Source organism: Grampus griseus (assembly GCF_964374135.1).
Source record: "Grampus griseus genome assembly, chromosome: 14".
Classification (NCBI taxonomy): Eukaryota; Metazoa; Chordata; class Mammalia; order Artiodactyla; family Delphinidae; genus Grampus; species Grampus griseus.
Genome location: NC_139008.1, coordinates 55,706,088 through 55,850,266, shown reverse-complemented (window position 1 = coordinate 55,850,266; position 144,179 = coordinate 55,706,088). Strand labels below are relative to the sequence as shown.

The 144,179-nt window shown below is 39.2% G+C and overlaps 1 protein-coding gene across 3 annotated transcripts; it reads right to left on the bottom strand.

Annotated features, from left to right (window-relative positions):
* Window positions 1–56,507: 56,507 nt before the first annotated feature.
* GPCPD1 (glycerophosphocholine phosphodiesterase 1) lies at window positions 56,508–119,436 on the bottom strand. 3 transcript variants are annotated; one of them, XM_082670893.1, is made up of 20 exons: window positions 119,328–119,436; window positions 113,652–113,728; window positions 110,349–110,445; window positions 105,749–105,833; window positions 99,932–100,007; window positions 98,015–98,056; window positions 95,897–96,020; window positions 92,116–92,347; window positions 89,818–89,980; window positions 89,381–89,513; window positions 88,560–88,614; window positions 84,135–84,227; window positions 80,215–80,292; window positions 79,466–79,505; window positions 77,749–77,810; window positions 75,047–75,112; window positions 73,531–73,667; window positions 72,929–73,064; window positions 72,344–72,504; window positions 56,508–59,835 (listed from the first exon to the last, which is right to left on the bottom strand). In XM_082670893.1, exons 2-20 carry the CDS (start codon window positions 113,698–113,700, stop codon window positions 59,646–59,648), a joined length of 2,019 nt encoding a protein of 672 aa, XP_082527019.1. In that variant the 5' UTR covers window positions 113,701–113,728; window positions 119,328–119,436; the 3' UTR covers window positions 56,508–59,645. The 3 variants fall into 3 exon arrangements, with proteins under 3 accessions (XP_082527019.1, XP_082527020.1, XP_082527021.1); XM_082670894.1 differs by lacking the exons at window positions 99,932–100,007; window positions 105,749–105,833; window positions 113,652–113,728; window positions 119,328–119,436 and having other exon boundaries at window positions 110,349–110,421; XM_082670895.1 differs by lacking the exons at window positions 99,932–100,007; window positions 110,349–110,445; window positions 113,652–113,728; window positions 119,328–119,436 and having other exon boundaries at window positions 105,749–105,784.
* Window positions 119,437–144,179: the final 24,743 nt, after the last annotated feature.

The following is a 144,179-nucleotide window of genomic DNA, read 5'->3' as shown; positions in this document are numbered from 1 at the left end:
GGACAAGGCAGAGAGAAGTCTGGGCACAGAGACTCTCTCCAGCCTTTACACTTCTTCTGACACATTTTTTCCCAACACCCTGCAAATATGACTCTGCTGTTGAGTCCACCTGGGGTGACCAGGGTGCTGGGAGGCCTGGGTAGCCAGGGTGAGAACGGCTGATTCAAGAAGATGAGAAGCCATGGGGATGAGTAGGGCAGCAGGCAGCACCTCAGTGTGAAGCTCAACACAGCAGGTCCATGCCCTCTTCAGGGTGTCCTGTTCCCCTGGCCACACCTTGGACCTTGGATGACAACTACTTAGTGACATTCCCTAATCAACAAGACATGGAGAAGAAAGGATGGAAACATCAGTAAGTGAACTAAATGAGGTCTCTCACTCATGGAGAAATATGAGAGGACACGAGAAAATGAGTCTTCAGGGGGAAGTGCCTATAGCTCAGATGTATTTGATCACATTAGAGCCAAAAACACCAAAGCTTCACCTTAAACCTGGAAGACCTCTCATTGGAAAGCTGCAGATGGAGAGGATAAGATTGGGTGGCTTTTGCTCACAGACCTGGGCCAACTTTGGTTGAAGTCTCAGGAGAGCCTACAATGACCATTTTTTTTCTTTTGGTAAATTCCATAAATGGACAATAATAGCAGGGGATCAACAATGGATTTAGTAGAAGCTCAAAAAAGTCACCACAAAAATACAGAAAGGGGTTAAAATCTTATCAGATTATGAAAAAAAGACAAACCAGTAAGGAACCTTTTGAAAATATCACCATGGCTCATGCAAAAAAGCAAATTCCAGAAAAGAATGGTAGGAGGTGAGCATAAGCTCTCCAGGGAGGTGAGCCACTGGAAAGTAATTACTCTGTAAGACCCTGTGAACAACCAGCAAATGAGCTCCAAAGACAATGGGAATGGAAGAGGACAGAGAATGAAAGTCATGGTCCAGCAAGAGAAATATTTCAAAGACCAAAACCTGTGATAACATCTCCAGGACGATCTGGTCATGAAACCCTTCCAGAGAGGTCCTCAAGCCCAAACTCACCATTTGGGCCAAAGACAGACACTAGCAAGTTTCCCTGCCCCATCCTGTGCCACCTGCAATGACCTTCTCCCCTTTTAATGAGAGAGATGGGCTTAGAATGTAACTTGGGTTTGAAGGTGGGCGTCACTTCATGTCCAGGTGATTATAACTTGATTACAACTTAAGCGTACGTGAAATACATTCACATATTTTGTTTCGTGTAATTAAAACAAACCTGAACAAGCACACCAATAACATCGCCTGGTGATTCTCACTTAGGAAATGGACCCACTGGTTACATCAAAAGTACTCTGACTTGGAGAGTCTGGAGGAATGACACTTGCCCGGCTGGGTGGCTGTTGAAGAAGGTACTTGACCTTTACCTCATTTGACCTCACAAGCTGTACAACTGTGGCCAAGCTCTGAGAAGTCATCCTGCCCCAAGTCCCTCCTGGTAGCAAGGTGCAATGAGGAGTAAAGCTCACCCAGAGCCCCCAGTGCTGCCCAGGGTCTTTGCATGGAGATCAGTAGAGACCCCCCAGCACATCAGTGGAGTCAGTTCTTTTATCATCCTTCTGGGGAGGAGAATAAAGGCACAACGAGGTTAGTTAAACTTGCCCAAGGGCACACAGCCAGAGGGTGGCCCAGCCAGCCTTTGAAGTCAGCATCTGATGAGCAGCATCTGGAAAATGCTGGTTCTTCAGACTCCTTGCCCTGCCAGCTCTCTGCCCCACTCTCAGACTGTCCCTGGGCTAACTGCTCAGAGAAGGAGGAGGAGGAGAAGGCTGAGGTCTGAGAGCTCAGAAATGGACCCAGCAGGCCCAGCAGGGGCTGCACCCAAAATCCAGGTTTCTCTGGGTCCAGGCCCTTTCCTGGCGGACATGAAGGCTAAGGCCAGGGTGGCAGCAGAGGGGAGTCCTGCTGGGCAGAAGTTTCCAGGGGAAGCCAGAAGGTGCAGAATTTCCCCAGGTCAGCCAAACCCAGGTGGGAGGCAGCATCTGGGGTCCCATGTCCTCCCTCAGCGTGGGAGCCTGAACCTGAGGCCCCAGGAGGGGCATGGATCCCCCTTCTGGGAGGAGGGAGCCAGCCATGCAGCCACCTTCAGCTGCCTCAGCATCCAAACTGGTTCAACACCTGTGAATTGGCAAAAGGAGAGTGTGAAAGGCCCGAGGGCTTCCGTGATCCCTACCGAGTCTCTGCTGGTTCCATCCATGGGTCTTTCCCTGCCTTCCTCATTTTCTGTCAAAATGAGAGGCTAAGATGGACAGGGCAGGTAGTGGAGAGAGCAGATCTCAGGACCAGCCCTGTGTTCCCTCCTCTCCCAGGCAGAGTGGCCAGAGTCACTTGCTCAGGCAGGAGTCACCTGGGTCCAGTGTCTGGGACACCCCTCTCTGACGGTCCCTCTTGGAGTCTGACCACTTGATGCATGCAACACCATTGAGCACCAGCCAGAGCAGAATCAGCAAGAACAAGGTCAGTCTGAGGCCTGCCTGCTGACTGTTACCTTTGCAAATCCTTCCCTGTTTCCTGAGCATTAGGTTTTTCAGACATATGAGGATTCTAAAAAATAATATCACAACCAGCAGGTGAACAAAAGTTTCATTTTGTTTCCATGACTCTGGTCCCCTAAGGGTCAGGAAAGCAGTGACCATATTCCCGTTTTCTAAACTACAGGGCCCAGGCCTAGGTGGGTGGTGGGGAGGCTTGCATCCTATGGCCACCTGGGATGGCAGAAATCAGGTATTTCATGTGGGAAAATGGGTCCCTAGATGGCAGGAGTGGCCTTTCAGCAGATGTGGAGTTGCACCTCTGTCCCAGTCTATGCAGATCTGAGAGGTGCTGGGGGAGGGCACTGGTCCCCTGTCCTCAACCCAGGGGAACACTTCAGCCACTCCAGTGGCCTTCTTCTGCTCTTGGGCTGCAGGGAGGAGAGCAGAGGTGTGCCTGATTGTGGCCGCGTCTCGGTGTGTCTGCTATCGGCATGCACGTGTGCACGTTTCTGTGGTTTGTGGGCACAGGCTCAGCAAACCACCTCTTAGCTGAGTGCCCAGCTGACTCTTCTCATCAGCTCAGGAAACCATCCTTGTGGGCCCTTTAAGTTCTGTGGCCCTGGACTGTGCCTACCGTGCCCACTGTCCCAGGGCCCCGCCGGCCTGCCTGTGGCTGTGCTGCCTCCACTCACCTTCTGCCCCAAGACATTCCACACAGCATCTTTCCGCACAGAGGACAGAGGACAGTATCTCCATGTCCAGGGATGGCTCCCACATCACCGCTGAGCGACATGCGTCTGCCCTGCTCACAAGATGCTCTGTGCCTGCTTCCTTCCTTTACATCATCTGCTGACATGTGTGGGGTGCTTCCCAGGGCCTGGTAGTGCTCTAAGCCCATTCCATTGACTAACTCCAGATCCTCGACTCACTCCCACGCAGAAACACTGTCATCGCTCCCACTTTACAGATGAGGAAATGGAAGCACAGAGAGGTGATATGAATTCCCCAGGCCGGGGGTCTCTAATGGGGGAGCTGGTGTTGGAACCCAGCTGTCTAACCTAGAGCTGGTTCCCTTCCCCTCTGTGTGGACCATGGAAGTCATTCCAAGAGCCGGGCCAGCTCATTCAGGCCCTGTTTACCTCAGATAAGTTGGGTGGCTGAGATGAGGGGACAAAGGCATCTAGGCTGCAGATCTTGGCCCCAATGTCACCTTCATCTCCTTCCTGCATTTTCAGACCTAATTCTTAACCTAGAGATTCTGCAACCTGGCCTCTCTGGTCACTGGAGTTCCTGGAGTTGGAAAAACCAACTGGGTCTGTTTTTCTTTCAGTTGAAAGAAACGACCAAAGTGACAGTGTTTTCTATATTATGTGTCTTTCTCTGGCAAAATCAAACCGGAATCGGGTGTCTTGCTGACAGCCAAGAGAGGAGCAGGAAGCAGCCCTGGGTGACCTGCCTGAGGGTCCACCCATCCTCTTACCAGACTCCCGCGGGCTGCCGGGCTGCCGTGACGCAGTGTCTCCGGTTCTTAGGGAAGAGGCGATGTCCTCCTGGGCACCACACACCAGCCCTGGGGCCCTGAGGGTGTCCCTGCCCTGGGGCAGCCCCTACAGGAGGATGAGGCTTGGCTGCTCAGAACGGGACTGTCCTGAATGCATGTGATCCCCCGAGGGAGGGGCTGTTCCTGGCATTTAAATATGAGGAAACAGAAGAACAAAGAGGTGACATCACTTGCACAGGTTGACCTTGTGGTCATGACAGAACTCAGATGCGGTCCAGGTGTACTCAGGTCCCTGCAGCCCACTCTCCAAGGAGGAAAACAGGATGGACATTTAAGGCTGAATTTGCACTCAGCACCAGTGGTCCCGCCTCATTCAGGCCACGGCTCCTGTGGCACCTTTACCTGTGCCCACCAGGAGGAATCTGGTAAAACCAAAATCAAGGTTCAGACCATGATCCCCAACAGCAACCACGGTGGGTGCTCTTCTCATTCCCCAGGGGCCAGGCAACCCCCTCTCGACCCCAACAGCTCAGATCCCAGGATCCTGTCCTAATCCCCGTACCCAGAACTCTTCCTCCCACTTTTTCCCAGGTCCCAGGCTGTCCCCAGCCTGCTCTGAAGGAGGCCTGTTCTCCTTCAGGTTACAGGAGGGAGTCCGGCCCTGGGAGACAGCCTGCTCTGGGAGGGGCACTCATCCTGTCCCATCCCTGCTGTGTGCTGTCACCTCTTACCAGGCAGATGGGGACTCTCCTTTCTGGAAGCTCCTCTGCCTGCCCACACACAGCCGGGTGTCTGCCCTTCTCTGGGCCCAGGGCATGCTCCCACTCTGTCCCTGCACTGCCTCACCTTCCACTGCCTCTCTGGCCACAGGAATTCCTCAACTACTCTCCTGACTGAGCCTAGACAAACAAATAGTCCTGACTCACTGAGGAGTCTGATGGAGGCCTTGTCACTTTAACTGATTCTGTCTCTAAGGAACCAAATGCTGGATGATCCTGATTGGCTGAGCCGTGCGGCCCACATGACCAACTGAATTGCCAACTGCTGCCTGTCAGTGTTACCAAGCTGCCTGTCAGATGGATGGACTCTGGGATCCTGGAGGGGCTGACAGACAGACGGACATCAGGCAGGAGAGGGAGCCTGGATGGGGAATGCCTAGGGGTCATCCATAGCCTCTTTGGTCACTTTTCTTTCTTCTTCTCTTTTTTGTATTTTTACAGATTTATTGAGATATAATTCACATACCATATAATCATCCATTTAAAATGTACACTGGGTTTTAGTACATTCACAGAGTTGTGCATCCATCACAATATAATTTTCAAACTTCTTTACCACCCCAAAGAAAAACTGTACCCCTTAGCAGTCATTTCTATTCACCAAGATGCCCCCAGTCCTAAACAACTACTGTCTAGGTAATCTACTGTCTCTATAGATTTGCCAACTTGAACATTTCTTATAAATGAAATCATACATGTGGTCTCTTCTAGATTATCTTCTTTCATTTAGTATGTTTTCAAAGTTTGTTCTTATTGAATCGTGTATCAGAACTTCATTCCTTTATTGCTGAAAAACAGTCCATCTTATGTATAAACCACATTTTATTTATCCATAAATAAATGGATGGGCATTTGACTGTTTCCACCCTTTGTCTATTATGAACAAAGCTGCTATGAGCATTCATGTAAAGTTTATGCCTGGATGTAGGTTTTCATTTCTCTTGAGTATACGCTTAGAAGTGGAATTTCTCGGTCAAAGTGTAACTCTATGTTCAACATTTTGAGGAAACACCCAACAGTTTTATAAAGTGCCTGCACCATTTTAGATTCTCACCAGCAATCTACAAGCATTCCTTTTCCCCCTATCCTGACACTTTCTGTCTGTCTTTTTAGCTATAGCCATCTTAGTAGCGGTATCATTCATCTTAGTGGAGTGGAATCTTATTGTGCTCTCAATTTGCATTTCCCTAGTGACTAACGGTGTTGAGCATCTTTTCATGTGCTTATTGGCTATTGGAGAAATGTCTATCCAAATTTTTTACTCATATTTTAGTTGGGGTTTGGGGTTTTAAAGTCGAGTTGTAAGAGTCATTTATGTATTCTAGATAAATTCTCTTATCAGACATATAATTTGCAAATATTTACTCCCATTTTGTGAGCTGTCTTTTTCACTTTTCACTTTCTCGGTGGTGTCCCTTGAAGCACAAAATTTTTAATTTTGATGAAGTCCATTATTTTTTCTTTAGTCACTTGTGCTTTTAGCATCATAGCTAAGAAATCATAGCCTGATCCAAGGTCACAAAATTTTATTCCTATTTCTTCTTTTAAAAGTTTTATAGTTAAGTCTTTGATTCATTTTGAATTAATTCTTGTATATGGTATGAAAGAGGGGTACAAATTTATATTTTGCTGGTGGCTATCCGGTGGTCCCGGCACCATTTGTTGAAAAGACTATTGTAATAGCAGCCTCCCTATCCTGAACCTGAAGCATGATGGGCCCTTCTCTCCTCCCTCCCTGTCGCCGACCCGCGCACGGTTAAGGCAGGGGCCGCTCGCCTGTCCTCTCCCCACTTGGCCGCACCTGGCCCACCAGACTGGCCCGGCGCCTGCCACCCACCCACTGAAACTCTGCTCTGGGATACCAGCTCCCAGGCCACTTCATGGGTCATGAACTGACCAGTGAAGCCAGGGGCAGGCTGATCCCAGGGAGCCCCTGTGTCAAGATGGTGATCCCAGTAACGCGCGCATCAACTGCCTCCACGTGGCCACCGCGGTTTCCACCGCTTGCGGGCCTTGCTCTACCGCAAGCTGGAGGACTATGTTGCTGGCAGCCTGGTACTTCTTCAGACCTGGCTGCTTTCTGGTGTCGCACCTTTCTACTCAGGGTGTAATAGCAGCGAGGCAGGTGCGAGCTATAGCAGCCCTGCTCAGCCATTGGTCGGTGCCACAGTGGTCCCTCCCCCTCTTGTATATAAAAGGAGCCTAAATTCAGACTGAGGTAAGATGGTTCTTTGAGAGGCTAGTCGGCCATCTTCTTAGTCTGCTAAGCTTCCTGATTAAAAGCATTATTCCTGTTCCAACAGCTCATCTCCTGATTTATTGGCCTGTCCTGTGGCGAACAGAACAAGTTTGGGTGCAGTAACACTATCTGTTCCCTATTGAATTGTTTTGGCATCTTTCTCAAAAACAAATTCACCATAAATATAAAGGTTTACTTCTGGACTCTCAGTTCTGTTCCATTGATCTGTATGTCCAAATAGTAGTACCACACTGTTTTGATTACTGTAGCTTTACAATAAGTTTTGAAAGCAGGAAGTATGAGTCTTCCAACTTTGTTTTTCTTTCCCGAGGTTGTTTTAGCTATTCTGGATCCCTTGAATTTTCACATGAATTTTAGGATCAGCTTGTCAACTTCTCTGAAGAATCCAGCTGGAGTTTTGATAGGTATTGTGTTGAACCTGTAGATCAATTTGGAGAGTTATATTAATCAGGGTTCACCAGAGAAACAGAATACTATATATATATATATATATATATATATATATATATATATATATATATATATATATATATCAGCAAGAGAGAGAGATTTATTATAACGAATTGGATCACATGATTAGGAGGATGGTGAGTCCAAAATCTGCAGTCTGGGCCAGCAGACTTAAGACCAGGAGAGCCAATCTTCCGGTTCAGTTTGAAGGCCAAGAGCTGATGGTGTATTTCCAGTCTGAAGTCCAGCAGGCAGACTCAGGAAAGCTTTTGTGTCAGTTCCAGTTCAAAGTTTGGCAGGCTGGAGACCCAGGAGGACCAATGATGCAGGTGAAGTCTGAAGGCCATCTGCTCGGCAATCTCTCCAGATTGGTCCCTGTGCCTGGGGGGCACTGCTGTGAAGAGGGAAGTCTCTCTTTACTGTGGGTCTGTGGCACCCAGTAGAGTGGAGAACTCCCACCTCCGTTCAGGGCCAAGACCCCATATTCTGAACTGAGAGACCTGGCCCTGCTGTCTGGGGTGGGCAGGGCCCTGCACCTGTGTGCACACAGGGAGAGAGCACGATGTGTCCATGCCCATGTGTCTCTGGAGGTACACACACATACACATGACACAGCTGATACCGCTGTCTGTTCATGTCCCTAGGGGCCATAGACCCCCACCACCCTCCTTTCTGAAAGCTCCATGGGGCTCTGTCTGACACACTGCCCATGATCATTAATGTGCCAGGAGGGGCAGGTGCTGGGTGTTCTGCTAACAAGCAGGTCCTCTGAAATCACAAACCCCAGAGATTCTCACAAGGCTTCAGGGTGGAGACCCCACAGAAGAGTCCCTCCCATGCTGACTGGCAGTACTGATGAGAAGCTCACTTCCTTGGGTCTCTGGACTGGAATTTAAGGTTAGAACCTTGCTGTAACCACATGGTTGTCATCCTGTCTGCACATGAGGCCCACCTGGGATTTCTCCCAAAGTCACTGCCACCAGGACCTCACTTCCCCAGCTCCAGTGATAATTGTTTTGTGGTGCTGAGTGAATATCAGGAGTTCTAAAGCCCCCCAGATTATTGCAATGAGCAGACATGGTTGAAACCTTCTGCTCCACTTGGCACCTCCCCCATCAGAACACCTGTTGCCACTATGGTCACCAAGTGTCCTGGTTTGCCTGGGGCTGTGGGACATTCCGATGATGTGGGCCTTCCAGGGCTAACACCAGCTCAGGCCTGGGCAAATCAGGATGGCTCATCACTCTAGTTGCGACACACAAATCCCAAGTCTCAGCCTCACCTTCCCCTGAACCAAGGCCTCACGCTTCCTCCTCCAGTCCAGCAATTTATCCTCATGGGCTCCTAATTGTAATCACAACACTCAAGCCCCCTTTTTTCTTGTAACTCACTTATAGCAATTCCATCAGCTTTCGTATAGACACAGGTCTCTAGGAAGCAGCTATACTCGAGGGCCACAGCTCCAGCCCTTTCCCCAAAGATCTCATCCCACAACCCACTCGCCTGCTACCACCTCCCCACTTGATGTCTCTCAAGAAGCCCAGCCTGGTTCCTTGCACCAAAGTCTAAGGATTCTTCCACCAATCCCCCCATGTATCCTTCTCAATCCCTTACTTCCTTATCAACCACATCCCAATTCCAAATCCCAAGCTCCATTTTTTCCCTAAATCCCCTATAGATGTCCCATCTCTAATCCCAGAGACCCCACTCAAATTGAAGGGATTTTTTCAGTTCATTTACCACATTTCCTGTAGTGACTTCCTTGATTCCCCCTGAAGGCCCACACACTGCTCTCTCACAGGTGCTTGTTTTTCCCTTCACTAGAGCCTGGTTTTCCCTCTCCATCCTTTCAGCTCTTTCACTCATCCCCACCACCCCCTGTACACATACGTGCTCAATGCCTACCATGCACTTAACCACTGCACTCAACCATGAGATACAGCCACAAACGGGGCCCACTGTGCCCTTTCACAGACCTTAAAAAGGCCTATATAGGGACTTCCCTGGAAGTCCAGTGGTTGAGACATTGCCTTACAATGCAGGGGTTGTGGGTTCGATCCCTGGTGGGGGAGCTAAGATCCCACATGCCTCTCGGCCAAAAAACCAAAAAATAAAACAGAAGCAATATTGTAACAGATTCAATAAAGACTTAAAAAATGGTCCACATAAAAAAATTGAGGGCTTCCCTGGTGGCGTAGTGGTTGAGAGTCCGCCTGCCGATGCAGGGGACACGGATTCGTGCCCCAGTCCGGGAAGATCCCACGTGCCGCGGAGCGGCTGGGCCCGTGAGCCATGGCCGCTGAGCCTGCGCGTCCGGAGCCTGTGCTCCGCAACGGGAGAGGCCACAACAGTGAGAGGCCCGCGTACCGCAAAAAAAAAAAAAAAAAAAAAAAAAAAAAAATTGAAAAAAAAAGCATATATATATATATATATATATGTAATATGTACACACACACACACACACACTCTACACAACAGATATTTGAGAAGTTGAGTTTGAGATGCTCAATAAACGAAACGGAGATGGTCAGGAGCAGGCCACTGTTCAGGTCGTAGACTAGGGGAATATGCTGGGGAGTGGCCAGTGTAGAGATGGCAACTGAAGCCATGGCAGGGACATGCTTGTTGGGTGGGAGAATAGAAATGGAGGAGAGGAGAAAAACCAGGGCTGATCCTGGAGATATTCCCATATAAATTCATGTAAAAGAGAGTTAGTTGTGCCCTCCCAGAACCCCTGATGTCCTGTTTATTAGTCTTGGTCAGTGTGTCTCCTGCCAGGGACTAAGGGGGCTTAGCTTAATGGATCACTCCTCCTCCATCCTCTGAAGGATCATTCTTGAATCCTCCTTTCTGCCAGACCAGGGAGTTGTGCCAGCCACCTCCCCCAATGTCTAAGGCGAAGGTCTGTGGCAAAGGCCTGCCTGGGGTGATGGGGAAAAAAGTCTGGAGACAGGACAGACTATGCAATTCACAATCCACAGCACCCCAGGGTCATGTGGAAGCTAGATTTCACCACACCCACAAGCAGGGAACCCCACCTGCTCACTCCTTTACAGTTTCTCCTGGGAGCCCCCAGTGAGGCACATGCTCATAAGTCCTGCACCCAGGCTCTGCTTCTAGGATCCTAAACAAAGACATTGAGGGAATAGAATCCAGTGGTGGAAAAGCCATGTGTTAAGCTGGAGCTTTGGGAATGTGGTGCTGCTGAGGTCTAGGGCAAAGAGGGATCAAGAAGGACAGAGTAGCAGACCCAGGGGTCCTGTCCACAGGTGAAGGGTCAAACGAGGATGGGAGACCTGGTAACGATGGGGATACCAGGTTTGGGATGGAGTGGTGGGTTGTGAGATCAGATAGGATTGGGCTAAAACTGTTCAAAATGTGTCGTTGTCATCTCAAGAAATTTGCCTGTGAATGGAAGAGGGAATGAAAAGTGGGTAGAGAGGGATGAAAAAAATCAGATGACCAAAAACTATCAATCCATGGCCAGAAAAGAGTTCTAAACAGAGAACGCAGCCCATATGAGACAGAGGGAAATAGAACACTTTCCAGGTTATTATGCAGACTCCTTTTTGATGTTGGGTCTCTTCACAAGCATCCATGTTAATTTTAAGGTTGTACATATTTTAGTGTTTTTATCTTAATAATTCTGATTTATTTTTTATGTATTTATTCAATCACTTAACAAGTATTTACTGAGCACCGACTATGTGTGCCTTACACTCTTCTAGACCCAAAGAACAACTTTGAAAAGGCAGAGGAAACCTCTGTCTCCTGGAACTTACATTTTAAGAGGGAGGGGAAAACAACAATAAGTATATGTAGAGAGTGATATTGGGTGGTGAAAATTGCTGTGACTAAAAACATTTTTTTTAAATAAATAAATTTATTTATTTAGGCTGCATTGGGTCTTTGTTGCTGTATGTGGGCTTTCTCTGGTTGCGGTAAGCGGGAGCTACTCTTTGTTGCGGTGCACAGGCTTCTCATTGCCGTAGCTTCTCTTGTTGCGGAGCATGGGCTCTAGACACGCAGGCTTCAGTAGCTGTGGCACGCTGGCTCAGTAGTTGTGCCCTGCAGGCTCTAGAGTGCAAGCTCAGTAGTTGTGGTGCATGGGCTTATTTGCTCCACAGCATGTGGGATCTTCCTGGACCAGGTCTCAAACCCGTGTCTCGGGCATTGGCAAGCAGATTCTTAAACACTGGCCACCAGGGAAGCCCTGACTAAAAACATTTTGATGGAGGAGGAAGGGGAGACTTATTCTTGTGAACAGCCTTACAGTTACCTGTCACTATCAGCTGGATGAAAGTGAAGGATTAATAGTAACGCAAAAATTAATGTATTTGCTGGGAAGTAGAATAGAGGGAACTCATTCTCTGGAAAAGATTTTGGAAAAGAGTTTATCCATTGGCTTTATCCAATGAAGCTGAATGTGAACTTTGGCCCTGCAATTCCACTACTAGATAAAACTTTGCGTGTGTGTCCCAGAAGACAGGTAAATCTTGTTCAAAGAAGCAAAACTGAAAACAGTCCAAGTGTACATTAACAGAAGAATGGAGAAATAAATTGTGGTGAAGACATTGCACTGGAATACTTCACAGATGCAAAAATATACAAGGCAATCAGTTGAGAACCATAAAATTCCAGATAGTGGTTTCCAAGATTGTGACTCATGGAGGGTGCATGGGGCCTGCAGAATTAACACAGGGTCTGTTTCCAGAGCTGAGGGATAGCTACATTGGGAAAGCTTCGGTAATTAGTTCCCTTTCTGTTTGTTTTTTCATGTTAGCTACTGCATCTTATGTCTTCAAATAGAGAAAAACAACCACACACAAAAACCTTGGCTTCTAGTAATTTATGAGAACCTAGGCCACAGCACTCAATCCTCCTTTGGATGAACTTCCTGCTAAAAACCAATCTGGGAAAAAAACCTCATTCAAAAATAAGTAAAAAGAAGCTGGGGAGAAATATCAAGAAACTACAAAAAGAAGTGGAAAGAAAAGGCAAAGCAAGGCTTACTGAAACACTCACCAGAAAAACACTGCTTTAGAGCAAAGATACTATGACCCAAAATGTTGGAACAAATGGCAGTATAGCAATTGTGAGATCTAAGTGCTCACACACAGCAGACTGGAGACAGCAGGAGTCCTTGAGCTAGAGCTGACCATGCTGGGGTGTGAGGAGAGGGAGGGAATATAAGAGAGTATCTTTGTGGCTCAGCTCAAACAGGAGAAAATGGCTTTCTAAGGGGGCAGGCAATGGGGACAGTCCAGGGGAGGAAGTGGCTATTTCCTTAAATAAAACCTTTTAGAGGTTATTTGTTCAATCTATGCTGAATGAATAAGTTTGATGTAAAAAATAGAAAATAATAGAAAGGAACCTCTGGGAATTCCCTGGCAGTCCAGTGGTTGGGACTCTGCACTTTCACTGCCAAGGGCTCAGTTTCAGTCCCTAGTGGGGAATTAAGATCCCACAAGCTGGATGGCATGGTCCAAAAAAAAGAAGAAAGAAAGGAACCTATTTCCTGGCCATTACCCAGTGATGACTCACAGATGGTGTTCCCTGCAGGAGGAGTCTCAGACTTCTGTTCACACAGCCAGAGCACCCACCACCCCACCTTCCTGGTCGCTTCCAAGACAACCCCATCAAGCACCAAGGTCTTCCAAAGACAGAGCACACCCCCCCCCACCTCTCCCAGTGTATCTTCCTCAGGCTGGTTCTAGTGCTGGCCACCAAGGACCCAGGAACATATGGGCTCCTTCAGTCAAACCTCACCCATGTTCCCCAAAGCTGCTGAGACCCTGATTTCCTGTGTTCCCTGTCACTGCCACCCTGATACTCGGGTCCAATATCTCAAGTCCTCAAGGCTTGGCACTCTCCTGGAGGATCCATTTCTCTGTGTTCCTGCTCATCACATCTGTACATATGGGCTATAAACCTGTGACGATATTATACTCTTTGCACCTCAGTTATTTTTTTCTTGTGCAAATTTGGGATGTGTAGTCAATTTCACTCTGGACAGATGGGGGTGGGATGGGGTAAGATGGAAACAAGAGCTAGAAAAAGGGAAGCTCTGTTGCTGGATTGGTACCTCTGAGAATGGGAGTTGGGCTGGGGCAGGTTGGAAGGCAATTCCCAGAATAAAGTAACTGGGGTAGGGGCAGTGATGTCATGAAGGTCCCATTGTGACACCTACCCACACACCAGGAGGGGAGCTAGGATTGGCCAGGAGGGCATAGAAGGGAATGAAAGACATTTGCCCAGCTATCAAACTAGAAATTCATAACAAATAACAAGAAAATCTCCAAAGTACTTGGAAACTAAACCATACATTCTAAATAATCCATGGATCAAAAAGGAAGTCTCAAGGAAAAAAATTTTAAATAGAGTGAAATAATAAAAATGGTAACACAACATATCAAAATTTATGGAGCACAGTTAAAGTTGTGCTAAGAGGGGAATTTATAGCACTAAATGCTTACATTAGAGAAAAGAAAATATCTCAAATCATTTACCTAATCACTCCCTCAAGAACCTGGGAAAAAGCTAGCACAAGGAAGGAAATAATAAAAAACAGAAATCAATGAAATTGCAAACATAAAAATAGAGAAGATCAATGTAGCAAAAAGTTTGCTCTTTGACAAGGTTGGTAAAATTGACAGACCTCTAGCAAGAGTGACAAAGGGAAACAAAGACTACTAATATCTCTCTGATAATAGTTCTTAGAGATTATAATACATAAAAATCTAATACTGCAGTAAAACAGAGGATATCACTGTTACCAAGCTTGTTCTGCTCACCGCATGACAGGCCAATAAATTGGGAGACGAGTTGTTGTGGCAAGGAATAACAACTTTAATCAGAAAGCTAGCAGACCAAGAAGATGGCAGACTAGTGTCTCAAAAAAACCATCTTCCCTCAGTCCAAATTTGGGTTCCTTTTGTATAGAGGAAGGGGAGGAGGAGGGGCCCACTGTGATTCCAACCAATGGCTGAGCAGGACTGTTAATAGTTACTCACTAACAGCTGCTCCCTAATGGTAGCTCACTAATGGTCACTCACTTGGGGGAGGGGTCCACTGCAACCCCAACCACTGGCTGAGGGGAACTGCTACTGGCTGCTTACTAACAGCCATGCAACTGTCCCGCCCCTATTACAATTCCCCACTGTCAATGTCCATTTCACAATCTTGTGGGGAAAGGGGTGATGATCTTTCTGGCTACTTCCTGCTGAGCAGGGGTGAGGAGGGGGTGATTGTGAAATGGAATTGACCAACTTTGTGTTGGGAATATTCCTTAAAATTTTTAGTAAGTAATATAATTCTTTCTTTATCTACAACTATTTGAACCTGATGAAGTTCCTTCTACAATGAAATTTTTATCTCAATACTTATCCTTTTTGAAGAGCAACCTTAACCCTTCTAAGAGTTCACAAACCCATTGCTGTCTAGGCCTCTCAGTGTAATAGAGCAGGGTAGTGAGCAGCCCTTAGCACGTGGCCATCACTGGGTGCCATTACTGGGCAACCCATTACAATGTCTGCCCAAGAGGGACGTTGAGTGACAAAGATAGAAGTGAAAAGTTCAGTCATGCAGAGGGGGTCCTCTTGGTAAGTAGGTTTATGATTTTTACAATTAAACCAATCTGAAATTGAGAATGGCTTGTACACCCATAGAAACCCAGCTGGTTGGCCATCTGCATTAAGACCTCTTACAGGATATTGGCGCAAGGGAAATTGCCCTGCTCTGGAAGTGGGTCCCAGTCCAAATTGGGTGCCCTGTCAGGTCTTAGATGGTGACACCAAACCAGGCCCCTGTGCCCTGGAGGTTAACACAGAAACTTCTAATTGAGCCCCATAAGTAGGGGAAACAGGAGATGGTGAAAGGAGTGAGTATATTGGTGGCATGAGGGCAGTTGGAACAACTGCCAATGCAGCGTGCTCAGCCAGTGGGAGAGCTGGGTTTGCTGGAGGGGGGTTTAAGTTTTGAAATAACATGTCCTCAGTCTCATTTTCTCCCTCTCCCTCTTGCAGAACAGGTTTTCCCTTTAGACTGCTGTACCATAAGACAACAGCCATCTGACTTCTTTTCCTCCTGATGCAATAGCATAAATGCTTCTACATATTGGAATCTCATTTTAACCTGCTCTTTCACAAAACAATTCTAATTTCAAGATCGTATAATAATTAGGTGAGCCATTCAAGGTCCATCGCTCTCCTGATCCTAACATATATTTGGACCACACACTATTACAATAGAATATCATCTCTTTCTTAGTCACAGGCCCACAGCAATATTTTGTCCACTTGTTTAAGATATGTCCCAAAGGCCTTTCCTTAGGGACATATGGAGTATTTCCCAAATTTATAAGTTCAAAAACAGCAAAACACAAAAAGCACAAGCAAATTCTAGTACAAAAAGCACAGATCCCATCATGAATGAATACAAAACAAAAGCAAATAAACCAGTTCACAAATCAGGTAGAGTCCAACAACGATTCCCCTCTCCAACAGTGTACCCCAATCAAATGCAAAACGAATTGGCTTTTCTCCTAAAGAAAAAGCGAATACCCTAATATATGGAGCCCATTGGCTCCCAAATGTTGATTCCTTGCTCCAACTGCCAAGCGCTGGGGCAGCAGGTGCCACTTCAGGGAATTTTGAAGGGAAAAGCCTCAGGACAAGTGGTCCAGGCAGCTGCTAGGGCCTCACCCCAAAATTCTCCAACCAGGGCAATTGGCCCCAAGAAGCAAGGCTCCTGGCTGTCTTTGCCAAAATTGTTACCAAGCCCAGCCTCACTCTTCTCGCTTCATGACAGCCCAGTAAATTGGCAGACAAGTTGTTGGGGCAAGGAATAATGACTTTAACCAGAAACTTAGCAGATGGAGAAGATGGCAGACTAGTGTCTCAAAAAAACCATCTGTGATAAGGGCAGATCAGGCACAACTTGTAACATCCCCACTCAGCCATTGGTCAGTGTCACAGTGGGTCCCCCAAGTGAGCAACTGTCAACAAGCAATGATTAGTCGTCCTACTAAGCCATTGGTTAGCACTGCAGTGGGTCCCTTCCACTCACCCTCCTCTGTATAAAAGAAGCCTGAATTCAGACTCGGACAAGATGGTTTGGGGGACAAGAGTGAGCTTGGGCTCAGTAACACATCTTCCCTTCGTCCAAATTCAGCCTCCTTTTATACAGAGGAAGGGGAGGGGAAGGGGCCCACTGTGATTCCAACCAATGGCTGAGAAGGACTGCTAACGTTTGCTCACTAACAGTTGCTCCCTAACGGTTGCTAGCTTGGGGGAGGGGTCCACTGTGACGCTGACAATGGCTTAGCAGTACCACTACTGGTCACTCACTAACAGCCATGCACCTACCCTGCCCCTATTACATCACTACAGACCATGCAGACATCAAAAGATAATAATGGAATACTATAAGCAACTCTACACACATAAATTTAACAACTATTACTACAAAAGCACAAACTACCACAACTCACCCAATTGAAACAGATAATTTGAATAGCCACATAACTATTAAATGCATTGAATTTATAATTAACCTCCTGAAAAAGAAATCTCCAACCCAGATGGTTTCACTGGAGAATTCTAGCAAACATTTAAAGAAGAATTAAATTTAACTCTACAAAGTCTCTTCCAAAATAGAATAAGAGGGGTGAACATTTCCTAACTCATTATAGGAAGCCAGTATCACCCTCATACCAAAGCCAGATAAAGACTGTACAAAAAAAAAAAAAAAAAAAAAAAAAAAAAAAAAAAAAAAAAAAAGAAAGAAAGAAAGAAAAAAGAAAAAAAGAAAAGGAAAGGAAAACTATGGGCCAATAGTCCTCCTGAATATAGATGCAAAAATTCTTAACAAAATATTGACTAATAGAATTCAGCAAAATATAGGGAGAATTATATATCATGAACAAGTAGGGCTGGTTCCAGGAATGCAAGACTGATTCAATATTTGAAAATCAATTATACAATGTAATCCACCATATCAGCAGGCCAAAAAAAAAAAAAATCACATAACTATATCAGAAATTTCCTAGCAAAATAAATGGGTCCTCTTTGTGGATGACATGATGTTATACCTAGAAATTTCCAAATAATCTAAAAAAACAAAAATAAAAAAAATCCTAGAACTAATAAGTGAGTTCAGCATACAAGATCAACCTATGCTATCAACAAATATGTGAGCACTAAATTTGAAAATACAATACCATTTACAATTACTTAAAAAGATATACTTACATGCAAATGTAACATAACTTGTACAAAACTTACATGCTGAAAACTACAAAACACAGATGAAAGAAATCTAAAGAGGTCTAAATAAATGGAGGAACATACTATGTTCATGGATTGAAGACCCAATATGGAAAAGAGATTGATTATCCCAAAATTGGTATACAGGTTTAGCAAATCATATAAAAATCTCAGCAGGACTTTTTTGTAGATTTAGAAAATATTATTGAAAAATTTATAAGGAAAGGCAAAGGAACTATGATAGTTAAAACAATTTGAAAAATAAGAATAAAGGGGAGAAATCAGTCTGATTTCAAGGCTTATTATATAGCTATAATTAAGACTGTGTTGTATTGGCAGAGGAATAAAGATATAGATCAAAGGAACAGAATAGAAAACCCAGAAATAGCCCCACACAAGTATAGTGAATGAATTTTTGACAAAGGTGCAAAAGCAATTCAATAGAGGAAAGACAGCCTTTTTCAAGAAAGGGTGGTAGAACAATTGGGCATCCATAGGCAAAGAATAAACCTTGACCCAATGCTCACATCTTATACAAAAATTAACTTGAAATGGATCATGAACTTTAATGTAAAATGCAAAACTATAAACCTTTCAGGAAGAAAAACAACACAAGAGAAAATGTTTATGATCTAGGGCTAGAAAAGAGTTGTTAAATTTTATACCGAAATCCTGATAAATAAAGGGCAAAATAATAAATTTAACTTCATCATAACTAAAAACTTTTCCTGTGCAAGAAATTCTTTAAAGAGGATGAGCATCTCTAGATAGGGAGAAAATATTTGCAAACTACATATCTGAAAAAAATGACATATCTAGATTATATAAAGAACACTTAAAACTCAATAGTTTGGGACGTCCCTGGTGGTGCAGTGGTTAATAATCCACCTGCCAGTGCAGGGGACACAGGTTTGAGCCCTAGTCTGGGATGATCCCACATGCCGTAGAGCAACTAAGCCCGTGTGCCATAACTACTGAAGTCCATGCACCTAGAGTCTGTGCTCCGCAACAAGAGAAGCCACCTCAATGACAAGCCCATGCACTGCAATGAAGAGTAGACGCCACTCACTGCAACTAGAGAAAGCCCACATGCAACATCGAAGACCCAACGCAGCCCCCCCCCCAGAAAAAAAAACTCAATAGCTTGAAAAAAACCCAAACCAATTACAAAATGGGCAGAAGACACACTCACTGAAGGGGCTATACAGATGGCAAATTGACACATAAGAAGATGTTCAACATTATGAAACATTAGGGAAATGCAAGTTAGGACCACAGTGAGATATCACTATATAGTTATCAGAATAGCTAAAATAAAAAATAGTGACAGGAAGAGATCAAGATGGTGCAGTAGGAGGAGGCTGAGCTCACCTATCCATGAACACATCAAGAATACCTCTACATGTGGAACAATTCTCACTGAAAACAAACTGGAGACTGGCAGAAAGACTTCTATAACCAAGGCTCCCACACAGAGTTGGGTAGGAAGGGAGAAGTGATCAGCCAGGACCTGAGTCCCTAGCAGCAGACACAGAAGAGGAGGGGGACTACACAGGCTTGATAATCCTCCCTGGGGAGTCAGTATTTAGAACCACATACTGGGAACCCAAGTCCTGGGGTCCAACACACAGAAGACAAGTCCTCTTCACTGGTTTGAAAACCAGTGGGACTTAGAGGAGGGCTGTAAGAAACCTAGACTTTTCTCATGAAGTTCATGCACCTACTTGCTTACTCCCAAGAAACAGATGAAACTGCCCAGGGCTCTAGCTGGTTTCCTGCCACCACCCCAGTGTGTCCCCAGCCCATGATGAGCATCCTCTCAAGGCACTCTGGCTCCAGCACAGCTCCCTGCTAGGGTGGCTGCCATTGCTGAGGAGAGTACACAGTTCAAGGGGACAAAGCAGGGACTGCATCTGAATGGAGCAAGGGACCATTGCTGGTGCTCACAGAGGTGGTGGAAAGGGAGCTGTCCCAAGTTCTGACTAGAATTCTGGGACCATCCCAATGCACAGTGGGCACACACTCTTGCCCCTTTTGATCCAGCACTGCTCCCCCCTTGGGCAAAGGTGCTATTGCTGGAAGGGGGGGAAAGTGTACACTTAGAGGGAATGGAACTAGCTCAAACATGACCCTCAGGGCTTCTGCTCCAATACCTTGGAAACCACCCCTGCCCCCAATAGGGTGGTGATGCTGCTGAGCAAAGGAGAAGCCCTGGCTCCCACCTGGCTCTGGCTCTAGCTCCTCCTTCTCTAGCCCCACCTCTCACCAAGGTGATAGCTGCCAACACACCCTAGGAGAAGATGCAACCCATGCTCACTTCACATCAAGCTCTCCCACCAAAGCCACTGGGCACTTGTAGACTACATAGAGACACTCCCACACAAAGACACCCCTTCAAGACCAAAACAGGTAACTGTGTCACCTAATTTTCTAGAGATAGAGAAAGTTAAACAAAATGAGAAGACAGGGGTATTTGTTTCAAATGAAAGAACAAGGAAAAAAACTTGAAAAAACAACTGATGATACAGAGAGAAATAATTTACCAGATAAAGAGTTCAAAGTATTAGTAATAAGAATGCTAACTTAACTTGGGAAAAGAACAGATGAGCACAGTGGAAATTTTAACAAGGAACTAGAAAATATAAAAAGAACCAGTCAGAGCTGAAGAATACAATAACTTAGATGAAAAATACAGTAGAAAGAATTAACAGCAGACTAGGTGATACAGAATTCATAAGTGATCTGGAATATAGAATAGTGGAAATAATCTAATCAGAACAGCAAGAAGAAAAACAAATTTAAGAAATGAGAATAGTTTAAGGGACTTCTAGGACAAAATCAAGTGTACTAACATTCACATTATAGGGGGTCCCAGGAGATGAGAGAAAGGGGTCAAAAATCTATTTGATGAAATTATGACTGAAAATTTCCTGAACCTGAAGAAACAGATACCCAGGTACAGTAAGAACAGAGAGTCCAAAACAAGATGAAACTAAGAGACCCACACCAAGACATAACATAATTAAAATAGCAAAAGTTAAAGATAAAGAATTCTAAAGGCAACAAAAGAAAAACAAAGAGTCACATACAATGGAATTCCCATAAGGCTATCAGCTGATTTTTCTATAGAAAATCTGTAGCCAGAAAAGAGTGGCATGATATATTTAAGTGCTGAAAGGGAAAATCATAAATCTAGGATACTCTATCCAGAAAGAATATAATTCAGAATTGAAAGGGAGATATCGAATTCCTCAGGCAAGCTAAAATAGTTTGTCAATATTAAACTGACCCTAAAAGAAGTGTTATAGGGGCTTCTCTAAGTGGAAAAGGCTACAAGAAGTAAGAATTTATAGGAAATGAAAAATCCCACTAGTAAAGGCAACTATATAGTAAAGGCTGTGGATCGACCAGTTGAATAAGCTAGTACAAAGACTAAAAGATAAAAATTGTAAAATCAGCTATAATTACAATAAACAGTTAAGGGATAAACATGAAGAAGTAAAATATGACATTAAAAACACAAAACATGAAGAAGGGGATTAAAAATGTAGATCTTTTAGAATGTGTTTGAACTTAAATGAATATCAGTTTAAAACAAGTAGATATAGTCAACATATATGCACCCCTTGGTAACTACAAATCAAAAACCTACAATAGATACATAAAAACTAGAGGCAGAGGAACACAATCATACCACTAAAGAAAGTCATCGAACTACATGGAAAAAATGAAAAGGAAAAGAACTACAAAAACAACCAGAAAACAAGTAGCAAAATGGCAATAAGTACATACCTATCAATAATCCCTTTAAATTTCAATGAACTAAATGCTCCAATCCAAAGACTTAGGGTGGCTGATCAAATTTAAAAGCACAAGACTGAGTACTGGCACAAAAATAGACACATAGATCAATGGAACAGAATAGAGAGCCCAGAAATAAACCCACACACTTACGGCCAATTAATCTATGACAATGGAAGCAAGAATATACAATGGAGAAAAGACAATCTCTTCAATAAGTGGTGCTGGAAAAACTGGGCAGCGACACGTAAAAGAATGAAATTAGAACATTCTCTAACACCATATACAAAAATAAACTCAAATAGATTAAACACCTAAATGTAAGATCAGAAACCATAAAATTCCTAGAAGAAAACATAGGCAGAACATTCTTTGACATAAATAATAGCAATATATTTTTGGATCTGCCTCCTAAAGCAAGGGAAACAAAAGCAAAAATAAACAAATTGGACCTAATTAGAGTTAAAAGTTTTGCACAGCAAAGGAAATCATTGACAAAACAAAAAGACAACCTACAAAATGGAAGAAAATATTTGCTAATGATATGACCAATAAAGGGTTAATATCCAAAATATACAAACAGCTCATATAATTCAACAACAAAAAACAAACAACCCAATTTTAAAATGATCAGAAGACCTGAATAGACATTTTTCCAAGGAAGATACACATATGGCCAACAGACACATGAAATGATGCTCAACATCGCTAATCATTAGAGAAATGAAAATCAAAACCACAAGCTATCACCTCACACCTGTCAGAATTGCTACCATCAAAAAGAACACAAATAACAAATGTTGTCAAGAATGTGTTAAAAAGGGAACCCTTGTACACTGTTGGTGGGAATGTTCATTGGTGCAGTCACTGTGGAAACAGTATGGAGTTTCCTCAAAACACTAAAAATAGAAGTACAATATGACCCAGAAATTCCACTCCTGGGAACATATTAGAAAAAAACAAAAATGCTAATTTGAAAAGATACATGTACACCAGTGTTCATAACAGCATTATTTACAATTGTCAAGATATAAAAACAATCCAAGTGTCCATCAACAAATTATATGGATAAAGATATACATACACACACACACACACACACACACACACACACACACACACACACACACACACACTAAATGGAATACTACTCAGTCATAAAAAATAATGAAATTTTGCCATTTGTAACATGGATGGACTTAGAGGGTATTATGCTAAATGAAATAAATTGGAGAAAGACAAATACTATATGATATCACTTATATGTGGAATCTAAAAAATAAAGCAAACTAGTGAATACAAAAATGAAGTAGACTCACAAATGTAGAGAAAAAACTAGAGGTTACCAGTGGGAGAGGGAAGAGGGTAGGGGAAGACAGAGGTAGGGAATTAAGAGGTACAAAATATTATGTAAAAAATAAGCTACAGGGATATACTGTACAACGTAGGAAATACAGCCAATATTTTATAATAACTATAAATGGAGTATAAGCTTTAAAAATTGTGAATTACTATGCTGTATACTTGTAACTTATATAATATTGTACATCAATTATATCTCAATAAAAAAAAGACCCATCTATATGCTGCTTACAAGAGACTCAGAGGTAAAGACACACACAGATTGAAAGTGAGGGGGATGGGAAAAAAATTTCATGCAAATAAAAATGACAAGAAAGCTAAGGTAGCAATACTCATATCAGACAAAATAGACTTTAAAATACAACAAAAGGCAAAGAAGGACATTGTGTAATGATTGAAAGATCAATACAAGAAGAAGATATAACATTCATTAACATATTTGCACCTAAATAGGGACACCTAAATATACAAAGCAAATATTAATAGACATAAAGGGAGAAATTGACAATAATACAATAAAAATAGGGGACTTTAAAACCTCACTAACATCAATGGACAAACCATCCAGATAGAAATGAATAAGGAAAGAGTGGTCTTAAATAACACATCAGACCAGCTGAACTTAATAGATATCTATAGAACATTCCATCAAAAAGTGCAGAATACACATTTTTTTCAAATTCACATGGAATGTTCTCCAGGATAGATCACATGCTAGGCCACAAAACAAGTCTCAATAAATTTAAAGGGATAGAAATTATATCAAGCAGTTTTTCCAACCACAAGGGTATGAAACTGGAAATCAATTACAAGAAGAAAAACGGGGAAAACACAAACATGTGGAGACTAAGCAACATGCTACTAAAACAGCAACAACAATGGGTCAATGAAGAAATGAGAAAATACCTCGAGACAAGTGAAAATAACAACACAACTTTCCAAAATCTATGGGATGCAGCAAAAGTAATTCTAAGAGGGAAGTTTATAGTGATACAGGCCTACCTCAAGAACAAGTAAAATCTCAAATAAACAACCTAACCAACTATCTAAAGGAATTAGAAAAAGAAGAACAAAGTCCAAAATCAGCAAAAGGGAGAAAATTAGTAATATAGAGACCAAAAAAAAAAAAAAAAAAAAGAGAAAATATCAATGAAACAAAGAGCTGTTCTTTTGAAAAGATAGTTTTAGCAAGGCTCATTAAGAAAAAAAAAAGAGAGTACTTGCTTTGGCAACACATATACTAAAATTGGAATGATTTTCCATGTGCATTTGAAAAGAATGTGTATTCTGCTGTTTTGGATGGAATGTTCTGTACATATCTATTAAGTTCAACTGGTCTGATGTGTTATTTAAGACCATTTTGGCCCCTGCACAAGGATGACATGCAAATTCATGAAGCATTCCATATTTTAAAAAAGAAAGAAAAGAAAAAAAAGAGAGAGAGAACACAAATAAACAAAATAAGAAATGAAAGAGGAGAAATTACAACCAACATCACAGGGAAAGAAAAAATCATGGAAGAATACTACTACAATTATATACCAACAAATTGGACAACCTAGAAGAAATGGATAAACTTCTAGAAACATACACTCTTCCAAGACTGAATTGGAAGAAATAGACAATCTGAAGAGACCAATCACTAGTAGTGAAATTGAATTAGTAATAATTAAAAAAAAAAAAAGCCTGCCAGCAAACAAAAGTCCAGGACTGAAAAGCTTCACAGGGAAAGTTTACCAAACATGTCGAGAAGAGCTAATGTCTATTCTTCTCAAACTATTCCAGAAAATACTGAAGAGGAGGGAACACTCCCAAATACATTCTATGAGGCCACCATTACCCTGATATGAAAATCAAAGACACTACAAAAAAAAAAAGGAAGCTATAGACCAATACCTCTGATAAATATAGATGCAAAAATCCTCAACAAAACATTAGGAAACCAAATTTGGCAATATATTAAAAGGATCATGCACCACAATCAAGTGGGATTTATTCCAGGGATGCAAGAATGGTTTGATATCTGCAGATCAATCAACGTGATCCATCACATTAATAAAAGGAAGGATAAACTCACATGATCGTCTCAACAGATGCATAAAAAGCATTTAAAAAATTCAACATCCATTCATGATAAAAGAAACTCTCATCAAAGTGGTTATAGAGAGAACATATCTCAACATAATGAAGATTATATATGACAAACCCAAGTTGACATCATACTCAATGTGAAAAGGTGAAAGCTTTTCCTTCAAGGTTAGAAACAAGACAAAGATACCCACTTTCACTACTTCTATTTAACATAGAGTTGGAATTCCTAGCCAGCAGTTAGACAAGAAGAAATAAAATGCACTCAAACTGGAAGGGAAGAAGTAAAACTGTCACTATTTGCAGATAACACAATAGAAAACCCTAAAGTCTGTAAACTAAAAACTATTAGAACTAATAAATGAATTCAGTAAAGCCATGGGATAAAAGATTAATATACAGAAATCTTTTGCTTTGTTATGCACTAGTGATGAGCTATCAGAAACAGAAAGCAAGAAAACAATTTCATTTAAAATCACAAGAAAAAGAATAAAATACCTAGGAACAAACTTAACAAGAGAGGTGAAAAACCTATACTCTGAAAACTATAAAACATTGATGAAGGAAATTGAAGATGATACAAAAAAATGGAAAGATATCCCGTGTTCATGGACTGGAACAATTAATAGTGTTAAAATGACCATACTTCCCAAAGAAATCTACAGATTTAATGTAATCCTTATCAAAATACCCATGACATTTTTCACAGAACTAAAATAAATAATCCTAAAATTTATATGGAACAACAAGAGACCCCAAATAGCCAAAGCAAACTTGAGAAAAAAGAACAAAGCTGGAGGTTCATACTCCCTGACTTCAGACTTTACTACAAAGCTACGGTACCCAAAAGAAATGAGAACTTATGTTCACAGATGTTGATAGCAACTTCATTCATAATAGCCCCAACCTAATAGCACAATCCAGATGTCCTTCAGTGGGTGAATGTCCAGAGAAGTTTGAGGGCAGATACTGCAGAAGTTTAGACTTGGATTGTTTGTGACTTTCCAGAGAACGAGTACATGACTGGGGCAGAGTTAGGGTGTGTGCTGGGAGGCTGGGAAAGAACAATGATGACACACTAGCAGAACTGAATACTTCAGTCTATAATTGATAAATATTGAACTACATCTCTAAGGCCTTAGGTTTCCCAGATCTGCTTCAGTCCAAAGCACTTAGGAAACAGAGACTCAATAGGGCAGCCTCCTAGGCCTACGGAGGGACATGTGGTTTTCCTTCTTTGGAAGAGATGTGTCTTGTCATCTGTTCTCCTAAATTTAGAACAACCTGTGAATAACTTCATGGGCAAAGTGGCCCACTTTTTGGAACACAATTTTTGTGTGGGGATTTATGGGTGTTAATGTAAGAGGTATGTGTATGTAGTATGCAGTATGCAATGCTCAGAAAGATTAGACCTCACCAAGTGAGCTAACAGCGCCAGAACACATCAGAGAAATGTTCCTCAAAAGACCACTAGATGGCAGCACATGCACACAGCAGTTAATGCTCCTTCACCCAGAGAACTTTGCAATTAAACTGTCCTCCTGTAATACCCCTGCCACCCTGGAAAATCCTGCCCTTGAATAGACATTTCTCCAAAGAAGATATACAGATTGCCAACAAACACATGAAAGTATGCTCAACATCACTAATCATTAGAGAAATGCAAATCAAAATTACAATGAATTATCACCTCACATCAGTTAAAATGGGCAACATCAGAAAATCTACAAACAAATGCTGGAGAGGGTGTGGAGAAAAGAGAACCCTCTTGCACTGTTGGTGGGAATGTAAATTGATACAGTCACTATGGAGATTCCTTAAAAAACTGAAAATAGAATTAACATATGACACAGCAATCCCACAACTGGGCATATACCCTGAGAAAACCATAATTCAAAAAGAGTCATGTACCAAAATGTTCATTGCAGCTCTATTTACAATAGCCAGGAGATGGAAACAACCTAAGTGCCCATTATCAGATGAATGGATAAAGAAGATGTGGCACATATATACAATGGAATATTACTCAGCCATAAAAACAAACGAAATTGAGTTATTTGTAGTGAGGTGGATGGACTTAGAGTCTGTCATGCAGAGTGAAGTAAGTCAGAAAGAGAAAATCAAATACTGTATGCTAACATGTACATATGGAATCTAAAAAAAAAAAAGGTTCTGAAGAACCTAGGGGCAGGACAGGAATAAAGATGCAGATGCAGAGAATGGACTTGAGGACAAGGGGAGTGGGAAGGGTAAGCAGGAATGAAGTGAGAGAGTAGTATTGACATATATATACTACCAAATGTAAAATAGCTAGTGGGAAGCAGCTCCATAACACAGGGAGATCAGCTCGGTGCTTTGTGACCACCTAGAGGGGAGGGATAGGGAGGGTGGGAGGGAGATGCAAGAAGGAGGGGATATAGGGATATATGTATACATTATAGCTGATTCACTTTGTTATACAGCAGAAACTAATACAACATTGTAAAGCACTTATATTCCAATAAAGATGTTAAAAAAAAGGTTTATGATGAAGTATATTTTTATGATAATGTGTTACAAACATGAAGAATTTCACAGGCTCTGTACGCGCAGGCCCAGCGGCCATGGCCCACGGGCCCAGCCGCTCCGCGGCACGCGGGATCCTCCCGGACCGGGGCACGAACCCGCATCCCCTGCATCAGCAGGTAGACTCCCAACCACTGCACCACCAGGGAAGCCCACAAACATGAAGAATTTTGAGGTAGGAACATAGATTCAAAGGATGACAAGAGATCGTGTAGTTAGAATTCTTCACCTTTTGGCGAAAAGTATCTTTCTTGCACCTGAAGCCAGAAAGTAATTATACCAGATAAAAGGTTTTTTTTTTTTTTTTGAAGTATAGTTGATTACAGTTTTGTGTTAGTTTCAGGTGTACAGCACAGTGATTCAGTTATACACACATATATATGTATCTATTATTTTTCAGATTATTTTCCCTTATAGGTTATTATAAAATATTGAGCATAGTTCCCTGTGCTATACAGTAGGTCCTTGTTGGTTATCTACTTTATATATAGGAGTGTATATATGTTAATCCCAAATTCCTAGTTTATCCCTTCCTCTCCCCTTTCCCTCTTGGTAATCATAAGTTTGTCTTCTATGTCTCTGGGTCTATTTCTGTTTTGTAAATAAGTTCATTTGTATCTTTTTTTTTTTTGATTCCACATATAAGTGATATCATATGATGTTTGTCTTTCTCTGACTTACTTCACTTAGTATAATAATCTCTAGGTCCATCCATGTTGCTGCAAATGGAATTATTTCATTGTTTTTTATGGCTGAGTAATATTCCATTATATATATATATATATATATATATATATATATATATATATATATATATATATATATATGTCACATCTTCTTTATCCATTCATCTGAGATGGACATTTAGGTCACTTCCACATCTTGGCTATTGTAAATAGTGCTGCAATGAACACAGGGGTGCATATATCTTTTTGAATTAGAGTTTTGTCAGGATATATGCCCAGGAGTGGTAATGTTGGATCATATGTTAGTTCTATTTTTAGTATTTTTTAAGAAACTAAAAACTGTTCTCCATAGTGGCTATACCAATTTACATCCCACCAACAGTGTAGGAGGGTTCCCTTTGCTCCACACCATGTCCAGCATTTATTGTTTGTAGACACTTGGATGATGGCTATTCTGACCTATGTGAGGTGATACCTCATTGTAGTTTTGATTTACATTTCTCTAATAATTAGTGATGTTGAGCATTTTTTCATGTGCCTGTTGGCCATCTGTATGTCTTCTTTGGAAAAATGTTTATTAGATCTTCGGACCATTTAAGAGGATTTGTTCGATACAGGTATCCCTCTTGGGTTCATGGTTCGAGGCTGGCTGTGCCATACACTATCCCTGCATCTCATAATTGCTACTGTTCATTTATTGAGAATTTAGCTTGATGCTGGGCATGTGCATTATGCATTAAACTTTACTGCAGCTGTCTGGTGTAGCAATTGTTATCCTCATTTTACAGATGGGAAAACTAACTATTAGAGCCACTAAGAATCTTGGTAATGGAACAGAGCTAGTAAAGACTGAGGTGCACCCTTAATCCTATGAACTTCCCAACATTCCCCCAGTACTCCTCCAGGTGGTGCTCATGTCTAAGCTTTTACTGCTTCATGATGGCTGAAGTCTAGGTCTTCTTTCTCTTCCACCAAAAATATCTTGGCAATCCCTATCAAGATACCAATGGCATTTTTTGCAGAACTAGAACAAATAATTCTAAAATTTGCATGGAAATATGAAAGACCCCAAATAGCCAAAACAATCTTGAGAAAGGAGAACAAAGTTGGAGATATCACACTCTTGGATTTCAAACTATACCACAAAGCTACAGTAATCAAAACAGTATGATACTGGCACAAAAACAGACACATAGACCAATGGAACTGAATAAAGAGCCTATAAGTGAATCTGCACTTACATGGTAAATTGATTTATGACAGAAAAGTCAAAAATATACAGTGGGGAAAAGACAGCCTCTTCAATAAATGGTATTGGGAAAACTGGACAGCTACTTGTAAAAGAATCAAACTGGACTACTTTCTCACATCATATACAAAAATAAACTCAAAATGGATTAAGGAATTAAATGTAAGACCTGAAACCATAAAACTCCTTGAAGAAAACATAAGTAGTAATGCTTTCACAATGGTCTTAGCAAATTCTTTTTTTTGATATGTCTCCTCAGGCAAGGGAAACTAAAGCAAAAATAAACAAATGGGACTACATAAGACTGAAAAGCTTTTACATAGCAAAGGAAACTATCAACAAAACAAAAAGGCCACCTACTGAATGGGAGAGGATACTTGCAAATGATATATCTTATAAGGGGTTAATATCCAAAATATACAAAAGACTCATACAACTCAACATCAGAAAACCAAACAATCCAATTAAAAAATGGAAAAAATAAATAAATAAAATAAAAAATGGACAGAAGGGCTTCCCTGGTGGCGCAGTGGTTGAGAGTCCGCCTGCAGATTTGTGCCCCGGTCCAGGAAGACCCCACATGCCGTGAAGCGGCTGGGCCCGTGAGCCATGGCCGCTGAGCCTGTGCGTCTGGAGCCTGTGCTCCACAACGGGAGAGTCCACAACAGTTAGAGGCTCGCATACCGCAAAAGAAAAAAAAAAAAATTGGACAGAAGATTTGAATACACATTTCTCCAAAGAAGATATGTAGATTGCCGATAGGCACATGAAAAAATGCTCAACATCACTAATCATCAGAGAAATGCAAATCAAAACCACAATGAGATATGATCTCACACCTGTTATAATGGCTATTATCAAACAGACAACAAATAACAAGTGTTGGTGATGATATGGAGGAAAGGTTACCTTCATGCACTGTTGGTGGGAATGTAAACTGGTGCAACTACTGTGGAAAACAGTATGGAACGTCTTAAAAAATTTAAAAATAGAACTACCATACAATCCAGCAATTCCACTCTGGGTATTTTTCTGAAGAAAATGAACACTAATTCAAAATAATATATGCACCCCTATTTTCATTGCAGTATTATTCACAATAGCCAAGATATAGAAACAACTTAAGTGTCCATCAATAAATGAATGAATAAATCAGAGAAGAAAAAGAAATAAAAGGAATACAAACTGGAAAAGAAAAAGTAAAGCTGTCACTGTTTGCAGATGACATGATACTATACATAGAAAATCCTAGAGATGTCACCAGGAATCTACTAGAGTTAATCAATGAATTTGGTAAAGTTGCAGGATACAAAATTAATGCACAGAAATCTCTTGCATCCCTATACACTAATGATAAAAAATATGAAAGAGAAATTATGGAAACACTCACATTTACCATTGCAATGAAAAGAATAAAATACCTAGGAACAAACCTACCTAGGGAGACAAAAGACCTGTATGCAGAAAACTATAAGACACCGATGAAAGAAATTAAAGATGATACCAACAGATGGAGAGATATACCATATTCTTGGATTGGAAGAATGAATATTGTGAAAATGACTATACTACCCAAAGCAATCTACAGATTCAATGCACCCCTATCAAATTACCAATGGCATTTTTTATGGAACTAGAACAAATCATCTTAAAATTTGTATGGAGACACAGAAGACCCCGAGTAGCCAAAGCAGTCTTGAGGGAAAAAAACGGAGCTGGAGGAATCAGACTCCCTGACTTCAGACTATACTACAAAGCTACAGTAATCAAGACAATATGGTACTGGCACAAAAACAGAAATATAGATCAATGGAACAAGATAGAAAACCCAGAGATAAACCCACGCACCTATGGTCAATTAATCTGACAAAGGAGGCAAAGATATATGATGGAGAAAAGACAGTCTTCTCAGTAAGTGGTGCTGGGAAAACTGGACAGCTACATGTAAAAGAATTAAATTAGAACACTCCCTAACACCAATACAAAAATAAACACAAAATGGATTCAAGGCCTAAATGTAAGACCGGACACTATAAAACTCTTAGAGGAAAACATAGGAAGAGTACTCTTCGACATAAATCACAGCAAGATCTTTTTTGATCCACCTCCTAGAGTAATGGGATTAAAAACAAAAATAAACAAATGGGATCTAATGAAACTTCAAAGCTTTTGCACAGCAAAGGAAACCATAAACAAGACGAAAAGACAACTCTCAGAATGGGAGAAAATATTTGCAAACGAATCAACGGACAAAGGATTAATCTCCAAAATATATAAACAGCTCATGCAGCTCAATATTAAAGAAACAAACAACCCAATTCAAAAATGGGCAGAAAACCTAAATAGACATTTCTCCAAAGAAGACATACAGATGGCCAAGAAGCACATGAAAAGCTGCTTAACATCACTAATTATTAGAGAAATGCAAATCAAAACTACAATGAGGGGGCATCCCTTGTGGCGCAGTGGTTGAGTGTCTGCCTGCTGATGCAGGGGACGTGGGCTCATGCCCCGGTCCGGGAGGACCCCACATGCCACAGAGCGGCTGCTCCTGTGAGCCATGGCCGTTGAGCCTGCGTGACCGGAGCCTGTGCTCCACAACAGGAGAGGCCACAGCAGTGAGAGGTCCGTGTACCACAAAAAAACAAAACAAACAAACAAAAAAACTACAATGAGGTATCACCTGACACTAGTTAGAATGGGCATCATCAGAAAATCTACAAACAAATGCTGGAGAGGGTGTGGGGAAAAGGGAACCCTCTTGCACTGTTGGTGGGAATGTAAATTGATACAGCCCCTATGGAGAACAGTATGGAGGTTCCTTAAAAAACTAAAAATAGAATTACCATATGATCCAGCAATCCCACTACTGAGCATATACTGAGAGAAAACCATAATTCAAAAAGACACATGCACCCCAATGTTCATTGCAGAACTATTTACAATAGCCAGGTCATGGAAGCAACCTAAATGCCCGACAGACAAATGGATAAAGAAAATGTGGTACATATATACAATGGTATATTACTCAACCATAAAACGGAACGAAATTGAGTCATTTGTTGAGATGTGGATGGATCTAGAGACTGTCATACAGAGTGAAGTAAGTCAGAAAGAGAAAAATAAATATCGTATATTAATGCATGTATTTGGAACCTAGAAAAATGGTACAGATTAACCGGTTTGCAGGGCAGAAGTTGAGATACAGATGTAGAGAACAAACGTATGGACACCAAGGGGGAAAACCGTGGTTCGGTGGGGATGGTGGTGTGCTGAATTGGGCGATTGGGATTGACATGTATACATTGATGTGTATAAAATTGATGACTAATAACCTGCAGTATAAAAACAAACAAACAAACAAACAAAATCAACTAATACTAAACTTTCTTTTTGTATTTGTATGGAAATATGTTAATATAAATGTTTCAGACATTACATGAAATTTCTAAAAATCTTATATGTTCTTGTATAATGTTATAAGTCATAATTCTAGTTATTATTTTAAAATGTATATCTCAGAAACAACTAAATTTCCTTGTCATTTGCATTATTATGAACTTTCATCAAATCTTTAACTGTGGTCATTTTTGTCTTTTGTCATTTTCAGACAGTTCTGGGTGTACTCTGATGCTTTTGCAAAAATGTTCCTATAAAAGGGTTTCATCTTCAAGGAATCCATGGAAAAGACTCTGACAAGTACAGGTTTCTGGTAACTGACTATACTGCTGAACTGAATGAATAAGCATTTTCAGAACTCTAATGGAAAACTGATGAATTCATGAAAGTGCTAACAAAAGATCAAGATGAAAAAAAATTAATTACATGGGACTGAGTGAACTGATGAGGATGATTATAATTTTTGTGACTTTCTGTTTGAATAATAATAAAAACGATGTCTCTCACACACAACACACACACATGCAATGGAATATCACTCAACCATAAAAAGAATGAAATCTTGCCATTGAGACATGGGTGTACCCAGAGGATATTATGCTAAGTGAAATAAGTCAGACAGAGAAAGACAGATATTGTATGATTTCACTTATATGTGGAATATAAAAAAACAAAACAAATGAACAAACATAACAAAACAGAAACAGAGTCATAGATACAGAGAAGAAACAGGTGGTTGCCAGACGGGTGGTGGATGAGAGGATGAGTGAAATGGGTGAGGGAGATTAAGAGGTACAAACTTCCAGTTACAACATAAATGAGCCATAAGGTTGAAATGTATGGAGAATACAGTGAATAATAATGTAATATCTTTTTATGGCAACAGATGGTAACTAAATTATCATGGTGATCATTTTGTAATGTATAGAAATATCAAAACATTGTGTTGTACACCTGAAACTTAACATAGTGTTGTAAGTCAATTATACTTCAAAAAACAAACAAGCAAACTCAAAGTAAAAGAGATCAGATTTGTCCTTACCAGAGGTGGAGGGTGACTGGGTGGGAATTGAATGAAGGTAATCAAAAGGTACAAACTTCCAGTTATAAGATAAGTACTAAGGGTATAATGTACAACATGATTAATATAATTAACATTGCTGTATGTTATATATAAAAGTTGTTAAGAAAGTAAATCCTAAGCGTTCTTGACACAAGGAGAAACGATTTTCTTTCTTTTTCTTTTACTTTGTATCTATATGAGATGATGGATATTCACCAAACTTATTGTGGTATTCATTTCATGGTGTATGTAAGTCAAGTCATTATGACGTACACCTTAAACTTATATAGTACTGTATGTGAATTATATCTCGATAAACCTGGAAGAAGGAAAAAAATATTTTGAAACTAATATGTTCAATCTAATACCAACTGAGTATAGCCTTTAGCTTGGGATAGTGAGAATAGTAACTAGCAACTTAATATCAAGAAAAAGATTCATAAGATTCTTTACATGGTTACTTGTTGGGCTTTTTTTTTCCACATCAATAATTGTAGGACTAAATTACATTGATACCTAAAATGCCATCAGCTGACCAATGACTCGCGGAAGTGACAGATTGCAGGCAAGCATATACAGCTGATTTTGCATGGCACACTTCCAGCCACATGGCTAGTTTGGTGTTGGGCAGGGGGCAGGTGAAATAATTTGTCATGGATGGTTATATCTTTTTTTAACTTTTTGAAAGTTGGCTTTTCTCAATTCCTATTTATGACCATGGGCGGAGGCGATCAATATACTTGATGCTAAATAGAACTCAAGTAATATAATGGTGAATGGCTGAAAAGACAGGTGGGCAGGCAAGTAGGAGGGAGACAGGTAAAGTCTATTTGAGGCATGTATACCTCATCTACATAGAGAATACCCATGAGGAATCCTGCTTCCCACTGCCATGCCAGGCTTAGCAGTTCACACTCCCCCTCCTGACTCAGGCACCGACTTATTGGGGAAAGGGAAACAAGATTCAATTTGGGATAATGTAAATAGGAAATCAGAAGCCCCTATCATTTTTTTAAATTGAAAATGCTAAATCCATCTAATGCACAGCATTGTGATTAGAGTTAACAACACTGTATTGTACTTGAAAGTTGCTAGGAGACTTGATTTTAAATGTTCTCACTACAAACAAGAAATGATAGTTTTGTGCCATGATGGAGGTGTTAGATAACACTACAGTGGTCATCATATTGCAATCTATAAATGAATCAAATCAACACATTGGGAACCTTAAATATATACAATGTTATATGTCAATTATATCTCAGTTTTTTCCAGTTTTATTGACAAATAATTGACACACGTCACTGTGTAAGTTTAAGGTATACAGCATTTACATATTGATTTACATATATTGTGAAATGAAATGATTACCACACTGGGCTTAGTTAACATTTATCATCTCATATAGACACAATAAAAAGAAAAGAGCAATTTTTGAATGTATAATGTTGTAAGAGATGAAGATTTAATATATCCATCTCTCCTTCCTCATCCTCTCTCTAAAACTTTATTATCCTTTTACTTATATCAATAAGTTGTGTTTGCGTCACTTATATCTCAATTTAAAAAAGAAAGAAAGAAAACGCCAAATCCTATCAGAGCAATTTGGCATGCAGTTTTCCCCTAAAAATTATGTCTCTAATTTTTGACATGCACACTTTTGATATATGTGACATATAAGTTATGTAAAGTTATATAAAACCTTCAAATTAACCCTGTAGTTTGGGCATTATCTCTCTTTTATAAAATAGGAAAATGAGGTATCATGTAACTTTCCTAAGTGACATACCTAGGAAAAAATGCATTTAGTTAAGTGGAAGTCTTTTGTGCCTTTATAGGGGCAGTAAAATGTCATACAGGAGAATGGGAGGTTGACTGGACAGGGAACTGCAGACCAGCTGAGTTTTTAGTGGCCATGAATGCAGTGAGGCCAGTTAGAAGTGCTGCTTGCTCTTCTCCAGCCATATCCAGAGGTGTGGGTACAGACACAGACTTGGAGGCAAGGTGGACATAACCAGAGGGGTGTGATGAAGCAAGACAGTGTAGGGGCCTTGAGGGCACAAGGGATTCCAACAATTGACCATCTAATGAAAGCTTGACGAGGCAGGGAGTGAGAGCACGAGAGGAGGTGGGCTACAGTTAAAGAAGATGACTGAGGCATTAGTAGTTCTATTGCGAGGAGGGTACCAGAGGAAGTGAGCAGTGATGAGGGAGTGGGATGCGTGAAATTTCTGAGAGGTGTTAATACTGGACAGGACATGTCTGGGGTGTGACCACGGGAACAAACAACTGAGGAGACAAGATCATTGGTGGAGAGCTGGGAGGCCAATGTACTGGAAATACTATCTACCAAGATATTGATCTTACCAAGGATAATGACCAGGGAGTGTTAGAGAAAGTGACAATGATCCAGGAAGTGAAACTTCAAGGAATAAACTCATCTACCCAGACTTTGGTAGATGATTGTGACCACAAGGCTGGTAGGAAAAACAATCTGTGGTGGGATGGAGGGAGCGTGTTCCAGGAAAGCAGCAAGCAGCTGTGGGACTGTGGCCCATGAGAGGCCAGCAGCCAGGACTGGGACATCCCAGTGGTGACTCATCTCAGGGCTGGGTCATTAGTGAGGCCTGAAGTAGGGACATGGGTGATGCCACCAGAACATTTAGGAAGTCACTGACCCAGACTAAGTTCGTTCCTCTCTCCCTCCTACTGCTCACCCAACTTTGGAGGGAAGTCCAGAGCTTGTCGTGACACCATGGAAGAAGTTGCCTAGACTATGAGGTCAGAACAAAGCCAATGGGTGTTTACAACAAACACTCATTAAATTTCAATGTTGGCTTTGAAGGTCATCTCATCTAAAAAGACAGTTGGTGAAGCATCCCACCTCATGAAAGGGAAAGGGCCCTTTCTACCCCTAAGGCACCTCAACTTTACACTGTTCCGAGGGTCAAGGACCCTCAAACTATAGATGAAATGTGTTTACTCTGTGGCACCTAGCACATATTAAGAACTCAGTAAAGGTTTGTGGAATAAATGGATGAATGGATAAACAATGTCTTCTCAGGGCTTCCCTGGTAGCGCAATTGTTAAGAATCCACCTGCTAATGCAGGCGACACGGGTTTGAGCCCTGGTCCGGGAAGAACCCACATGCCGCGGAGCAATTAAGCCCCTGCACCACAACTACTAAGGCTGCGCTCTAGAACCCATGAGCCACAACTACTGAGCCTGCGTGCTGCAACTACTGAAGCCTGCGTTCCTAGAGACCATGCTCCGCAACAAGAGAAGCCACCATAATGACAAGCCCGCGCACCACAACGAAGAGTAGTCCCCGTTCGCCGCAACTAGAGAAAGCCCGCATGCAGCAATGAAGACCCAACGCAGCCAAAAATAAATAAATAAAATAAATAAATTTATTTTTTAAAATGTCTTCTTGGTAGAATCAGGAGCTGGAGACAGCCCTCCGGGTACAAGCAGCAGGAAAGTGTCCCTGGATCTTTAAGTTTATCCTAAGGATCTCACCTCCCCATCACCTCCTCCGTGTTTTAGGAGAATCCAAACAGAACTGCTTCCCCCACCCACGTGGCCTCTAACTGCCTGCAGCCTAGACACAGGCTCTCAGGGGTTTCAGACAAAGTAGATGAAGAGAAGCAGTCTGTCAGTCCTTCCCCCGAGGCTGCCTTCCCAGAGCTTGCTTGTTTCTCACAGAGCATCACATGCCCAGTGCTGGGAAGGGATGAAGAAAGAGCCGTGACCTTCATACACTGGGGCAACATCCCTGCTCTGAATGGAGATCTCTCACAGCTACAGAGCACCATCCTCCCTGCTCCCAAGAAGGGAGGTCCTTCATTCTGGGTTACAGAGTCATGGAGTGACTTAGTGGGTCCCAGGCTGACTCTGCAGCTCTCTTGGAGCAGAAGGCAGCTGGGGCACATCACCAGGGTGAAGCACATCACCCCTTCCTGCTCGTCATATCTCCCAGTGTGGTCTCCCAGGGCCACGGCCACATGGTCAGCTCCCCAAAGGCAGTGAAGCCCTTGCCCCCGATTTTAGCCCAGGTCCTCAGCAGGCCCTCGTGAGAAGCAGCAAAAAGGACAAAGTGCCAAGTGACCTTTTTAAATGATGCTGAAAAGACTACTAAAGCAGTTCAGTTATTATTATTCCCAAGATGTACAATTCAGTGGAAATAGGCAAATTACAAGCAACAATATACTGTGTGAGCATACACACTCTTCTGTTCAGAGAAAGGTCTGAAATAGCCTAACCAAATCAGTGCCATTTCTCAGGGATAATGTGAGAAATGGCCTTTACTTTTATTTTGTAGATTTTTGCTTATCTATATTCTAAATTTCCTTAAAGTTGCAAATCAAAAAGACATTTTTAAGAGGAAAAAGAAAATGAGATTGTATCTCACAGTGTACCTTTCATCCAAAGCTCAGAGGTGTTTTTCTGAGAAGCCTGGAAAAGAGCCAACCCCGCCACTCAGACTTGCCAGGTTCTCTGGGGCCCACTCCAGGCATTCAGGAACCTTAAGGCCCTGGCCTGAGCCCACCTACAGGGGACAGACCTGATGTGTTATACTTTGGTCATTTTTATTTATTTGTCCATGTATCACCTGGGGCCTAGTGAGTGCCAGGCTCTGAACCAAGTGTTGGGGTTAAATTCTGTCCTGGTGAAGAGAAGGGTGCTAGGTATTGAATTGTGTCCCTCCAAATCACATTGAAGCCCTAGCTCTCAATGTGATGGTATTTGGAGATGGGACCTTTGGGAAGTACTTAAATTTAGATGAGATCATGAGGGTGAGATGTCCGCTATGGGATCAGTGCCCTTATAAGAAGAGGAAGAGAAGCTCATTCTCTCTCCAAGAGCACACACCAAAGAAAGAAAGGCCATGTGAGAACTCAAAGAGAAGGTGGCCATCTGCAAGCCAGGAAGAGAGTCTTCACCAGGAACTGATCATGCTGGCACCCTGATCTTGGAATTCCAGCCTCCAGAACTGTGAGAAATAAATTTCTGTTATTTATGCCACCTCTGTCTGTGGTGTTTTGTCATGTCAGCCCAAGCAGACTAAGACAAAGGGCACATAAATCAGAAGTACAAAGCAATGTACTAAGTGCTGTAGGTGGGGTGATGACGCCAGAAAGTTCTAGATAAACCCCTGCTCTTTTGCAAGCTGCTCAGTGCCCTGGAGCAGGGACATAGCTGGCCATATGGTGAAGGCAAGGCTGCCCAGAAACTGGGTGCAGATGCAGATGGAAGGGAAGGGAGCTTTTTGTGCAGGGTCCCAGGCTAGCCCAGCACACGTGCATGCTGCTGAACTGCAGGACACATACTATTAGTCTGAGTTTCTTGTCAAGGGGACGAGAGAGTAGAGGAAGCCAAAAGACTTGTCCTTTCCTGGTACGGGGCCAAGCTAGGAAAAGTGCCGTTTATTAGTTTCTCTTCTCTTTGGCATCCTCTCAACCCTCCTCTAAATCCTGTAACTGTTTCCCTGCACTCTTGTCCCCCATACTGTCTTGCTGTATAGAGGGCAGGATAAGACCTACTTGTGTTCCAAAATTATCTGCCTGTCCTCCTAGCCAATCAGAACATCCACTCCCTCAGCACCTGCATCAGAAATTAATCCACACTGAGATGCAAATGACTGATTGGATCAAAATCTTACTAGAGAGTTTCCCAGAAAGAGTATGTAGACAAGTGATTTTTTGAAGTTGGACATTCTTCTTTATTACTAATTCCCCAGAGCTTCTGATATGATGTCGGTCAGAATTTCCAAAGGTGTGGACTGGGACTGTCTCCCTAACCTTTTACCTAGAGAATGCTTTTTTTGTATAACACCTCTTACATCTTACCTTTGTCTCCAGAATTCCATAGTAGGCACTATAAAAACTTTGTCCCGAAGTTTTTGCATTTTAAAAATAGGTCTATGACTCTAATAAACTGCTGTTGGAATTTCTGACTGTGTAACGAAGAGTAAAGGAATTTTCCTGGCTTGTGTGTGTGTGTAGTAGTCAGATCTATGTGATGATGACTCTGAATTGTCTATCTGACATCCTGCTCAGTTCCAGACCAATATATCCAGCCGCTCTTAGGACTTTCTTCTTGGGTGTACCCAGACACTTCAGACCAGAGAGGCCCAAAGGGGAAATCACTATAGGCCCTCACGTCAGCACATGGCAGGATTATTCACCCAACTGCTCAAGACAGAAACCTAGGAGTCATGATCGACACCGCCCTTCCCCTCACACCATGCAGCCACACCAAGGTCTGCAGGTTCTGTTACTCAGTATCTTCCAGATCTGAACCTCCCCTCCTCCCCCATCACTCCTGCCAGCGCTCATGCTGAAGACCTCATTACTTCTCTCCTGATTGACCAGCAGTCTCTTCTCTGGACAATTGGCGTAATAATGGTATCTGCCTCACTGGGTGGCTGTAAAGAATAAAACACTTAATAAACATAGAGCAACAATCTTCTCACTCCTCGGCTAAATACCCACCCATTCAGTAAATATTACATGTGTGCATTACTTCTGGATCAGTGCTTGGTGCTAATGTTACAGAGTAGATATTTTCTGTTCGCTCAAAGGTCTAAGAGAAGAAACACACAAAAAGTAACTGAGGTAAAGTGTCCCAGGTGATGAAGACACAAAGGAGGAAGCAAGTGGCCAATTCAATCCCAGGGAATTGGGAAAGAGTCCACGGAGGACAGATGGGGACCTAATGGGTCAGAGCCGTTAAGCGATCAATGTCATGGTCTTGTCCATAAAATTCACTTGACGTGGCACATACCTCCTTCAACGAAGCAAGCAAGTCAGACACTGACCTGTCAGCCCCAAGTAGTTCCTGGCTTCTGCCATCTCTACCTCCTCATCTAGACCTTCTCCAGTTCCAACCAGGAGAGTCTGGGGTCCTTGGGGGTCCAAATATGCTATTTGACATTTCTGCTGACTCACTCATGATGGCTTGCTTGCATGTTTGGCAACTTTTTCGTGTACCAATATTTGGCTTGCCTTAATTTGAAGGATGAGAGTAACTTATTCCAAGTGAAATTTGGATTTACTTCTGCAAGGTATCCCAGGGTACGACCAACAAGGAAGTATTTGAAAATCATTTCTCGGTCTGGGTTTTCTTCTGATCATGTGGTAGTGTAAATTCAAACCTGGAAACGGTGTGAGGATAGACCTGTTCTAGGAAGGGGGACCCCTTCCAGGGCCTGAGAGTGGGCTCTTGTCTAACACTCTGAAATGAGTTGTCCGGGGATACACATATGCTGACAAAACAAGAGACTTTATTGGGAAGGGGCACCCGGGAGGAGAGCAGCAGGGGAAGGGAACCCAGGAGGACTGCTCTGCCATGTGGCTCGCAGTCTCAGGTTTTATGGTGGTGGGGTTAGTTTCTGGGTTGTCTCTGGCCAATCACTCTGACTCAGGGTCCTTCTGGTGGTGTGCACATTGCTCAGCCATGATGGATTACAACGAGGAGGATTCTGGGGAGTTGGTAGGACATATGGACTGATGTCCCCTCTCTCCTTTTGACCTTTCCCTAATTCTTCAGGTTGGTGGTAGCTTGTTAGTTCTGTCTTCCTTACCAGGACCTCCTGTTCTAAGATAACTCATGCAAGTGGCTACTATCTTGCCTGGCCAGGGCAGGCGGTTTCAGTCAGTGTTTCCCCTAACAGACCTATGATTTGAAATTTTAGGGAAGACTTTTCTCCCACTTAACCCTGAGCAGAGGCCTGAGAAACACTGACAGTGATTTTCTGGGAGTCATTAATTTTCTAGATCACCCTTTCACCCAAACTGTAGCCTTTTGGCATCCCTGGCATTTGGAGAGTCTCAGTTCCATCCTCCATCTTGCATGGGCCAAAAACATTATGACCTGTCCCTCCCCGGGGTCTTTGAAATCCACTCTCTAGCTTTCTGGAACAGCAGACTCTTCAGGGTAGCCTTAATTTCAATTTTGGTTTTGTCTTTTGTGGGGTTTTCTTGCTTTCTAGAGCATTTATTATTTTAAATAAGTTTATGTTTTGTGGTGAGAAGCTGTTTCAGTGTATCTAATCTGCTATATTTCTGGACATGGAAGTTTCCCTCTGATATAGATAGATAGATATATAGATAGATAGATATATAGATAGATAGATAAATGATAGATAGATAGATAGATGATTGATAGATAATAGATAGATAAACCAAACCACACCTTGATCTTGGACTTCTAGCTTCCAGAACTGTGAGAAAATAAATTTCCGTTGTTTAGACTACTGAGTCTATGGTATTTCATTACGGCACCCCTAGCAGATGAATATAGTAGCCATCAGTCAACTTCAACAATTATTAACATTCTACCATTCTTGTTTCATATCATATCACCACCTCCCCAGCTTTCACTTAATTTTTGGCCAGATTGTTACTTTAAAGCAAATCTATGCCATAGTATTATTTTACCTGTAATTGCATCAGTATTTCCAACAGGCAAGAACTTTTTAAACATAGCCACAGTATCCACATGGCTTTTGACTAAGAATTCTAGTTCCAGGAATTTATCCTAGGTACAGTTGCACGCGTGCTCCACTTGGCCTTTGGGAGGGAATAGCGTTCGTGTTGCGGCTTGTTCACAAGATCCCCTCTGTCACTGACCACCTTCTAACAGGCCAGGCTTCTGCGGCTCCCAGGAGCTCGCTATGCCCTCAGCAGCCAGCAGCATAGCTCAGGCTGTCTACTGAAGACCCTTCTTTCACCAAGTCTCCTGCACTGGAGCTGTGCAACCTGTCCCAATCCCATGTGTGTGCAGCGATGGAGCCACTAGTATTCCGCAAGCCTCCCTACTTATCTAGGGGCTGGTTCGGCAGCCCTCCCTACTCTGCCTCAAGGGGAGGAAGTGAGATGCAAGGACCCTGGAATCTCACCTGCTCAATCTCCCTCTCTCTTTTTTCCCCACACATGGCTGGCTTGGAAGTGCTTTCTCTTACTTTCCTTTCTTGTTGGGAAGGGATGTCCCGTGCTTCTTCTTTCCCAGTGTCCTTGACTCACACCTTCTGTAAGGCCACATGGCAGAACAGTTGCCAGGGAAGATCATTTGAGGCAAAGAAAAATATCTGGAAGTATAATTCCAAACTGTTATCCTTGACAAACTTTCGTATGTTTGAATTTTCTGTTGCATGTGAATATTGTTTAAAAAAAGAAAAGACCTCAGAAGAAAAAAGAAAATTCAGGTAAAACTCAAGCTTCTGAATTCATTGTGCTGTTGTAGTCTTCTATAGGAAAATTCTGTATCTTAAGCCTACTTATTTGATACTAGCAAATTAATGCATGCTTACTTCTTTTTGATCCAGTTATTTATTGTTTTTATTATTATTTTGTGTATGTGAACCCAGTTTGCCTTAAATCAGTCAAACAAACAAGAACAATTACTTTTCATGTCATCGGGCATCTCTGATATCTGACCAGACTGCTTCATTCCAAAGCAGTGCACTGGGCTAGTAGCAGTCCTTACCACAAGTGACCCGAAATGTGCTGAGCAGAGGCTGGCTCATGTCCACCATTAGTCCTCAGCATGACATGGGATCTGATGTGGCACAGAGCTGGGAAGATGTTTGTGGAATGCTGGTGAAATGCAGCCAGCTCTTTTCTGCTCTACAAAAGACAATGGTACCTGCTAAGCTGCACAGAATCCCCCTTTCCTGGAACTGGCTTCCAGGAAGAGAGACAGCGGCCTCCAGCTAGTTCACTTGGAGCCATTGGGGACAGAGACAGCCCTGATGGGCAGTGCTGAGTGGCCACTCTCTCTAGCAGCAAAGGCAGCAGAGACCACCTCGACTCAGAGATCTGGGTCCCTTTGAGAGAAGCAGGTTTGACTCAGTGACAGCTGGTCAGCTGCCATGATATCTGACATTAATTCGAAGAATAAGGAGGAGGTAAAGTACTAAGAGACAAGAGAGAGACAAAGACAGGACTTCCCTGGTGGTGCAGTGGTTAAGAATCCGCCTGCCAATGCAGGGGCCACGGGTTCAATTCCTGGTCCAGGAAGATCCCACATGCCGTGGAGCAACTAAGCCCATGTTCTAGAACCCGTGAGCCACAACTACTGAGCCCGCATGCTGCAACTACTGAAGCCTGTGTGCTTAGAGCCAGTGCTCCACAACAAGAGAAGCAACTGCAACGAGAAGCCTGTGCACTGCAACAAAGAGTAGCCCCCACTCACCACAACTAGGAAAGCCTGCACACAGCAAAGAAGACCCAAGACAGCCCTAAATAAATAAACTTATTAAAGAGAAAGAGAGAGAGAGAGAGAGAGAGAGAGAGAGAGAGAGAGAGAGAGAGACAAAGACATCTTTTCCTCCATACTTCTAGAAATACTGGTGTTTTGGTAACTGACATCAACAAAGACTGAAAAAGAATGCATTACCAGGTAGAAGCAGGCAGTCCCAAATTTCTGTCCTTTCCCACTCAATCAACATTTTTGGAAAAGGGATCCCATGACCAGTGTGGCAGGAATAAAGCCTGGCCTGAGCCATTCAGAGGCCCCAAGTGCAGTACTGAGGAGACGGGGAGCCCCTCTCTTAGCTCTCAGAATTTAGGACTTGGGGGATAGACTTCTCCTTAGAGGATCCCTCATAGCCCCCTTTCTCCAAGATGAATTGCTGGCTACTGCTACTGCCAATCCACACTTTGTACTTGTGTGGATTCTCTGCTGTTTCATTGATGTGTGTTTCTATCCTTTCACAGTACCACACAGTCTTGATTCCTGAAACTACATTAAGTTTTGAACTCAGGTAGAGTGATTCCTCCCACGTCATTATTTTTCAAAATTGTTTTTAACTACTCTAGGTCCTTTGCCTTTACATATAAATTTTAGAATAATCTTGTGTATATCTATAAAATGCTTTGCTGGGACTACCATAAGACTTGCATTAAAACTGTGTATCAGTGTGGGGAAAATCAACACGTTTACTAGAATGAGTCTCCCAATCCATAAACCTGGAATACCCCTCCATTTATTTAGATCTTTGTTTCTTGTGTCAGTGTTGAATAGCTTTCAGCATACATGCCCTATATTTTGTTATATTTGTACCTAAGTACTTTTCTTTTTTTAGCAATTGTAAATGGTACTACATTTTAAATTTTGGTGTCCACATGTACATTGCTAGTATACAGAAGTAGTGGTTTTTTTATGTCGATTTAAAATTTTTTTTTGATTTTTGTATGTTAATCCTCTGACCTTGCTGAACTCATTTACTAGTTCTAGTAGTTTGTTTGTAGATTCCTTGGGATTTTTCTATGTAGACTATCATGTCATCTGCAAATAGGGACACTTTGATTTCTTCCTTTCCAATCTGTATGCCTTTTCTTTCTTTTTTCCTTTTTTAATCTGTTGCACTGGTTAGAACTTCCAGTACTATGTTGAATAGCACTGGATGGTGGGCATTGTTGTCCTATTCCCAATCTTGGGGGAAAGCATTCAATCTTTCACCATTAGTATGATTTCAGTTGTATGTTTTTGTAGATATTCTTTATCAGTTTGAAGAAGTTCTCTATTCCTTTTCTTTTGAGAGATTTTATCAAATGGTGTTGAATTGTGTCAAATGCTTTTTTCTGCATCCATTAATATGCTCATGTCATTTTTCTTTCTTTTTTCTTTTTTTTGCTGTGTTGGGTCTTTTTTGCTGCATGCGGGCTTTCTCTAGTTGTGGTGAGCAGGCTACTCTTTGTTGACGTGCAGGGGCTCAGTAGTTGTGGCTCGCAGGCTCTAGAGCAAAGGTTCAGTAGTTGTGGCTCATGGGCTTAGTTGCTCTGTGGCATGTGCGATCTTCCTGGACCAGGAATCAAACTCATGTCCCCTGCATTGGCAGGAGGATTCTTGACCACTGTGCCACCAGGGAAGTCCCGCTCATGTCATTTTTCTAATTTAGCCTGTTAATATGGTGAATTACATTGTTTGATTTTCAAATATTATATCAGTTTTGAATCCTTAAAACAAATTCCACTTGTTTGTGGTATATAATTCTATTTATATATTGCTGAATTCTATTTGCTAACATTTCAAAAGGATTTTTGTGTCTACATTCATAAGGAATGTTGGTCTGTAGTTTTTTTTCTTTTCTTGCTTTCTGTTTTAACAAAGTACTGTCTTTTTGGTACTCTCTTCATTTGGTTTTGGTTTTGGTATCAGGGTAATAACTAATAACTAGCTTCGAAGAATGAGATGGAAAAACTTCTATTTTCTAGAAGAGATTTTGTAAAGTTTGTCCTAATTCTTATTTAAACATTTGGTAGAACTCTCTGTTTGAGCCTGGAGATTTCTTTTTCAGGTTTTTAAAATTCAATTTCCTTAATAGTTATAGGGCTATTCAATATACATCTCATTTTGGGTGAGTTGTGGTAGTTTGTGTCTTTCAAGAAATTGGCCCTTTTCATCTAAGTTGTCAATTTTATGTGTAGAGTTTTTCGTAGTATTGCCTGATTATCCTTCTGATGTCTGTTAACAGGACCTGTTTTATTCCTGATATTAATAATTTGTCTTATCTCTTTTTTTTTTTTGCCAGTCTTGCTAGAGGTCTGTCAGTGTTATTGATCGTTTAAAATAACTAGCATTCTATATCATTGATTTTTCTCTATTCTTTTTCTGTTTCCAAATTTACTCATTTATACTCATTATTTCCTTTTTTCTGCTTGCTTTGGGCTTATTTTGATCTTTTCTTTCTAGTTTCTTGAGATGCAAGCTTAGGTTATTGATTTGTTTCCTCTTTTCTAACATACACATTTAGGTGCTATAAATTTCCTTCTCAGCCCTGCTTTTGTTGTATCCCACAAATTTTGGAACATCAGCTAGATCCTGTTGGTTGATGTTGTTGAGTTCTTCATATGCTTGCTGTTTTCTGTTTAGTTGTTCTATCAGTTTTTGAGAGGAGATTGCAGTCTCCAACTATGATTGTGTATCTGTTTCAGTTCTAGCAGTTTTTGCTTCACATATTTTGCAACCCTGTTGTTTTTTTGTTTTTTGTGGGTTTTTCTTTTTGCATATACACCATTAAGATTGCTGTTTTCTTGGTGTATTGACCCTTTTATCATTATGTGATGTCTCTCTTTTTTTTTTTTTTTTTTTTGCGGTACGTAGGTCTCTCACTGTTGTGGCCTCTCCCGTTGTGGAGCACAGGCTCCGGATGCGCAGGCTCAGCGGCCATGGCTCACAGGCCCAGCCGCTCCGTGGCATGTGGGATCTTCCTGGACCTGGGCACGAACCCGTGTCCCCTGCATCGGCAGGCGGACTCTCAACCACTGCGCCACCAGGGAAGCCCGTGATGTCTCTTGTTGTCTATGGTAACTTTTGCTCTGATGCCTACCTTAGTTGATATTAATAGTTGTTGTACTTGTCTTTGGTTTTTTGCATGGCATATCTTTTTCCGTCCTTTTACTTTCAACCTGCCTTTATCATTACACTTGAGTTTCTTGTCAACAACATATTCACTCTACAAATCTGTCTTTTAACTGGTATGTTTAGTTACATTTAATGTAATTACTGATGTTAAGGCTTAAATGTGCTATTTTATTTTTTGTTTCTTACTTGTTCTGATATTTTTCTTTGCTTTCTTTTCCCCAACATCCTGTGGGTTACTTGATCATTTTTTACAATTGCATTTTTATTTGCTTATAGTATTTTGAGTGTATTTCCTTGTATAGCTTTTTTATTATTACCTTTTATATATACAACTTATCAAAGTGTACTGGTGCCATGATTTTACCAATTTGAGTGTAGAAACATCTCCTCTACATGCTTTTCCCTCTCCCAAATACTTCCCCTATATACACTGAGAACCACATTAGGCAGTGTTATAATTTTTGCCTCAAGCATCAAACATAACTTAGAAGACTCAATAGGATAAAGAAATTCTATTGCATTGGCCTGTGTTTTTGCATTTCATCTTACCATTTTCTCTTTAGAGATCTCCCCCTCAGCTCTTCTTTCAGGGTAGGTCTGATGGCAAGAAATTCTCTTAGTTCTCCTTTATCTGATACCTTGATTTCCCCTTCATTTCTAGGGGATATTATTTCTGCTGGATATTGAATTCTGGTTTGGCAGTACTTTCAACACTTGAAAAATGTCATATCCTTCTAGTCTCCATAGTTTCTGAAGAGAAACATGTTGTTTGAATTGTTTTTCCCCTATAGGTAATGGGCCATTTCTCTCTAGCTGCTTTCAAGATTTTGTCTTTAATTTTCGGAAGCTGACCTACCATGTGTCTTGGTGTGGATTTCATTGGGTTTATTTTGTTTGTGGTTTGCTCAGCTTCTTAAATCTCTAGGTTTACAAGTTAGTTTTCCCCCCAAATTTGGGAAATTTACAGCCATTTTTTCTTCAATCTTTCAGCCCCACCCTATTTTTCCTCTTCTCTGGAACTCTGATGACATGTCAAGATTTTTGTTTTAGTCCCACATGTTCCTGAGGTCATGCTCATTTTTCCCCCCAGTCTACTTTCTCTCTGTTTAGATTAGGTAATTTTTTTTCTATCTACAAGTTCTCTTATTCTTTCCTCTGTCCTCTTCATTCTGCTGTTGAGCCCATTCACTGACTTTTAAAATTTGTTCATTTTCATTCTAAAATTTTTGTGTGGTTCTTCCTTATATCTTCACTTGAGACCATTTTTCACTTGTTTCAAGTATGTTTCTAATTGCTTGTCAAAACATTTTCTGACAGCTGCTTTAAAATCCTTGTCAGATAATTCTAACACCTATGTCATCTGTGTTGTCTTTTTTCACATGGTTTGAGATCTTCCTGGTTCTTGGTATGACAAGTGATTATTAATTGAAACCTGGACATTTTTGGTATTATAAGACTCTGAATCTTATTTAAGTCTTGTATTTTTAACAGGCTCCCTCTACCACAGCGCTGCCTCATTACTGCCAGGTAGGAGAATGTTCCTGTTGACACCTGGGGACAGGAAGGGCTGGGAGTTCCGGCTTCACCCTAGACCTCCTCTGACACCACCCAGTGGGCAGGGGGAGAGGCACCTTGTTACTGCAGGACGGGGATGAAGTCTAGCCTCCCTGTGCAGTCTCCACTGACACTACAGTGCAGGCAGCTTTGTTACCTCTGTGCAGTGGTGAAAACCCTGATTCTTCATGGGGTCTCCTCTGCTTCCATCCCAGAAAGCAAGGAGGATGGAGTCCAGGCTCCTCACTAGACCTCCTCTGACATCATCCTCGTAGAGGGTTGAGGTGCTAAGTTTAAGCCTGCTTGAGTGGAATCTAGGCTCTCCCCTTAGCCTTAACTTGTGGGGGTGAGGATAGGGTTGCAGTCTTTCCTGAAGTATTTGATTGGAATAGAGCAGTTACTGTCTAATAGATTTCTGCCTTCTTAGGCTGCCTTTTTCCTGGTCCTTTACCTGGAGAGAGCAGGCTTTTGCTGTTTTTTTGTTTTGTTTTGGTTTGGTTTTTGCCTATATCTACTGGTGTTTCCTGGTTGCCAACTTCACCAGTATTGTCTGGGATAGATGAGGCAGATAAGAAAACCCAGGGAACTCACCACATGTTGTTCCTTGAGTCCTGAGGTTCCTAGTTAGTCTGTCTTCTCTTCATCTTTGAGTCTTTTTATGCTTGTTTTGCATATAATTGTTCATAAAATGTTCAGGGGTTTTAGCTGTACTGGCAGGAGGAATATGGGAAGTATGTATATTCCATCTTTCTGGAAGAAGTTCAATTTTTCATTATATACGTTTTAGTCAAAAAATGAAAATACAGTAAGATCCACAATTTTGTTAAAAATAGAACATATCTGCCTAGAAAAAATACCAAATTATAATAATGGTAATATGTGGGTAGTAGACTTCTGGATAATATTTATGTTACTTTTGCTTACCTCTATTTTCCATGTTTAAAATAATGAACATGTGTCACTTTGGAAATAATAAAGTCATGTTCCTACAAGTTGATTTCTACTACTGTCTTCCCTTCATATGATGCACCCCAGGTTATGTTCACTTTTGCAACGGGAGTATGGGTTCCATTCAACTAACACCGAATAGCATTTGAATCCTTATTTTAGTGTGCTTTTTAAAACTCCCAATAAGCTGATACTTAACAGATTTGTGTCCTGGCCCCTACTTTCCAGGTATGGATCCCCTGGGCTCTTTCTGCCCAAGGGAATCAATGGAACCATAGGGGAGAAAAGTTGGTATCTTGGACAAAGGTGTAGGCCCTCTGTGATTGCCACCACTGACAAATGACACTTGTAAGTGGGCTAGTCAGCCCGACAAACATGAGTAACCCCCATCTGCCTGTATGGATACGATGGATACTCTTGAGAGTCAGAGTATTGAGAGAGAGAGAGATATATATATCCATATACATATATTTCCCACCCTACAGCAACATGTTCCAGTCTGGGGATCAGTTCTAACAGCCTTTCTTTTGAGACCTGGCTTATCTTCCAAACACATCTGGTTTGTTTTATTCAGATGGAGCTGCAGTACAAATAAAAATTTTTTCAAATAAGCATTTTCAATCAAGATACTAAACATATCCATCACTCCCCCAAATTTCCTCATGCCTTTATAATTCATTCCTCTCTCCCCACTTCACCCCCATTCCTCGGCAAGCACTGATCTGCTATTACTCTAGATTAGTTTTCATTTTCTACAATATTTTATAAATGAACTCATATGGCATTAAATCCTTTTTTGTCTTGCCTTTTATACTAAGTAAAGTTATTGTTGAGATTCTTCTGCACTGTTGTATTGACAGTTTGTTCCTTTTTTTTGTAACCATTCAATTGTTAATGGACATATAGTTTGTTTCCAGTTTGGGACTCTTACAAATGTGCTGCTATGAACACTCACATGCAAGTCTTTATATAGACATTGGCTTTCATTTCTTGTGGGTAAACAATTAGGAGTGGAATGGCTGGTTGTATGGTAGGTGTGTATTTAACTTAAAAACTGAAAACGGCTTACACATAAGGTCAAAATAAAAATAAAGTCATTGTTCATTCTCTTACAGGTCATATGAGATTTTTTTCCATTTCAGCCCAGAGTAGCACACTAACTAAAAAAAAAAAAAAAAAAAAAAAAAACCACACAAAACTGCTACCTGTTCAGATCCAATAACTTACAACAGGAAACCTTCCTAACTGCCAATACAAACCCTACCTCCAAATCTTTACATCTTTTCTTCTCAGTCTTTAGTAGACTAAAGCAGCCATTTACCGTTGTCACCTTCAGATTAGTAACTCTTCCCAGAGACCTCATACATTCAGCTCATTTCCTATGGATATTAACTAGGTGAGATTATTATGAAGCTATTTCACCTGTTATAAAAAGTATTAAATATTTAAATATGGACATATTGGTAGGCCCCTGACCATTTGAGAAATCTATTTTCTATTTTCAGGAGACTATTACGGGGGAGGGGGGGAGGGATAAATGAAGAATTTTGGATTACAATATAAACACTACTATATCTAAAATAGATAACCAACAAGTACCTACTGTATAGCACAGGGAACTATACTCAGTATCTTTTCATAACTTATAATGGAAGAGAATCTTAAAAAGTACCATATATATATATATATATATATATATATATAAAACTGAATCACTTTGCTGTACAACTGAAACTAACACAATATTGTAAATCAACTATATTTCAATGCAAATTAAAAAAAATAATTTAGTTAATTTAAAAAAGAGAGACTGTTACCACCTCTAATTGATGTAGGCTGATTTTGGCTTTTATTAGTTCTCAGAAATTAAAGTATCTGAGTTTCCTCACTACCAAAGCAAGAAATTGGATTTAAAAAGTTCTCTATATACATGTAAACAGAGCATTTCTAGGAGCCACCCATAGGGTGTGGCTCTATGATCAGAGGTCCAGTTTCCAGGAGTTGAGGACATGCAGGACCTCAGTCTCTCCAATTGCAACTCTCAAGAAAGTTTCTGACAGCTCAAGAACTAGAGTCAGCCATAGAAAAAATCAGCTATTGGTTGTTACTCATTGGCTAACACAAGTTAGATGATGCTGTCCCCTCTCTAATCATCAGCTGCTAGAGGGGCAACAAAGATTCTCAGTACCAGGGAGAGGTGGGAAGACAGGAAAAGTTAGCATAGAAAGTGACGGGCCATAAGGGAGGAAGGGGTTAGAGATGCTGGGAAGGAAGTTACATACTATAAGTTTCAATAAGCAGGTTTCTGAGGTGAAAGTGGAGTCAAATCCTTTTGGGGGCAGCTGGTTTCTATCTTTGGCACCAGGTAATAAATTTCCTGTGTGCGTGTGGGATCTGCTACCTTAATGGATAGAGTAACACAGATATAATGCCCTGATGGGCACTCAAAAGACAGAAGGCAAGTATATGTGTATAAAGCACTGGGACAAGCTTCTCTGATAAGCCATCAAAGCAACGTCTTGTTGTTTATATCCTGGACTCACAGACACATAAGTATACAAGGCAAGCAACTAGAAAAGAGAAAAAAAAAAAATTCTTCTTGGACCAGAAATCAAAACGATGCTGCTGGGTGACTCTAGGGTGGGGTGCAATGTCCCTAGTGTCCTTCCAGGCATTAACTGTCAGGTGCCATGATATACCTGGATCTAGACTGAGGTCTTGGAGCCCCTAAGGGAGGCAGCCACAAGACCAGCAGAGAGACTGGAAGAAGGAAGGAAAGACACAGAAACATGATCTTGCATACCAAAACTCCAAAACGCATGAGGCACGAGGAAACTCAAAGCTAAGAAAAAGCCGATAAAATCAAAATGAGAGTTCATTCCAGAACAGCCGGAAAAGGATAATATAATCAAATAGATTGAAAATGTTCAAAGAGTTAAATGGAAGTTACACTTCCATTTAAAAAAGAACTCTAAATTATTTAATAAAAATGGAAGGGAATGAAATAACATCAGATGGACATAAAGAATCAATTAGAACTCTTGCAAATGAAAAATATGTTTTAATATTTAAAATACAATTAACTGAGTAAGCTGGATATAGTGAAAGGGTGAATGAGTGAATTGGAAGACAACACTGAGGAAATCACCCAAAATGCAACATACACAACTCTCAAATTACATGTATAATAGGCATCTTAAATATTTTTAGTCAAATCACATCTTCAAATCACATCTCTACTAGAAGAAATAAAAGTTGTCAAAGCAGAGCCATTCCAGTTAAAGTGGAGGTGGTAGGACTGATCTATGTCGCTAAATGAGCATTAGGATATAGCTTGGAGACTTTCCTTCTATTGTTCTCTTGGACAACTACTACAATTTTGCATTTTTTAAAATATATATTACCTCAACTAAATAATTAGCATACTGAAAACAGAAGCTAACTTTATTCTACTGCCCAAGCCCTCAACAAATATTGATTTTGGTTATGAATATGAATATAAGGAAATTCAATGCAAGCAAACTAGTTAGAAACTAAAAAGATTTACACTTTATATAGTGTATACAATATACAGTGCATAGTTCCATTATTATAGAAACATCAGCTCTTAGGAGTACATACTTTTCTTTCCTTTTTTTTTAAATTAAAGTTCTTGGGACTTCCCTGGTGGCACAGCGGTTAAGAATCCACCTGCCAATGCAGGGGACACGAGTTCAAGCCCTGGTCTGGGAATATCCCACATGCCGTGGAGCAACTAAGCCCGTGCACCACAACTACTGAGCCTGCACTCTAGAGCCTGTGAGCCACAACTACTGAAGCCTGCATGCCTAGAGCCCATGCTCTGCAACAAGAGAAGCCACCGCAATGAGAAGCCCACACACAGCAACAAAGATGCAACGCAGCCATAAATAAATATAGATAAATAAAATTAAAAAATAAAGTTCTTGTTCCATTTCCATTAAAACTGTATTTGTCTAAGATCAGTTCTATTATTCCATTGTATTTAATATTGAGGTAGATTCAACTCAAGAAGGTATAAATAAATCAAAATTAGGTAGAATTTTTAAAACTAAATTTAAGAGCAGTAATGAACAGGCAATAACTAAAGTAGAAACTGTAACGGCAGTAAAAAACACTTGAAAATATGCACATAGGAGAGTTTATCTAAACTTTCAATGAATAGATGACTCTCACAACGTATGAACTGTTTGACAAAATAGAAAACCTGAAGAACTTACTCATTTTATAAGGCTATCCCAAAGGTCTCTTAAACTAGACATAATAGCATAAGAAAACTAAGTCAATCTCATTTATGAGTGTAGATAATAAATCCTAAACAAACTAGCAAATTAGAAGTTCATAAATACATTTATACCAGTTACTGAAAAGTAATCCAAATTCAGAAACTATATTAGCATCATTAAAATTCACAAATAAGAACTAGAATTATATTCTAAATCTTCAAAAACTCACTGGATAAATTCAAAACGTATCCCTTGGGGGTCAAGGGTGGGGGGGGGGGAAGAGATCCTTTAGCAAACTAAGAAAAGGAACATTTCTTAACTTGATAAAGGTCACCTACTAGAAGCTTCAGCAGCCATCATACTTACTTCCTATGATAGGCAGGAAAAAAAACAAGGAGGCCTCCAACTGTTATTAGCTAATGAAACAAGGCAAGATAAAGAGCTGTTACTTAAAGTCAGAAAAACACATTTGCAGATCAAATTTATCTATTTAGAAAATCCCAGAGACTTAATACATAACTATTTTGACTAATTGAATTCAGCAAAGTAGCTAGATAAGATAAACAAAAATTAACTGCTAATTATTAGTGAAGAACGTATTTAAGGAAAGTAGTGTTTAAAATAAACTTTAAGAAAGTATACAACACCTAAACAGTATACAACACCTACAGGAGGACATAAAAATTCTGAATGGAAACACACCTGTGCTCTAAATAGTTAGATGTCATATTTTTAAATACTAATCCTTCCCTCACATTAATCTAGAAAATCAATCCAACACTGATCAAGATCTCAAGGGGACTTTGTTGGCTTGAAAAGGTGATTCTTGTGTTATTAAACAAAATATGTGAAGTTTTTAAAAATTGAAAAAGGATAAATGGACCACCGACCTATTACATATCATAGTTAAAAGTTGTACTAATCACAAGGAAATAGGAAAATAATGCCACTTACTGAGATACAGAACACTAGAGGAGGTGGGATGGGAGCAGGTTTGGTGAAAGGAGGGAAAAAGAGCTTTGTTGAGGTACATTAAATGTGAGATGCCCATTAGAACTCCAAGTAGAGAAGTGGTGACAGCTGGATATATGAATCTGGAGCGTAGGAGAGGTCTGGGCTGCAGAGAGACACATTTGAAATCATGGGAAGCCATGGAACTTTTACTAGGTTTTAGTTTTCTTTCTGTGAAATTATATAATTTGGCTTTGCAAGTAAGTTTCAGAAGTTCACCCATCCCACCTGTGTTTCTGTTTTCTATCTGAGGAAACAGGTAGACATACGTTTGGATCAATTTAGTAGAGGACTAGACAAATTAATCTCTGTACTTCTTTTATTATTATTCCTGTACTAATATTACTTTCTTCATTATTTGAAAACACATTTCATCTTAATGTCATTTTCCTTTAAAATCACCAATAAAATTTTATCTCCTGCAAGGATGCAAAGTCTCTGACATCCCAAAATCCTTTCCACTGTTGTGATGGCCCCTTGATCCTCTCTGAACACAATACTACTCTGGCCTCTGAATTTACAAAGGCTGTGCCCCAAACTGGCTTCACAACTTCTGACCTCCACCCCATTCTGCAAGGGCTTGAGAGCCTCATGAAGTCTTTGCTCCAATCCATGAGCTCTCCTTCTTACCTCCAACACATACTCCTGTGATGTTAATCATATGCTCTCTTACTTTTTTAAACATTTCACATCCATTTCTCAAACTATATAAACCCGCTGAGATTATATTTCAATAAATTTTCACTCATGAACACCAAATAATGCAGTATTTCTAATATGCATACTTTGCTTTCTACCCCAAAAGCACATGATCCAAACCTAAAACATAAAGGAGTAAATCACTTGTATCCAAATCTAAATTAACAGGACTCCACTGTCAACCTAGAGTACCAAACCAGGAATAATGTGAAAAAACAAAATGCAGTCAAGATGTGGTGAGTCAAGGCACAAAGGACAATGATGCTCCCTCAAGACTCATGAAACAGCGCCCCCCACAGGTCACGCAAGTTCTATCTGAGGCAGTACCTGCTTTACTTAAGGGGCACCAGCTGCAGGATTTAGGTGTACTGCCCTAGAAAGGGACAAGGCCTGGGGGAAAACTGTACCTTATCTGCCACTTATTCCCGTGACTGTCCCCATTCAGCATGGACTAGAAAATTGGTTGTGGTAACCCCTTAACTATGTGACCCCAAGAAACGGGTAGAGTGAGAACTCCATGTGTAAACATGCCAACGTACATGCACATGCAAGCACACACACTCCAGACAACACGGCCACGCACACCATATGAAAACATATGTATATTGTGAAACAATCTGAGTTAAGAAACTAGGATTGTATTCACCACCATTTATTTATCTAGTTCATAACTAAGTATAGAACACTATGGTAGTGCTAGAAATGCAATGAAGTCCTTGCCCTTAAGGGGCTTACAATCTTATTAGGGAAATATAACAGGCACATAAAAAGTGGGACTACAAGAAAGCATATGCTAAAGAATGCCACAAAAATTCAGAAGGCAGCATTGTATAAGAACACGGGTTTAGGAGTCACAAAGCCCAGTTCTAGTCCCAACCCGGTAAGTCAGTTAACTTGTCTGGGTTTAAAACCCAGGCTGAAAATAAAACTGGTAAGATTTAGAGGCTGTCTGTACTTGTTTGCATCATGAGCTGAGGAATGGTTTTTGGAAGAGGTGGCACCTGAGCTGAACGCAGAAGGAAGACAAGGAAAGCGGTGCTGAGGTAGGCCTAAGCATGGGCTTCAGACGGGAGAAGAAAGACGAGTGTCACAAGGAGCAATGGGAGTGAGGTCACGGGTGGCTGTGGCTGCCCTCAGGCACCACTGACACAGCAATGAGCTGTAGTCCTCACATTTACATCCAGGCGGTTACAGTACGTAATTCCGGACAGTGGAATTATCAGAGAACAATGGCAGCATTTTATCAAACATTTCACTCAGTTTCCAGAAAATATAAAATAATTTAACATTATACCTCTACATTTAAAACTGACATCAATAAACTGTTCCAACTGCCAAATGTAAACCAATTCAAACTTTACATTCTTAGTAAACATAACTAAATCTCTTAATTCAAAAAGACATTTGATACAAATTATCCCCACAATTCCAAAGTTTAGTTTCTACTATGTTTCATGCACTGTGGAAATAAAAATTTGTAAGACAAGGTCCCTGCCCCTGAAGTGCCTGCAGCCTGGTGAGACAAACCTCAACTATGTCTACCTAAAGTGTGCTATGATACATGGCATGATCAAGGAATGAACATTGGGCCATGGAGTAGAAAAGGTGGATTCATCCCTTCTTAAGTTTTGGCAAGGGTGCAGAGGAGAGAGGTCAATGAATGGCTTAAGGAGAAATGAGTTTGGCAGGGAGAAAGTATCAAGGAAAAAGAAGGCTTCCAGGCAGAGGTCACATGGCTACAGACAGGAAGTAGTGTAGGAATATGGCGTGGCTAAGGCCTAGCACAGGTACAGTGTAGCTGGAGCAGAGTATACAAGGCAATAGCTAGTGATATGGAAGCCAGGACCTAGTCCTATAAAAACGAGAGCCACTGCTTGTTATGAGTTAATCATCCACTAACCCTGGTGTTTATAAGGTCAGGAAGAGACAGGAAAGAAACTGAGCAGTGAGGTCCTGTCCTTGTCAGAAGCAATGGCTGTAAGCTCTTCTCAGCAAATTACACAGTTCAGGAAACTGACCCCCACATCACTTCCTTTCCTGTTTTTTCATGATCTGCAGGTCTTCAAAATGGAGCTGGAACTGGAAAGGCACAGGGGAGGAGCAAACAAACACGACTTGAAATACACATATGGCTAATCAAGTTACTGTAAGGTAATGGTAATTGTACTGTACCAGGTCTGCAGATCAAGAAAAGTAATTCTTTTTCAGGAGTTTTCTAAAAGTGCCTAATTCACATCAAGTGATGGAAAATCTCTTTCAACATGAGAAAAGTATATAAAACCCCTGCAGAAGACTCCATTTCCTAAACTATTTTCCATTAAATATCAGTGTTACAAACACAATACCATAGGCTTTTAAAGCCTATCCTCACACAATTTAGATCTGACCAAAGCTGCATTGTTTGGCTTAAAAAAATAAAAAGATACAAATATATAATCCAAGTTTCAGGTTCTCAGCTACTACCAAATCATGTCAATACATGAATAAACTGCCTAGTGAGGAACATGCAATAAAAGGTATATGCAAATAAGCCATCCTTGCAGAGTAGACACTAAATTCCAATTTCTCATAATAATAATATAGAACCAATGCTATAAAAGTAACACCTTCTTGAAATTTCATTTTATAATGAAGAAAATAAATCTGTGTATTTTATTCAACATTCATTCATAAGTTACAATTATGCCAAAACAATCTGCTTCTAATGAAAGAAACCTTGGTATAATCCTAACAACATGCATATACATTTAATAGAATCTTCTGCATTTCTAAATAAATTACATGCATGATATTCATTAACCAATAAAGAATACGGATATAAGAATTCAGGACATTTATTTTTCTGCACAGAGATTTAACTACCGTACAACACACACACAAAACAAACCCATAAAGCAACGGTGTGTAATAGGTAGTGAGAGACACTTAAGCATATTTAAAATGCCTACAAATAGGCTTTTTTTTTCCTTTTTTTTTTAGGCAACAAATTATTTTTCTGTCCTTGACACCTTCTCACACTCACCTAGCACCACAGATGCAAGGACTTACAGTAAACGTGTACTATCTCATGCTTAAAACAAAAAGCATGCATTCAACAGAATTTATACATTATCATCTACTGTACTAAGTCTTCAATCCATTCTTTTAATACTTTATACATTAAGTTACCCTGCAGCTTTTTGAAATTTTAGTATTTATGCAAAACAACTTTTGAAAGATTTATGAAACAAGTTTTCAAGGATCACCTCTAGGCTATTTACACAGGCATTGGTTTGGTTAAGTGGGGAAATGGCAGCAGCCTCAAGGTTCATACTGAATGAAAATGGTGTGAATGTCAATTCATGTCAAAAATACACAGATGGCACAAAGGTTTGTGCAGTTGGAATCACCAGTGCAAATGCATGCATTTGAGGTACTTATTTTTCCCATGGTCAGGTATAATTATGCATAGTCATGTTCCTTGAGTGCTAAATATTTCAGACCTGATCAAATGAAAAGCTGTAATAAGTGTAAATATGAGATATTTGTATAGTTAATTTCAAAGTGTTATGTTTTTAATGAATATTTGTTTAACATTATAACTTACATATTTAGTTTAAAATATTTACCAACCAATAAAGTTTTTCATTGTAAAGAGACTGACTGGTAATTATACCTGGCCAAGTGATTTAAATAGAATACTTGAAATTCTAGCAAGAACTGTAGTGAAATATTAAAATACTTCATTATTGCTTCACTGGACTGAAAACCTAAAAGGCATAGATAAACAATGCTCAGCGATGAAAAGTGAATACCCAGAACAGCGATGCATGCCCCGAATGGTCTCCGCCCAATAAACACTAAGCATTCTCCACATTATCTATGCCATTGGCATCCACATGGATGTCAGGCTCCCCACAAAAAGACGAGGGGACAAAGCGGCTAACAGTGGGACACAAACAGCTCTTAAGCTCTGGCAATTCTTGCTTCAGACGTTCCAACTGCTCCACTTGGAATATATTTGGCTGTTCAGGCATCCAATCATATATCCTGTGATGAAAAAAACACAAAACATAAAATATGGTAATTTTATAGTTTACTTAGGACCTGGCTTAACTTTTTCAGGAGAATTTGCTTACCGAATGCCTAAAACACCTATACTACAGAGTCCTCTTATTTTTTCTTTAAAAGATATAAGCATCAGTTCTATTCAAAAATATTTCTCTTCTCCCAGTCTTTCCAATAATCCAGAATAGCATCACTGCCTTTTGTACCCCTGAAGCAAAAGAGCTGATTATAAATTGATAGAATGTGAAATCTGTAGCTTATTAGTGATTCTTCAAGTATCTTTTCTCCAAGTTAATCAATCAGCAATGCCTCATTTGACGGAAGGAAAGTTACTACACAGTAGAGCTAGAATTCATATCCAGTTCTGACTTCAAAGCACTGAAGATCAAGATGAAAAGGACTGCCCGGGACTTCCGTGGAAGTCCCAGTGGTTAACACTCCGAGCTTCCGGATTGGTTCAAGATGGTGGAGGAGAAGGACGTGCACTCACTCTCTCTTGCGACAGCACCAGAAGTACAACTAACTGCTGAACAATTCTCAACAGGAAGACACTGGAACTCACCAAAAAAGACACCCCAAAGACAAAGGAGAAGCTGCAATGAGATGGTAGGAGGGGCTCAATCACAATGAAATCAAATCCCATAATCGCTGGGTGGGCGACTCACAAACTGAACAATTACACCACAGAAGTCCACCCACTGGAGTGAAGGTTCTGAGCCCCATGTCAGGCTTCCCAACCTGGGGGTCTGGCAACGAGAGAAGGAATCCCCTGAGAATCAGACTTTGAAGGCCAGCGGGATTTGACTGCAGGACTTTGACGGGACTGGGGAAACAGAGACTCCACTCTTGGAGGGCACACACAAAGTAGTGTGCGCACAAGGACCCAGGGGAAACTAGCAGTGACCTCACAGGAGACTGAATCAGACCCACCTGCTAGAGTTGGGAGGGTGTCCTGCAGAGGCGGGGCGGGTGGCTGTGGCTCACCACGGGGACAGGATACTGGGAGCAGAAGTTCTGGGAAGTACTCATTGGTGTGAGCCCTCACAGAGCCCACAGTTAGCCGCACCAAAGAGCCTGTGGGCTCCAGTGCTGGGTGGACTCAGGCCAAAGAACCAACAGAGAGGGAACTCAGCACCACCCATCAGCAAACAAGTGGATTAAAGTTTTACTGAGTTCTGCCCACCAGAGCAAAACCCAGCTCACTAGTCCCTCCCATCAGGAAGCTTGCACAAGCCTCTTAGATAGCCTCACCCACAAGAGGCAGACAGCAGAAGCAAGAAGAACTACAATCCTGCAGCCTGTGGAAGAAAAACCAATATCAAAGAAAGACAGACAAAATGAAAAGGCAGAGGACTATGTCCCAGTTGAAGGAACAAGATAAAACCCCCGAAAAACAATTTAATGAAGTGGAGACAGGCAACTGTCCAGAAAAAGAATTCAGAATAATGATAGTGAAGATGATCCAGGACCTTGGAAAAAGAATGCACGCAAAGATTGAGAAGATGCAAGAAATGTTTAACAAAGACCTAGAAGAATTAAAGAACAAACAAACAGAGATGAATACAGTAACTGAAATGAAAATTACACTAGAAGGAATCAATACCAGAATAACTAAGGCAGAAGAACAGATACGTGACCTAGAAGACAGAAGGGTGAAACTCACGGCCGCGGAACAGAATAAAGAATGAGAAGAAATGAAGACAGCCTAAGAAACCTCTGGTACAACATTAAACGCAACAACATTCTTATTATAGGGGTCCCAAAAGGAGAAGAGAGAGAGAAAGGACCCGAGAAAATATCTGAAGAGATTATAGTCGAAAACTTCCCTAACATGGGAAAGGAAACAGCCTCCCAAGTCCAGGAAGCACAGAGAGTCCCAGGCAGGATAAACCCAAGGAGAAACACGCCAAGACACATAGTAATCAAATTGACAAAAATTGACAAAATTTAAAAATTTAAAAATTGACAAAAATTAAAGACAAAGAAAAATTATTAAAAGCAACAAGGGAAAACTGACAAATAACATACAAGGGAACTCCCATAAGGTTAACAGCTGATTTCTCAGCAGAAACTCTGGAAGCCAGACGGGAGTGCCACGGTATGTTTAAAGTGATAAAAGGGAAGAACCTACAAGCAAGATTACCCAGCAAGGATCTAATTCAGATTTGACAGAGAAATCAAAAGCTTTACAGACAAGCAAAAGCTAAGAGAATTCAGCACCACCAAACCAGCTCTACACGAAGGGTAAAGGAACTTCTCTAAGTGGGAAACATAAGAGAACAAAAGGACCAACAAAAACAAACCCATAACAATTAAGAAAATGGTAATAGGAACATACATATCGATAATTACCTTAAATGTAAATGGATTAAATGCTGCAAGCAAAAGACACAGGCTTGCTGAATAGATAAAAAATACAAGACTATATATATGCTGCCTACAGGAGACCCACTTCAGACCTAGGGACACATACAGACTGAAAGTGAGGGGATGGAAAAAGATATTCCATGCAAATGGAAATCAAAAGAAAGCTGGAGGAGCAATACTCATATCAGATAAAATAGACTTTAAAATAAAGAATGTTACAAGAGACAAGGAAGGACACTACATAATGATCAAGGGATCAATCCAAGATCAATTACAAATATATACGCACCCAACATAGGAGCACCTCAATACATAAGGCAACTGCTAACAGCTATAAAAGAGGAAATCAACAGTAACACAGTAATAGTGGGGGACTTTAACACCTCACTTACACCAATGGATAGATCATCCATTCAGAAAATTAATAAAGAAACACAATAGGCCAGATAGATTTAATTGATATTTATAGGACATTCCATCTGAAAACAGCAGATTACACTTTCATTTCAAGTGCACATGGAACATTCTGAAGGATAGATCACATCTTCGGTCATAAATCACACCTTGGTAAATTTAAGAAAACTGTAATCATATCAAGCATCTTTTCCGACCATAACACTATGAGATTAGAAATTAGAGGGAAAATATGTAAAAGCCATAAACACACAGAGGCTAAATACTAGTAAATAAACAAGAGATCACTGAAGAAATCAAAGAGGAAATCAAAAAATACATATAGACAAATGAAAACAAAAACATGACGATCCAAAACCTATGGGATGCAGCAAAAACAGTTCTAAGAGGGAAGTTTATAGCAATATATCCCACCTCAAGAAACAAGAAAAATCTCAAATAAACATCTAACTTTTTACCTAGAGGAACTAGAGAAAGAAGAACAAACAAAACCCAGTTAGTAGAAGGAAAGAAATCATTAAGATCAGAGCAGAAATAAATGAAATAGAAACAAAACAATAGCAAAGGGCTTCCCTGGTGGTGCAGTGGTTGAGAGTCCACCTGCTCATGCAGGGGACATGGGTTCGTGCTCCGGTCTGGGACGATCCCACATGCCATGGAGCGGCTGGGCTTGTGAGCCATGGCTGCTGAACCTGTGCATCCAGAGCCTGTGCTCAACAGGAGAGGTCACAACAGTGAGAGGCCCGCATACCACAAAAAAAAAAAAAAAAAGCAAAGATTAATAAAACTAAAATCTGGTTCTTTGAGAAGATAAAACAACCTTGATAAACCTTTAGCCAGACTCATCAAGAGGGAGAGGATTCAAATCAATAAAATTAGAAATGAAAAAGGAGAAGTTACAACGGACACCACAGAAATAAAAAGCATCATGAGACTACTACAAACAACTATATGCCAATAAAACTGACAACCTGGAGGAAATGGACAAATTCTTAGAAAGGTATAACCTTCCAAGACTAAACCAGGAAGAAACAGAAAATATGAACAGACCAATCACAAGTAATGAAATTGAAAGTGTGATTAAAAATCTTCCAAGAAACACAAGTCCAGGACCAGATGGCTTCTATCAAACATTCAGAGAAGAGCTAACACCCATCCTTCTCAAACTCTTCCAAAAACCTGCAGAGGAAGGAACACTCCCAAACTCATTCTATGAGGCCACCATCACCCTGATACCAAAACCAGACAAGGGTATTACAAAAACAGAAAATTACAGACCAATATCACTGATATAGATGCAAAAATCCTCAACAAAATACTAGCAAACAGAATCCAACAAAACATTAAAAGGATCATACACCATGATCAAGTGGGATTTATCCCAGGGATGCAAGGATTCTTCAATATATGCAAATCAATCAATGTGACACACCATATTAACTAATTGAAGGAGAAAAGCCATATGATCATCTCAATAGATGCAGGAAAAGCTTTTGCAAAATTCAACACCCATTTACAATAAAAACTCCAGAAAGTGAGCATAGAGGGAACCTACCTCAACATAATAAAGACCATATATGACAAACCCATAGCAAACATCATTCTCAATGGTGAAAAACTGAAAGCATTTCCTCTAAGATCAGGAAAAAGACAAGGATGTCCACTCTCACCACTATTATCCAACATAGTTCTGGAAGTCCTAGCCACGGCAATCAGAGAAGAAAACGAAATAAAAGGAATCCAAATCGGAAAAGAGAAGTAAAACTGTCACTGTTTGCAGATGACATGATACTACACACAGAAAATCCTAAAGATGTCACCAGAAAACTATCAGGGCTAATCAATGAGTTTGTTAAAGTAGCAGGATACAAAATTAATGTACAGAAATCTCTTGTACTCCTATACACTAATGATGAAAAAATCAGAAAGAAATTAAGGGAACAATCCCATTCACCACTGCAACAAAAAGAATAAAATACCTAGGAATAAATCTACCTAAGGAGGCAAAAGACTTATACTCACAGAACTATATGACAGTGATGAAAGAAATCAAAGACAACACAAACAGATGGTAAGATATACCATGTTCTTGGATTGGAAGAATCAATATTGTCAAAATGACTATAGTACCCAAAGAAATCCACAGATTCAGTACAATCCCTATCAAATTACCAGTGACATTTTCTACAGAACTAGAACAAAAAATCTTAAAATCTGTATGGAGACACAAAAGACCCCGAATAGCCAAAGCAATCTTGAGGGGAAAAAATGGAGCTGGAGGAATCAGACTCCCTGACTTCAGACTATACTACAAAGCTACAGTAATCAAGACAATATGGTACTGGCACAAAAACAGAAATACAGATAAATGGAACAGGACAGAAAGCCCAGAGATAAACCCACACACCTATGGTCAACTAATCTATGACAAAGGAGGCAAGGATATACAATGGAGAAAAGACACAGTGTCTTCAATAAGTGGTGCTGGGAAAACTGGACAGCTGAATGTAAAAGAATGAAATTAGAACACTCCCTAACACCCTACACAAAAATAAACTCAAAAAGGAATAAAGACGTAAATGTAAGGCCAGACACTATCAAACTCTTAAAGGAAAACATAGGCAGAACACTCTATGACATAAATCACAGCAAGACCCTTTTTGACCCACCTCCTAGAGAAATGGAAATAAAAACAAAATAAATAAATGGGACTTAATGAAACTTCAAAGCTTTTGCACAGCAAAGGAAACAAGAAACAAAACAAAGAAACAACCCTCAGAATGGGAGAAAATATTTGCAAATGAAGCAACTGATAAAGGATTAATCTCCAAGATTTACAAGCAGCTCATGCAGCTCAATATCAAAAAAACAAACAACCCAATCCAAAAATGGGCAGAAGACCTAAACAGACATTTCTCCAAAGAAGACATACAGATTGCCAACAAACACATGAAAGGATGTGCAACGTGACTAATAATTAGAGAAATGCAAATCAAAACTACAATGCTGTATCACCTCACACCAGTCAGAATGGTCATCAAAAAATCTACGAACAATAAATGCTGGAGAGGGTGTGGAAGAAAGGGAACCCTCTTGCACTGTTGGTGGGAATGTAAATTGATACAACCACTATGGAGAACAGTATGGTGGTGCCTTAAAAAAACTAAAAATAGAACTATCATATGACCCAGCAATCCCACTACTGGGCATATACCCAGAGAAAACCATAATTAAAAAAAAAAACATGCACCCCAATGTTCACTGCAGCTCTATTTACAATAGCCAGGACATAGAAACAACCTAAGTGTCCATCGACAGATGAATGGGTAAAGAAAATGTGGCACATATATACAATGGAATATTACTCAGAGATAAAAAGGAACGAAATTGGGTCATTTGTAGAGACGTGGATGGACCTTGAGACTGTCATACAGTGTGAAGTTAAGTCAGAAAGAGAAAAACAAATATCATATATTAATGCATATATGTGAAATCTAGAAAAATGGTACAGATGAACCTGTTTTCAGGGCAGAAATAGAGACACAGATGTAGAGAACAAACGTATGGACACCAAGGGGTAAAGCAGGGTGGAGGGGGGTGAATTGGTAGATTGGGATTTACATATATTCACTAATATGTATAAAATAGATAATAAGGAAATAAATAAATAAAATACCCACCCCCGCAAAAAAAAGACTCCAAGCTTCCACTGCAGTGGGCACGGGTTTCATCCTTGGTTGGGCAACTAAGACCCTGCACGCCATGCGGTGCCGCCAAAAAAATAATAATGAAATAAAGTAAAATAAAATAAAGGACTTCTCACCAGTGTGAAAATTATCCTAAAGCTATGCAGTACTGGCAGGTGTACCTAGAGTTGAGAGTCCAGAAAAAGCCCCAAGTGACAATGGCAGCACTAGCATTGCCTATCAGCAGAGAAAGGAAGGTCTTTCATGCTTTAAGTGTGAAAGCCAGACAATTTATGTGAGGAACTAACTCTTTATGACCTCACAGTAGGGAATAATTTCTTAAACAAGATTTTTAAAGTATTGATTCTATTAAGTATTTGACTATTCTAATATAAAGACTTTCTGTTAAAGACATACATAAGAGAATGAAAAGTTACCTCTGGGTCAAGGTATCAGACGGAACAAAAGCATCTAAGTTCACCCCCTATATTGTGTTAAAAATAAAATAAAGGTATTAAAAGAAAATTCACTGAACATGAGAAGAACCAAAGAGACAGTACAACAGAATTTTGGAAGCTAGAAAACAGATGGATTAAGTAATAACAAAGTGTTTCAGTTAGCAGAATGGATAGGTCAAACCACAAGCCAGTAGTTGAAAAAATGAAAAGGGTGAGTTAAAAGCAGCCCCAAACTTCTGTAAATCTTGGGGGGGAAGGAAGGGGCTCAAAGAGGGACAATGAGATGAAGGCTTGAGCAGCAGCAAGTGGTTCCCTTCCTCTTACTCCCTGCTGTGGAGGCTGCTCTTACCCCACTTGGTTGAGGTTTATTTCCAGAATTAAACAGGAAATCTGGAATGGAGGACAAGACCAGGTTAGAGAGTTTGGGGCATTTTATAAAATGGCCATCAGCATCAGGGATATTAGAGATGGTACAAATACAACACATGCTAAATACAGACATGCCCTCCTTCCCCCATCTCTCTTCCCACACTTGACTCCAAGAAACCAGACCTGTATCCTCTAAGAATATATTATAGCGTCTTCTACGAGGAATCTGACTAGTCAAAAAGCAAAGTTTTTTAATCTACTGACAGATGTATGACCAAACAGGTCATCCAGATCACCCCATAGTAAAACCCCATAAGCCCTATTCACATGCTCAGAGCTTCCAACAAGCTTTTTAGATCTTAATTCCTTATCGTAAGAAGCAGCCAAGAATTTCTAAGTATCTGAGGAAAGCTTCTAACAGGTAAGGTAGTAAGCAAAAGAAAATTTTTTTTAAAAAAGTTCCTTAATGCCTTCAAATAGTACTTTCATCAAATGAGAACAGGATTTTTTAACTATATATAGAAAAAAGAGAATCCAGAGAAAAAAGGACAGTTCTTGAAAATTAAAAACACAATAGCAGATATGAAAAACTCAATAGCATGAGTGGAAGATAAGGTTGAGGAAATCTTTGAAAGTGGAAAAGACAAAGATAGAAAATATGAGAAAAGATAAAGAACTTTAAGTCTCGTCCAGGAGTGTATAATATACAACAAAAGGATTCTATAAAGAAAAAAAAACAAACTCAGAAAAATGGAAGAAATAAAAATCAAAGAAATAATTCACTATTCCACATCTTCAAGGACATGTATCAATAGACTAAAAGGGCTACCAAGTGTCCAGCACGATGGGTAAAACCAGACCCACAAGACCATCTCTATGAAAGTTTAGAACACTGGTGATGAGAAGAATCTCCAAACTTCCAGAGAAGAAACAAAGAAATCACATGTGAGGGAGTAGGAATCAACATGGTTTCACATTCCTTAACAGCACAATGGAATTGTGAAGAGGATGGAGAAATGCTTTTAAAAGTCTAAAGGAAAATGATTTCTAACATGGAATTTTATGCCTGGCCACAATACTTCCAGACACACAAGACCTCAAAAACATTTACTTTCCATCCTTTCTCAAGAAGATACTGAAGGATGTGTTCCATAAAAATGACAGTAAAGTAAAAGAAAAAGATTTGGACTACAGGACACAGAAGGTCTGACACAAGAACTGTAGCTCAGCATGGCAGCTGTGCCCAAAGAAGTCAAACAATATGTACTGGAGGAGCCTGCATGGGTGGGCAGGTATGCTCAGGGCTATCACTCCAGGAGAGCCCCTGCCCACCCTACCAGCTTTGAAACCTACAGACAGAGTGCCCTGAGCCATTTAACATGTGTTGATTCAGTGTCCACTCTACCTGACAGGTTTATTATGGGTGGCCTACTCCTGAGAACTGGTAGGAGGCTCCAATGAGCATTGAACAGCCCACTCCATGTACCCATATTCCTGCTGTACTTCCAATGCCTGACCCACGGACGGATGTCTTGTCATGCTGAGCTAGAGACCTAGTGGGTCACAAAATCAGTTCAGAAAGTTAAGAAAAGCATTGAAATAGGTGTGAGCCAGTGGCACAATCATTTAAAAAGCACACACATATAAATAAAATATTCAAGGGGCATTATCTTTTTAATTTAGTTTCAGGTACACACTTGTAGATATACATATCTATGTGTGCACTGGGCTGCAACGTGAAATGCATTTCTAACTGATTTTGGGGTCAAAAGGTTTAAGTCACTGCCCTAAAGAAACTTATACACGTACCATAGGACAGCTGGTCAACGATGTTTACAGCAAACACTGTAATAGCAAAAACCTGAAAAAAAAAAAAAGGGCTTCCCTGGTGGCGCAGTGGTTGAGAGTCCACCTGCCGATGCAGGGGACACGGGTTCGTGCCCTAGTCCAGGAAGATCCTACATGCTGAGGAGTGGCTGGGCCCGTGAGCCATGGCTGCTGAGCCTGCGCATCGGGAGCCTGTGCTCCACAACAGGAGAGGCCACAACAGTCAGAGGGCAGCATACCGCAAAACAAAAACAAACAAACAAACAAACACCTGGCAACCACCTCAGTGTTCTCCAATAGTAGAATAAATTGTGGTAGAATCATACAGCCAGGAAGATGAATAAAGTACAGCTAAACGTAACAAATGGATTGATTTTAAGAATATAACAAGTAGGAAAAGAGTACAAATAAAGCTTAAAGCCATGAAAAACTAAATGTTATATTGTTTAGCGATAGATATTAAGAATTTAAAAACTTTTAAAAGAGAGTAATTGCTTGCTTGTCAGTTATATCTATGGGAGGAGGTAGGGGCATAGAATTAGAGAGGAGAACACAGGGGAGTTCAAATCTAATAATAATGTTCTTTAAATGTGGGTGTCTGTTACTGAATTTTTAAAAATAATTTGAGCAGACACAGTATAGAAAGAGGAAACATTGCTCAATTTACTCTACGAGGCAAGTATTATCCTCATGCCAAAATTAGACAACAACCATTTGATAAAGGTAAATTAAAGGCCACCTTACTCATTACTACAAATGCAGAAATTCCAAATATCAGCAAATCAAGCATAGCAGCTTATAATATATCACAAAACCATGATTAAATGCAAAATCTGTGTTAATGCCTTTGTAAAAGAGAACAAATTGGTTTTTGATAAACTAAAACACATCACAATGCTCCCACATGTAAAATGAAACAAAGGTTCTTCTGAATCACTATCATTCAAACCTTCTATAGGTCTAAATTTGGTAATGAAAAAGTAATAGCATAAGCACCTTAAGTACCAAGAAATAGTTCCAAAAAATATTAGGGCACAGGAATTCAGCTAGAGACAATGGAAGGGATAGGTGTAAGGGACTGCTAGTTTGTTTTTTTAAATTTTTTTTTTGGCTGCACCTCACGGCTTGTGGGATCTTAGCTTCCCAACCAGGGACTGAACCCGGGCCCTCAGCAGTGAAAGCACAGAGTCCTAACCACAGACCGCCAGGGAATTCCCAGGACTGTTGGTTTTTACTGTTAGTCTTGTAGAACTATTTGAAGTATATACACACACACACAACACACACATAAGTGTGGCTGATTATATATACATATGTAGTTCTTTGACTAAAATTGAAAAAAGAAGAAAAAACTTCCAAGGATAATAAAGACTGACTTGACTCTAACACAGTCCACCTCTCCTCTCATCAGGTCTGAACAGAAGGCCAGTGCTGGGCTGCCTCCTCAACATCCTCCACACCCTCAACACAGTCCTGCCCTGGTGCCTGCTTGCACCTCTGCCTAAAACGCAAATCCTGTCAAAGCTGATTTAACCCCCCCACCCCACCCCACCCCTGCCCAAATCCAACTCAATCCTTCCTCTTTAAAATTATTCTTGTTGACCCTGAGCCAGGAAGAACTCACTTTCTTTAGGGCCTTTTGTATCACATAGTATCTTCCTGTTCTCCCTGCAAGGTCAGTGTTTGGCTACAACCAAGTAAGGCCCTTTAGTGAAGGATCTAACTAAAATTTGTATACCCTACAACTGCCATACCTGGTATAATCTCACAATATACTTTTCTTGCCTGAAAATATTTGCAATCATCCCTTCCTCCTCCTCCAAGAAAGAAATATTCTCCCAAAATTTGCTAAATAAAGCACTTCCATCAAATTGTAATTTAAAAATTTTAATTTTCCTTTAATAAGTTGGAAACGTCTATTAAAAAGAGCTATGAATCATGCCACTTAAAGCAGTATTAACCAAACACTTTAAAAGGCAGGCATTATCCGGGTGGCAGTTTTAAAACCAGACTAATTCAGACAAAAAAGTTGGGGTGGGGAAAAGCTTTATTAAGAAAGTGATATAACTTTATAGAACAAACAATAATATAAACTAAATCCAACGAATGTATTTTTTAAAGCAGGCCTGGTAACAATTTCATCACTTACTCTTTGTATGATGCTGCTCAAGCATTAGCAAGCCCATTAATCCCCTCAGCAGGACAAATGACATTCCCTCTAACCCAAAATTTCTTTACGCTGAGCAACCTTTTCATCTCTCTGAGATCTCAGACTTACATCCTAAACACCCAGGGAGTTTATTTAAAAAGAAAAGATTAGTTCAACAAATATTTGAGCTTCTACATCTAACCTCTGGTGATACAGCAGTGCACAAAACAGGCAAAGTCTTGCCCTCATGGAGCTTCTGTTTGTGGGGGTGTGTTGGGGGTGGGATGGGAAAGGAGGTTGGGGAGAAAATAAGTAAAATATAGTATGTATATGGATATATCACGTGGTGGTAAATGTATGGAGAAAAGTCAGGAAGTGCACTGTGAGTAGAGGTTTTGATTTGAATTAGGATATTCGGGGAAGGCCCTACTAAGAAGGTGACATTTTAGTCTTTCCTGACATCTTTATCAGAAGAGAAACAGCAGGAGGCCAATTGGGGGGGGGCGGGGATCATCTCACGTAGGGCCTTGTAAGGATGTGGGATTTTACACTAGGAGACACAGAATAGGGGGGGAAGGTTAAGCAGTAACATGATCTGACTTCAGTTTTCAGTCCTGCCCGCCCCCATAATGGACAGCAGGGTGTATGAGTGGACGCAGTCCCAGTAAGCAGGTTACTTTCATAATCCACCTGAGAAACGATGTGGCTTAGTGGAGAGTGACAACAGTAAAGGATTCAGGATATATTTCGAAGACAGAATCAACATGATTCTGATTTTGTCTGATTGGATTTGGGTATGAGATAAAGAACACAATCATGAAAGACTCCAGGGATCTGGCCTCAGAAACTGGAAAGAAAGTTGTCATTTATACTGAAATCAGGAAGTCTATAGGAAGAATAGGCGTTGATAGATGGATATAAAAGTTTAGAGGTCAGGGGAAAGGCTTGAGTTGGGGATATACAAAAGTAGGAAAAGGCACAGAACTGGATGAGATCACCAAGAAAGTTGGTGTAGATAGAGAAGAGGTCTAGGGCGGCCACCTTCACCCGCAAGATGACTCAATACATCTGGGTTAGGGCCCAGTCATCTGAATTTTTAAACAAGCTTCCCAAGTGACTGTGGTATAACTTCAAAATTTGAAAAATTCCACTGACAAATGTTAAGATATTTCTACTTTTTTTCTAACAATCCATTAAAATTTTTCATGAAAAGCAAATACCTATCATAAATTAGACCATTAACTCCAAATTCCTTTAATTTCTTTCTGTTTTCAGGATCATTGGTATCATCACCCCAGCAGAATATGACCAGTCCCTTAGCTTTTGCCTCTTGAATATAGGATGGGTTTCTGAGAAGGTCTTCAGTATGTGCATTTATCCCCTAAAAGAAGAAAGATAAGTTACTCATGAAAGAGAAACTTATTATATGTATAAAATACATAACTAATAAGAACCTGCTGCAAAGCAGAATGGACAGGGAAAGAAAACGTTAGAATTTTTTCTTCCAATTTATGCGATCAAACAAGTTTACAATCTAACCGTTTTAGATGATTCATAAAACCCACTCAGAAAACTAAACTACAAAACTTACTTAACCTAGGTCTGCAAGAAAATCTTTGTTGGTGGTGATCATTTAACTGCTTTTCAGTCTGAGATTTAATATCCTCATTTTAAGTAGAGCTACCTGCTCATTATACATAGGTCAAAACTAACCAAGTAGATGTTAAATTAATATATAACTTTATTTACTAGTGCTCTAAAACATTTTTAAAAAACAAATATTAAAATATTCAACCACAGCTTACCAGTAGATTTTCAAACTGTGCAAAGCTCATTGCAATGGGGGTTGTCCGAGATCTGAGGTCCATGAGTTCAGGGTAAATATCAGATTTCCCCTGAGTCAAAAATAATATGGGATATTTGTTCTGCTTTTGCCGAACCCTGAAAAAGACAGTTTAAAAAATACTTTTCATTGGGGAGATAACCATAACATATTGTTTTGAAATTTTAGAAAATACTAGAAATATAAAGAAACAAAATTTTAAAAGCATACTCATTACTGAGATATAACCACCATTAATGTGTATTGCCTTTTAGTCAAAAAAAGAAAAATTTAAATTATTCTATACAAGAGTTAAAATATTCTCAGAAATGGGCAAAAAGAAATCCCTTGAGGGCTTACAATTTGGTAAGGAGGATATTATACATCTGTAAAATGAAACACAAGGCATGAGGTGCTATAACCCAGCGGGTGTGGAGGCCATCCCAGTAGAGAATATATACAATGGGACTGAGAAGACAAATCAAGGGTGAAGTCTGGGAACTTCCCCACCTCCAACTACAATCTCTGTGCCCTTAGTCCTAGCTACAGTCTAAGCATATAGGAGAAAAAAACTGAATTACTCACATTGTGCAAATATCTGCATCAAATGAAGAAAATACTATTCTCCTCTTCCCAGAATTTTCTAAGACAGTTTTTAAAATTATATCCAAAAACAGATTCATGTCAAAATATGTTGATAAGTTACCATCCCATATGCCATCCTATATAGAAGAATAGGAAAACAAAAGTCATTAAATACCTTAGAATCACAGTGCTAGGAAAAATTCTCGAGAACATTTAGTCCAACTGTTATTTTACAGATGAGAAAGCAAAGGCCTGTGTGAATTATTACCATAATCAGGTATAGAGACACTTATATACAAAGCAATTATAACATCAAAAGACTTTTGCTTTAATAAGGTTAACAAAATAAAAACTAAAACTCTGGAAATTTGAAATCTACCATGACTTTAAAATATTTTTATGCAATCTTCATAAACTATAAGTGGACAAAAAGACTCCACTTCGTTTGCTAACTCACTACCCCAAAAACCCTGGTAATTAAGAATTACCAGTTAAAAATCTCATTCTTTGAGTCTTAGGCATATCAAGTGCCCTCAATAAATAATAAAAATAATTTTCTAATTATAGCTAAGATACCAAGAGCCCTATTGATATTCAAATATTAAAAATTTTAAGTATTAGTCATTATAATAATTCTAAAAGTTCTGAAAACTAAAAATCACCTACTAGAAAAAGCATGGTTGTGCACTTGCATGTTATATGTTAGCCAGGACCGGCTTATCATAAATAGCTACATAGAAGACATGCTTTAAGGGCAGTTATAGATTATTCTGACCAGAACAAATACCAGGACTGCCCAATCATGATGCCTGGATTAACTACTTCCAATGTCCCCCCACCCCAATCAGCCCTCTTACCATGCAGCCTTATCCATTTACACATATCCCCATCTGATACATCCAAGTTGTTTTCCTCGACTAAAAGACTGTTAAGTTTCAGGAAGGCAAGGCTTTATTCTGTTTTCTTCACTACGTAAGCACAGAACTCAGAAAATGCCTGGCACATAGCAGCTTTTCAATAATTATTGAACAAAAGAATGACTAAATTTCAGAGTGATTTAAAACATGTCTGCAGAAATTTCTTTTCCTGATTAATTATTACTAGCTACTGCCACTTAACAGAAAACTGCTTAGGCACTTATTTAAGGTATATATTGAGACGGGGGTTAAAAAAAAAAAACCAAAAAACTAATCAGAGTTATAAAGTTCTGACTGGCCACAGTTCTCACTGTTCACTTTATAAGTGTGCCCAGAAACCATCCATATTAATGTGCACATGAGACACATGTAAATTAGAATTTCTACTATAATACATTCATCACTACTTTTAAGAACTTAAATATTAGTGTAAGTGTAAGATATACTTTACTTCAAAGTTCCAACAAGCACTGTGCTTGCTGGAAGAAGCCACAATTTCAGTTTCATTTATTCCATTAAAACAAAGAGACAGGAATGAATGCATTTAAAGAAACGGGGGAGGGAGGAACGAAGAATGTGCCACATGGAAAATGACTTACCCTTTGTTGGCAGATCCATTTTATTTCTATGTTAAACCCTACATCTTCTGGCAAAGACTCTAAAACCTAGAGTTGTGTTTGTTGGTAAATTTTGTTTCATTTTTGGTGAGATGAATGGTAGAATAAGAAGGAAAAAAGAAAAATGGATTAATTACAAAAAGCAAACTATAAGAAAACATATCACTAGTAAGGATAAAGTGTTTTGTGCCTTCAGCAAAAACCACTATCTTTTCTTATACTCAAACTGACAACCTGGTTGATGATTAAGTTGAATAAGAAAGTCAAAAGAAATTAAATAGCAAAGGCAGTAGTCTTTAGCAATATCTGTGATAATCGATCACTACTAACCGCAAAGATGATCCTGACCTAAAATCCTTTTCACCATCACTACTGAACAGCTAAAGTGAGCAGTAATAAGATAGGCAGCCTCATGAATTTAAAAAGACATTTGTCATGTTTTCTGAATTGCATTCAGGTATGTCAGTCTACTTTACTAAGATATGGTTATATGAAAAACCATGATTTCTAGCTTGCTGTGAAGGTGGTGATGCTTAACACCACAGTGATAACCTCCTGGAAAGATGTTAACTCCAAATTAAAGAGGCTCATAAATAAATAAGTCTATATCTATATAAATTAACAAATAATATAGTGTCAATATATCTAAATTATCTAGAAATTTTGGACTTCCCTGGTGGCACAGTGGTTAAGAATCTGCCTGCCAATGCTGGGGACACGGGTTCAAGTCCTGGTCTGGGAAGATCTCACATGCCACGGAGCAACTAAGCCTATGCGCCACAACTACTGAGCCTGCGTTTTAGAGCCCGTGAGCCACAACTGAGGCCCACACGCCTAGAGCCTGTGGTCTGCAACAAGAGAAGCCACTGCAATGAGAAGCCCGCGCATTGCAATGAAGAGTAGCCCCCGCTCGCCGGAACTAGAGAAAGCCCACGCACAGCAACGAAGACCCAATGCAGCCAAAAATAAATAAAATAAATTTATTAAAAAATAAAAACTAAATTATCTACACACTTTGCAATAACACCACTTGGGCAGCATAACTAGAAAATCCAATCTAAAATATGAAGCTTGGGGCTTCCCTGGTGGCGCAGTGGTTGAGAGTCCGCCTGCCGATGCAGGGGACAAGGGTTCGGTTCGTGCCCCGGTCTGGGAAGATCCCACATGCCGCGGAGCGGCTGGGCCCGTGAACCATGGCCGCTGAGCCTGCGCGTCCGGAGCCTGTGCTCCACAACGGGAGAGGCCACAACAGTGAGAGGCCCGCGTACCGCAAAAAAAAAAATGAAGCTTGGTTATTAACTTACAATCAGCTGGTTTAGTCAGTATTTCAAAGTGTAGAAATCCTTAACATGTATAATATATATGGTATTTAATTTTATAATAGCAAATAAAAGAATGCTAACAGAGTAAGAACACAGCCTGGGACTCTGGTGACCTGGGATCTAGCCCCTGCTGCATGAAAAGTACAGTACCTAAAACAGGTTGTACTCAATCTCCTATGGGGCTTTTTGACTTTCTCCGAATTTCTCCGATACGTTTAGCCTTTTTTAGTTAACATACCTTCCACAATTTTACTGGACTAATGCAAAATCAGAAAAATAAGGACAATAGTGTATATTAGTGTTGAGGTTGGTATACATCAAATTTGCAGGATTCCCCTTTATACTAAGATTGCGTTTGGCCTTTCTTTGGATTCAAACCTTCTGATTAAATTATAGTGATGGCAAAGTGAATGAATAAATGTGTGTTTATTTGGCTAAATGAAAGTTGTCAAACCTTTGATAAACAATTTTTTTAAAGCCTGTTTTTCTGTTCTATGAAATCACAAGTCTAGAAATCATGGAATTTCTAAGAACCAAACTATTTCAGAATTTTGGACTAGAAGGAATGACTTAGCTGGGCTTCATAAATATCTGAAAATTTATACAAATCATGCTCTAAATTCACTAACACAATGTCTATTTTAGGGGCTCTCTTGTAGCATCCTTTTTGGAGGGTGAATAATCATGATAAACTGAAATTACCTATTTTTGCCTAAGAAGTCTATTGTACCTGACACATCACCAGAAAAAGACAGTGGAGAAGAGAAAAAATTAGGAAATGGAGCCAGCAAGAAAATGAGACTCAGCATGGCCAAAGAAGGTATCTGGTATTCGCGCAGGCTTGCCTGACGCTGTCAAAGGAATTCCTCTATGAATTGGGTCTAGTTTTTAAATGTTCATGCCAGTTTTTGTTACACATTTTCAGAGTGAATACTTGAAATCTGTATTTCATTTTAAGTAACCAGGGTACTTATTTTCTTTGGTTGGGGAATTTCTCTCTAAAAGCTAAGGACCAGCCTTACATATTGTAAAAATGTCTCTCCCATCGTCACACTCCCCAACCCCTTTTCTGAGCCCTTTCCTTCCTGTTTATATACAGAAATATGTGAATTTCCTATTCTTACCAAATTAACCCAATGAGGTAGGAATTTTATTCATTTGAGCAAATAAGTTTCTCAAAACAAAAAAAAGGCACCATAGGCAAACTTCACAAGAATGTATCTTCTCTAAAAAGCATCAAACATGTTTACATTAATGTTGTCTTTTACACAGCCTTTTTAGTGCCCATTTAAAAGACCATAATAAATTATTCAGATATAACAGAATAATGATAGCCTGCCCTAGTTTTCCTAAGGAACTTACCATCTTAAGAGAAGGAAATGGCTGATTTTCAGAAAAGGAATTTTCCTCCTCAACCACAGATTCTGAAAATTTAAATTACAAAAACTCAGTAGATAAATGCCATTTTATCACTAAGACCTTTTCCTAAATTCTGAAGGCAAAAAAAAAAAAGATGTAGTTATGAGATCCTTTCATATATAGTATTTTTGAAGGCTCCTGTATTTATTAATTTTAACCATTAAAACCCCCATTTTCAAAATAAGCATCCTTTATGAAGACTGGTTTACAACATTTAGTAGGAACATCACAGTTTATGACCTCAACAGTGATTATTTTCTTATAAAAACTGTAATATAATTTTAAGAAAGGAGTCACAAGCAGTGATTTGTTATTTCTCAGTGAAATTAAGGGCTGTGTAATCTTGCTAATACTTCTACTTGAGATATCAAGTTCGAAATTAAGAGAATCTATAGGTAGCATTACCATTTAATCCAAAATTGATTATGTCTCAAGGCGCACAAGAATTTTTTTCCAAAAGAGAAAAATTTTTATATCAAGATTAAAAAGAAAAATCACCCAGGAACAAACAAAAAGCAAAACAAAAATTACAACAAAAATAACCAACCCTAGTGCATTACAAATTCAAAAACTAAATCATGTAAAATTTTCCAGTCAAATAAATTAAAGGTAAAATTGATTTTACTACTAATAGTTATGAACTATTTACAAGCTTGTAAAGTCATATTTACGCTCTGAGAATAATCTTTGGAGTCTTTGGCACCTCACTAATTTCTTCATAAAGGCATTCCAACTATCCTGTTATCCTAAATGCAGATTAACATCTAATGAGTACCTACTATAACCAGAGTACTGTAAATGTTTCAGGGAATATAAAAACATTTCCCCCACCCTTGAGAGGTTTACATCCTGGAGGAAGAGAAAGGACATACAGAAAAATAAAGGGTTAAAGAAAGGACACACCAAGGCTAAAATGAATGTCACAGACTACTAAATTCTGTGGAAGTAGAAAGTAAAGTGGAATTACAAAGGGATTTTGTGGGTAGGACAAGCTTTGAGGAAACAGGCACAGAGTGGTTAAATAAAGTAACCGAGGTCACAGTTGGTAAATGCTAGAGCTGGTTTCAAATTCCTGGCTCTGGAGCCAGATTCTATACTTGATACATTCTGTACTTTGTAATGCTTAAGAATGTGTGGAAAGAGGGACCTCCCTGGTGACACAGTGGCTAAGACTCCGTGCTCCCAATGCAGGGGGCCCGGGTTCGATCCCTGGTCAGGGAACTAGATCCCACATGCATGCTGCAACTAAGAGTTCGCATGCCACACTAAGGAGCCTGTGTACCACAACTAAGGAGCCCACCTGCCACAACTTAGGAGCCCACATGCCACAACTAAGAGGCCGGCGAGCTGCAACTAAGGAGCCCACCAGCTGCAACTAAGACCCAAATTAATTAATTAAATAAAAAAGAATGGATAGGTACAAAATTATAAAGAATTTTTGATCATCAAGCTAAGAAAATTCATAAAAGTGAAAAATCATGCTTACTATACATGACATGTATGCATTTGGCAATTAATACATATAAAGCCTTCATGTCTATAAAATTACATTTATATAACCCAGTATTATATTAAAGTCACCAAGAGTAAGTTAAAATGGATAAGGAAATTCATGATGCTAATTATGAAATGAAAACAGTGTTTTCACATTGGTACATACCTTTCAGTTCTTTAGATTTTAGTGCAGTCACATGAGTGAGCTAGAAAACACACACACACACACACACACACAAAATGTAATCAGAAAAAAAGGCCTTAGTTTATGAAGATATGGTTAATAGAACTATAACTTGAAAAGCTAGCAAGTTAGGAGAAATTATAAAATGTAGAATCATCAGTTTAATAAGAATAAGCACTTACCACTGTACATATTTTATATTTACATACATATGCATAAGACCATGATCAAATACCCAAGTAGGGGAGAATATAAAAATTATTAGGTTAGGAAACTGTTTATACTCAATCAACCAATAATTTAGGTATCTAATGAGAATAAGAAGAGGGATCATGTAAAATTACATAGTAAAATACAGGAGGATTTTAGATAGTAGCATAGCTATAAAAATCAACAATAGCATAGAAGGCTAAGTATAAAATAAAAAAGAGCTAAAGCAGACCAGAGACAACCTAAGATTATGGCTAGCCCCTATGGCCTATAAAGACTTATAGCCCATCTCCTTCAAAAAAGCAAAAAAAAAAGATGGGGTCCATAGAAACTGTTAAAGAAGACAGATGGATGAGCACGAACCCATTCTTCCTAACAGAACAGAAAACCAAAGCACAGACTCAGTACATGCTGTATGTATCTAGTCATCCCCATGCACAAAGAGAACATTACTATATACAAACAAGTACAAATAGTCCTAAAACTAAAAGATAATTTACGTTTTACATTATTATTACTACCTTTAACAACTGGAGTTGGTCAAAGGTTAATTCTTTTACTGGAATTTCAAATAATTCAACTGGATCAGCATCAAATTTCTAAAAGAGAAAATTGGGCCCCACGTTATTACTGAATGTTTACTCTAAACTGGCCTAATATCTCAATTTACTGATGAGAATAACAGCTTGGTGGCCTCAGTGAGCCCATGCAGGGGAGCCCTTGCTACCGAACACCACCTCCCAGCTTAAATTCTGGCTTTTGTTTTTAATGTAGGTGGGAGTGCCTGGAAGAAAACAGCTGGGAAGAAGCTGTAGCACTAAAGACACACTGAGAACCAAGCCACAAGTCAGTCATTTCCCCTATTTCCTGTCATGCTGTATACATTTTATTTGACACATATCCATGCTACAGGACTAGGAAATCAACAGGCATGCAGGATCTAAGGATTAGTTTCTATCAGTAAGTTTCTAAACCTTTTAAACTGAAGTTTGGTTAAAAACAGCCACAGAAATCAACTGTCATGAAAAAATCGTCTGGTTAGCTGTAAGTAGTAATATTTAATAGGAACCCTAATCTATTATAAATGCTTTCCCAAGGAGCAAATCTGTTTTATTAGATTTTAATATCATATCAAATGTCACACTGTTTAGGCACTTCTATCTTAAGAAAATGAGTTAATGTACCACCAATAAATCATCAATCCAACAAATATATTAAAATCCGTTACATTTATATTCATTCATGTATATATAGTATGAGGCTATATACGTATAAATTTCTTCTGGAAGGACACGCAAGAAACTATTAAGAGAAAGGAGTACCACCAAGGAAAAAAAGTAAAGGAAGATTTACTTTTCATTTCATAATCTTCTGAACTACTTATAATTTTATAAATGAACATAAATTGGTTTTTTAAGGAAAATACCAACTTAAAAATTAATACTAAAAATATATATAATTTATTGCTTTCATTCTGCAATTAACTGAACCAGGTTCAACTTAAGAGCAGGACGAATTCTGGTGAAAACTGGGGATCAGTTATACTCTTCAATTAGCCCTCATGGATTTTTAGAAATTACAGCTAGAGTCATTAATCTCAATCTTGGTTAGTGAGTTCCTTCACCACTCCATTCCTTCTCATTTCGCTTTGCATTAACATTTCCCCACAGCAAAAAAAACCTGCCCCAATTCTATTAAGTAATTCTACTTCTGTCATCTAAATAGGTGCACCTCGGAAATTCCCGGGAGGTCCAGTGGTTAGGACTCAGTGCTCTCCACTGCCAAAGGCCCAGGCTGAATCCCTGGTCAGGGAACTAAGATCCCACAAGCCACGCAGCGTGGCCCCCCAAAAATAAATAAATTTAAACAAATAAATAAATAAATTTAAACAAACAAATAGGTGCATCACCTTCCTTCCTTCTAATACCCTTTCACAGAAAGGGAAGGGTCCTTTTCTATAAATGATAATAATCCAAACTGATACGACTGTTTAGAATCCACTAGCAGGCAGAGCTAGGTGCCTTGTCATAGGTGCCTTGCATACTACACCAATGCAGTGTCTGATACATGTTAGCAAATCAAACTTTATTTATCTTGAAGTATACTTAAGTTACAATATTGTGTTACTTTCAGGTGTACAGAAAAGTGATTGTTATCCTTTTATATATGTGTGTATACATATATAAGTAATTATGTATCTATTCTTTTTCAGATTCTTTTCCATTACAGGTTATAAGATATTGAATATTGTTCCCTATGCTGTACAATAGGACCTTGTTTATCTATTTTATATATAGTAGTTTGTATCTGCTAATTCCAAACTCTTGATTTATACCTCAGCCACCCCTTTTCCCCTTTGGTAACCATAACTTTGTTTTCTAAGTCTGTTTTTGTTTTGTAAATAAGTTCATTTGTGTCATATTTTAGATTATACATGTAAGTGATATCATATGGTATTTGTCTTTATTTTTCTAACTTACTTCAATTAGTATGATAATCTCTAGGTCCATTCATGTCACTATAAATGGCATTATTTTATTCTTTTTATGGCTGAGTAGTATTCCATTGTATGTGTGCATATCTTTACACATTCATCTGTATCCATTCATCTGTCAATGGACATTTAGCCATGTCTTGGCTATTGTGAAGAGTGCTGCAATGAACACTGGTGTGCATGTATTTTTTCGAACTATAGTTTTCTCCAGACATCCCAGGATTGGGATTGCAGGATCATATAGTAACTTAATTTTTTAGTTTTTTGAGGAACCTCCATACTGGCTGCACCAATTTACTTCCCACCAACAGTGTAGGAAGGTTCCCTTTTCTCCATACCCTCTCCAGCATTTATTATTTTTAGACTTTTTGATGATGGCCATTCTGATTGGTGTGAGGTGATAACCTCATTGCAGTTTTGATTTGCATTTCTCTAACAATTAGAGATACTGAGCATCTTTTCATGTGCCTGTTGGCCATCTGTATGTCTTCTTTGGAGAAATGTCTATTTAGTTCTGCCCACTTTTTGATCGGGATGTTTTTTTTTTTGATATTAAGCTGTATGAGCTCTTTGTATATTTTGGAAATTAATCCCTTGTCAGTAGCATCATTTGCAAATATTTTCTCCTAGTCAGTAGGTTGTCTTTTTGTTTTGTTTATGGTTTCCTTTGCTGTGCAAGAGCTTTAAAGTTTAATTAGGTCCCGTTTGTTTATTTTTGTTTTTATTTCCATTAGTCTAGGATACAGATCCAAAAAAATATTGCTGCAATTTATGTCAAACATTCTGCCTATGTTTTCCTCTAAGAGTTTTATAGTATCTGGTCTTACATTTAGGTCTTTAATCCAATTTCAGTTTATTCTTATATATGGTGTTAGAGAATGTTCTAATTCATTCTTCCACACGCAGCTGTCAAGTTTTCCCAGTCTTAACTTTAGATCAACACAACGGAAAATGATACCCAACACAGTTTTAAAGAAAATGCCAAAGAAAAGGGTTTTTAAAGGACCCTCCTAGTTTAAGTCCCTGAGAAATCACTTGGTTAACTTGTATACTGAAGTCCAGATGCTATATAATTATTACAATTATTTCCGTACAACAGTAATTATAATTTTAAAGAAATTATATGCTTTTTAAATCTCCTTCTGGACTTTCTCCTCTATCATGCCCTCTTTTCCATTCTCACTGTCTCTACTCCAGTTCTGGCTTGTCTTAAGGTTTGGCCCACATTTCCACTCCCCTTGTCTCTAGTCTCTGTCCTCTTAAGTTGTCCTTACATCAGGTATCAAAATATTCATCTGAAAGTTTACTTCTAAAACATTTCCCTACTTGGTTCAAAAGTCTTTCAAAAGAAGTCCCTAGCTCCTAAGTCTAAACCCCTGAGGCTCTCCACTATCTGGCTCCGAAGCACTTCTCCAATTTTATTTTTCACTGTGGCTCTTACCACTAGTCAAATCATATAAGCTTATTAACTTGAGAAAAAGCTTGAAGCAAAAAGAGAAAGGAGCCTGAAAACAAACACTCTGATAGCTTCCTTTCCTGCCTCAACAGAGGGACAGTGGCAGAATGATACAGAAACCACGTGTAATATCCTTTTTGTTAAATAGCATTAAAAAAAGAAAATTCAGCCATACAGAGAAAATACTCTAGAAAATTAATTCCTGACTCCTCCCTCTCTCTTGATGTTGTAGGAAGGAGCTTGAGAGAGGAAAGAACTGGCAGTAATTCCCTAAGAAAATGAACTAACCAACTCTATTAAATAAATAATTAAATATATAGTCATCCATCAGTATCTGCAGGGGATTGGTTCCAGGACTCTTCACAGATACCAAAATCTACAGATGCTCATGTCCCTTATATAAAATGGCATAGTATGTGTATACAAAACTTCCTAGTTTTAAAACCTACTGTCTAACTGTAAGAGTTTAAAATAAAGGAATTTCTACATACCTTTTTCATAGTCAAACAACAGGTCAGATCATGATACACTACAGGCACAAAATCTTTTGAAAGATGTACATCAAATTCTACAAAGGCTGCACCCTGACAGAAATAGAAGAAACAAGTATTTGAAAAATATTATCTGGCCCACGATACATCTAAAACTATAAGAACATGAGAAATTTATTGTTCACCATAAAATTATAGACTTGTACACACAAAACTTCTTCATGAATCATTTAATGCTATACTTCAAGCTTTTCTAAAAGGTAATTTCTTCTTTTAAAACAATTATAATTTCTTTTTTGCAATAGCACACCAATTTTTTCCTGGCAAAAAAATGGGTTCTGATCCTACTCGAACACACCCTGGGGCCCTTCTGTGGCAGTGGACAGCCTCCACCAGTGTCACCTCTGCTATTGCTATTAGCAGAAATGGCGCCTGGAGCATGGCTACCTCGTACCTCATTGCCCCTACACACCTCAGATGGACAGGGGAACCTCAACGGTGAGGTGGGAACAAGAATAAGCTTCAGTCTCTTAGCTCTGCTCCTTGGTGCACTTGAGCAGTACACTTTACAACCTTTCTTAATAAAACCTCAATAATCAGATTAAAGAGGAAACTATAACTTCTGCTGAAAAGAAAGAGAAAGCAGAAATGGGCAACAAGAATGATGCATATGCCAAATTTCCTAATAGAAGCCTAAACAGAAGAAAGGTGGACACAAATTAGACTTAAGTCAGATCCATCATGACATATGAATTAATCCAAATAAAGGCTGAGAACATAAACTGACATACAAATTTGTGCATTCACTAAAAGAAAGCCAGCTGGGATCAAAGAATACAAGGTTTGAGGATTCTGTAATGTGTCTATGGCCCAGACAAGTGCTGTATAAGAATGGATGGACACGTTTCCATCCCTTACCCTAGCTTTAGGTCAAGGAAGATGCTCAACTTTTCAGTACGTATGGATCAGAGACTAGAACAAAAGGAGCCTACTTCCTCAATGACTTCTGAAGCAGGAAATAAGCTTAGCTCCTTCTATTGTCAACAAGACAATGACACAAATCATTTTTACCAAAGAGAACAAACCCTATGTCCCCTAAATAGTTACAATGATTAAAAGAAATTATAGCTTTCCAGTTTAAAAGTTTAATTTTACATGATCACCATCCTTTAGAAAGATAAATTTACTAAGAGGTAAAACTTGATCTCAAAATTCATGTGTAAGGGACTTCCCTGGCAATCCAGTAGTTAAGACTCCACGCTTCCATTGCAGGGGTGCAGGTTCGATCCCTGGTCAGGGAACTAACCCCGCATGCCGTGCAGTGCAGCCAAAAATTTTAAAAAAAAGAAAAAATTCATGTGTGAGCAAGCTTTAAGAAATAAGCCAATAATAACCAAAATCTCTTCAAAGATGTCTTTAACATTAAAATCAAACCAGATTTTCATAACTAACATAAGAGCCATAAAAGTACAAAGGGTTTCGACAGAAGAAAAGGGCTTAATGAAATCCTCTCTCAAAAAGCAGAGACCCTAGGGCTTCCCTGGTGGTGCAGTGGTTGAGAGTCCGCCTGCCGATGCAGGGGACACGGGTTCGTGCCCCGGTCTGGGAAGATCCCACATGCCACGGAGCGGCTAGGCCCGTGAGCCATGGCCGCTGGGCCTGCACGTCCGGAGCCTGTGCTCCACAACGGGAGAGGCCACAACAGTGAGAGGTCCACATACCGCAAACAAAACAAAAAAGCACAGACCCTAAAAATTCTTTATCAGGGATCTTCATGTGTTGACAGCTAATAAAACCACGCTTAGATTACTTAGCTACAGTGAACTAAAACTCGTTCCAAATAATGACCTACAGCACAACATACTCACAGATTTAATATTCTTTCAATACAAAAACAGAACTATCCACTATTAACATTTTTAAATATCAAAATAATTATGATAATCAATCTAATATGTCATGAAATATAAAATGCATCATTATTTTATATACCACTAAGAGGGAGAAAAAACAATGCCAATCAAACCATGACAAGCTAAAACAGCTGTAAAACTATCCCAATTTTAGAGATATTAAAATATGAAAAAAGTATGTCTTAGAATAGATGTTTGCTCATATAAGTGATAAAGTTAAACATATGACAAATCAAATTTATTTGGTGAACTATTTTAAAAAAGGCTAAGTTTAAGGCATGTGGAGGACACTGGGAAAAAAAAACAAAATAAAATGAGATGTTCCTCCATTTTTCCCTTAGTTTAACTTGAGAACATGAGGCTTAACTTGAGGTACAGTGGAATGTGGGGGGAAATAATGCAGGTTCTTGATTAAAAATGTCAAGTTTCAGGTGCTGAAAAAACTAAAAGCTGAAAAAAGAAAAAAGGACTATCTCTGAATAATTACATAAAAGGAGTTAAGAAATTCAACATAATCAAGTTGGTATACAGGATGCAAACTGACAGACTTCAAAAAGTGTTACATAAAATCACTATCAGGGCTTTCCTGGTGGTGCAGTGGTTGAGGGTCCGCCTGCTGATGCAGGGGACACGCGTTTGTGCCCCAGTCCAGGAAGATCCCACATGCCGCAGAGCGGCTGGGCCCATGAGCCATGGCCGCTGAGCCTGCGTGTCCGGAGCCTGTGCTCCGCAACGGGAAAGGCCGCAACAGTGAGAGGCCCGCATACCACAAAAAAAAAAAAATCACTATCAAATTCTTCTGTAAACACTATTTCCAAAGTGAGTATCTAAATAAGCATAGTAATTCAATTGATGAAATGCAGTGCTTAATGCGGAATGTTTTTCATGCCTCAAACACTTAAAATGTTATCTCAAAAAAAAAGGATGCTTAAAAAACAAACAAATGGGACAGAATTAAACTTAAAAGCTTTTGCACAGCAAAGCAAACCATCAATGAAACGAAAAGACAACCTACTGAATGGGAGAAAATATTTGCACGTGATTATGACTCATAAGGAGTTAATATCCAACATATATAAAAAGCTTATGCAACTCAACATCAAAAAAACAAACCACCCAAGTAAAAAACTGGCAGAAGAAATGAACTGACATTTTTCCAAAGAGGAAATGCAGATGGCCAACAGGCACATGAAAAGATGCTCAGGGACTTCCCTGGTGACGCAGTGGATAAGACTCCGTGCTCCCAATGATGGGGGCCCAGGTTCGATCCCTGGTCAGAGAACTAGATCCCATATGCATGCCACAACTAAGGAGCCTGCCTACTGCAACTAAGACCTGGTGCAACCAAATAAATACATAAATATTTTTTTTTAAAAAAAGATGCTCAGCATCACTAATCATTAGGGAAATGCAAATCAAAACTACAATGAGTTATCACCTCACAACTGTCAGAATGGCTATCATCAAAAAGAACACAAATACAAATGTTGGAAAGGATGTAAAGAAAAGGGAGCCCTCCTACACTGTTGATGGGAATGTAAACTGGTGTAGCCACTGTGGCAAACAGTATGGAGGTTTTTCAAAAAATTAAAAACAGAACTACTATATGATCCGGCAATTCCACTCCAGAGTATACAAAGAAAACAAAAACACTAATTCGAAAAGGCATATGCACTCCAATGTTCACAGCACATTAGTTACAACTGCCAAGATATGGGAGCAACCTAAGTGAATGGATAAAGAAGGGGTGTGTGTGTGTGTGTGTGTGTGTGTGTGTGTGTGTGTGTGTGTGTGTGTGTGTGTGTGTGTGTGTACACATACACACACACACACAATGGAATACTGCTCAACCACAGAAAAAGGGTGACATTTTGCCATTTGTAATAACATGGATGGACTTGGAGGGTATTATGCTAAGTGAAATAAGTCAGAGAAAGACAAATACTGTATGACATCACTTAGGTGGAATCTAAAGAACATAACAACGAGTGAATATAACAAAAAAGAAACAGACTCACAGATATAGAGAACAAATTAGTGGTTACCAGTGGGGAGAGGGAAGGTGGAAGGAGGGGCAATAAAGGGGTAGGGGGTTAAGTGGTACAAACAATGAGGTTTAAAATAAGCTACAAGGATATATTGTACAACATGGGGAATACAGCAAATATTTTATAATAACTATAAATGGAGAATAATCTTTAAAACTTGTGAATTACTATATTGTATAGCTGTAATTTATATAATATACATCAACTATACTTCAAATTAATTAATTAATTTTTTTAAGAGGATGCTTAGGATTCCATTAACTTCAATCTTCACCATGAATCTAAATAAAAATGCCTAGAAATACTTTACCTTCACTTAGAAATATATTCAGAAAAAGCATAAATATTCTCCCTTTTAACCTATTAATGCAGACTGAAGGAAGCTCTCCAGGCCTACATTTCTCTACTTTTCTACCTTTGGACCATCAGTCCAAAGTTGTTTAAAGAAAGAGAGATTCACTTACATGACTAGCAGCATTTCTTAAAGAAGCAATAGTATTTTCCTGAACTTTAGCAAGCCTGCAAGAAAAGAAATATATAGAAATATAGTTATCATTACTATAGAAAAAAAAAATTTAGTAAAGAAGTCAACTACATTTTAAACAATGGACATAGTACTTATTCTCTATTTTGAGGCTAACTTTGCCATCCCCAAAATAAGACTGTGACCATGACTTAGTTGGTGTGTGCATTCATTCCATAAATCAAGCTCTAACAATTTTAGGTATTTACAATCTGAATACAGATATATCCTATACCACCCCATACCTCCCCAAGTGAGGTGACCAGTTAAGGAAAACAATCCTTTGCAATGGGCATGAAGTAGTGGAGAAACTTGCTCCCTGCATTGAAGCCTCAGGTGACTTGATACTGGCAGACCAGGGAAGGGTGGAAAAAGGCAGACACACCAACAGGGTGAAAGAACGGAAACTGTACTGAGAACTGGTGAGGAAACTAAGACCCTGAGAGAACAACATGCTGAAAGTCAGGACCACAACACAGACACACTGATATCATCAGGCTGACTGCATCAAGCTCTCCCCTCCTGGCTTTCTAGTTTTAATGTCTCTCTCATCAATTCAGCAGAATACTAAAAAGACTGACCAGAATCTTACAAGAGAGTTAGTCTCTAATTAATTTGAACTGGAAACCCCAATTACCAAATTACATTTAAATCCCAGGGTAATAATTAAAAGGATCGTTTGACCTTTTAGTTGGTCAAACCTATTTAACCTTATCAAGCATGAGCTACCAAATGCTAGTACTACTCAAATATTCAACCTACTGAGCAGTTGTTGTAGAATTTCCTGCACCTCGATGTCCAACATCCAATGGTATTCTTGGCTTCCAATACTTGGAAAATGAAGATTTCATGTCACAATTGTATCCTGGTAACGGCTTAATAATTATATAGTCAACTTTCATATGAAAAAAGGGGGAAGGGAAATAAAGACAATTAAAAAGGCTATGATGAGCTCAATTACACTTAAAAACCACTCAAAACAGCTTTATCAATCGATCAAATAGAAAGAAATCAAGTCAAAACGCATTCAAATTAAAGCTTCCAGAAAATTAGATATGTCTTTATTGTTACTGTATTTGTTAATATTCTAAAACAATTTATTAATTCTTTACCATTCTCAAAAGCTCAATTTGAAACTAATTGAAATCCTAACTTAATCTGCTTATTTGTAAAGGGTCACCCTGCTTCTCCAGGCTTACCTCTCACTTTGCCTATTGTTTTTCTGGAATTTCTGCTCATGATGGGAAGAGTAAGGATTCCAGCACTCTTCCCACTCTCTGCAATGGTGGATGATAAGAGGCACGCTGTACCCACATGTCCAGGAAGAGTGTCGCCCTGAACTATGTGTTCACTGAGATCTTCCTGAAAAATGAGGTTAAGAATAACCCAAATTCTTATACTTCAATATTTTCCATTTAAAGATCAAAAGACATCCTTTAAAATCAACTCAGAATCTATGGAGGAAGATCAGTATGAAACACAACCAAATTTATATTCAGGTACTTTAGATAGCTTTGTTGTAATGAGTAACACATTTTCTTTTAGTATATAAAGATATTTAGTATATAGTATATTTAAGATTTTATGTGTTACTTTATTGATCAAAACTGTTGATTTGCACTTCTGATACTCTAACATGTATTAGGCGAATATAAAGCTCAGACTGAAAGTTTCTAAGTACTTTTACATTCCAAGACTAAGATATACCTGTAGTGACTTTTAATGTATATTTTATTCTTTAAAAATGCATCTACACAGATGACACAGAGGGATAGGACACCAAATACTCAACTTTGAGATTATACAGCATATTTCATCCACCTAGTCTATGAATAAATTTGTATTTCCAAAACTGCTAACCAAATGAAAGGGAAGTTAGGCTGCTCGAGAGATTATTAAGAGGTAGGTACTAAAAGAACAAGGAAATGTTCAACCAAAACCTCATATTTTTAGAATAAAAGTCTCCCAGATCTTATTAATTAGGCAAGATCTAATTATAAGGTTATAACTTTATTATAAGTGTTACTTACTGGATTCTAATCCATCCTGAATTTTGCTTTTTTAAGAAACAGTGGCTAGGTGCTACTGTTGGGCAAGGAATATTCCCTACTCTCAAAAAGCTAAACTCTAATCTAGTGGAAATGAGAGTGGAAACACCAAAGAGCCAGGACCTTAGGGGAGGACCCAGTGTTATTCGTGAGGAGCAGCTGAACAGCCCATAAGCAGAGAGCTCTAGTGTAAAGTGGCACAAGCAGCTCTGGAAAGTTGGCAGCACAGACTCTGAATAACCTGGCACAATTTTCATAGCAACTATTTTTTCTTACATATTTATACTATCAAGTAAAGTTGCAAAAATGGGTCCACTGTTACAATGAATTCTTATAAAATGCTTCAATAAACCACAGACTTCAGTCATAAAGGACTCAATCATGCTAGTTACATCAGTTTGCCACCAAAAGTTACACAGTCTGCACTTCTCTCTATCCTTGGAAGCTCCTCTGGATACAATTCATTTATATTTAGAATAGACACAGACATCAAGACATCTGGTCTTGATTTAAAACATCAATTCTGAATTCTGCAGCCTGTGGAATGAAACCCCATTCACAGAAAGATAGACAAAATGAAAAGGCAGAGGACTACGTACCAGATGAAGGAACAAGATAAAACCCCAGAAAAACAACTAAATGAAGTGGAGAAAGGCAACCTTCCAGAAAAAGAATTCAAAATAATGATAGTGAAGATGATCCAGGACCTCAGAAAAAGAATGGAGGCAAAGATCGAGAGGATGCAAGAAATGTTTAATAAAGACCTAGAAGAATTAAAGAGCAAACACCTAGAAGATTAAAGAACAAACAAACAGAGATGAACAATACAATAACTGAAATGAAAAATACACTAGAAGGAATCAATAGCAGAATAACTGAGGCAGAAGAACGGATAAGTGACCTGGAAGACAGAATGGTGGAATTCACTGCCACGGAATAAAATAAAGAAAAAAGAATGAAAAGAAATGAAGACAGCCCAGGAGTCCTCTGGGACAACATTAAATGCACCACCATTCACATTATAGGGGTCCCAGAAAGGTAAGAGAAAGAAAGGACCCGAGAAAATATCTGAAGAGATTACAGTGTAAAACTTCCCTAACATGGGAGAGTAAATAGCCATCCAAGTCCAGGAAGCACAGAGAGTCCCAGGCAGGATAAACCCAAGGAGAAACATGCCGAGACACATAGTAATCAAATTGACAAAAATTAAAGACAAAGAAAAATTATTGAAAACATCAATTCTGAAGTTCTCAATTATAATTTTAATAGTACCTGAATCTGTCAACTCTTGTGTTTTTAAAATCTGCTAACATGTATAGAGGAGTAACATCTAAAAAGTTGTATGAATCATGCATTTATACAAATTAACCTATGATAAAAATCAAAGCATATGTAAAAATAAGCTCTTGTCTGCGTTGTCTCTCACCCCTCTCAGTGAAATATACTCACCTCAAAAAAATCAAATATTAGTTCCAGGTTATCTGGTTCCATTGTCTGTATACTATACTCTGTCCAACGATCAGGCTGTAAGCCATACCCACACTCCGGCTGTGAATGCCTGCACTTGAACTCATTGTCGCTTATTAAGGATATCTCCAGACTATTGGACATTTTGTGAAGAACAGTGGGAGATACCCTATCATCGTCATCTTCCTCCAGACCCTCTAGTGTCAACTTTACCCTACATAAAAGGAAAAAATAATGAAATGCAAAAAGTGAAAAAGAAGGAAAATCCATATAAATGTTACCAAAACATTAAATTTAAAAATGCTCCTTGTATATGCTAAACCCTCAAATAAAAATATTACGCAGACTACACATACTACAGGTTAAGGCATTAGTTATACTTTATAAAATAGTGATTTTTTTATCTCCACACATTTCTGCAAAGTATTAAAATGAGATAAATGCTCATTATGCCTAAGGCTGTTTTTATTAATTCTTTAGGTTTTTTAAAATGAATCTAAAAGGGCATTTACTATTATCCATTTATAATTGGCTATCTCAATTTCTTATGAGAAGTTTCACAAATATATATATAAAACAAGTACAAATTTGAACCATATTCTGTTAGTGTGCATTAAAAGACTGTTAGAGTTCGTAGTTGTAAATTTTTAAATTTCCTCTTTCTTCTCACCACAGTGAGTCCACGTACTTTGTGAACAGTACATCATTAAAGAAAACTATTGTATTAAATATATATATTTGCATGTATTCATGGTTTTTATGTATGTATATTTATATGTATGTACCTTTTTAATGAAACAAATGAATAAAAAAATAAACCAAAAGTCTAAAACTCTTACAGACTCCACAGCAATGAAAACAAAATACAAGTTACCCAAGCTATTGGGTCACAAAGACTAGTTTACTCCCAATGAGAAGCGATTAGTTGCACACAGCACTTGTAATGCCAAACAGTCAACTCAATTCTAGAATATTTCTTGCACCAACTGGAATGTACATAGATTAAACAACTTTAATACCAGTGACGTAGAAGCAACGTTATTGTACAGAATACAGCTGCGCTAGGAAAACTTTTCATTCTAGATTTAAATGAGATCCACTTAATAATACAAGTAACAGAACTGTATTAGTGAGGCCTGCTCTCTCCGAATGACGCTGCTGCCTTCAACCACCGTGCAGACTTGCCTCATAGGCACACACTCTGAAACCTTCCAGAGGGGATATGAACACAGGTTATTCAATTAGTAATAAGGTTCCGTAATCATACTGTAAAACCAAAAGCAGCACCACTTTAATAATCCAAACAAAAATGATCATCTCTTCTCTCCAAACTTTTAGGAACAGTTCTGAACAACTGATTTTGTTGGTCAGCCTGAAGGAACAAACATTCTCTACCAGGACATATGAAAAGCGACCACAAGTGGATAGTAATGAACAAGCAAGGAAGAAATGGAAGATTAAAAATGGCTATTCCAGGGACTTCCCTGGTGGTCCAGTGGTTAAGATTCCACGCTCCCAAAACAGTGGGCAGGGGTTCGATCCCTGGTCAGGCAACTAGAATCCCGCGTGCCATAGCCCCCCCCCCAAAAAAAGGCTAACCTACAAATAGCAATGTGCATCTATGCCCCCCCCAAAAAATCAAGTTTAAAGGGATCTATGAAAGAATTTAGTTCTAAATGAACTAAACATTAAAGGTTTTACTCAAATAGCTATATAAATGTTATAGTCTATCATAAGTAACACTGCTTTCCAAGTTCTGGTGGAATCAAGCGAAAGAGAAACTTGTGTTGTTGAAAATGTGGTGGTAATGAGATAAAACATCATGTCTAGTGTTTTATTTAAAATTTAAATGCTGTTGCTAAGTTTTTAAAAGTCCTGATAAACCTGCAGATAAATTTATTTTCTAGCCACTGAAGGCTTAACCTATTGATAATATGAATTTTGGGGGAAAAAGATGGTCAAAACAACATTGGTTTCTAGCTATGCAATTATTTCAGTAGGAATCAGTCACTTAATTTGTAGAGCCCAACTAAGTATGGTTATAAAAATCTTCCAGTTTAAGCTTAAGCAATACAATAATATAATCAATCACTATATAAACAAGAACAGTACAGGACTCAGGATGCATGTACAATGCAATCAGAACCCCATTAATTATCTATTAATTTTTTTTTTTTTTTTTTGGCCACACCGCAGCATGCAGGATCTTAGTTTCCCAACCAAGGATCGAACCTGTTCTCCCTGCAGTGGAAGCACAGAGTCCTAACCACTGGACTGCCAGGGAATTCCCTCTATTAATTTCTTATAGTCAAAGAAAAAATAAATCCTAATAAGCCCAACCAACCAAGGCTTTATCTTCTACTGCTACCTTTATTTCAAGGTCTTATGCTAATAAAACACTTTACAGCGGTTAACACAATTTGCTTCTTTTAACATGTAAATAAAATATTCAGTTATTTATGACTAACTGGTTAGAGAATCTCTGTGATCAAATGGATCTTGCAGATCAGCCACGTGGTCCAATTACCTAGGTTTTTCAGAAGCAAAGCAGAGGCCTAGAAAAGCTAATGAACAGAGGCAAGGTACACCCAACACTCTTTACTCACAGAATAGCCAATGGAAAGGGCTGTGAAGTGTTACCCACCCTTTCCCTTATGTATTTTATTACTGGTATAGGTAAGTACTATAATATTTTCAGCAGTTATTGTAAAACATTTATGGATTTACAAACTGCAACATCATTATCAATTTTATTCTGAAGATAGTAAGTATTACTATTAATTACTTCAGTTACTGAAAATGGCCCTTTCAACCCAGCCCTGACATTTTGTCAGAAAAAGCTGCATAACGTATCAAGACTTAGAACTCTCAGTCCCAAAGTTATAAAAATTCAAATGATAGGGCTGCCTCTGTCGTTGAGAAATCAGTTCACTCAAAGATATAACATGGTAGGGCTTCCCTGGTGGCACAGTGGTTGAGAGTCCGCCTGCCGATGCAGGGGACACGGGTTCATGCCCCGGTCCAGGAAGATCCCACATGCCGCGGAGCGGCTGGGCCCGTGAGCCATGGCTGCTGAGCCTGCGCGTCCTGAGCCTGTGCTCCACAACGGGAGAGGTCACAACAGTGAGAGGCCCGTGTACCACAAAAAAAAAAACACAAAAAAGCCCCACATATACATGGTGACATTACAGAAAAATTAAGTTACTTACTATTCTGTTATTTATACAAAGCTTGACACCTAAATCTTCTTAAATTAAGATTAAAATTAAACTAACCTGGAACTGCTATGGTAACTGTGACCTTCTTAACGGAAAAGTTTCTCGTTTTCAAGCCACCGGAAAATTTAGGACACTGAAGTATATTTCCAACAATCATTTTTCTCTGTTCATGCCATTCTCCCTTCATTTAGCTCAAAATCATTTCGTTATGTCAATTTTAAAACAAAATATTTATTGCTACACTAAGAAATTTTAAATGGTAGAAACTACAAAGATAGTAAGCCTAGAAATCACTTATCTAAGTAAAAACAAAATTTTCTTGTTTCCAATTTGGAGATTAAGACTAACATAAGTACATTTAACTGTAGCAATCTTCAGGCAGGGAAGCAGTTCACTCTCACAAGACACCGCATTTATTAGAAAATGTGACATTATCTGTGTTTATTTTCTTAGTTTATACACATAAAGGCTATAACCAGATGGATCAGAAATCTACACCATTAGTGAAAATAAATAGGCTAAGTAACAAATACACATGGTCATACCTAAATCTAGATTTTTTTAATTTTTTCTTGGTTATTGAGACAGGAGGTTTCTCAGAATAATGCAAACGTAATCTGATTTCAGTCTGACACGTCAGCCATCCAGAATCCAGAGTCTCAACACCATCTGGCAAAGTAAATATGAAGAACAGTAATTAATATACATATTTTTAAAGCCAATCCAATAAGTACAATATATATTGACAATTCTAGTTCACATTCCGTTTAATATACTCAGGTTATCTATCACTGGTATTTCTCTCCAAAGCAAATATATAAGTAGTCTTACTTGTCATTGAAAAAGAACTTTTATATCAAGTAGGAGGGAAAAGTTAAATGAACATTAACAACTAGCCAAACTTTAGCACTAAAGTAAATTAAAATACTCTTGTTGAATATATTATTGAAGTAATACAAATCTATCTCAGAAAGAATACATATTGCAAGATGGCTTCTCACCTAGCATTTGTTCCACTGGCAGTGGATCACTACTACACTTCCAAGGTTTCACATGAAATATTCAGCTGAAACTAGTTATTCCACTAGTGCTGGCAGCGTAGATATGAGGTGGTAATAACAAAACAAATGTATTCTCTGTTTACATATTCTGCCATAGATAAACTGCATGATTGTGATAACACTGTTAGCACTGTTTAACTTGAAGTTTCTTACTAACAAAGGTAATAACATTTTCATAAATACCAGGGAGCTGACAACTGTTTTGGACCTAAGTTCTTCATCAAGAGAACTTCAAAAAAAAAATCAAGAAGCTTTTCTCCTTAGGTATGATTTCATAACTATCAAATTTCATACATGAAGAGAAACCACTACCATCTCTTAATTTTAAACTGTTTTCAGAAATGGACAGAGTTGGAGAAATGGCTTTCTATCCTGAAGGCCAACTAACGCTGAACTTAGGAAGATGAAGACAACAGCAACAGATGACGAAAGAAATGCCATCCGTTTATAACCATGCATAGTAACTAACATATAATAGAAGGATATAATGTCATCATTACAGTTGAAGAAATGAGAAAACAACTTCTCCATTAAAAAAGCTCTCCAAAACATGTAGCATAAATTTTGTGTAGTCTCTAAAACACTAAATAAAACTATTCGAGTATGTTAGACTACCTTATGATGTGATATAAATAATCCCAAACAAAATCAAGAAAAATAACTTAAATTCCTGCCCAAATACTGCAAAAGCATGTACATTTCTAAAGTGGATAAACATATGTACTTAGTAAAACCACAACCAAAACATTCAGGCCCTAATCCTTCCTGTACTCAACAGGAATGCAAACTGGTTATGAGCAATTATCTCTGGTTCACAGTCAATGCAAGCACACATTCTGTCCACCCCCTTTACACCTTTTGACTCCTACAGTATAGTATCTAAAATGAAAATGCAGTTTAGCATGATAATGCTGATACACTGTGAGAATTCCAGTCATTGAAGAAAAAACTTGAATCCTTAGGATAAAGTATTTACTGATGCAGAAAGTATATGAATGCATATTCCACTGTAAATTAATTGTTTAAATACTCAGCCATAATTACTAGAACATTCTGCTACTTAATCTTGATTTTACTATAAATGCACATACAAACACAAAATGCACAAACATAGCTTATGAGTAACATTTCACACTTTAAATGTTGAGAACAATTAACATCATTTTCAAACATAGTAGTGTTAAGTGATGATATAGTAACAGTTAAGTACAATACTTTAAAATTGATTATATTAATTCATATACCTAAAGTCAACAGCCAAATAAAAACTAAAAAATAAATAAAATTTTAAAGCATAAGAAGTATACTGGAGGGAATTCCCTGGCAGTCCAGCGGTTAGGACTCTGCTTCCACTGCAAGGGGTGTGGGTTCAATCCTCCTGGTTCGGGAACTAAGATCCCACAAGTCACGTGGCATGGCCCAAAATAATAATAATAATACTGGAAACTATTATTTAACAGAATGCATTTGTTTTTTGGATCTAGTCTTCTAGTCTCTATTTTCAATATCATACTGTCATATTTCCCTGTGCTGTTTCTAATGAAATGTAAGGTAACATCTCAACCATGTGAATAAAAATTTTCAAAACTCAGTCTCACTTACTGTGGATTCCAAATTGTCCATCGTCAATAATAATTTCACTTTCTAAAATTGAAGGAAAATAGAAAATCTAGTTAAAATTCATGATGTATATACAGAATGAACAATTGAGAAATTACCTACCTTAAGGATTTTTTAAAAAATTAATTTAGAATTTAAAAGCAGCCCAAAGTGAATAAGCATATTTATTGTAGCCCTCAATAAAGAAATCCCTTTTAAGGAGGCTATCAAACAATAATGGTTCTTATATTCATGGTGATTATTCACAATGTTGTAAGGAAGAGAAAGAAAACTCCTCAGAGAGGTGCTCTAGAGGCACTGGGACAAATGTTTATACCAACCAATGCATGAGACTGACAAGTTGCTGGACAACAATATCTCCTGGTTGATTTTTCAAACCAAAGGTCTTGGCACAATTAAAATGCTTATTCTTACGTAGTGCGTATTCTGAACTTACCTAAAATATAATGCTCCTCAAACCCCAACTATTCTCTATAGCCAACTAAAAGCTTTTTAAACAGCATAAACTTACCTGTATATATAGAGCTATGAGGAATTACCAAAAAGTAAGTGTTTGCACATTGCCTCCTAACAGAAATTTCAACTAAATGAGAAAAGCTGTTAAGCCCCACCCTCTGAGTAAAATACTAATTATCTTCCCTGCTATTTCCTTTCCCAGTTTACTTTAAACATAAACCTGAATTTGTTAAAATAAGTGTGACAGTTCCCAATAAAGATTCTCTGGTATATTTCACACAGTTCTTAAGTTCAGAAGTTTTATTTTCCAAAAGTATAAAATACATTTATTAAAAAGACCAGAAACAAAATCATCCTACTTTCTCAAAATAAGAAAATATATTTAACTGCAAGATGCTTCAAAATGCAATTTTTTAAATATTCAATTCCTAATAATTTCCAACCTCAGTATGGCACTCTTTTAATTCTAAAGTACACTACATAAAAATTCTAAATATACTATCAAAAATGTATTACAAAAATGTATATACAAAAAGAAAATCCAATAAAGAGGATGGAATGAGATAGCTGTTTAAACAAGATGTGTCCTTGCTATATACAGGGTAAAGCAGAATCTCTCACTACTTTCTAATCTAAGCTAGTAAATAACAAGCCATTTATTCTTTAAATTCTAATTTTCTCTGGAAACTAAAACAGAGTTTTCAGCACTAAGTCAATTTATAGATGAAACCAAGTAGGTAATTTAATGTATGTGAAAAGAACTTCAAATTTTAATCTCAGTATGGAAAAGGAAATTCAAAAATACTTGTATGAAGAGAAATGCCATTTTTAGGCACAAGAAAACTAAATAACGTTTAAACAAACAAACAAACAAAAATTATCTGAATAGCAACTTTAACATAGCCAGCAGGGTATTGGGGGAAAATGTCTGCTACAACCAAGAAATCTGAATTCATTCATACAAGTTTATTCAAGTATTTACTAGTTTAAAAAACACACACAAATAGAATAACTTATTCTATTACTATTCAAAGTTAAAAATGTAAGAATCATTGTTTTGGATTAATTCTTTCCTCAAATGTTCTAAGTTCTCTGAGCAAGTAATATCAAAGCCACGGATGGATGCTCAGTTAAAAAAAATGCTATTTTATAAACTTTTGTAACTACTCCAAATATAAATATATATTCCACCATAAACCCATCTAATTCAAGAAATTAAAAATAACTAGGCAAACATTTCTAATAAAGTTTAAGAAGAAAGGCAATTAAGAACTGTTTAGTTTTGAAAGTAAGACCCATGATATGCTCAGTGAAACTTGTAGTACTGACAATGCATTGACCTTAAACTTTAAAATAAATATTTATTAAATCCCACTAAGCCATTGTGCAGCATATTAGTAACTTTATGCATATGCCTCAAACAGATGCAGTTAATGCCCATACCTAAAGGGGTTATTGATCGTGGTTGTAGATGAGTCTCCCACTTGTGAACTATGACTTGACATGGACCACCGATAGTCTGCAATTTAAAAGTTAAACGTCTGCAATAATTTCTTGTATCTTATTTTCTACCCATGATGCCATTAGATGTTTGTGGCCTAAGTCTTATACTAATTATGAAACCAAGAGATTCATCTTGTTAATATCAATATTATATGCGAAAAATCAGGAATGTACCAGGTCAAAAAACATGATGAATGCTGGAAGAAAATGAGGGTGAGGCAGTAAACAAAAATAAGATGAACTGGCAAATAAAACCATTTAAAACCCATTCTTAAATCTGCCTACAATACTCAGTTTTAATCTTTAACTGATACTCTGTCGTAAGTTAAAGTTAACAGCAAATATACTTTATGTTTGGTATGTCGGAAGTCAATGAAGTATTACTGGAAGACTGAAGTAACTCCTCAAGTGTTCGGAAAAAGCCTAAACTCTCTGATAGTAGAAATACTGAGAACAAATACTTCAAGATCAATTATCACAAGTTACTCAAGGAACTAGAGGGCATAATTAAGTCCTTCATTACATATATTTAACTAGTAAGTAGGTAACAGGAAGAATATCAGATTCTCGTATTTTAGTAACCAGTGTTTCTAAGGAGCACAGGAAGCCCTTTCCTTTAGGAAAGGACACATGCATGGGTAAATCTGAAGAACAAGTTTGATTAAAGGGGAATGAACATCCAGTTTTACTCTTACTGCCTTAAAGTTTATAAATTCATACAGTGTGAAAAATTTTAATACTGTCTTCTGTTATCAAATTCTCTTACTAAAAAAGAAAATAAAGCTTTATGTATTGTTGATAATGTCTACAGCAATTTAAACGCAAGAATGAACTACCACAAGGATCCTCTTGTGTGTTCCTAAAGTACTGAAGTATATGAAGTGTTTCCTAATTTTCCTTGAAGTATTTAAAACAAAACAAAAAACCCTACACTTGTCTAATTAAACTTATGTGCCAAAATACAATCCTTAAATACATATTTTAAAAGAAAATTTTCAAACTATATCCTTACAAGGTATTTTTTTTCTTCTTCTGAAGAAATTTAGTAAAATACAGAGAAGCAAAAAGAGACAAAAATCACCCATTATCACACTACTTAGGGATAATCACTATCAATATTTTCACTTATCTTTAAACCCTTGTCTAGGCACATATATACTCTTAAGTCTGGAACATATAAGCTTCTCTCTTTATTACATCTGTAGATGACATTAAATACTCTTCTATAACATTTTATAGGATTTCAATATTGATTTTATTTAATAACAAATGAGCCAAATGATAACAAATAAGTATGTAACAAATTAGGCAAGAGATAATTCTGTCATTTAAAATAACCAGAGGTTAAAATCTTTTTTTAAAACTTGCAAACTTTTGAAGATTGAAAACTAAAATTGCATTAGATATACATTCAATTCCTTAATCCTGGGATAATACAGGAACTCATTTTCTCTAGCTGAATACATCCTTGTTATAAGGGTTCACTTGTGAATTGATAATAAACTGTGTAGACATTTTTAAAAATGTAAATGTGAAAGTACTAATCTTAAAATATGGTGAATTACGCTAAAAAAACAAGAAACATCTGATCCTGCATCTGCTAGACGTTTTTTACTATAACTTTTTGCTGTCACTTTTTTGAATTTGTTTTCACACATCAAACTTTCTAACCCTCAAAAGATACAAATGTATGTAATAAAAATAGGAATGTTTCTTAGCAATAATGGGCAACCAGAAATAACTAATCTATTCCCTTCTTCCACCCCTCCCATGTCCCCTGCACTCCCCTCAAAAAAAAAAAAAAAATCCTCTTTGCTACAAAAGTGGTGTAGATCCATATTCTTATAAAAGTTACTAATCAAATGTGACTTGAAAGGGTGCCATGAACATAATAGTAAATATCAGCAGGGATTAAAAGTGGGTAGAAGAAAGGAGAGACTTTGTTTTTGTTTTAAGTTTTTGTTTTAATTCAGGTATCAGGGGAATTTCACAAAAAGTGTTGATTACAGTATCTATACTTAATCATGTAAGAATAGTCCTGTGGATTAAACACTTGAGAGGGAACATATTTTAGCAGTAATTTTTAAAACTCCACTCCTGTTTACAAACCCAGTAACCATAGCATAAAGCTAACTAGGCTTGAACAGAATGGAGTCTTGAGGAGCAGTCCAAAGGGTCAATTCAACAGATGGCTTATAATTGTGTCTACTGGCGTTCACACTACAAATTCATGGTTGGTACATAAAATGTGATAATATTGACAAATGAACCAAGTTTTAAAACACACTGAATTTCCAAAATTGTTGTGACTACTTTATTAAACTTTAGTAGGTAATCTTAAATTTTAGCTTACCAATGTTCTTTAAAACAAAAAAAAAACCTTAACACCTGAGCATTGGGAAATTAAAGATCTTAGCAATGATTCCAAAACATGCAATCCTTTTTAATATGCTAAATGCAGTAAGTCATTCTTCAAGATCTTAGGCAAAAAACAAGAGTTCCGTTCTGTAAGACTGCCACAATTTTAAGCACTTTGGAGACAAAAGTAACAATATCAGTCCAAGACAGTACTCCACTAACAGGACTGGTAGAGTTACTTCACATTTTAGCATGTATTAAATCAGAAGATTGCTGGAATGTTTCTCATACAAAAAACCTGTTTCTACAAAAAAGTCATAATGACTGCTTTCTTAAACAGTTATTGATTGACATCACTCAGCTATATCAAGCACTGAGAAAAAGAAACAAGATTATATAAGAGGTAGACTGGGGTTTTTGTTTTTAACAGACCACCAAGCAAAACTATCACTATCATGGAATATCACTGCTTTCAAATATCATAAAAACTGTTAAGCGTAAACTGTAAAAATTTCAGTTTCCTTTCTACGATTTTGAAAAAAATGGAAAAAAAATGCCCATGTGAAAGGGGCTCTGAATTTTTAATCTATGTCAGAGGCCAGAACCAGTTAGTTAAAAATCACTATTTTTAACAAGACCAGGAAGGAAAACGGTCACTTAGGAGTGAGTAAAGCAAAGAAGGCTAGGCCGACATACATCTCTCAGATGGTTCAAATTCATAGTTAACAGCTGAGGGTATTTAGCATGCAGAAGAATTTTATTAAGAAACCACTGTACAAAATGACAACCTGGGCTATTACGAAAATAAACAATTGTCTGCCTACCAGATGACTGATTCTTTTGTTAAAGGATTTAAATAAAAATCAAGGGACGTTAAGAACAAGGTAAAAGAATTTGTAATGAATCTAATTATGAGTGAATGTTAACACCTGTAAAAATTAAAAGCAGATGTTACTGAAAAATAAGCTATTTCACTGAAATGAATGAAAAATTTCAAAGACAATATAATTAAAAAGTGGCTAACATCTCAGTATGAGACAACAATCCCTAATTCCAGCCACAAATAAAAAGGGGTGAACATGGATTAAAAAATGTTTAAATTACACATTAATTCAAAAATTATCTTTGGTGAAGATATGAAATTAATGGGTTATCTGCAGACTCACAGCAATGTTTCCATTCCAGGAATATCTACTACTTTTGTTTGCTATGTTTAAATAAGATAATATTTGTCACCTGTAAAAAATTATTTTAGAATTTAATATATTAACACCTTATTCTAATTCTACAAAGCATAAGAAGATACAGCTGTGAGAAATTAAAGAGAAAAAGGACTTCAAGAGTCTTTAACTTCTAAACTAAAAGGAATATGCCAGAAAGAGCAAATTACGGAAGAGAAATTATGAATGGTAAAATTTTATTCATAGAAAAATTTTAGCAATGGAAGGGATGTAAGAAATCTATAGTTCAAACCCTTCATTTTATAGATGAGTAAGCTGAATTCTGAAGGTCAAGTGACAAGATCACAAGATTTTTAGCTTAGGTTCTACAACTGCTTGGATAACCTAAAACTTTTGACCCAGTAAAATTAACCTTATTACCCATTTCAGTTTTTCAATGCTTTCATAACCATTTTGCTTTCCAATCATTCTTTATATTCATAAAATATATACTCCAATAATTTACATCATTTCACGATTTAAGATTCCTTGCACATTAGTTCTATCATTTGACAATGCACAATTGAGACAAAGTTTCTAATTCTATTAAAAATTATGATTCATTTAAAAAGCGCCACCAACTTTAAAAAGAAGTGTCACTTTAAGCTGGCATGTGGGAAAAAAAAAACCTCTAGCCATATGCATGGGATTTTATGTGGCTATTTACTCTATTCCATGAAAAACATACTTACCATGGCAGCCCCTGCATCACACGGTACATGTGTACACGATACAGAGCACCTACTTAAAGAAACACACTCACCAACACATACTGTAAACTTTTGCAAGTATTACAAGGGGAAAAACTTGTTTCTTACTGTAAGCAGACTTCGTGCCAATTTTTTGGAAAAGGCATTTTGGAAGGATTTGCTGCTTTTGGTTACATTTTCAATGAAAAGAGAAAATACTGTAGGTTGGCTTAATTTGACCTGTGTTGACAACAGTCTTACTTTAGGAAACTACGCCCAAAGGACTCATGATTTTTCTTGTCCAAATGCCCCCGTAAGTAAAATTTAGTTAATTTCACATACCAGGATCCTCAAATATGCTTTCAAACTCACAAGTGCTATGATCTACATAACTCTGCACAAATGTTCACTTTATACTAAAGAACTTTGCCACAATGTACAACCCCTATGCCAAATAAATGATCTTTTCCTTAGTCATTAAAGTGAGACTATTGTCAAGATAAGCCAACATAATGATCAACTATAATGTAATTTAATTTTAATTACTGAGTATATTCACAATATATTCTTGGAATAAGAAACGTAATAGGTGCAAAAGACAGCTGAAGTGGGTTTGTCAGTTTTTCTCTTTTATATAATGGTGGCTAAGAGACTGAGGTAACAGTGGCTGCTTGCAATTTTTTTTTTTTACATGTAACAAGTATTCAAGGACCCCAAAGGGAAATAAATTTTTAAAAAGAGCTAATCCATGTTTGCTTCCTAGACTCCTGCCTAAGCCCTTGTTCACATGCAGCCCAAAGTGTGCTCAAAGGTAAAAATCTGAAGGAAAATAATCCTTTCAGCAAATAAGTATCTTTAAAATAAAGAATCAACTTTTCTAAATATGAAAATGTTCCCAAAATAATAAATAAATCATTGTGAGCAAGCAGATTTAGATCTAACTGATATTCCAAAGGCCTTCAGAAAAGATCCTGGTCTATCAACACTATCACTGAAAAAAAATCTAAAAGGAATGACTTCAGTTTTGATAGGAGTTAATGCAGCCACTAAGAGATGGCTGCGTTGAAATAATTTTTTCGAAGTTACTCACTTAAAGTTGGCTATATACACTTCTAAATATATCTTTACCACAGATGAATTAAAAAAATGAAACAAAAAGAAAAACCCTTACTACTGGTTACTAACTAGTTTACAAAAGTTATAGAAAATGCACACCTATCAAGAACACTTATCATTAAAACCAATTTCATGATAAGAATATTGCAGAACATACTTACTATTAGTCTTTTAAAAATTCCATTGCACACACTATTTGCCTCTGAAGAGGCTACTTCCTTTCTTTTTGGTACTAAAATATTATTAAGCTAGAGTTATTTTTTCCTTATTTGATCTAAACAAACTCATTTTACTTTTAATGTTTCCAAACTTAAGTTAGTTGCTTTTGAAAGAAGTCTTCTAAAGAAACTGGAAACTAGATAAAGAAAACATACCTTTGGTTCTAAAAAGCACCCTTTGAAGTAGCGGTACTGAACTGATACTCCTCTACTAAGTACAATGGTTGCTTTCCATAACATGCTGTGAGAAAAAAGAATTAAAGTAGCAGCATCAGTATCAAACTAAAATTCATAAAGTCTTCATTAATTCATAAAACCCCTCAAGTAAGGTCTGTGATCAATACCATTTATTTATTCCTACACAAAATTTTACTCCAGGCCTAATCTGAACCAGGTACTGGGAACACAGTGATGAATAAGGCAGAAAGAGCTCCATCTTCAAGGAGATTGCTTGTTTATGTGGATAGACAAATATATAAGCAAACAGCATACATAGGAAGGGCTAGCTGACCTTTCTGAGGTGACAAGAAGTTTTGGAGGGAGATCTCAACAAGAACGAACTGTCTGAGCTGAGACCTAAATGATGAGCCATACAAAGAAGCAGGAGAAGTAGTATTCCAAACAGAAAAGGCAAGCAGTGCAGACCTCTGAATCTCCTCTCACTTTCCACTTAGCTAGGGATGTTACATGGCTGCTAAGAGGCTTTGAGGCCAAGGTCACAAACTTAAATGCCTGTTCCCAACTGTCCCTTATTCTGTCCTGCCCAGCCTCTGGCTATTTCCCTAGCCAAGCAATCAGTGTCTGTATCTTACTTGTACTTGTATCTTACTCAACATCTTCCTCTGAGCTATGTCATTCTACATATTCTAATGCTAATTCTAAAGCTTAGACTCAACAGTGAAAGAATTCACTACAATTCATGATTATAACTGATTTTTAGCTTCAAATCATAGGCCAATGTTATTCAAAGTGTGGTCCCAGGACCATCAGTATCAACTGGGAGCTTGTTAGAAATGCAAAATCTCAGGCCAGGGCTTCCCTGGTTGCGCAGCGGTTAAGAATCCACCTACCAATGCAGGGGACACGGGTTTGAGCCCTGGTCCGGGAAGTCTCACATGCCGCAAAACAACTAAGCCCATGTGCCACAACTACTGAGCCTGCATGCCACAACTACTGAAGCTCACGCACCTAGAGCCCATGCTCCACAACAAGAGAAGCCACTGCAGTAAGAAGCCTGCGCACCACAATGAAGAGTAGCTCCCGCGCAACGCAACTAAAGAAAGCCTGCATGCAGCAACGAAAACCTAATACAGCCAAACAAACAAAAAAAATCTCACGCCACATCTAGACCTATTGAATTTGAAACTCTGGGGGAGGGCCCAAGCACTCTGTAATTTAACAAGTGTCCAGGTGACTCTGATGATGAACACAAGTTTGAGAGCTCATGTCATAGACCATTACCCAAACATTAATTCAGCATGAATAGTTCAGTGACTAAATGGCAGCTCCAAATATTCTTCCATGATACCAGATGGCTAGCACTGCTCCCCACCTGGCTCTGCCAAGACAGACTTAGGGCATTATCCTCACTCTTACTCAATTCTGGTTTCCAACAAAATATCCACAACCAGCTGTCACCCCTGGTCCTAGCTTCAACAATCAGATTAACCTGGTAATAATAAAATACATATGCCCTGGCTCCACCCTGGGAAACTCTGGTTTCATAGGTCTGGGGTGGAGCTTTGTCTTGTGGAGTTTGATAAACTGGACATATGTGATTGGTTGAGAAACACTGCTGCACAACAAGGACAGCCTAAATGCTCGGAACATGTGCCCTTCTACTTCTCCCTGATAAGCCTCAGAATCCTTTTCAACACAGGGCTCCAGGCAGATTCTACCAACTCTGAGATGAAATTTATTTCCCATCTCTGCTACCCAAAAAGAAAAAGGCAAATTTCCAGTATTATTTCACCCATAAAACCAGCCAGAGTATGTGAAACTAGCCCCAGATGTGCACCGTAGAATTAGTGGGAAGCTTTAAAAATGTGCTGGGGCCCCTCTCTCGTGCACTATTTATCAATCTTACAGGAGCAGGGTCTCGGCATTTTTTTAAAAGCCCCCTTTTAAAGTGCTTTAAACCAGTTAAAGTGCTTTTTAAATCATTTTTTAAAGTGATTCCAATGTGCTCCCCTGGTTAAGAACCACCAAATGAAAAGATCAGATGGTGAGAGCAATAAAATGAGTCTTTTTACTTTACTTCCCTAAGCAAATATAGCAAAGTTATAAATGAACCAGAGGGACTTCCCTGGTGGAACAGTGGTTAAGAATCTGCCTGCCAATGCAGGGGACACAGGTTCGATCCCTGGTCCGGGAAGATCCCACGTGCCACGGAGCAACTAAGCCTGTGCGCCACAATTACTGAGCCTGTGCTCTAGAGCCCGTGAGCCACAACTGCTGAGCCCATGGGCCTACAGCCCACCCTCCACAACAAGAGAAGCCACCGCACCACAACAAAGAGTAGCCCCGGCTCAGCGCAACTAGAGAGAAAGCCCGAGTGTAGCAACAAAGACCCAACACAGTCATGAATGAATGAATGAATGAATAAATAAATAAAATTACTTAAAAAAAAATGTACCAGAACTGTTCAGTGACATCAAGAATGAACGTAACCTGATGAAACTGAAGAAAAACCAGGAAAGAGGGGCAGTGAGAAGGTTTAGTGCACCTGTCTAATTTTGAATTGCCCTAATATCCTCCCCACAAAAATACCATGAAATCTCCAAGAAGGGCAAATAAAATCATAAGTGACCCACATTTTCTGCATTATTAGGAAATAACACCACAACCTTCAAATTGTTTGTAAGAAAAAAATTCCAACAGAGCTCTTGTCACCACAAACCTGTAGGTACAGAGAGACTTAAGAGACTGAAAAGGAGGAACAGAGGACTTAAATGCAGAGTACACTGAAATCCCAAAGAAACACAGTTCTAAAACACAAGACTGGGGAATTTCCTGGTGGTCCAGTGGTTAGGACTCTGAGTTTTCACTGCAGCGGGAAGGGTTCAATCCCTGGTCCGGGAACTAAGATCCAGCACGCTGTCAAAAACAAACCAACCAACCAAAAACCCCCAAGAGACTGTTGTTTACAGGCAAACAGATTTGTTTACCTTTTGTATCATCTTGTATCAACTACTTATATCAACTGTGTCATCTACTTCCTTTCTCTTTGTGAAGCACTGTTTATCTGCCATATATGAATCAATTATACTTCACTGTACAGCGATGTCAAAATGGCTGCTTCCTTAAAATTAAGAAGTTAACTGTTCTCATTCTGTTCACATCACTTTGACCAGGTTGGCTAGAATGGACTTAAGACAGGTAACAGGGCAGCTCAAGAGTTCAGAGCAGAGGTAAACAAGTTTAGAAAGACATGAGGTTTCACTTCAGACATGAGTGACTAATCCACAAATCAAGGAAAAAATAGGCACTAGAAGAGAATAAACATCTCGTTTTTCTGTGATCCCAATATCATTTGTCAACAGAACTTAACTTATAAAAACAGAAGAGAATTGGCTGAGAAAATGTGTCACACTAATGACAAATAGAGAAACGGGTATTCTATGTATGCTTTTTGTTTTCTTTTCCTGAGCTTACATTATGGTATTGTTTTACTTTCCTTGTTACTTCCCTCTGCTTTGCCATCAGTGCTCCTCAAACTGTCTGCTGTGAAGGACCAGTTTCTGTTTACTTGTGTTACTCTACTTGTCCCATGACCAATACTTCTGGTCTATGATGTACCCAGTTCAATGAGATAAGTCCATGACATGCATGGGTATCCCAGCAATGTCAAACTGTCATAAACATTTCTAAATGCTTGCTCTCAATCTTTGTATTTCTCACATCGTGCACTGATAAAAAAATGTTTTTTGTCTAGCACTGAGTCCACAGGCCACATTTTTAGTAGCACTGCTTAACAATCATCTAATCTGATGTTTCTCCCTGGGGGCACTGCATGTATTTGTATACTATTTAGAATCTCCTCATCTTTCCTTTACCCCCACGCATACATCCTGACAATCCATAACACTTCAAAATATCCATACAGAGAAGGACCACCTTTGTTGACAACACTGATTCTATCCTAACCCCTTTACCATGCAGATAAAGGAACCAAGGCTTAGAGATGTGAGATCTGCCCAAGATCACAGCTAACTGCGGAACTGAAACTGGCACCCAGATCCTCCTTTCCCCACTCCAATGCACCAACACACCCATGCTAAGTTTAGTGCTGTATTTAATGTCAGTAGTAAACTTATTTCATTACATTAGCTAAAATTTCTAAGGATGTGTTCCACCCTCTGCTACTTTTAAAAGAATATATGTCTCAAGAAAATTATTTCATAAGCTAAAGCAAAAATTAGATCTTTTATCAAGAAGAGTACTGAGAAGCAAAAAAATGCCTTAATTTTTTTTAAAATAAGAAATAACAATATAAGCCTGTTTAGAAATATGGTATTAAGCATCAAAAGAACCAGCCAACAGCCAAGAGTTGAAAATGACTTTTTGCGAGGTGGACATTGAGAAACAGAGGAACTTGTTTTTTCACAGCAAACTCTGTAAAATGACTTCACTCTTTATACATATGTGATAAGTTTGATAAAAATTAAAAGAAAAATACACCAAGGTATCTTAGAAACCCCCAAGTTTATAATCTGAATGTCACAATTATTCAGTATTATGACATGCCCATGCTTACCTTTCACCTGTCTCGTTCTCTGGAAGAAGAGCCACAGCATTTTGAGGATTCCAGTTTCCCAAAGCATCAGAGCTTCCACATATTGCAAAAACCTCTCCTAAAGAAACATAATGAGTTATAGTGGGTTAAGTAGGAACATCTCATTTTAGTTTTAGGAAACTGCACTAATTTAATGGGATGCAGAGTCCCTTTCAGTGGAGATGGAAGAGCTTCAGTGGAGAAATGGGTTTGGACCCAGGTGCCACTCACACTAGCACCTACGTTATTAACCTGACCCACCTCTATAGAACCAAAGGCAGAGAAAAGGAAGAATGTACAGGGACAGACTTTTCTTCATTTTTCAACTACTTACTGAGCCAATAATGAGTACCAAGACAAAGTGATCAAATGGCAGTCCTTGCCTTCAAGGCAGCTTCCAATTTAAAGGAGCATATAAGTATCCTACAGAACCAGTACCTGATATTTTCCAGGAACTCAAACAGTAGCTACCAAGAAGCTAAAGATCAAGAAAATTATCAATGGGATATGAGCAATGTAACAACAGCAAACAAAGAAAAAAAAGTCCCCAGAACAAAGACTAGTGAAAAACTAGACAAAAATCTCGTATTCCTTACTAAAATAAAGACTATCACACTTCATCTGAACACTTGTCATCAACACACAAACCAACATATAGTCATCACCTATATTTGCTAAATTCCATATATTTAGCAAAAGTCTACAACTTCTTGAATATAAGTATGCAGATATCTTTAACTTATATATCAACACATTCTGAATTACTATAATTAAAATCCATAAAGAAAAAAACAAGGAACTGAGCCCAAGTGAACAAACTTCAGGACAAACTCCTCCACACTCTGAGAGTAGCTTGGTTTCCAAGCTCTGGGCACTACTATAGTAAGACTAGAGTTCTAATTGGCTTTAGCCACCTGCATGGCATTTTATATGCTTGGACTGTCTAAAACCTAACTAAAATCCCAAATGTGGTAGTCATTCAGGAGTTTTCAGGGTTCTAAACACATGTCTGTAAAAGCATAAGGTGGTTATGTATAAAGATTTCATGTTAAAATACTCACCAATCCTTTAAAGTAACCAGATTTTTTTTTGCAATTAACTTAGGTTATCACTACCTCTTCGCATTAAAAAAAAAAAAGATAAACACTTGCTAAATACAAGGCACAAATATTTATTCTCAAGATCATATATGTTGCTCTGCATATGTACAGCATATGCAGTGGCTCCTAGCTCAAAATACAGATTACCATCAAATCACTGATTCAGGCCGGTTATACTTCCTTTGTAAAGGAGAGTCTCATTAACCTTCCTCATGGAGTCAGTTATTTCTTATCCCCATACAAAACAGCAGCTACTCTCTGCTCTGGAAAGAACATGTATCCCACATGGAAAAAGTGAAACTTGGACAATCTGTGGTTACTTTCCTTCTATATAAGTGCTCCTGCATTTTACCAATTCCCTCCTGCAATGTTACTCTGTCTTTCTGCTGATTGCCTTTGAATATGGTTTCTATGAGGAAAAACGGGAAACTTTTTACCAGAACAGACCTATTTCTTTAATTGGATTTCATTTATTGAAGATTATAAAGACCTGAATGCTAACTAAAGGAATCTGCAAACAGCACCCCCACATATTCTTTTTACTTGTTCCCTCTTACTTCACTTCTCTCTGCAGTCTTTCCACTTTCAGCAGAGAACACTTCCTCCTTGCTTTGGGGAGGAAATCAAGGTGACATGAGATCTGGGGGGGAGGTGAAAATCCACCCCAACATCCCCTCCCTGTCCCTCTACCTCCCTTCCTTCCCACCTACATTCACATCTGCCACTAGTCCTTGAGAAGGAGTTCCACCATGTCAAGCTGACCCTTCTGTGGCTAATTCTGTGGTCACCACATTTGCCTGATGTGGCCAGCTCCTTCTAGCTTAAACTGCCTATGCACAAAAGTATGATATAGGTCTGCAGTCTTCTCTCCACAGAAGAGGTTACACACAGGACAAGAGGTGAGTACTAGACATAAGGGAGCAACCCCATCAACTGACTAGCAATCTTCAATCTGCAGAATCTTGCCTAGAGGTGGAGCTGTACAAAATCATCTTGGCTAAGAATCTGAACTTGGACAAACACACACCGTCAGGTGCTGTGATGGATGCTGTATCAAAGATGCCTGACATACAGAATTAATCATTCATTCATTGTTCGAACACATACTTACCCCTGCTCTGAGCCAGGCACTGTGCTAGGTACAGGAATTCAGCATGAATAAGATAAAGTCACATTTTTTTTCATAGAGCTTACAATCTGTCCACAAGAAAAATTACTCATATGACTCCATAAAACTCATAAGAGGTACTACAAAAAAGAACCTTGAATTTCACAGGGACCTTAACCTAGTTGAATACGGGAAGCTGGGATAAGGAGAGTTAGGGGGGTGGCAGGTGGGGGCACAGATCTAAACAAAGGAAACAATCTGAGAAAGCCCCAAAGGAGGAAAGGAATGCAAAAGATTTGAGGAACTGGCCAGCATAGCCAGAGTGTATTAAACAAGGAATTTTTAACCCAGGCGTGATACTGTTTGTTTTTTTTGTTTGTTTGTTTTTTGGGCCGCACTGTGCGGCACGTGGGATCTTCGTTCCCCAACCAGGGATCGAACCCGTGTCCCCTGCAGCAGAAGGGAGGAGTCTTAACCAGGTAAGTAGCAAGGTGTGATACTGTTTTGACATGTTACCTTACACTAAAATTATTTCACACTGCTTCAGTAGACAGTTAAAAAATACAATAAAGCTTAAAAAAATAGATGTACAAGTAAGGAACAAATTTACCTTCACCAAATATTTCACCAACTCCTCAACACTAGAAAAATTTCCTTCATTTTCATGACTTAAAAATCATAGCTCAGAGAATTCCCTGGCGGTCCAGTGGTTAGGACTCCACGCTCGCACTGCCGAGGGCCCAGGTTCAATCCCTAGTCTGGGAACTAAGATACCACAAGCTGCGGAGTACAGCCAAAAAACAAACAAACAAACAAATTACGGTTCAATTATCTGTCCTGTTCAAAATTCACAGCTTTCCTGGAAAACATGAGACTAAGACACTTACTATTTGGGAAGTTTTTTTTTCTTGAATTTGTTATGCTCCGAGCACATTTCTGTTATCAGGCATGTCCTAAAGATACTTTCATCTAATAATTAGGCTCACTCTAGTAACAACTCTATATTTAAGGTAATCCAGATAAGAAAAACACTCATTTATTTTTTTTTAAATGTTTAAAAGTAAAGTTTTACAATACCTGGTAAAAGAGCTCCTCTTATTTCAAAGGTAACCTGAGAAGGTGTCATTCTGATGGATTTATTTTAGGACGTTGTGCTAGAAAGAAAAAGATGTCATTTATAGTACATGAATATCAGCTCTAGATAGCTACCACCAAGAAACAAGTTAAAACACACAAAAACAAAAATGAATCTCAACTGTGAGCAAAAGATTTCAGATACCTTATATATAGAATTATTTAGGAAGCATCTAGCAAGTTTTAGGACCTAGTGTTACAAACCTATTCTGTAAGAATGTATGGACCAGAAAAATCTGCAAAACAAGTGTGTCCAAACTTTTTTTAAGAATTCAAGATTATCTTGTCATATACCTTCTCCTCTAATAAGCAGCTGTTCTGAACTCAACCTATCTTTCCTGACCAGGCTCATGTTTATAGTGTAGGGAAACACACACAACCAACAACTAGAGACAAAAAAACTTGGCTCAAGAGAGCATTTCTACTTTAATTAAGAAGGTTCCAATTTTAATAACAAGAAAACAACCAAAGAACTTAAGTACCACCCACTGAAACAAACTAGTTAAGTTCTGAAACAAGTTTGAGAACCTGCTTCTAAGTGACTTAACAAATGGCTTAAAAAATACAATAACAAAAACCCCTTCCCCCTCACAAATCACTCTTTTCAAGTTTCTCTTTATTAACCACAGGCCCATCATTACTGTAGTTCTGCAGACGTGAATTTAGAGTCTCAACTCTGCAATCTATTGGGTTGGCCAAAAAGTTCGTTCGTTTTAAGTAGACATTTTTTTAATATATTTATTTTTGGCTGCATTGGGTCTTCATTGCTGCGGGCGAGCTTTCTCTAGTTGCTGGGAGCGGGGGCTACTCTTCGCTGCAGTGTGCAGGCTTCTCACTGTGGTGGCTTCTCTTGTTGCGAAGCATGGGCTCTAGGCGTGCGGGTTTCAGTAGTTGTGGCTCAGAGGCTCTAGAGCGCAGGCTCAGTAGTTGTAACACACAGGCTTAGTTGCTCTGCGGCATGTGGGATCTTCCCGGACCAGGGCTCGAACCCATGTCCCCCGCATTGGCAGGCGGATTCTTAACCACTGTGCCAGCAGGAAGTCTGCCATTTTTCATTTTCACCAAGAACTTTATTGAACAACATATTCATTAACCGAATGAATTTTTGGCCAAGTCAACATTACCAAATCCTGTAGATTTTAATTGATCTTATATACATGCCTTTCTTTCTAAGTTTAAACTTCATTAAAAACCCTAAGTCTCCTACTTATATTTTGGCTTCTCGATCGCTTCCCAACAATACATTTTATGTCAATTAGAATATCCCTCACATCCCTGGCTTGGAATCACTTCCATTACTTATAGAAATCTAAATCCCGAAGTCTTTGATGTCCTTTATTCCTTATCCACATTTTCTCTCCAGCTTACTTTTCATTTCTTCACCGTTTTTCCCAGCCTAACCAACCTATTCACCTTATTATCCCTTAATTTAAGTACTTAAGAAAAGACTGGAAATTTAAAATTGTTTTTAGTTTTATTTATTTATTTATTTATTTTTGGCCACAGCACGTGGGAACTTAGTTCTCCGACCAGGGATGGAACCCCATGCCCCCTGCAGTGGAAGCACGGAGTCCTAACCACTAGACCACCAGGGAAGTCCCAAGATAGGAAATTTTTTAAAAAAATTAATGTACATCAATTCTCATGCAGTTTATAGAATTTAAATATAGAAAGAATACATACTCCACACAAGGTCACATCATATTGTACATAACTACTCCAACACCTCCAAAAAAACTTTCATACCCCCAATCCATCAATGTTCCTAAAATAATTCCAATGATGTCTTTACATCATTTCCTTTAATTTACCAACTGAAATTGCTTATCTTCATTTACACATTATTTTATTCAAAAAAAAATCCTCAAGTACCTTTCCTAGCTATTCTTTCTTCCATTTTCGCTATGTTCCCCTCCGTGTGAACACATGCACAATTCTGCAATGGTCATTTAATGAACACTAATACCCACAGTTAACCACGCTTCCAAGTCAAGGCAGATAGATCGATGGCAGCAGTTGCCACTGGAGGCAATTTTGTCCTCTAAAGGACATTTGACAATGTCAGGAGACATTTTTGGTTGCCACAACTGTGGGTGATGCTCCTGGCATCTAGTGGGTAGAAGCCAGGAGTGATGCTCAACACCGTACAATGCACAGAACAGCTCTCCACAAATAATTGTCCAGCTCCAAATATCAAGAGGGCTGAGGATGAGGAATCTCTAATATCTAACCACAAGGGGGCTGCAACGAGGATCATAGTTTATAGCCAATGTTAGCTATAAACTATGCATCATCCCACCTACATCAATTACAAAGTGTAAATACAGTATATATACTAAGCAAGAACACCAGTCAATGTGGTTTCATGTCACTTGGCTAAAGAATTCCGTATCTGGCGACTCTACCATTTCAGTTAGAAAACCCAAGATTCCACACTGGAGGAAAAAACACCTGTCCTTGATACCTTAATCTACTTTCTGTGTCTAAGAGTAAACATGATCTATTTAAAGCATATACATCCAGTTGTAGCATGGCCAAAGAATGTTCCAAATCTAAAATTAGCTCTAGATTGTTACCTCACCTTTTACCTATTTAACCCAAATATCTTAATAGTTGTCTTTTAATATGACATCTGATATGAATCTGAGTATAACCCTAAGATAATAAGACTATTTCCTTTCCTAATAAATAAAATGATTCATTGAAGCACTGCAATCTTACATTTATCTATATCTTACATTTAATTTATCTGTATCAATCATATCAAGAAGAAACCTTAAGGCTAGCAAAAGCTTGGTTTTTTAAGTTACTGAATTAATTTTGAGACATAGCAAAAAGCCCTATCATCCAGCAAATTGCTTAATAAACAACCACCATCTCAACATATAACCTGTACTTTCACCCAGTGTTTACTGCCACAGTTACTAAGAACAATCTCATCTACATAATTAAAAGCTGGTGTTCAGTTATTTGTTGATCAATTTTAAGTAACTATTTTAACCAATTTTAGGGAAATCAGATGTAATTATTCCTATGTATTAAAATCAACACCTAGTACAAAATTATCTCTAAATTTCTACTGTGTTAAATGTGAAACATGTAAATTTAATGAAAAGGAAATCAACTGATTAAAATTGAGCTTCTCATTCTTAAGGTTGCTTGTAAAAGTGGCTATAGTAACTTGACTGGAACCAGCTGCAGTATCCAGTATTTACTACACCAAAGCTACATACACAAGCACAAAATTACCGCCCCCCCCCCCAACCTCCCCAGTCGTCAACAAAGCATCATCTCCAACTTGGATTGCCTTAAGTCATATAATCTGGTTAATTTCCATTCCCCCCATTGCCCAAATTTAATACCGTACCAAATAAGAGCCTGCAGAGCTGCTCCTACAGCAGTTTACTTGATCGTGGACAGAGGCCAAAATTCTGGTGCAGAATTGAAGCGTACAATTTTGGCACCCTGCTACCACCAAAGTAAAATACTGTTCTGTTGTGGAACGAAAAATTTATACAACCAACACTTCCTCTTCTTCCAAACAAGCAAAGAAAATCTCAACTTGGACAGGGGAGGTCTTCTAGATATACATACAACAAGAATAAGATGAAAAATGCTAGTCATTTTTACATACATGAGCTGACTGCATATGTAATTTAACCAATTCACCTATAACCTCACGTACAGACTTTCTGAGATAGGTTTTTGGTTTGGTCTGGTTCTTAAACATAACCTCCACTTTGTGCTTTTTGAAGATAAGCATTAAACAGCATTCTCATCTGGGACTTTGAATAGCATTTTACACTACTTTAACTTTTTTAAGGACTCACATAATTTGCAAAATGACATTGTAATTTACATTTAAAAAATATTTCAGAGTTTACACTACCTGAAATAAGTTTTACTCGATTCTTTTTGTCAAGTAAACTATCCCAACACATTCCTTTACTGGTTTGCCAGCTTGGGGAACAAAAGGGAGATTTAAGCAAACAAAGGTACAGGAACATTTACTTTAGAGCTAAACTGAAGTCACAGATATTTTCAGCTAAAATGTGTTTTTTTCTAGCCAAAAAAATTCCACTGTTTTCCTTCAAATACTTTTTCAAAGAAAAAAGCTGTTTCCAATTCTCCTTGCTCTTTCCTAGGCTCCAACAGCCTAACTGACTATAGGAAAACAATATATGAAATGCCTGTATTTTCCTGAGTTAATTCCTGCTCATCCTGTTGGAGGATCATTATAACCCCACTATTCAGACCCCAGTATATTTTGAGCCAGTATTTTAATCAAATGTACACAGACATGAATGGATTTTTATTAAGAAAGCAGTTCTGGAGATTTCATTAAGCCGGTTAATTCTTTAATCACCTTTCTAAACAATGTCATAAAACTATTCCAAATTTTTTCCATTTCATCTTGATATTATTTTCATATGCATTTCGTTTATTTTTCCTGGTTAAGTTATACACAAAGATTTGATTCATCAACTTACTTTTTGTACATATCAAATTTTACTCACTCTGACACTGAGATTTCCTTTGTGGTCATTATTGGAGTCCAACTTTCCTAATCTTATTTTGTCTAGAATACTGGTTCTCCCTAATGAAGTTGAGAACCACTGAACCACCGTGTAGTTTTACCTGTTTGTTTTATCTTGTGTTATTTGTATCCAGAATGTTAGGAGTTGGAAAAAGGACTGATAATTTGTATTTATTTCTTAGCTAAGTCACAACTGTCAGAAACGTAGCAAGACACACAAGGGGGTAGGGGGGGAGTAGTGGATAGGAACTGGGCAGAAATAGGAAGGGCTAAAGAAGAGTATGAAGAAAACATCAAGTCCAAACATCCTGCTTCGTTCTATCAGTTCCTCTATGTGTTACAGACTAGGCAGCTACCTCAATGGTGAAAGATTTCTCTACAATTCGTGGCTGAATTCACGCCTAATTTCCTTCTAACCGGGCAGTGGGATAAGAGGGGGCCGACGAAGCACCTAACTGATGAAGGCTTTCTCCCAGAAGTCATCAAGGCAATTTGAAGAGCTTTGGAAAAAGAAGAGCTTTATAAGAAGGGGAAACTGTCTTAAAATTGTATCAAGGGCACTGATGACTGTTCCTGGAACCTTTTCCTAAGAGACTAAGGCACTTCGGTTTCTTGGAATAACTGAATTATACAAGCACACCCTAGACTACTTGGTTAGGCAATTTCAGAAAATAAGCAGTTGTCAAAACACTATGAATTACTTATGGATAAAGCCAGAGAGTGGTGGTGAGCGAGACTTGTTTCTTTTAATACTCATGGTGGTCCTACGGTTTATGCATTCTCGTATATCGAAAACGCTGCAAAATTTTTGGAGGGGAACGAAGCACCAGCAGCCCAGCGGAATCGCGGCAGCAAAGAATAAATACAATAAACATGTGTCACCCACCGACTTACCGGGGCGAACGTCCAGGCCGCTGTTTCCCCGACGGGCAGAGCCCGCCCGGGCTGGGGAACCCTGCCCATGCCTCGCCCCCCGCTCCGCCCGCGTCCCCCAGCCGGGTCGCCCTGACAACTCAGCCGCCACGTGAGCGGCCACCACGGCCCTCGCACCGCGCGCCCGGCCCCCCGACCTCCCGCCTCACCTGCCGGGTCCGCGGGTCCGCGCCGCCACCGACGCCGCGCCCGAGAGTCAGTGCCGCGGGCCGAGGTGCCGGGCGCCCGCTGTCCGCGCCTCGCCAGCGCTCCCCCAGGCGGCCAACCGCGGCGCTCAGCGGCAGGAAGCGGCTCCGCTCAAACCGGTTTCAGCTGCTCCAGACCAAACCGCCAGGCCACTCCGCGGGGCGGGGCCGGAGAAGTGGCGGGGCGGGGACTGACGTCACGCCCGGCGCCGTTGGGCCAATGGGCGGCCGCGTGCGGGGGGCGGGCCCGCGCGTTCCTGGAAAGGGCCTGCGTCCGAGGCCGAGGGCGGCCGGGCCTCCCCGCGATACCCGGCGCTGGGTTTTTCTCTTGGCCGGGAGTCGTCGCAGAGACCTGGCCTGAGTTCATAGATGCCTACCTTGGTCCCCTAAGCCGTCTTAGGACAACCTAGTTTGGAAGGTGGAGCTGCGATCCTGAACTGCGTTTTTTTCCCATTGGAAAACGAGGGAAATTAACAGGCCTGACGTTCTGTGGAAACTTTCTTTCGTTACAAAATAACAAGCACACTTGGATCAAATCTTTAGCGTTAAGAAGGAGAATTAGGTGACCTAAGATGGTTGAGAGTTTATACCTCTGCTAAGCAAAGTATGGTGTTCGGACCGGCAGTATCACCTGAAGGCTATCAGAATTTGCTCTCTCAGGACCCTCTCAGACCTGTCTATTGGAATTGCGTTTAACAAGATCCCCAGGTTATTTGTACGTAAAGTTTGAAGGAAGCTTTCTGGAAGCTAGAAAGAACCTCTCTGCAAAAGTTGTAGTCATTTATTTTCTGGGAAAAAAATTGGCCCTACCAAGTAAAAAAAAAAAAAGGCAAGAGTTGTTCTCTCCTTTGACGGTTCCAAAAAAATTAATCAGCATTTGCTACTCACCCAAATTAAACTGTTACTTTCCAGCATCAAGGTTAACTGCTGGTTCACCCGTAATAGAAGATTGTTATCAGATTTCATTTAAATCGAGTGAGATACTAAAAATTTAAAAAGAGATGTTGAAGGACTCTAAGAGATAGCTCGAGCAGCAAGTTGTGGTCCTATTGAAAAGGCATTTGAGTTAGATAAGCTCTAGCTTTTAGACAGCTTCTAGTTTTATAAATCGGATCATTCATGACGGAATTTGATATTTGAGCTTGGATTAGATCCCAGAGCATGTCTGTTATCCATTCAGTTAATAAATAATTACTAAGTGCCTGCTTTGTGCGAGGCACAGAATGCAATGGTTTCTTGATGGCACTCGTTTTAATCCCAAATTTCTTAAGGAATTAAAAATTCCTCCCAGGGCTTCCCTGGTGGCCAGTGGTTGAGAGTCCGCCTGCCGATGCAGGGGACACGGGTTCGTGCCCCGGTCCGGGAAGATCCCACATGCCGCGGAGCGGCTGGGCCCGTGAGCCATGGCCACTGAGCTTGCGCGTCCGGAACCTGTGCTCCGCAACGGGAGAGGCCACAACAGTGAGAGGCCCGCGTACCACAAAAAAAAAAAAAAAAGAAAGAAAAATTCCTCCCAATTTTGTACTATACAGTCTGCTGTTGTACATTTCATAAGAGCTTGGAGTTGATTTCATTCCTCTGCTGTTAGTCACACTTCAGTGATGAATTTCTTTCACATGAGTTTGCTTCTTTTAAATGTTTATAGTAGATCTTTATTTTCCTATAATCACCATTTAATCAAGCTATTATTTGCCTAATGTTTATAGTCCAAGTTGATGATCTAATCCATGCTCCTTCCCCAAATCCTATTGAAATAGCAGGAGAATTACACATATTTGAAAGTTGCTATCAGAGGGCCAGAAACTGAGGAATTTCTAGAAGATATAAAATAAGCCAGCAGCATTGGATAATTGAAAAAATGAGAACAGAGAAACCTGGACCCATGCAGGGGAAGAAGGGACTCCTGGAGCTGCCACTTTACACAGCCTTGCTTAAAAACTCTTTAATAATGCAATATATTTTAGATTATATCATGTATACCCTGTTTGGTTGAGATATTGGAGTAAAATATAAACAATAAATTCCTTCTTCCTACCTCTGTGGAATGTCATAACTATTCCGAGAAATGTTTAATGATATTAAATTGGATCTTACCTCATTTAAAAATATTTTACATTATCTTATTTGATTAAATAAGGAAACATTTATCTCATTTGTCTAAAATCAGCTGCATGATCTCACTTTATACCTTCATTTTTTAAAGGTGGTAGTGGCATTGGTGGAAAAACCTCTAAACTTAGGTCCCAGACTTGAACGTAAATCCTACCCCTCACTATCTGTGATTAAATATAAGTCTTTGGAAAAATTTTTACTACTATTGACGAATTTTGAGGCTTTATTCTGGAGAAAACTCTATTAAGCCCATTTACTTTCTTACTTAAATTTTCTAGAAGGTAGAGTTAAGTTGTTGCTAGTTCCATTTTTATTTTATTGAAATTATTTTTATTGGGTTCAGTTTTTGGTTTTGGGGTTTTTTTTGCGGTACACGGGCCTCTCAATGTTGTGGCCTCTCCCGTTGCGGAGCACAGGCTCCGGACGCACTGGCTCAGCGGCCATGGCTCACGGGCCCAGCCTCTGCGCGGCACGTGGGATCTTCCCGGACCGGGGCACGAACCCATGTCCCATGCATCGGCAGGCAGACTCTGAACCACTGCGCCACCAGGGAAGCCCTGGGTTCAGTTTTTTTCATATAAATTTTACTGCAAAAAAAATGCTTTATGTTGGTATCATTTTCTTTTTTGTTTTTAACCAGCTATAGCTTCTACCATTGTGAGTTTACGTTTGTGGCCCTTATTTTACCAAGTCTAGTTTTGCAAGCCTATATTTTTGTCACAAAGTATTGGTTCCTCCAACAATATTTACATTAAAGCACATTTTACTTTGGTGATTTTAAACAGCTTTGTTTTGTGCTGAGCCTTCTCCCAGAAATACTCATTATGACTTGGATAAAAGACTGATCATTTCATTTGTACTTATCTCTTGATCAACCCATGAAAATATTATGAGTATTCTCCTGAGATACTTCACAATTGCTGTACTGTCAGAATCTTTTTACAGACTCAAAAGGCTATCAATTTTGTGTTTCATTCACCTCACCGGTGGCCCTGTTCCTCAAAGGTAAGGTCCATGCCTTTCATTCCCTCTACATGAGTCCATGAGCAATTCCCAAGTTATAGGAGGTGCCACTTATTCATCATATAAGTGACACAATTGTTATAGTTCATTTTTGCTGTTAATTTTTCTTTCATATGAGATCAACCCTACATGGAGGAAACCAAGGAAATTGCTGATTTCCAAAGAAATTTAAGTGCTGCAAATGTGAACCTTTAAACCAATTTCAAATTGGCTGCAGCTTTTGTGGTGTATACATTCCAAGCTCTCAACTGTACCATTAGATCAAAATGTCTGTAGTGGGAAAGATTCAAATGGGAAGCTCAAAATGCCTTCTTTGACCTGTTTTTTCATCAATGAAGTAGAAATTTAAGTACCATAGGTTATTTCAAATGAAGTTTGAGAAGGCACCCAGCACACAGTACACAGTACCTGCTGCTACCTAATGCCTGTGTCCCTCCTAGACTTTCTCTGTGCCTCTATTCTATGAAAGAACTACCAATTTCATCAAACCTAAAAAGTTGATTTGTAAGACAATACTAAGAATCAAAAAGTGCTGCCCTTTAAACTATGCCAAAATACTTATATTTTATAATGTTTCATTTTACTTACTGAAAGTGTTCTTTTATACTTTTTTTTTTTTTTTTGCCTTTGACTGCTTTCACATTGCAACAGGATAGTTGGGTACTGTCCTGTCAACAAAGACCTTGGCCCACAGCCACTACCTGGCTCTTTTATACCTATTTAGACATAAATTTTATTACATATTATTCTTGTGCATATATACGAGAAGGAAAATATAAGTGAAATAAATGGTTTAGGTATTTTTCAAACTTCTTCACATTTATAGTTCAACCATAAATAATATTGTAATGCCCTTGTTTTCTAAACAATATTATCCAATAACATTAGTGACACAACATTTTTCTAAGTGCTCAGATATTATCTCTAGGACATAAACCACTGATAGCCATTGGGCAAGTTTTGATGCCATTGTTATTTTTGATCCTAAGAGAAGTTATCAACAAAGGTCTACAGATAATAGCCTGGACACCTACTCCATCTACAAATGGTATTCAGGGAAAACAACCACATTCAAGTGTGTCTAAGGCATGACAACAATGTCAGGGCTGCTGCCTGGCCATCAGTGATTTGAGAGGTTATATTTTAAAAAGGGGATGGTAGAATGGATGAAATAAGGTAATGTCCACCCTAACTCACAGAATTGTGGCAATTAAGCTAATTGTTTAGATAGATACTATTATTTACCCATTAGCTTTCCTTATCCATATTTTATTGTTTTTTTGTTTTTTTTTTTTGTTTTTTTGTGGTACGCGGACCTCTCACTGTTGTGGCCTCTCCTGTTGCGGAGCACAGGCTCTGGACGTGCAGGCTCAGCAGCCATGGCTCACAGGCCCAGCCGCTCCGCGGCATGTGGGATCTTCTCGGACCGGGGCACGAACCCGTGTCCCCTGCATCGGCAGGCGGACTCTCAACCACTGCACCACCAGGGAAGCCCTCCTTATCCATATTTTAAATGTATGTAATCAAAAAGGGAGAGCTTCAAAAAATCTTTTTTAATTTAATGGAAGAATCATCTAGAAAGATTTGTCAATTACTACATAGAGTCTCCTCCACAAAAAGGGACAGTAGAATAACCATTTTTTCATGAATGACTGGGAAAGTCTTTCATTCGATTTTGACTAAATTAACTTTTCATCCATAAATAAGTCATCTGTGGGCCAGCAACCCCATTCAAGGATTAGTTCAAATTTTCATGTTTAGCTACTGTAGTATGCTACAGAAACATCCTGAGTAGTGAAGTACTGTTTGTAAATGACTAGCATATTGCTAAAACTGGATATAATGAAGCAATCTCTAAAGAAAAATTACCATGTGTAACATAATTGTAATTCTGGAAGTCCTCTGTCCTATGGAATCTTCAGGAGTTAATACCTTGTAAAGCTCAGTAGCAAAAGTTATATCATATTGAAACCACAAAACTCCTAGAAGAAAATAGGCAGTACCTCTGACATACGTCTTAGCAATATTTTTTTGATCTATCTCCTCAGTCAAGGGAAACAAAAGCAAGAATAAGCAAACAGGACTACATCAAACTAAAGAGTTTTTGCACAATGAAGGAAACTATCAACAAAACAAAAAGGCCACCTACTGACTGGAAGAAGATATTTGTAAATGATATATCTGATAAGGGGTTAATATCTGAAATACTTAAAGAACTCATACTACTCAACATCAAAACAAAACAAATAAACAAACAACCCGATTAAATAGCGGGAAGAGGACATGACTAGACATTTTTCCAAAGAAGACATACAGATGGCCAACAGACACATGAAAAGATGTTCAACATCACTAATCATCAGGGAAATGCAAAACCACAGTGAAATAGTGCATCACACCTGTCAGAATGGCTATTATCAAAAAGACAAGAGATAAGTCTTGGCTAGGATATGGAAAAAGGGAAACCATTGTGCACTATTGGTGGGAATGTAAATTAGTGGAAAACAGTATGGAGGTTTCTCAAAAATTAAAAATAGAACTACCATATGATCCAGCAATTCCACTTCTAGGTATTTACCTGAAGAAAACAAAAAATACTAATTCAAAAAGATACATGCACTCCTATGTTCATAGCAGCATTATTTACAATAGCCAAGATATGGAAGCAAGCTAAGCATTCTTCAAGAGAGGGACAGATAGGGGCTTCCCTGGTGGCACAGTGGTTAAGAATCTGCCTGCCAATGCAGGAGACACACGTTCAAGCCCTGGCCCGGGAAGCAACTAAGCCCATGTGCCACAACTAGTGAGCCTGCTCTCTAGAGCCCGTGAGCCACAACTATGGAGCCTGCATGCCACATCTACTGAAGCCCGCACACCTAGAGCCCATGCTTCACAACAAGAGAAGCCACTGCAATGAGAAGCTTGTGCACGGCAATGAAGAGTAGCCCCCACTCGCCGCAACTAGAGAAAGCCCATGCACAGCAAAGAAGACCCAACACGGCCAAAAATAAAAGTAAATAAATAAAATTTTAAAAAAAGAGGAACAGATAAAGATAATGTGATATATATACATACAACAGAATATTACTCAGCCACTTAAAAACAGAAAAAAGAAATCTTGACATTTGCGGCAACATGGATGGAACTGGAGGGTATTATACTAAGTGAAATAAGTCAGACAGAAAGACAAATACTGTATGATCTCACTTATATGTGGAATCTAAAAAACTAAGGAAACAAAAACAGACTCATAGATTCAGAAGGCGGGAGGGTAGGGATGAAATAGGTGAAGGGAATTAAGAAGTACAAACTTCAAGTTATAAAATAAATATGCCATGGGGATATTAATGTATAGTATAAGGAATATGGTCAATAATATTGTAATAACTTTGTATGGGGATGATGGTTACTAGATTTATCATGGTGATCATTTCATAACGTATGCAAACGTCAAATCACTATGTATTACATCTGAACTAACACTGTATTTCAATTTTTAAAAAATTATTTATTTCTTTATTTTCTGGCTGCATTGGGTCTTTGTTGCGGTGTGCGGGCTTCTCATTGCAGTGGCCTCTCCCATTGCGGAGCATGGGCTCTAGGCATGTGGGCCTCAGTAGTTGTGGCATGCGGGCCTAATTCCTCCACGGCATGTGGGATCTTCGCAGACCAGGGCTTGAACCCGCATCCCCTGCATTGGCAGGCAGACTCCTAACCACTGTACCACCAGAGAAGTCCCTCAATTTTTTTAATACACACAAAAAATATTATATCAGAAAACACTGAACATTTTGTCCTCAGCCTGTTCCACTTATTACTATTTTTTGTCTTTCCAAATGACTCTCAGTCTTGTGCATTTGGCTCTAAAATGAATGCCCCAAAGGAGTTCCCTTTACTGCTCAAATTGTTCCACATTTGACTGGCTATCATCATTTTACCATTTTAGTGAAAATATTGATGACTCTCCACAGAATAAGCTGCTGTTTTCAGGGCATATTCTTACTCTGAACAAAATAACACTAACAGTACTACTACCACACACCAGGCTCACAAGCCCAGCTGCTCACTTCAGGCTGGCAACAGGCCAAAGAATGCTGGAACTGGAGTCAGGAAGGCAGAGGTTCTTGGCATTGGTGGTGCATTTATTATGTGAGTGATTTAGAGGTGATGATTCTACTCCCTGTTATGCTATCTCGCACCATACCTTTGTTATTTTACCTATAAAATGAAAACAAGCCTGAGAACTAACACTTCATTGCTTTTATCTGTTGCATTTCTGTTTTGCTCTCCTGTAATCAGGCCTTCCAGAGCAAGAATTATTGATCCCAGCATAATGCCTGGCACATAGCAGGTATAAACATGCTTATAGGAATAACTGAAAAATTCAGGAAAAAATATTAATTAGTTTGTCAAGGCAGATGTCAATATTTTATAATAAACAATGTCACATGTACCCATTGGAGAAGTAGGGACTCACTGCTACATGTTCCATACCATGACCTCCCCTTGCACCCATATCACCGTGTCTAGTTACCAATAATGACATTTAGTCATATGATATATTTGACCCACAACTGTAGATATATAGTGATTTTTTTAAATTTAATTTTGAATGCACACCCTAACCCAACACGGAGCCAACTCCCTGTTACTCACCCACTGTACTAATCAGACATGTCATACGTCCTGCCTGGCCCAGATAGGCCTGGAGTCTGGGTTCCAGGACAACAAAACAAACTACTGATTATCCTAGTCCTGCTGGGTTAAAGAGATCCTTATTTTCCTTTTATGAAAAGAGGCGGATGCCATAGCTATGCTCCTTACTGCATTTTCCTGCTAAAAGAACAAATGTAAATCCCAACCCACGGGGCATGGAGAGAGGGTGGAGATCATCCACTTGGAATTCATCAACATGGCCATGCAATCAATTAATGTGATTATACATAAAAATGCTAAGACATCAAGAATAAAAAATAAATCAAAAAATAAGAAGAAAAATAAAAGTAATCAAAATACTTTCCTTAAGGAAAAGAAGAAAACCCCAAGGACCTATGAAAATGATGGTAGAATCCTGAGGCCATCTTTTTTTCACCAGATTTAGTTAACTACCAGGTATTTTTTTAAAAATCTGAATAAATGACCTTTAACACAAATATTATATCTATGATTCATGGTTAGAGGACTCAGTTATAGTGTGTGGAGTCAACCAAAGTCCATCAGAAATGGAAATAATCTCCCAAGTTATTTTATTACCCAGCCAACTAAAGAAATGAGCATTAGTAAATACAACTAATTAGTTGGTTTCAGAGATGTTTATTTTACTGGATTTGGGGAGAGAAGTTCCCAGTTGGGAGATTATTACAGAAAGGTTCTTTAAGAAAATGGCACCATGGTCTCATAAAACTTATTAAAATCAGTCATTATTCTTTTAGATCCCAGATCCCTGTCCAGAGAATCCACTGTCAAGTCATCAATGCATGTTTCAAATCATAGAATTGAGCAGCACCCTGTGGGGCACTCCCAGGTACAAATCCTTTCCATATCCCTTTTATTTATTTATTATTTATTTATTTATTTATTTATTTATTTATTTATGGCTGCATTGGGTTTTCACTGCTGTACGCAGGCTTTCTCTAGTTGCGGCGAGTGGGGACTACTCTTCGTTGTGGTGCGTGGGCTTGTCATTGCGGTGGCTTCTCTTGTTGCAGAGCATGGACTCTAGGCACATGGGCTTCAGTAGTTGTGGCACGTGGGCTCAGTAGTTGTGGTGCACAGGCTTAGTTGCTCAGTGGCATGTGGGATCTTCCTGAACCAGGGCTTGAACCTGTGTCCCCTGCATTGGCAGGCAGATTCTTAACCACTGCACCACGAGGGAAGTCCCATATCCATTTAAGGGAGGGAGTGCAGGAACAAAGGAAGGGCAATCAAGAAACAATAGTGCAGGGATGGGGCAGGGTCCTGGTTCCTCCTTAAGGAATATACATAACAATATATCTTTGAGTTCTTCTGTAGGAACTAAGGGTCCCACCCAGGTAGAGGATGGTAACTTTCTCTTTCAGTAACATTAATGCCAAAGCAGGCACCCACTTTATAAGGCAAACAGCCAAAATTCCTATTGTAGGAGATCAAAACTCATCTTGGAAATGTTAAGGAATTCAGAGACCTAAGAATTCTGTAATAGCCAGAAATTCTGTTTGTCTTCAAGACAGAGGAGCCTTCCTCTTTGCTTGCTTCATGTAATTCTCCACTTTTATGACTTAAATGAAAGATGAGGAGGAAGAGGAGGAGGAGAAGACAAAGAAAGGGAAAGGGTAGGAGATGTATTCTCATACTCTGCCTCTCTGGATTAGATTTCAACACCACCCCCAATTAAGCACTCCTCTTTTTAGTATCCCAATGGCTCTCCACAATTAGCTGGATTCTACCTAACACTAAAGCTTTATCTCTGATACAAGCCACCCCCTTCCCTCCCACTTATACCAAAGGATTTAGGGCCACCTCAGCCTAGAAATTTGCCATTCTAAGTGTGGTCCTTGAACCAGCAGCATTGATGTTTCCTGGGAGCATGTTAGAACTGCTGAGTCTCGAGGCCCCACCCCAGACCTGTTGAACCAGAATCTGCATTTTAACAAGATTACTAGGGGTTCACTGAACACAAAGTTTAAAAAGATCTGCTCCAGAGAAGCCTTCTCCTCTGCCCATACCCACCCACTTGAACCACTATAAAATTAGCTTCAAGAAGCCATCAAGTTATCTGCCTTATCTTGGAAGCCTTTCCTTACAAGTCTTTTCTTTCCTCCTGCTTTCATCTTAGTTATTGTTTTTGTGGGTGTGACAAAAATTTACATGGGTAAATTTGCATAGGCAAATGTCAACCACAACTTGATTGGTATAACTTTTGGTTTTCAGTCTCCCCCACCCTCCCCAACTAATTTGTAAACTCCTTGAATTTACTGAATCTTACCTTATTCTATTTGGAAGCCCAGTGTCTAGAATGATGCCTATCAAATGGACTTGATAACTTCTGTTGCCTGAGTAAATAAATAATTGACTTCTAAAGCCCACTCTTTCTTGTAATTAGACTCAGCCACCTGAAGGGCCATCTAATCCTTAGTAGAGTTTGAAGGGATTTCAGAATCACACATCTTTAATCTCACATGACTTTTTAAATTTGGCATTAAATTATTCTTAGAGATGCAACCCCTCCTCATCCTGTTTCTAGTAGAAAGGATGTTGGCCTGAGCCAAAATGAAGGGATCTGCCATCTTACTATGCCACCACAGGCTTACACTCTGTATAATCCTTTGGTCTAAGGGCAAGCATGAGTCTCTTTCTGCCCAGACCCCAGAATGGCCCTCTTTGACTCTGAAGCCAAAACTCTCCTAGCAGCCAACAGAGCAATCCATTCCACCACATCTAGTTCTGTGACCTTAAGCCTCCTGGGTTTCCAAGAATCCTTAATAAGGAGAAATCACAGGAACTTATCAATAATAGAAGTAAGAATTTATAACACCCAGTTTTGGAAGGATGTGAGAAAATGAATAATCTGGCACATTAATGCTAAGGGTGTTCATTGATAACACTCTTGGAGAGTATTTGAATCATAGCTGTGAAAAATTTGTGTGCATAGCTACCAACCCAGAATTTATATTTCTAGAAATATATATTTACAGGCATATAAAGATATACCAAGAGTATTCATGTAACGTAGCTTGAAATTGCCACACACACACACACAAATCCACAAAAACAAACAAACAAACAAAAATTTAAAAAGTAGAAACAAAGTAGACATCCCTCAATGGGATGTTTGACAATGGTTACATAAACAATGCTCATTTATTTACATGAGAAATAAACAGACATGAAAAGAATTTGATTATTCCTTATGTACCCACGTAAAAAGATGTCCGCAGTCTATTGTGGTTTTTTTGTTTATTTATTTATTTATTTGGCTGCGTTTGGGTCTTTGTTGCTGCGTGAGGGCTTTCTCTAGTTGCGGCAAGCAGGGGCTACTCTTCGTTGCGGTGTGTGGGCTTCTCATTGCGGTGGCTTCTCTCGTTGTGGAGCACAGGCTTTAGGTGTGGAGGCTTCAGTAGTTGTGGCTTGCAGGCTCTAAAGCACAGGCTCAGTAGTTGTGGCACACGGGCTTAGTTGCTCCGTGGCATGTGGGATCTTCCTGGACCAGGGATCGAAACAGTGTCCCCTGCTTTGGCAGGTGGATTCTTAACCACTGCACCACCAGGGAAGTCCCTCATAGTCTATTGTTAAGTAAAAAAAGCAAGTGCTAGGTTATATAGTATGAGCCCACTTTTTAATAAAAGTATTTGTTGATGTATGTATATATGTGTTTATAGAAATATATTTTTGGTATACTACTTTTAAAAGGCTGAGTGAATGCACAAAAAAGTAGTGGAAATATGTGATGTTGTTGCTTTTTTGTGTGTTTCTCAGTTTTTCAAATATTCTATGTGAATATGTGTTAATTTTTTAATCATGCCTGAGAACAATAGAAAAGACAAACAAGCAAACTAAACTACAAGCTCATCTTCTACTGAATTACAGAAACAAATTGTGGTAACACAGATAAAATAAGAAATTTATTTGTTTTGTTTTGTTTTTTGGCCGCACCACATGGCTTGCAGGATCTTAGTTCGCGAAACAGGGATTGAACCCATGCCCTCAGCAGTGACAGCACAGACTCCTAACCACTGGACTGCCAGGGAAGTCCCAAGAAATTTGTTTTGAACACAAAAAAAATTGTGAAATTTTCAGAACAAAAAAAGTATCACTTCCTGGACTTCCCTGGCAGTCCAGTGGTTAAGACTCCACACTTCCACTGCAGTGGGCACAGGTTAGATCCCTGGTTGGGAAGTTCCTCATGCTGCTGCGGTGCAGCCAAAAAAAATCACTTCTTGTTTCCCCTGAAATCCACTGAAAATCCTCAGTCAAATCAGGAAGATAACTGTGATTTGAAAATAGCCCACAGCTCCCCTGCACCCCCTCCCCACCACCCCCAGAGGAGAGGCTCCACTATCCTTTCCAACACAGTGCTCCAGGGAGGTCTCACAAATGACTCGGCTTGGAAGAAACACATTAGCTCTCCCTAACTGTGAATCTGTCTGACTCAGTTCTCTCCCCATCTTTCTTGCAGCATTCACCAGGAATATAATTTACAGCCACCATGTGCACCCATGGATGTCCCATCCATGGTTATTACATGGCCTGGACCTTGGCTTCATGTTCTTTCTTAGGACTCCCACTCCAGAGAGAACATCATATCATACTCAGAGTGACAATGACATTATTGTTCTTACTCTAATTTATTTTTAGAAGTAATTTGCATACATTCATATGCAACTTAAGCTTCCATCATGATCCAAACAGAATTGCACTTAATAATTGCTCAAATGTTTCATCATTGAAAAAGTATTTTCTATGCTTGGATTGCCCTTCATAAATCATATTAAGCCAGAACCAAAATTCTGCACCAAGATTGCTAACAGTGAGAAGTATTTTAAATTTTCTTCTTTTTTGCATATTGGTACTTTTTAATGTTCCACACTGAATATTTATTGCATTTGAAATAGAGAATGACTGCACAGCAGGCAATGTGCTAAGAATTTTACATGCATCATCTTAGAAAATCCTCCCAACCGTGTTTGAGGTACTATTATTAACCCACATTGCAGAAAAGGAAACAAAAACCACTGAGGTTAAATAACTTGCCTAACATCCTTACCTGACTTTATACTCATTCTCTTAGGCTTTCAATTTTATAGCCTATAAAACTAAGATAGTATCTACCTCATCAAGTATAAGAATTTTAAAAGAATGACAACTGTGAAGGAGTTCTTATGTGAGACACCTGGTATAAAGAAAACAAATTCTGGGAGTTTCCTGGTGGTCCAGTGGGTAAGACTCCACACTCCCAGTGCAGGGATCCTGGGTTTGATCCCTGGAAAGGGAACTAGATCCTGCATGTATGCCACAACTAAGAGTCCACATGCCACAACTAAAAGATCCCGTGTGCTGCAACTAAGACCTGGCGCAGCCAAAATAAATAAATAAATACTTTAAAAAAAAAAAAGAAAGAAAACAAATTATTTTAAGTTCTCTAAAGATGTCAGGTACAACTATTAAACAACCCCCTAAGGAATCCTGTGCAGGAGCTAGCTGTGTGTAGGTGGTACACATCTCCCAACTTCAAGTTCACTGTCTTCAGGTTGGTGACTTGAAATCAGCCACGGTGGGAGTCTGAAACCAGCAAATGCTGCAAATCAGGGCCTTTCTCCCAGGAGAACTGGTTTGGGGTTATTTACCAGCACACCACACCACAGCTCCCAGATTGAAAGAAAATGGAGTTACTGGTCTGGCTCAAATTCAGATTTTATTTATTTATGTAGGGGGAATGATTCATAACTTGGATCTGCAAGTCATGAGGCCTATTTTCCCAGCTGCAGTGTGAGGGAATTCCAAGAACGGCAAAAAATCCCCAGAAAGTGATTTTTCCCATTTCAGCTGTTTCAATCTGATTAGGAAAACACAATATGCCAGACACATCTTTGGGTGTTGGTGTGGGTTTTTTTTTGGTTTTTTAAATCTCTATTCTGTTTATTACTACCATAAAGGTCCCAGATTAATAATTTTATGAATAGCCCATTTTGTTTGGCATACTTGTGTCTTGGGGTAGTTAGTAGTAGTCATTAACTAACTAAGTAGTAGTTAGTAGTCATTAACCAGTGTTTCTTCCTCTGTAGAACCATATCTTGCAAGAATGGCTGGCATGGAGAAACTGAGATATTTCGTCAAAATAAGGCACTATTGGTCAACATTATTTCAGTGGTTGGTGTTCGACCCCAGAAAGTTTCCCTTTCCTCCAGGATAAAATAATGAGACTACTTTATTATGGCTGAAGAAATGGGAAACTTTCTGTTGGAGTTCACTGTGCCCTCCTGAAACTCAAGCTTCAACCCAAGGGGTTACTGAAGGTAAGTCCTGCTTCCCCCTCTACGTCGTCCAGGAATGGGCACCTTCACTGGCCTTTTTCCCATGAGTCCTGCCAGCTTTCCTGTATTAGACATGTAGGTCAGAGTGTCCCACTCATAGTTACCTAGGCTGGGAAGCAAAGCTAGGCTGGCCTCTAAGTGGACTAGGGTTAGGCACCCAATCAGAGGCAAGCTTCTCTCAGCAACTTCAGTTAGGATGCCACATGTTTCCTAGGTCTACTGTAACAAAGTACCACAAGCTTAGTGACTTAAAAGAACAGAAATTTATTCTGTCACAGTTCTGGAGGTCAGAAGTGCAAAATCAAGGTGCCAGCAGAGCCATGCTCCCTCAAAAGGCACTAGGAGAGAATCTGTTCCATGACTTTCTCTTAGTTTCTGGTGTTGCCAGCAATCCTTGCCATTCTTTTCTTTCCTTTTTTTTTTTTTTTTTTTGACGGTGTCGGGTCTTAGTTGTGGCACGGGAGATCTTCATTGCTGCGTGCTGGATCTTCATTGAGGCATGCAAGATCTTTAGAGGCAGCATGCGGGATCTTTGTTTTTTTCAGTTGCAGCATATGGGATCTTTAGTTGCGGCACGTGGGATTTACTTCCCTGACCAGGGATCGAACCCAGGCCCCCTGCAGTGGGAGCATGGAGTCTTAGCCACTGGAACACCAAGGAAGTCCCAATCCTTGGCATTCTTTAACTTGTAGATGCATTACCCCAATCTCTGCTGCCATCATCCTAACCCTGTGTGTCTGTCTTTACATTGTCTTCCCTCTGTGTGCATCTATCTCTGTTTCTTCTTCTCTTCTAAGGACATCAGTCATATTGGATTTCTCACCCTAATGACCTCATCTTAGCTTGGTTGTATCTGCAAAGCCCCTATTTCCAAATAAGATCATGTTCAGAGATACAGGAATTGGACTTGAACATATCTTTCTGTGGGACACAGTTTATCCAATAACAGATACTAAGAAGGAAGTCCTCAGTGAGTGATCTGTAGGCCAGGAGTTTGTAAATAACCAGGCCAAGTCGAGATGAGTCAACAGGGGAAGGCAATGGGAAGAGGAAGACACAGGCAGAACAGATATAAAGAGGGAAACAAAGGGAACAATCTCTGAAAGATGGACAGTATGGCCTCCACTGCATCCCTTCCATTAACTCATTCATTCCCTCCTTTGGTTTTTGTTTTTTTTTTTTTAATTTACTTATTTATTTTTGGCTGTGTTGGGTCTTTGTTGCTGCACACTGGCTTTCTCTAGTTGTGGGGAGCAGGGGCTACTCTTCATTGCAGTGCACATGCTTCCCATTGCAGTGGCTTCTCTTGTTGTGGAGCACGGGCTCTAGGCATGCGGGCTTCAGTAGCTGTGGAATGCAGGGTCAGTAGTTGTGGCTCACAGGCTTAGTTGCTCCTTGACATGCGGGATCTTCCCAGACCAGGGCTTGAACACGTTTCTCCTGCATTGGCAGGCGGATTCTTAACCACTGTGCCACCAGGGAAGTCCCCCCTCCTTTGTTTTTGTTCACTTGAGAGACTTTCTTTTTCTATACTGTAAACCTTCAGAACCTTGATGAGAAGAGAGATTGCCCCAAAGTCCATGTGGATTCCTGAAGACATGTTTACCAGCCACAAGAAAAGTGAGAAATGCAAAGGAAATGTCATTAGTTCTTCATGAAGCCAAGTTTATCTCATAAAAACATATCCTATGATGAATGACATTTATTTCTACTTTTTAAAGGTTAAAACATCCTTTGAAAAAACAAGAGTTTGTTTCATTTTATAAAGTTCTCTTTGGGGCAAAATGATAAAATGGCAATCCTCTGTCTAAATCCAGAATTTTTAAAAATTTACTTTGTTAGATCAAAATTTCTAAAAGTCTGATAAGCACTGACCTAAAGCACACTGAAGCCCGTGAAGTTCAAACACACAACATCCACAAGCTTTGCTGAGTAGGAGATTCAATTCCTTTCTCTGATGAATTCCACATCAGCTTCTTTCCCCCCAAATGTCTCACTTCATATAAATTTTCACCAGGCTGAGAGTTACTTCAGGTTCCCTTGCAGTGACTATGGGGCTCACGACAGTTCTTTGTTGCTTAGAAACTGCACTCATCTATAAGGGTGGATATTCAATGGCCAGCTCTGTGCTAAGAGGCCAGCCTCCCTGACTATAGCTCATTGTTCCAACAGCAGTGTCAGCTTGGAATCACCTGATTTTTCTTTCCTATTATTTTAGTTTGCATTTCTCTGAGACAAAGAATTGTGTGCGAATGGCTTATTTGCAAGGTGATCTCAGAAAGTATTGTGAGGGAGGGGGAAGGGGACAGGGGAGGGAGAAAAGTCAATAAAGAATATATAAGTCAGTGCTTTAACAGTTGGTTCTCCAAAAAAAATTCTGATTTGTAGCATTTGCCAGTTTCCATGGTACAAATACTCTCACCCACCATGGCCATTTTTCATCTACCTGTGCAACATGACTGAATGTTGAGTTGGGATGAGATGCATAACTGAGGACATTATACAGTATTTCCACCATGCAAATATAATAGTATATGCACCCCAAAATATGCCGCTTTATTTTGAATTAAAGGTACTTGAGAAACGGTGGTGCAAGGAGGACACTCTTCTTTGTCCCCCTGAAAGCAAGAGATGAATCTCCCCTGTGAAAGACACCTTCCCTCTATCAGGAGGGTAGATGGCATCCTTATCAACAGAGATAGGGAATTTAGGGATGAAAGCCTATATTAAAAAAATTGTTACTTCTTCACCGATTTACTACCCAAAGCCAAACCCCTTTGTCTTGTCAATTCTTCACAAATTTGTTGTTTCTTTGTCTAAAAGGTAGTCCTGCTGTGGTCACTTCTTTGAGTCTTATATCTTTGTGGGGCTCCCATATGTAGTGTTGACAAAAAAATTAATCAGTCCATGTAGGAAAGAAATGAAAAATTTTATTTAAGCCAAATTGAAGAGAATCTTCTTGTTCTTAGGAAATATACACTGAAGTATGAAAGGGTAAGAAGCATGATGGATTCAGCCTGCTAACAAATGGTTCAGATAATAATAATTTGCATATATGTGTATGTGTGTGGAAAGAGAGAGAGTGTGCAAATATGGCAAAATGTTAAAAATAGTGAATCTGAATAAAGGATGTATAGGAGTCCTTTGCATCATTTTTGCAATTTTCCTTAAGTTCGAAATTATTTCAAAATAAAATGGTAACAAAAGAAAGCAAGGGGGGCAGAGTCACAATGTCTAGCCTCCTCTTCAAAAGCTTGAGTAAGTGATGAGACCTCAGTGACCGACCTCAGGCTGATTTTGGACATATGCAGCAGTAAGCGGCAGCTTGCAGAAAGCAGCAGTGAGCAGTAGCTGGAAGTAAGATCTTAGTTCCTGGACAGGGAGTCCTAACTGCTAGACCACGGAGGCCACCGGCCAGGGCCTAAACCCCCAGTTCTTGCCTGGCTTGTCAGGAAAGAATTCAGGCGAGGAGGCAGAAAGTAATGAGAAAAGTAAAAAGTTTATTGGAAAAGCAGTGTACATGCGGAAAGACGCACAGGCTAACCCTGAGAGAGAGTTGTGCCTTTAGGAAGTTTAAATCCTTTATAAGGAGGCAATTTTCCAGGTCTTTGTCTTCCTTCTGGCCAATCATTTTGTTTCCTCCCCCACACCTCCCCCACTCCCTGCTAATTTGTCTCAGGACCTTCCCCTTAGGTGCGCACCTCTCAGCCAAGATGGATCTTGACATGAAGGCGTCTGGGGGAAGCAAGGCTCACTACGGCCTGGCATTGTCCCCTGACTTTTGATCCCCAAGGAGCCTTTCTGTGCATGTGTAGTGTCTCCCTTGCCTCAAGGAGGGGGGAAGTAGAGATCCCTTGATCCTTTATTCAAACAAGGTTTTGTCCCTCTTTGCCCTTGCCATGACAGCTATCTTAAGGTGTCCATAGGAGACAAAGGCTGGCTATTTACCCTGTTTCTGTTGTTACTTCCATTTCGGAGAGCAAACAGGAGACTGATTGTAAATGCCTAACCTGGAGCCCACCTATCTTCTGTCTCAGGAAATACAAATAGGAGGCTAGTTGTAAGAGTCCAGCCTGAAGCCCACATTTTTTCTACCTCAGGGCTGGGAAAGAAGGGAGGCAAACCCCACACCTTCTGGCTTCCACCTGTCATTCTCCTTCCTCACTCTGTTGCACTGAAGAGAGAGCATCTCAAACTCAGTGGTAAGAAATATAACCCCACATTCTTCACCACTGTTCCAAGACCCAGTCTCAGCTCCTTTACAGATTCATGTTCCATATAAGCTGAGTTATTTGGTTTTGTGAATATGCATATGTATGCGTGAGTTAAAAGTCTCTGTTTTCCTAGCATATATTCTATAGATGAGAGAAAGAGGAGAAAGAGGATGGGGGTGGCAGGGGGAAGAGAGAGAAAGAGAGGGAGGAGGAGAAGAGGGAGGAGGAAGAGAAGAAGGAAGAGGAGGAAAAGAAGATGGAGGAGAAAGAGGTAGAAGAGGAAGAGATGGAGAGAACAAAAGAGAAGTGGGTAGAAGGGAGAGAGAGAGGATTGTCATGGGTCACTTGGATAATTAGCAGAAATCAAATATAATTATGGAATGCCCTAGAATCTAGGACCTAGAGCAGTGCCTCTCAAACTTTAACTTACCCTTGAATCACTGGGGATCTTGTTAAAGTGCAGATTCTAATTCAGCAGGTCTGGGGTCTGAGATTCTGAATTTCTAACAAGCTCCCACGGGATGCTGATGTTACCAGTCTCTTTGAGTAGCAAGTACTCTTTGATCAGCAAGGCTCACCACAGTCTAGACACAGTGGATCAATGCTCAAAGAATACATCATTCTGTAGGCCTTTGGCATCTGTGATCCATCTCTCATCTGATGTTCTTGGGTTAGTTCATATATTTTCAGGAGTTCTATCAATAGATGGTAGAACACTCACAGAACTTGAAGGTGAAACCAAGGCAAGTCATCAAAAATTACATGCACCTAAAATCGTAGGGTCATTTCTTAAACAAAACAATTTGTCACTGCACATGATCTGGTGCTGCAATACTGAGTTTAAATTGCCTCCCTGCAGGCAGAGACTAACTGATAATTCACACCCCACTGTTATGCAGTCACCTTAGCATAATGACTCATGAAAGCAAACAAAATGTGGGAAAATATTTACACAGAAGGTAAATAACAAATATCAGGACTGTATTCAATATCTTTGCTTCCAATTTCATTTACTTTTTCCCACATTACATTTGTGGAGAACTTAGATAAATCATCTAACTTCTTATGTTATTTCTATAGCTAGTAAGCAGAGAAAATGATATTTACAACCCATCAAAGATGTTGGAAGCAAGTGGGTTCTGTGCTCTCCCTCTCCCACCAAAAAAAAAAAAAAAAAAAAAAATTGTAAGATCTGGATGCAGAAGTCACAAATTCAGAGATAAATTCTATAAATTTCCCAAGTCAAGTAGAAATTAGGGTGAACTAAATTATACCATGTCATTTTTACCTACACAAATCTTTGATATGAGCTTGCAGATCCCATACATCTTGCTTATTTGGGGAAAATGTCCTCCTATTTACAATCTCAGTTGCTAAAAAGGATAGCTATTTGCATTAAATGTGTATAATCAAAACACTAATTTGGAAAGATGTACGTTACGCAATGTTCATAGCAGCATTATTTACAACAGCCAAGATATGGATGCAATCTAAGTGCCCATTAACAGATGCATGGATAAAGAAGATGTGGTATACATATATACACACAAAATGGAATACTACTCAGCCATAAAAAAGAATGAAAATTTACTATTTGCAACAACACAGATGGACCAGGAAGGCATTATGCTTAGTGAAATAAGTTGGACAGAGAAAGACAAATATTGTATGTGATCACTTACATGCAGAATCTAAAATATAAAACAAATGAGTGAATATAACAAAACAGCAACAGACTCACAGATATAGGGAACAAACTAGTAGTTACCAGTAAAGTGAGGGATGATGGGGGGCAAGATAGGGGTAGAGGATTAAAAGGTACAAACTACTATTATAAAACAAATAAGCTCTAAGGATATGTTGTACAGCATAGGGAATATAGCCAATATTTAAAGATAACTTTAAATAGAGTATAATCTATTAAAAATTTCTATGTTATACACTTGAAACTAAGATAATATTGTAAATCAACAATACTTTAATAAAAAATAAAATATAAGATTTTCTATACAGTAAAAAAACGTATAATCATAGCTTAGAATCTAAACAATTGCAATGTAATGTGTTAAAAATATTATTGCTCAAACAAATGGAAAGCTAATTAGGTGAAGTTTTATTTGAACATTTAGTTCATAACTATTAAGATTCATTTTAATTAATGAGGATATTTAGCTTCCAGAGGTATTTATCTGATTTGTGCTTATTGCCATTGATGTGGTTCTGGGCAGGCCACTCCAGAATATGCCACTTTGCCATATGGATTTTTTCGATCTGAAGGCAATCAAGGCCCAGCAGACTCAAGAACAGCTTTATACCTTTCCTTAACTGCATAAAAGAATTTAGATAGAGAGCCTGTACCAGGAAGAGTGTTATTACCAAACATAACTTTTAAATTTTTTCATCATAAAGACTTAACTGTAGAGAGCAGCCAAGATGGCAAAGTGGGAAGACCCTGAGCTTCCTTCCTTCCATGAGCACACCAAAATTATAACTATTTATAGAGCAGCTATTGATAAGAAAGACCAGAAGACTAACAGAAAAGATCTTCTAACACTAAAGATTTAAAGAAGGAACCACAATGAGACAGGTAGGAGAGCAGAGGCATTGTATAGTCAAGAACAATAACCCTGGGTGGGTGACCCACAAATGGAGGGATAATTATAATTGCAGAGGTTCTCCCCAAGGAGCGAGGGGTCTAAGTCCCACATTGGGTCTGGGAGTCCTGAAGAGGGAAGACAAATCCCCAGAATATTTGGCTTTGAAGACCAGCAGGGCTTACTTTTCAAAGAGCCAGAGGGCTATGGAAATAGAGACTCCATCTTAAAGGCACACACAAAACTCACACACTCTGAAACCCAGGTCAGAAGCAATAATTTGAAAGGACCTGGGTCAGACCCACCTGCTGATCTTGGAGCACATGCCTTCTGGAGTTCACACTGGAACTCACACTGGGGACATGAACACTGGTAGAAGTCATTGTTGGGAACTCTTTCTACCGAAAGGACACTGATCCTGAGAAGCACCATTTTGGAATCCTCCCTCTAGCTTGTTAGTATCTGGACCCAGCCCCACCCACCAGCTTGTCAGCATCAGTACTGGGATGCTTTAGGTCAAGCAGATAGCTGGACAGGGACACAGCACTACCCACCAGTAGGTTAGTTGCTTTAAGACCCCCTGAAACCACAGACACCCCAGGACCTGGCCCTGTGTACCAGAGGGCCCAGGACCTAGCTCCACACACCAGTCCTCTGGCACTATCCTTGGGACTCCCCCAGAATCCTGCAGCCAGCCATTGGGACCCTGTCCCATGAACCACTTGGCCAATACCAACTCCTGGACACCCAGGGCCCTAGAGTTTGAGATCCCAGGACCCAGCTCCACTCACCAGTGGACCAGAACTAGCCCTGGAACCAGTATCACCCACCAGTGGGCACGCACCAGCCCCATGCCCCATGCACCAGTGAATAAATACATCAATTTCAGGATACCTAGCGCCCAGCATCCAGAGATCCTGGGACCCAGCTCTGCCCACCAGTGGGTTGGACCTAGCCCTGAGACCAGACTTATACACCAATGAGCTGGCAGTAGCCCCAGGAGTCCCTGGGACTTGGCCCTGACCACCAGCAGGCTGGCACCAGCTGCAGAACCCCTGGGCCCTCTAGGCAGAGAACCCAGAACCTAGCTCTGCTCACAGTGGGCTGGCACTAGGCCAAGGACCCGTCCACACTCACCATGACAACAGCAGCCCCATGGCCTGCCCTATCAGGAACAAGCCTACACACTAGCAGGCCAATACCAGCTCTGAGAAAACTTGGACCTCTCAGTCAGTGCCCCCAGGAACCAGCCCTGCCCACCAGCAGGCTGATACTGGATCCAGAAACTCAGCCCCACAACCACCCACCCCAGAACTTGACTCTGCCCACCAGTAGGCCAGCACTAGCCCCAGGACACGCCCCCACCCCGGGCTCTGCAACCAGCTGCCTCATAACCCAGCCCTGCCCACCAGTGCTTGGCAGCTCCTGCAGAAGGTGGGACCTGGCAACCAATCAGACCAAGGGCCAGTCACAATTACCAGGCCACCCACAATAGTAAACCCACCCCAACAAAAGGACCTATGCTGTCCACATAAGGGGCACCCCTAGAGCATACAGCTCTACTGACTAGAGGGGAGTGTGCTACAGAGATGCATAAGATGTCTCCAAGGATGGGAAATGTAACCAACCTCCCAAATACATAGAAATAAAAACAGCAAATTAGGCAAAATGAGGCAACAGAGGAATATGTTCTAAATGAAGGAACAAGATAAAATGCAAGAAGAAGAACAAAGGGAAGTGGCAATAAGCAATCTACCCAATAAAAAGTTCAATGTAATGATTCTAAAGATGCTGAAAGAATTCAGAAGAAGATTGGATGAACAGAGTGAGAAGTTAGAAGTTTTTAACAAAGAGTTACAAAATATAAAGAAGGTCCAGACAGAGATGAAAAATATAGTAACTGAAATAAAAAATACATTGGAAGGAATCAGCAGTAGATTGGATGATACAGAGGAACAGATCAGTGAGCTGGAAGACAGAGTAGTGGAAACCACTCAAGCTGAACAGAAAACAGAAAAGAGAATAAAAAGAAATAAGGACTGTTTAAAAGACCCCTGGGACAAGATCAAGCATACTAACATTCACATTATAGGGGTCCCAGAAGGAGATGAGAGAGAAAAAATGGCAGAGAACATATCTGAAGACATAATAGCTGAAAACTTTCCTAACCTGAGAAAGGAAACACACATCCAAGTCCAGGGATCACAGAGAGTTCCATACAGGATTAACCCAAATAGGAACACAGCAAGGCACATAGTAATTAAAATGGCAAATTTAAAAATGAAGAGGGAATATTAAAAGCCAGCAAGGGAGGGACTTCCCTGGTGGTGCAGTGGATAAGACTCCATGCTCCCAATGCAGGGGGCCCAGGTTCCCTGGTCAGGGAACTTGCAACAACTAAGAGTTCACATGCCACAACTAAGGAGCCTGTGGGCCACATCTAAGGAGTCCACCTGCTGCAACTAAGGAGCTCACGTGCTGCAGCTAAGAAGCCAGCAAGCCACAACTAAGGAGCCTGGCTGCTGCAACTAAGATCCGGCTCAACCAAATAAATAAATAAATAGTTTTTTAAACATCTAAAAAAAAACCCCTAAGGCACTTGACTTTTCAGCAGAAACTCTCCTGGCCAGAAGGGAGTAGCATGGTGTATTTAAATTGATGAAAGGGAAAAACCTACAAGCAAGGCTGCTATACTTGGCAAAGATTTCATTCAGATTTGATGGAGAGATCAAAATTTTTACAGACAAGCAAAAGCTAAAAGAGTTCAGCACCACCAAACCAGCTTTAAAAGAAAAGTTAAAAGGCCTCTCTAAGCAAAAAAGAAAGGGCTACAGCTAGAAATATGAATGTTATGAAAGGGAAAAAAATCTCACTGGTAAAGGCAAATATACAGTAAATGTAGTAAATCATACACATATAAAGTTAGTAGGAAGGTTAAAAGACAAAAGGAATAAATCATCTGTATTCTCAATAAGTAGTTAAGGCATACACAAAACAAAAAAATAGAAAATATTAGGTCAAAAACAGTAAGTGTGGAAGGGGAAAGTAAAAATGCAGTCCTGTTAAAATGCATTTAAACTCAGAGATCAGCAACTTAAAATAATCATGTATACATAGAGATTGTTATATATAAACTTCATGGTAACCACAAACCAAAAATCTATAATAGATACACACACACAAAGAGAAAGGAATCCAAACATAACACTAAATATAGTCATCAAGGACTTCCCTGGTAGTCCAGTGGTTAAGACTCCACAGTTCCACTACAGGGGGCAAAGGTTTGATCCCTGGTCAAGGAAGTTCCACATGCTGTGCAGTGCAGAAAAAAAAAAAAGATAGTAATCAAATCACAAGGGAAGAGAACAAAAGAAGAAGGAAAAAAGAAAAAGAATCCCAAAATAGTTAACAGAACAACAATAAGTACATACTTATCAATAATTACTTTAAATGTAATGATGAATTAATGTTCCAATAAGAAGACATATAGAGTATCTGAATGGATAAAAAACAAGACCTGCCTACAAGACTCACTTCAGATCTAAAGACACACAAGAACTGAAAGTGAGAGGATGGAAGACAGTATTCTATGCAAATGGAAATGAAAAGAAAGCTGGGGTAGCAATACTTGTACCAGATAAAATAGACTTTTAAAACAAAGACTGTGACAACAGACAAAGAAGGACATTACACAATGATCAAAGGATCAAACCAAGAAGATTTAACAGTTGTAAATATATATGCACCCAACATAGGGGCATCTAAATACATAAAGCAAATATTAACAGAAAAAAAGGGAGAAATTGACAGTAACACAATAATAGTAGCTGACTTTAACACCCCATTTACATCAATGAACAGATC

Excerpts from the sequence above, each read along its gene's own strand:
- GPCPD1 (XM_082670893.1), bottom strand. The coding sequence starts at position 113,700 with ATGACACCTTCTCAGGTTACCTTTGAAATAAGAGGAGCTCTTTTACCA. Across the intron at positions 92,348-95,896 it reads TTAAAAAAATCTAGATTTAG|GGTAAAGTTGACACTAGAGG; the intron begins GTATGACCATGT and ends CCTTTTATGTAG. Across the intron at positions 89,981-92,115 it reads TAATATTTGATTTTTTTGAG|GAAGATCTCAGTGAACACAT; the intron begins GTGAGTATATTT and ends CTCATTTTTCAG.